The 137029-nt window shown below is 38.3% G+C and overlaps 2 protein-coding genes, 1 long non-coding RNA gene and 1 pseudogene across 5 annotated transcripts in view; 2 read left to right on the top strand and 2 right to left on the bottom strand.

Annotated features, from left to right (window-relative positions):
• The first annotated feature begins 18653 nt into the window (after nt 1–18653).
• RGS2 (regulator of G protein signaling 2) lies at nt 18654–21965 on the top strand. Its single transcript, XM_039883350.1, has 5 exons — nt 18654–18813; nt 19806–19907; nt 20018–20079; nt 20652–20818; nt 21088–21965. The coding sequence occupies exons 1-5, from the start codon at nt 18704–18706 to the stop codon at nt 21280–21282; spliced, it is 636 nt and encodes a 211-aa protein (XP_039739284.1). The 5' UTR covers nt 18654–18703; the 3' UTR covers nt 21283–21965.
• Nucleotides 21966–24115: 2150 nt separating this feature from the next.
• On the bottom strand, nt 24116–102948 carry LOC120619164 (uncharacterized). Its single transcript, XR_005657381.1, has 3 exons — nt 102747–102948; nt 34141–34269; nt 24116–24435 (listed from the first exon to the last, which is right to left on the bottom strand). It is a non-coding gene; the product is annotated as an uncharacterized LOC120619164 (long non-coding RNA).
• On the top strand, nt 73133–73251 carry LOC120619430 (uncharacterized; annotated as a pseudogene).
• Nucleotides 102949–122250: 19302 nt separating the features above from the next.
• UCHL5 (ubiquitin C-terminal hydrolase L5) overlaps nt 122251–137029 on the bottom strand; it is a 21406-nt gene continuing 6627 nt past the window's right edge. Inside the window, exons 2-11 of one of the 3 annotated variants that reach the window (XM_039883345.1) lie at nt 136261–136324; nt 134776–134881; nt 131612–131737; nt 131468–131529; nt 131260–131390; nt 129647–129710; nt 128772–128874; nt 127832–127939; nt 125226–125324; nt 122251–122922 (exon numbers count right to left, since the gene is read on the bottom strand). In XM_039883345.1, the coding sequence (XP_039739279.1) occupies nt 122878–122922; nt 125226–125324; nt 127832–127939; nt 128772–128874; nt 129647–129710; nt 131260–131390; nt 131468–131529; nt 131612–131737; nt 134776–134881; nt 136261–136324 (908 nt within the window). In that variant the 3' untranslated portion in view covers nt 122251–122877. Of the gene's footprint in view, nt 122923–125225; nt 125325–127831; nt 127943–128771; nt 128875–129646; nt 129711–131259; nt 131391–131467; nt 131530–131611; nt 131738–134775; nt 134882–136260; nt 136325–137029 lie in introns of those variants that run through there. The other 2 variants (XM_039883344.1, XM_039883346.1) reach the window with 2 other exon arrangements.

Here is a 137029-nt window from a genome sequence, read left to right as displayed (position 1 = left end):
TGTGTGCGTGTGTGTGTGTGTGCGCATGCATGCGTGTGTGTGTGTGTGTGTGTACACATGTGTATATATGTTATGAGTCCTGTTCTACAGACGAGGACACTGTGACTCAGAGGTGAAGTATCTTGCCCAAAGCAACACTACCTGGAGTGGGCATTGACAGTGGTTCAGCCATGACACTAAGGAATTTTGATCCCCACTTTTTCTCCCAGCTACATACCTCTTTCTTTGCTCCCCTTTGCAGCAAACCCCTAAAAACTTGGATGTCTGAGAGGCACCTTGTATCTAGCATGGCCAGCCACCTGCAAACCCTCATCCCCTTCCCACAAACCCTCGCCTCTGCTTATGGCAACTCTATCGCTCCCACTGCTCAAGCCAGCAAATCTGGCATCATCCTTGGGCCTGTTTTTCTCTCAGACTCCACCCAACCCGCTGTCATCCTCATCTGACAGTTGAAGGCCTGAGACCTAGAGCAGCTAAGTGATGTGCCCAAGATTCCTCTCCTAGCAAGTGACCGCTGAGATTCAAACCCAGTTCTCTGTGGCACGAAAGCCTGTGCCAAGCACTGAGCAACTCTCCTTCAGGGTGGCTTAAATGGTAGCCTGAAAGTGAGTCACCCAGTCAACCACTAGGATGGGAAAGGTTATAGAGTATATGCCAATATGCCAAAAAATTTTTTGAGGTGATCGAGTTGTAACTAATGTATTGTCTATAATAACCTAAAAGTTTCACTACGGGTAAAAGGAATCTGTTCTACATTTTTATGAGCACCTTACAAAGGACGTGTCATCGAAGATTTAATCAGGGCTTCTTCTCCTCTATGTCTCCTGATAAAATCACCAGGCACAAAACTTTCCTTACCACATGGTCCAGAATTCAGATGAGCCGATTTCCTAGTACTCTTAACAGAAATGACAGTCAGGGACATCCTCTGTTCCTCCTCACTCAGACCCTATCTCTCTTCATGTGACTTTACAAGTTTGGCCACTGTCAACAGATTTATGACGCTGAGGGAACACACGAATGACCTCATCCCATTGTTCCTTCCCTCTGTAATTCTCAAACACAAGCATTATCAGATTGTCTCAAAGATGTTATTTGTCTAAATGTTTGGATTCGTTGCCCCCAATGTTTTTATAACACATACTCTACGTGATGCCAAGGACCTACCATTTTCAGAAAAGGGTTTAGAGAAATCATGCGGTTCACGGAGCGTAAACACTGTTTACAAGCACTGTAATGGGCCAGTTCTTTTAACAGAGACTACTTCCCGGGTCTGTAGTGGCTTCTCTGAAGTTTTTTGCAGGATTTCAGTTTTTAAATACCAATATTTAGCTTCATGACCTTTTATACTTTTAGGAGATAGTGGCCTACATCTTTTTGAGATGGCAGTGGGATATTGAGAGAATATGTTCAAAGAACTGTCATTTCCATGACTCAGAATTCTTCTTATATGACGTATTGCGAAGATTGATAACATTGTTACGATTTTTAAATAATCTAGCAATTTTTCCATTGCCCTACTAAAAGAAATCGCCATCTCCACGTCTTCCTTACTACGTTTTGAATTTGCTCATTCACCCTCAGTAACAACATTTTTCTGTAAAAGCCACAGTGAGCTGGCTGCTTTCATTACTTTCTAATGTGCAGAAGGAGCCAAATCCAGCAATTATTTAAAGCTACTGCTAAAATAAAAATCAATTGTAAGAACTTCTACCTGCAAACGCTCCTATCGTTAGTTGCATTGAACAGTACATATTGCCATGGTCACTCTTTCTCTGTCATTGACAATATCTAAAATACAGAATAAACTCTTGCCAAAAACTTAGATTAAAAAAGAGAAGTGGCCCAAATATTCCAGGGTTCGTTTATCAAACATTAAGTGTGCAGACAATCAGAACTGTCAAATAACTTGTCACTGCCCAACCATCTCGGTCTCTGCCCAGAACCGCATTCAAAACTGGAGTGTTGCTTCCCGTTTCCAGTCTTATAACTTCCCCATTGTCCTCACTTCCATCCTCATCAAGCTCCTTACTGGAAGTATCTCTGGCATGCATTCCTCTTTCTGGGCTTGTTTGCACAAGCCGGTCACACTAAAGCTTGGAACCAGGCAGAGGACATCTTCTGAACTCTTCGGGCATAACTGCCATAGTTTTGTGACCCTGCTAGAAGCCATAGGCCATAGAGAGACCATCGTCTTCCTTGATCTACGTCTTTAAACACCTGACAGTCCCTTTAGAGAGCAGGCAGCCTCTCTCCAGGCAACCTCCTTTTCCATTTTTCCTTAGAGTTGCAAAGTTGAGATGGTGCTTGACAATACTTCTTTGTAATTTAGTCCATTATACTAAGATATTTTTGCTTATCATGTTTTAAATTGAAATTGGTAAATATAATGTCTAAGGGTAATGATGAAAATGAAAAAAAAAAAACTTTTGGATAATTTATAGTCAATACTAAACATTGAGATTTCTGGGGTCATTGTTTCTGAAGCATACACAGTCTAGCCTCCCTGACTAAGCCAGCACTTCCAAACTTCCTCCCTTCTCTGAATTCCAAAATATTTCAATCCATTAGCTACAAAGGTACTTATCTCTGTGTAAGCTTTGGGCATTGCCATTTAAAGTCTTTGCTGAGTTAGATAAGTGTATTCTTGAGATCTCTCATTCATTGCCTTATAAAAGCATAGAATAAAAAATGGGGGTCATGAAAAATAACTGCATATCACAGACTAGTATTTAAATTTATGAACATAAAAGAGACACTGACAACATGCATCCATACGAAATAAAACAAAAACAAGAGAACTGATTAATTATATCTACTTTTTCTCTGCCAACCATATCGAAAAGACTTAAACGTCATTTGTTCACTTGAGGGCAAATATACAAGTAGTACCAGAAATCAGTTTCTTCATGTTTAAAGAATATGTATGTGATAAGGTAAAAGTATCCTAGATATGTGTATTAAAAGCAACAGCACTCAGTGCCAACCAAGAAGGACCCTGGAGAAGGCAGAATCTTATCAACCACAATCTCTAGAACAAAGAAAAATGTTAGCATAACTCCAGCTGGCATCTAAGACTACTAGGCTCAGTCTATGAATGCAAATGTGTAAGTTAATTACTAACGTATCTCACTTAGCGGAACACGTTCGTATGCTCGGGATCCAAGTCATTTAGCTCTGCACTGCCTCAGTGACAGTGGAAACACACTCAGGTCTCCTGGGACAACCAAAAACATGTGTGCTTGCCCATCGTCTTGAGGTATCCCTAGAGAAACGGAAGCCCTATTCAAAAGAACACTAAGGTCCAATGAAAATCTGTGTAGCATCTATTCAGATGTACAGAAGACTACGGTCTCCAGCTCAGCACCTTTTCACAACATAAACTCCTAAAGGTGTTGACTGCATACATTTTTCAGCACAGAAGAGGTATGCTTAACTATTTGTATTAGAACAGTAATTTTTCAGGATGGAGTAGGGAGCCAGATAGAAGAAGGTGAGAAAAGGCACATTAAAATCACCATGGGAAGATTTTCACACCAGCTCACGTGCTCAGCCCACTCACCTCAGGAGGGAGTGTGCTGTGCTCTTACAGTCCAGGACCTTGTGGGGTTTGGGGAGGAGGAGTGCAGGTTCAGGGGCCCCAGCCATCCTGCTCCATCCTCACGCGTTCCCCCCTGTGGAACTCCTGAAATGAAGAAAAGCATGTTTCTGTTCTGTAGGATTTTTTTAAAGGTAGACTCCTGGGAGCTGAAATACAAACAAAATATTCAGCAGAACAGTCTCAATGTTCCTGACAGAGATTGAACCAAATGTATCATGAACATTCTCCTCCACACTTTAGTTATCTCAGAGAAGAACAATTTGTTCCAGCTTCCTCCCTCGACTTTCACAGTCTAGGTAAGAGAATATCTCACTGCGGAGATTGTGCTGAAAATCCCTGTGGACGGCATCGTCGAGTGTTAATGCAAATGTCGAATTTAATGTTGTTGTTTAAATATGATGCTCTGCATCACCCCAAATTTCTGCACAAAATTGATATTGTCATCGACATAAATTAATGCATGCCTGTGGGATGTTGTATATAGCAACATTTGTCAGAAATATTTAACCGATTTTAGTTCAACTGTATAATTTGACTCTTGGACTTCAAATCCTATTAATTTAACTTCAGAAGTATCTTGAGCTATAATTCCCCTTTAATCTCTCCTACTGGAACGGCAGATCTAACTCATCACCTCTCACATGGAAGTGTCCTTTTGCAGTCTCTTTACTACCTACCCGGCAGGCAACAATGCGAGATTTATTGTTCTCCAATCCAAATCTCATCATGTTATACCTGGATTAAAACCCCCCATGCTTCTGCATGGCCTTAAAGGCAAAGTCTGAACTTCTTGGCTTTGCAAAAGGCTGCACAAGCCTTTATCTCCATTCATGCAACTCCCCACTGTGCAGCAAGTGCATTCTCTAGCCTTGCGGACCTCACTAGATTTTTGAAAATCATTCCTGAATATCTCAAGACTTTTCTGTGATTTCACATAGACCATCTACTATGCTTTAAAATGCCTTCTCCCAACTTCTTTAGTAAAACTAAAAATAAACATAAATTCTATTTGCCTTTCACAAGCCAACTAAAATTACACTTTCTCTCCACATAGTTTGTGTTATCTGTTGCCACGTAGTGAGTTTCTCTAACACGAAGCCATTTTAAAAACAACAAAGTATTAGCTCACAGTGTCTGTGACCAGGAATTCGCATGGAGCTTAGCTGGTGGAGTCTTGTGTGGTCAGGATGTTGGCTGGGGCCACAGTCATCTGAAGGCTCGGCTGGGCTGGAGGGTCCCCTTTTGAGATGGTGCACTCACATGGCTGTTGGCAAAAGTTCCTTGCTGGCTGCTGGCAGGATGCCTCAGTATCTCTCAACATGGACCTCACCACAGGGCTGCTTAAGTGTTCTAATGATGTGGCAGCCGGCCTAAAGGAAGTGACCTGGGAGAGAGAAAGCAAGGAAAACATGGCAATGTTTTTTACGAGAAAGACTATTTCTTCTGCCACATTCTATCCATTCCTGGAAGTGAATCACTAAGTCCTGATAACACTCGAGAAAAGTCTCCACCTTTTGCCAGTAGGATTGCCAAGGAATTTATAGATATATTTTAAAAAACACCACAAAAGTCTTCCAGGATGGCTACATCTGCCATAGCATCTCAGAACCATGCATTCAGAATACTCTCCCAATCTGGGGGAGAGAGAAACTTGGAACCTCATTGGACCGTGTAAGTAACCCTGGGATCCATGGGGGATATCTGGAGATGAGAAAATGAAATGGGCTGCCACAGTTTGTGAAATAAGACTTATAGAGTCATATTCATCTTATAGTAAGTAGTATGAGTAGTTCTTGAACTGTTCTTGGGGTTGTTTCACTCATATGGTCTCCAAAACACATAAATCTGAACGCAGTCATTGCTAACAAAATAACACCTACAAAGCTCTTGATACCTAGTATAAGCTGGGTGAACGATAGCCAACATCACTAACTACCTCAGGGGTACCCAGACAATGTAAAGTGGCTAGACGTTTCCAAGAAGTTACAGATCCTGGTTTATACACTTAGAGTTTACATTCTACTTGGACTGTAACTTGAATACATATGAATTTGGATGGCCGCAAAAGTCAGAATGAGAGTAAGTTCAATAATAAATGCAGCTGGAGTTCAATGAAAGGGCATTATTTTGAGCTGAGTAATCTCTTTTTATATAAAAATTAATGAGTTCATAATTGCAATAGACTACAAATCCCAGTCAATAAAAAATTGTGCTAACATCATCCAGAAAAAGAATGTTGTAAGCACTGAGAACAAGTTTATTGTTTTAATCTATTTTCTTCTAAAAATAAATAACTTACTGTTAGAAGTTCAATTAAAGTGCCTTTAGAAAGAGTAGGAGCCTAGAAGAATATAGGATGGCCACCCATTCAGGGCCCGCAGTGTTACATATGCCTCAGTAAATTGCTCTGATGCTCGGCCACATAGGACCAGAAACTATCTCACCTATGCCCCAGAGTGATAAAACTCAGGGACGCTAATTTTCAGATGAGCTTGGTAAGGATAGACTCAGAATAAGGGGCAAAGCAGTTAATTTTATGATTTAAATGTTTGATGACATTCAATCTAACGGCCTGATGGGTCTATCTCTTCAACGAGGAGAGAGTCACCAAGTAGCCCCATAACTCATGTTGAACACCTAGAGCATGGTCTGGCTCACATAGGCAGTCAATAAATATTCATTAAATGAATGAATTAAAGTTCCCCTGAATAGTGATTAGATAATTACTACCAAACACTGTTTTTCTATTTTTCCAGATATTTTCCTGAGATGTTATAAACTATATTATTCTAATCGACACTCTTTAAAAATGATACATGAATACCTTCCATCCTTTATTGTCAAGATTCACTAGCTAGAAAGCCTTTTAACATAGGGTTCTTCAACTTTAAGGCTGTGACATTTTGAACCAGATACTTCTTTGTTTTTGTGTTTGTTTGCTTGTTTGTTGGGGGGGCGGTGCTGTTCTATGCACTGTAGGATGTTTAACAGCATCGATGGCCTTCAATCCTCTAACACCAGTAGGGTGTGTGCATGCACACACATACACACACACACACCCTCTCCAATGTTTCCCACTAATATGTACCTTTGCAATGCATGATGATGTTTTGTTTCATAGTTTTGACATAGTTCACTATAAGACTAAACAAAAAGCGGACTGGCTTGGGGTGGGGTGCGGTAAGGTGGAAAGAGGGTTTTGGGTGGAAAGAGGGGTTTGGGTGGGAAGAACAGCTGAGACAGTTACATCAATCAAGAATGTCCTCGGGCATTGGCAAATACTCCCTGGCGACAAACACCACCTTAGTTGAGAACCAGTTCTTTAAACTGACATCTCTGCTCTTATCTTTTAAGCACTAATTTCAGAATTTAACAAAGACCATGTCGCTGTGAGTCCTTAGAGTCGTCACTGTTGTTTCTCCTTAACTCCACCCAAATCCCCAGGTATTCCCAGTGCCACCAGGCCATTGGTCATGCACTGCTTAAAGATGGGGGTCCATTCTGAGAAACGTGTTGTTAGGCGATTTTGTCGTGTGAACATCATAGTGCATTTACACACCTAGATGGTCTAGCCTACTGCACACCTAGGTGGTGATACAGCTTATTGCTCCTGGGCTACACACCTGTGCAGTATATTAACTGCACAAAACATCACGAGACTAAAGCGCAAGAGAAAATGGCACAATCAGGAGGAAGTATATGAGGCTGCTGTGTGCGTGACAGGGCATAATGTTGCACAGTAAACTTTGCTCTTATAAGTAGAAAGAGTACAATCGAAAAAAACAATAAAAAATATAGTACAGTAAGTATGTAAGTCAGTAACATACTCATTCATTACCATTATCAAGTATCATGGACGGTACCTAATTGTTTGTGCTGTACTTTTATATGACTTGCATATGATTGGCAGGGGGATTCAGCTACGTAAAGTTAAATAAATCAAAATAAATGACCAAACCTAATAAATATTTTAATAAAATAACTAAGTATGAGATGTTAGTACCCATGAGCTATATTTTGTCCTAGTCAGTGGAATGGAATTTTTACTGTATGTGTTTGTCTTGACAAAATAAGAACTTCTACCCCAAGAAAACTGAGGGACCGATGGCCTATTGACCAGGTCTTAGAAAGTCACAGATATTTTTCTGTTTTAAAGTCAGGCATGGTATTTCAATAGCTTGTTATTAAACTGTAGAATTAGGTACCACTGCCTTCAGAGACATTATCTTTTTCATCCTAAATCTTTTCTTAATGTGTCCTCAAATGACCAGTCAGGAAAAATCAGAAAAGTTTGATGTGCCAAGAGTCACAAAATGCCATTCCGATAAGCACTCAGAGCAAGGACATGTGTCTATAAAAAGCTTTGATTTATTTCAAGAGCTTACTGAAAGATTGATAAGCTAAATTTTTCAGTCTATAAATTTGGTTTAAATATAAAATGGGTAATGGGATAACATCAGTGCAAACTTCATGCCTTTTCCACTTCAAATAACCACCTTTGACAAAATCATAGGTCACTTACAGTGATTACCGGTCCAGCCTTTCTGCAAAAACCACTCTTTCCTAAAAACTTAAAAGAAAAGAACAGTAAAGGGTAACTCAAAAATTTTTTATCATTGTTCCTTCCTTAGGATCCCCCACATGTGTGTGAGCACGCAGAAACACACACACGCATACACACACACAACTATGGTTACAAGTAAAATATATCATTGCTTTGAGTTTAAGAAGTAATTAGTGCATGATCAGCTTCAATACTAAGCAACTTCTGGCTGGTGTTGTCTTGCTTTATTTTGTTTAAAATCTATTTTTTTTTTTTTAGGAAAAGATTAAGACCAAGTATTATTTTTTCCCCAAGAGAAAAGTATAAAAACTGTACTGACCAATGTGATTTATCATAGTTAACAAACCTATTTTAAAGAAAAAAATTGCAATAAAATGTATTGTTGAAAAAGATGAGAAAGATTTTTAAAGCTGTTTTGGGTAAAAGGAGTCATTAGCCTGGGTAATTCCATGTTTGTTCATTATTTTAGTAATTGTCTGATTATGGACACGTGGCCATTCTATTTAACTCGGCGATTGAATTTCCCAGTCACACAAACCTACATTAATTTTCTAGAATTTCTTCATTTATAAAATAGAAATGTGTTAATCTTTTTCATATAGAAAATGTAAAGATGAATTTAAAGCATCTATTCTGAAAATATATTATGCAAAATACTTGGAAATTAACTTTCTTTAATGACATGTTAAACACATGGTAAGTAGGTAGTAACTGTTAGATATCTTTCTTCCTTCTCTTCTTTCTTCCTTACTCAGGCTCCCTTTTTATTCCAGGGAGTGAGAAAATCATGGAGCCAAGAGTCTGGAATATTATTCTACTCCTGGACTGTCACTTCCAACCTACTCAACATCAGACTAATCTCAGTATCCTTATTTTTAAAACATAGACTAATGCTATTTCCCCTTTTCTCCTTCATATAGCTTTGTGACTATGAAAAAAATAATGCATGTGAAAAACACTTCAGAATTGTAATATCCTATATAAAAGGAAGATATGATATTAACAAGACTTTAAAGTGAAAGTTAAAGAGACTATTTGGGCCTATGAATATTTGTCACAGCCTCCATCCTTTACAAATCTTAAGATAACCTTCAATTTTTAAGAACTTCAAGCAGCTATTCATGTTTCTCTAACCCCATGAGCACATATCAGTCAAAAGTCACTGGCATTATGTTCCAGGAGCCTGATCCTTATTTCATTAAAGCCTGAGGGACCCAAGAAAGATAAAAATCTGGTTGATGTTAATGCCTACACCCAATTATATAATAGCACACATACCAAAGATTTCTGAAATTTCAGAATAGTAGAATAGCCAGACAGTTCTCAAGTAGCAAAATTAATATAGCCCTTGTCCATGTTCTCTCCTGTTAACTGGCCACCCTCTCAGACCCCCACTTATATCAATGGCTTTTTCTTATTGACACTGACTTCCTGAAATTCTGGATCTTTTGCAAATTTTCCTATTACATTAGGTTTTACATTACATTTGCATTGTATATTAGTGAGTTATTAGTAACCAAGACCAATACTAAGTAGGGAGGGGATTTTGATTAGAAAACGTATTGCTTTTCCATTCATTGGTGGATAGTTTCCTATTTCGATGGCTTTTGCATCTCTGTGCACATGAGACGGACACTCAGATAATGAGTGATCAGACAACAAGGACACCTTCTTCCCACCTCAAAAGGTTGCTTTAAGGATAAAAATGAAATTCTGCTTGGCACACAGTGAGCCTCAATAAATGTTGTCTGTTTTGTATTTCTTAAAGACAGAAGGCAGTAAGCAGAAACGAGGACAGGCGAAGGACATAACTGATGATGAAAACAGGAGAAATCTAGAGAGAGAAGCAGAGGAAGAGATGCTTTGTCAGGAGCAGGATAGACAAGTAGCATCACTCTTAGGTCGCAGAGCCGCGGCTGATCCTGGACACTGCAGCTTTGCTCACAGCTTCCTGGCTCTGCTTTCAAATGGTACATCATGACAATACACCGCTATCACCTGAGGTAACCTGAGGCTGTCTCAACCCCAAAATGACCAAACACACCAATGGAATCTATTTGTTAGATTTTAGTCAACCAGACTTGCCTCTGAGGAGACAATATTCCTTTCATGAAATGATTAGAGCCCTTTTCTTTTCTGATGCAACTGAGTCTCTAAACTGTTCACTTCCTTGAGTTTCAACAGATCTCAAAAGATACTTCCTCCAACCTTCATGTAAAAAAAATAAAAATCCTTAGTAACACATTGCGTGTACAGCACTCCACAATTTACAAAGCTTTTTATTTCACATTCACAAGAAGAAAGTATAAAAAGAACAAGCCATAAAGATGGAATCTAGGAATTTTCACTTTTAATAAGATCTCTAGATGACTAGCCAGTTCCCTTATTTCACATATTTTCATGTACTAAATGAGAATCAAATTCTGTCTAACTTTCCTGGGAATACCTACCTGGCATCTGAACTGAAGTTGTGGGTGTTTAAAAACTCTTCAGCCACACATGTATGAATAGTCTCTTGGTTTATTACACAAATTACTAATACCAACCACCGGCTTTTCATTAACTAATTCATTATTTTATTCAACAACTATATATTAAGCATGCAATTACCATGTGGCAAACCATGTAATAGAAGGTGAATTTCACAGCTCAGCTTTCAAGATCAATGTTTTGCAAACATAATTGCACAGCCAGGGTATTCACAAGACCTGTTAATGACAACCCACAAAAAACAGCAATTCTATAGTAGAAAGATTACAGACTTGCAATTCAAAGCCTGGCTTTACCAGACTTGCTTGCTATTGATTTGGGGCACTTTCTTCATGTCTCCAGAGATCAATAAAACAGGAATAACTGCAGCTATCTTGTAGAGGACTAAGGATAAGAGATCATGATAATATATGCAAAGTGTTTGGTCAGTGTTTGGCACATACAATAGGTGCTCAATAAACAAAACCTCTCACTGTTATTATTAAAGGGGATAGGGCCAGACTCTTTTCTAAGGAATATTCTTAGAAACCCCAATGTCATGTATTATTAATATTCCCATATTTCAAATAGAAAAAAAATTAAGCTCAGCAAAGTTAAATCCTTTATTCAGGTAACAAACTTGTTTAGCATTTACTATGTGCCAGACCAGAGGGAAGAGGACAGGGTCTCTAACGCAGGTACCACTGTCCCCAGAGGAAACACGCAAGAATGCTAAAGGTCTCGATAGGGGGATGTTCAGGGTTGTGGTAGCACCCCAGTGAGCTCTTTTGGGAATTTTCACTTTTATTTCATCTCATTCAGGAGGCTCCCAAGAGGGGGTGTGACAGCTGAGTTGTGACGGCAGTAACCTGACAAAAGCAGTTAATCACTAGCAGCCTGGTCTTGAATGAAACCAAAGCCTTATCTGCAAGACCAGCACATTTCCCACTACATCACAGCTTCTTTGATTTGATTCCGTTAACAAGTATTTTCTTGGCACTTGATCTATGGAAAAGTCTGTTCTAGGTGGCAACAAAGGTGAGTAATTGCTGTTCTTATCTTGTGAAAGCAAGAAGACATAAGACAGACCTACAGTAACCAGCTCAAAACATAAGTGGCAAAGGAGAGTTTAATACCCAAAATCAAGTGTTGGACTGTCAGCTTAAACCTAGCCCTCAGATTTCCAGTGTGCACATCAGTGATCCCTCACATTACATGCGGTCACAGGTCATCGACACCGCCACGTGTGAATTCTACCACATTGCAAAGCCTGGTGGGTCTTATTCACCACCTTATCTGTAAATTACAATACAATTTAATTTCTGCCTAATAAAAATTAAAAGGACATTATTTCATCGCTTGTAGGGGCCAAGAATTCTATTTTTCACCATGTATAGTGTTTCTGCTTACCTTAAACTGTTGGCTGGTGGAACCTATTTGAAATATTTAAGTTGTGTACATCTTTATAATTAAAATTTTTCTTTAGTTTTCTTTTGAGTGCTGTCTCCATCAGATTTGGGGATCAGAATGATGCTTACTTCAAAGACCCAGATCCCCAGGAATTGCTGTGGGAGATGCTGTTATTTATAGTCATCAGATTTTTAATGATTAAAAGCCTACCTTATACAAGCCAAGACAGAGAACTACTCACTGAAGTTTATGCCCTGGAGGAAATATATAAAATTATTGATAAGTTTATATCTGGAGGAAAGATATAAAATTATTGATAAGTTTAACCTTATTCAAAAAGAATTTGAAAGCCTTGCATCAACTTTTATAAAAGCCAGACTCAAGAACAAACTACCAAAAAAAAAAAAAAAAAAAAAAGAGGCCATTAATAAAGGGCTGGAAACCTCCAATTCTTTGCTAGAACTTAAAAAACTTTCAGAAAATGACTTAGCAAAGAAAATTTCAAACATTTAGAGCAACTTGGCATTACAAGAAATATTCAGTCTTCAGAAGATACATCAAAACACATCCAATTTCAAGCAGCTATACACAAAACATCCTTCAAAGTACATCAGAAAAGTGAAGAACAGCTTTAGACAGCACGAAAAAGATGCCTCAGATGTAAAGTTTTATCTTTGGGAATGTGTACAATTGCTTTCACAAGAAGCTAAAGAATGGACAGAAAGAGTGAGCAAACTTGTTAATCAGGGATAAAAAGGTTTAAACAAAATGAGATTCTGCTGCATATAGAGCAAGTCCTAAATGGTTACAAAAGTCAGATCATCGCCAAAGATAAGAGATCAGCCTGCTTCTCCTGAAGAAGACAACATGGATGGTGGTGGGACCTTGGACTATGTAACCTCGGACTATATAACCTTGAACTACATAACGAATGCATCAGAAAATGGAGACTTCTGATGAAGATGAATACAGAGGAGTTTTGAAGAAACTCACAGATGTTTTGGGGTAAATACAGCTGATTAGGCTGAGCCAGTCCAGATGACTCTGCTAGCCTTAGCTAGGTTTATTTTAACATATTTTTCATATTCAAAGAATATGAAACCAAATGAGCACTAAGTTAATCAAAGGAGAGAAAAGAAGTCATGCACTGAAAGACTGAAAGTCTCCAAACAAGACAGCTTTGCAACAACCAGAAAGCGGGGAGAGGGGAGGGCGGACGACAGGGGCCGGGGGGAGGATGCAATTAGAAAGGAACAGGCAAAGAGGCAACTGTATGTCCTTCCTAAACTGCACTTTTGAGAAAAAGAAATGAATTTTCACCAAATATCCAATATTGAGAGAAGTCACCCTGTAAAGATAACAGAGAATCTTTCTAAATTAGATGAAAAAATTAGCATGTGAAGAGCTGAGCATTTGCAAAACATTTTTGAAGAAAAAAGTAACCTTGTGTCCCCAGCGTTCCCCATGGGGCATTTGGAAGCATGCACGTGGACCACGGGGAACTGGATAGATGAGCAGACTCTCAAGAACAGAGGAGGACCAGGCAGCGATGGCACAGGCCAGAGCCCTTTGGTGTGCACCAGCTGCAAACCTCCCAGGACCACAGACAAAAGAGCCCTTCGTTAATCCAGCTCCATCCCAAACACCTGCGTCCTCCACAGAGGCCAGGCAGAGCTTGTCCTGGTGCTCCTTGAACTGATAGACACTCAGGGCCTTCTTTTGATTCAACCCTTCCCCCTGAATAGGAGACAGAGCACCCTAGGAGCAGCACCAAACAGTGGGTGCTAGGAAAGGCCCAGAAAAATGGGACAGAGTCCCTAGAAGAAGTTCTGCAAAGCCAGCCCCTTGCACTATGCTATGCATATAGAGCAAGTCCTATGTCTTCAGGGTGTTCTTCGCACTGGTTTCTTTCCATTTCCTTGCAAAGGGCAGCTGCTGTGATATTGTACCCTAAAGATATGAAGACCAGGCACAAGGAGGCTGAGCAATTTGCCTGAGGTCATAGCTGATGTAGCGTGGAGAACCGGGAACTAAAGGAATTGTCCCAATAGTAGATAAGCCCTTCAACCATCCTGCCTTCCTAAAGATAATTTATAAAAAGAAATGTCAAATGATTTTGTCTTTTGAAGCTAAGGATATTATGGAGTCTAGTGCCATTGGCTCAGCATTTAAGACTTGAATATTTATCACATGACAACTATCAAGGCCTACTGGTATCTCCTTAAAAGCATTATCCTTTTTCCAATTTTGTTAAGATTTAGGAATTTTTGACTGTTTAAAAAAATGTGCCTGGGAGAGAACATCCAGAAGGTTTTAGGTTCTTGTGAAGCAGTTGTAGATCAAAGACCTTTGAAAACCAATGTCTAAAATGGATTAATACTCTCTACAAAGGAATAGTCAATAAACTGGAAATCTGGAAATACCGGCGCAAAAAGATTCTTTATTTACTAGAAGAAAAGCAGCACTTCTTCAAACTTAAAAAAAAAAAGACAGATTCTCAAAGATTGATATCATACAGACCTTGTGAAATTTTGTATCTTATGAAACCAATATCTCAATATTCCAAAAAAGGAGTCAATAGGACATCGGGTGCTGCAATGATCTGACAAAATTCTGTGCACAGAAACAAAAATTCCGGGCAGAAGAAATTCCAGGGAAGAAATGCCTAGCTTCACCTCCTCACTTTATAGGCAAGATGACTTCCAGGTAACTTATTACATAAGAAAGTATCTACAAGCCCTTCTCTCCCCTGAGAGTCTGTGTAATCTACCATCACAGGAGAGAGCAGCCCTGGGCATACATGGGACACAGCCTCCCAACTTTGACTGCACACTTCAACTACAGGAATCTCAACACATGTGAGTTTGTTTGTTTTAATTTGGAAAAAAAAAAAAATTTGTGATGCTCCTGCTGTTCATTTCCGAAGAAAGTCCAGATATTTTAGTAAGGACAAGACCATTCAATTTAAGTGGGGCCTGCCTGGGTTTGAAGTGTGACATCCCCCATACTCTGGATGAAGTTAAGGCGGAACAACAAAGTACTCTCACTGGAATTACCAACACAGGACTGGTAAAATGATTAACTCTTCTATAGTATATGTCGAGTGTTAGGTTGAAACGTTGACTAATTCCTGACAAAAACACTAACTTTCTCTTTTATCAGCTTCTGGGTATGCACATTACATTCTAAGAAAGAGCATTAATTATAATGTTTAAATCTCAGATTATATTAGGGGTGAAGAGTGGAGAACAGAAATGTGTATACATTCATTCTGTTAAAAGAATATTTCATTGACTAAAGTTAAATAAGAATTCCCTCAAAAAAAAAAAAAAAAAAAAAAACAACAGGAGACAGGTGTCACACTTCCTCAAATATGGTCAACAAGTTGGGTGCTTACAGTTTTCATTTTTTCCAATTACTCATCACACCCTTTGCCACATGGCATTTAATTTCCTAGTGTTTTTTTTTTCCTTTTTTCTAAAACTTACTACCTATTTAAGATCTCATAAGGTAAAAAACAGGTTTACAGCTTTTACAAATTTAGGAACTAAGATATTTTACCCAAATAAGCAAAGCACAGAGTAATACACAGAATGATCCTTTTGTGGGGTTTTTATTAGCATATATCTTGTTTTCTAAATTTCTAAAGCATAAGTGTAAAATATTTTTCGCTAATAATACTGATTTTTGATTAATAAGAGTTCGCATGCAGGGGGAGGGGAAGGGGGAAATACAGCGGAGGAGACTTTTGCTTTTCATATTCTCCCTTTGGCATTACCAGAAACTTGTATTTTTTTGTTTGCTTTCTACTGTAATTTTTTATTATTATTATTATTATTATTATTATTATTATTATTATTATTTTAACACAAAAAGTTCAAGAACCATGCTGAGAACCTCAACCACTAATGTGTGCAGGGCCTCTCCAGTAGGGGGCATGATAGATACAACATGGAAGATGCAGGATTAGTTTGCCAAGTCGCTCTCGAGCTGTGGTTTGCTGTGTAATATTTACCACAGAATGGAAAATATGTGTGATTTTAATATTGAGCAATCCCATTTACCTAAAAGCCAGTTGCAACAACAACAGCAACCAAAAAAAAGGGAAGTCTTGAAACACTAGTTTTTGCTTTAAATATATGTCTGCCTGTCTTTAAAAAAGACAGTAACATGGCAATTTTTTGACAAAAAGGTTTCAGTCTATAGAGGGTATTGGTTTAACTCTTAAAATTTCCCATAAATACAGAAATGATAAATTACATTCAGATCTGTCAATCGACCTCATAATTTTCAAGGAAAAATTTTTCTGCCATATAACACCAGTTGTCAATTGGATATAGTTTATGAAAAAAGCAAAGCATTATATTAAATGCTTACAGAAACATCTAGAATAGTCTATATTTAAACCAGTTGCTTACATGGATATATACATACACACACACATACATACATACATATTTACTTTTGTGAATATATTAAGATGATTGAACTTTTCTAGCTTGGAAATCTCTGAAAAGTTTAAATGTCCAACAGTTCACTTATTTTCCTTATTTGCTTACTATCCAGAGAGCATTTACTAAGTATCTAGTAAGTATCTATGAGCTTGATACTCTACAATTTTCTGAGACATTATCTTGCTATGTAAATAGTACTTACACATTTATAAACTAATTAACTGAGTAAATCCTTTAATGATTTTTCTAAAGTAACTATGCTTCCAGATATTTCCTTTCTTCACACATACGCAAAAAAACAAGTTTGTACGGTACTTTAGAATTTGCAAAAGCCTTTCACATAAGATTCGCATAATATACAATGAGATTGGCAAGAAAGACACATTATTGTTCACACAGATGAGAAACTGGAGCTCAAGGAGCTGAGATTGGATTATCCCAACACTTACTTAACACGTATTTATTTAACGCAGATTAAGCTGAGACTCCAATTAGGGCCCCTGACACCAGTCTGTCCCTGCTACCTGTCAGAACACCTGGCCCTTCCACTATGAGCAAGCTCTACCATTCAATGTTCTAAGTGAAAAATATACTGAGGTTTTTATTGGCAAGAAAAAGCAAGTGTTTGCATATTACACGTATTTAATAAATATTGAATCATTAGAAAGTGAAAGTAGATGTGAGAAATATTAAGTGATGTTCTTTCAGAGATGAAGCACAAAGCATATGCTTGAAAGAAGTGACATTCTTACATTTCGCAAATATGTTTAAAGTATTTATTTACAAAATTGAAATGATTTTCCTTCCCATAATAAAGTATATGGCTTTTCTTTATAGCAATAATTGCAGATTTTACCCTCCAAGTCAAACTGTGAGCTCCAACTCCTGGCAGCTCACCATAAGAAAATGTTAAAATGGTTCCAAATTTAACAGTTCTAATGCAAAGTAGGGAGAATATTTGCAGCCTAGTCAATATCTTGTTAATCTTATTGTATTGTCTCCTTGGATGCTTGATGGGAAAACCACTTGAATATTCCACTGTTCAGTTCTAATAATGTTATCTGAAATCAAAGAGTTTCCTGGTTGAGGCTATCTCTTTTGCCTTACCAATCGGACCATTTAAAGCTTGCTAAAGCAGAGATGATTTTTGAAGAATTAAGAAGTTAAACTTATTTAAGCAAACTGTTAAATTCCCCTACCCTCCCTTTTTGCCAGTTATTAAGTGTTCTGGTAAATTATAAGCCAACTGAGAATGACTCATGAGGAACTCCTACATCCTGGCGCTCTTAAACTAGAACGATGTTGGCACATCACAGGCTGCGAGGTCTTGGTGTTCCCCTGTCTCATCATCCGGAGATCTGTGGTTTCTGCTCTGGAAAGAGGCAGCCACGACTCCTGAGGAGTCAGCCGTGAGCCCCACAGACAGACCCAGTCACGTTATCTCATGGTACTCAAAAACGCACATCCAGTCACTCTCTCCTGTTCCTTCCCTAAGTGCCTCACGATGCCCAGGCAAGCTGCAGAGGAGGCCACACCACCGCCCGTGCACTGTCACTGTGCCTCCTGTTCACAGTGTCCTTCACCAAATTAAATGGAGTCGCACAGAAACCGGTGAGGGTCTCCCCGCGGCCTCAGTTTATAGACCAAGAAATGAGGCGTGGGGACAGGGCGCGCGCTCAAAAAAAAAAAGGTGGGGACAATCTTAATTTGAAATAAGGCAATTGCACCCTGGTTCTCAGCCAGCAGCCTTTGCCTGCGGGGACTCATCACCTGCTTCGGGGGTCAGGAGCAGGCACGTATGGGGGAACGAGCGCCCCCGCCCGGCCCTCAGCCACCTCTGCAGGCACAGCCCTGCGGTCCCGCCCAGCTGCCACGCCTTGGCCAAGGCCCCGGGTGAGGGCTCAGAGTGAAAGGTCCCCGTCTGCTCCCCGCACTGGCCCCAGCCCGCTGCCGCGTTCCGCCCCAGTGCGCAAAAAGCCGAGACCGCAGACGTCAGCAGCGCCCTCGCTTCCATACCCTTCGGCGGAGACGTGACGACCTCCGGCCAGGCTAACCCCGCCCCCGGGTCCATCCGCAGCTGGCCAATAGGCACCCTCTGGGGGCGGGGACTGCGTCGCGAGACCCCGCCCCACGCCGCTACCTGCTATAAGTACGGCTGCGGCGCGCCCCGCCACAATCAGCCGCAGCCCCGGAGGCAGGACAATAATGCAAAGTGCCATGTTCCTGGCTGTCCAGCACGACTGTGGATCCATGGACAAGAGCTCAGGCAGTGGCCCCAAAAGCGAAGAGAAGCGGGAAAAAATGAAGCGAACCCTGTGAGTACGGCTTTCTTCTCTCTCCTGCCACCAGTGCAGACCTAGCTCTATGGGTTTGCTGAAACGCTGTGCTTTGCAGCTCGGTTTTAACAATAGGAAACTATGTAGCCTGCGCCTCTGCAGGAGGAAAAAAAAAAAAATGTGGAAACGCTTAATTTGCTAAGTAAGGTTAAATCTGTGTGCTGTGTATTTTGTTGCGTGAGAGGACTATCGGAGTTTAGGAACTGAAGAAAATTCTTGATAGAGAGGCGGTGGTAGATGCGCTTAGAAATTGCGGTTGGCTTTGTGTCCCCCTGCATTTAAAATGACAGCTGGGAATCCTGCGGCTGAAGGGCGTCCCCATCGTTCGTACGTTGCGTTTTAAGTTCTGATCATCTTACACAGCTGCGGCGATGGAGATATTTTTGCTGTTTCTGAATATATTCGTTTTAAAACCATTTTTTTGTTGTTGTTGTTTCTTTAGTTTTATAATTGATCATCTGCTTAAAATGAGTGTTGTAGTCAGGGAGTGGATGCCACAGCCACACACATCCCTCGTCGTGCACAGCTTCTGGTGTGGTCCAGAACCTCCCACTGCTAGGACAGAAGGGAAATGAGCATGGACTGGCTCAAGGCAGTCCCACTGTCAGCTTCATCAAGGGTGAAATGCCTCTGGACTGTAATTAACGTTGCAAAAAAACTGCTGCCTTTTGCCTGCCAGAAATAGTATCTGAACTATGCAAACTAAATTCATTAAAACATCCTGGTAATTACAGGTAGTTCTTCCCTTAGTTATAAAACTAGTAGTTGTGTACAGATAAATGGATGAAACTAATTGTGTTCCATACATAAGCACAGGGTTCACATGCTAAACGAGTAAGACTGACTTGAGTTCTTGCTTTGTCTGTTCGGTTTGCCTGTATTTACTGGTGACTCCGGTAAAAATACCATCAGCTGCAGTAGCACTTCCAAGTGTTTCCACTCAGTGAATGTATACATATATATTTTTTTAGATTAAAAGATTGGAAGACCCGTTTGAGCTACTTCTTGCAACATTCTTCCTCTCCTGGGAAGCCCAAAACTGGCAAGAAAAGCAAACAGCAAACCTTCATCAAGTAAGTTGAAAATCATGTTCTTGCATATACGACTAGCTAGCTGTTGAGCTGAAAAGGAGAACTCGAAAGCCCTGACGTACATGAGCTAATGTGCAGAACTTCTCTTGCAGGCCTTCTCCTGAGGAAGCACAGCTGTGGTCAGAAGCATTTGATGAGCTGCTAGCCAGTAAATGTAAGTTCACTTCCTGAATTTGATCCATTCCAAGCATCACAAGAGTCTGGAAAGGTTGTGTCCACGAAACAGAAGAGCAGCTTACATGATGCAGTTCAGCTTTGCAGTCATTATGACAGACTCCTTTATTCCCCAGTATTTAGCCATGGACATGCATGGTTCATTCAGATGGAGAAGAAAATTAACCTAAAAAAGTGATAGTGGCAGTTGCTCTTTGTTAAGATTCAGTCAGCTTTTCCACTGCATATAGTGTTTTCAGGAGGCTTAGTTCCCAGAGAGCTTAGTGCTCCCCTATAAATATTTTCACTGACAGTCAAGTGAAGTATTCTTGTCTTTATAGCAGTGTGCCAACTTAAGCCTTTGGTCTCCTGGCATCTTAGTCTTTAAAGAGCTAAATTCTGAGGATTACAAGTTTGAGCGAAATCCAGGAAATTGCTATCATCTAGAAATAATAAAATATGAGGGAGAGGCAAGGGAATGGGAGTTCTAGGGAAAAAAATAAGGGATTATTTGGTCACTCAGTTCACATTCTGCATATTTTTGTTCTCCCTCTCCCCCTGCTTCTCCTCCAGATGGTCTTGCTGCGTTCAGGGCTTTTTTAAAATCTGAATTCTGTGAAGAAAATATTGAATTCTGGCTGGCCTGTGAAGACTTCAAAAAAACTAAGTCACCCCAAAAGTTGTCCTCAAAAGCAAAAAAAATATATACTGACTTCATAGAAAAAGAAGCTCCAAAAGAGGTAAGGGGGGGAAAGTGCTTACTTTCAGCATATTATGAACATTCTTAGCACCAAAGTGAAACAAGTGAATTGAAATCAATAAAAGGGATGGGTTGGGGGAGGCAAATTTTTTTTCTCTAATCTTAGATTTCAGTCAAGTTTCTTCAGTGACTTGGCTTGTGAAGCTCATCACACATTATAGATTTTGGTTTTCAAATATTAAATAGATTTAAACCTCTAACTCTGAATATGAAATAAGACTTTTTTTTTTTTTTTTTGCTTTGTTTCAGATAAACATAGACTTTCAAACCAAAACTCTAATTGCCCAAAATATACAAGAGGCTACAAGTGGCTGCTTTACAACTGCCCAGAAAAGGGTATACAGCTTGATGGAAAACAATTCTTACCCCCGTTTCTTGGAGTCGGAATTCTACCAGGACTTGTGTAAAAAGCCACAGATCACCTCGGAGCCCCATGCTACATGAGATGGAAACAGAAGCCCCAAAGTGAAGGACATTTCGTTTTTTCCTAAAGGGGAAGGCTGCAGCCTGCCCCCAAAGACTGACTTGAGATCAGCCTGGGTGTTCGGGAGACATTACTCAGAACTGTTGATTTGAAGTTGGAGTCAGTTAGGAAGCTGGTAGTCGTCCAGGAGAAGCTAGTGCCAAGAGGGCTTCCTTAACTGTAGAGAACACAGGGAGAGAGGGGTCCGAATGTGGTGTGTCTCCCACTGGAAAAGCAGGATTGTGAGACTGAAAGATATAATGTAATACTATTGGTCCAAAAGCATTTTCATTATCAGTAGGCCTGGGATTATGTGGCCTTAGCTAGCTGGCTGTGCATCTTTCCCCAAATCAGTCTTATATTACCACATAGTGGTTTTAGTTTTAGTTTATCTTAGTACTAAGTAACATTAAAACGTTTACTACATGCAAGCGTATTGAAGTTCTTATGACTACAGATCATCAGTACTGTTGTCTCATATAACGCTAAAACAGAAATGGTCTGTGTTTTAACTGTTAAGTGGTGTGTCATAGAATGAGTACTGTTGTGTAGAAAGTTCAGCATCCATGATGAGTGCCAAAAACTGTCCTGAAGGCAGCTAAACTTTGAAGTGGTCTTTGAATACTTTTAATAAATTTATTTTGATAAATAATGTTATTGGAAATTTGGTCCAGATGTGAGTGTTTTGTGTTTGCTTGGTAATTGGGAATATGGCAGATACAAAGGAAAATATCTCCTTTCTGGTAAAGAAGAGGCATCATAACTGATGTGCCTCAGACCCGAGAAATGAGAGTTGCAAGGAAGATGTGCTCCTATCTCTAATGCTTCTGCGGGTCAAAGGAAGTATGATCGCATCCTGAGAACCTCCCTGGGATCAAGCTTTCTAATATAATCTCATAAAAATCAAGCTTGTTATTAATGGAAACAAAAGAACATTGACCCATTAAAGACGAGCTAAATGTGAGAACTAAAATAATGTAATAGAGAGGAAGTACCAAAATTACATGTGGCTTCTCTCTCCAAATGGAAAAAAAAAAAAAAAAAAGCTAAGGTGAACGCAGGCCAGCCTCTTTATTTCCCTCACTTCCAAGTTCCCCCACAGGGCACTGGCATGAGCTTCCAAAATACATACCTGAAACTGTTCCCTCCACAACAGATCGCAAAGTCCGACTCTTCCTAATTAGCTTGCCTTCACTAGACCAAGAAAGAATCTGGTTCTGTTACTTTCACTAATGATGAAGGCAAAAGAAGCATACTTCTGCCTCTTAGATTTAATCTGTGTCGAGAGGAAGACCTTGAATGTGTTATTTTTCGAACTGGCTATTTAGAAAGGGAATATGTTTCCTCAGCAGACTGGCTTTTCAGCCTTCTTGATTATGGTTTTCATTTTTAAAAAGAGAAGGAGGGGGCAAAGCAAGGCAAAAATAAAAGAAAAAAAATAAAACTAAAAAAATAAGGAGAGGTGCCCTCATCTTGGATTTGGAAAATCTAAGCCCTAGTAATGATTTCTGCCCTAGCTTCTCAATTTACACCTTCCTGCATGTCACACTGGTCCCCGTGAGGTAGTAAGGGGCTTTAAAAATTATAAAGCACTAAAAAAAAGAAAAGACTTGCTCTGATTTGCTAAAAGAAAAATTGAACTCCCTTAGTTTAAACTGTTTTCACTGTGCTTGTGCTAATTTTCACCTTAATCAGACTTTCTGGCACCAAGAGTCACAAGCTCCATGAAAGACTTTGCCTTGTCCACTCTGTCACCAGCAGCCAGAATAATATATAATAGGTTCTCCATAAATAGTGAAAGGGTCATTGAAAGGGATTTTTCTTTGGAGAATAAATATATCAGGCCTACACAAGCCTTAATTTGGAAAGGTTTTAGCCAGCAGAGAAACCCAGGAGTCATGCCATATATCCGAGTTGTCCCCAAGTCCTATTTATTTCACTTCAAATCTCCAGCCTGCTTTCTATCACCACCCTGATCACAGATGCCAACATCTGATGCCTGGGATAACTGTGATAGTTTCAGCTCACCTCCCCTCACCATTCATCCCCCTTTAATATGTTCTTTGTTAATTCTAGAGGTCCTTTCAAGACATAAATGGCTCTGGTCTCTTGTTGCTTATAAACCCTTGACAGTTTTCCCAAACAATTAGGATAAAGGCACTATCTCTAATACGGTCTAACACCTGCATGGCTTGACCCCTCCTTCCTGCTCCAACCTTGTCCCCACCATATCTCGTCCAGCTCTCTCTGCTAACCAAACTGGCCTACTTGCATCTGCTTGTAGGTGCCATGCCCACTGGTTTCACAGGGCCTTTGCACATAATAGTCCCTCTGTACGGAATGCAATTTTAGCTCTTACTCATCATCCATATATCAGTGCGATTGTCACTTCCTCCTCTAGGAAGCCTTCCTTGACCTTTTCACCTAGATCAGATCCCCTTTGAGACAGTCTTATAGCCCAGGTTCTCTAAAATAGAGCACTTGATAGAGTTCTCATTAATGGGTATGATTATTTGATAATCCTAGGTCTGTCCTTGCTGGATTGTTAATGTCACAATTTGAAGACTGTCTTTTTCTGCTCACTGCTAGATCCCAACACCTAGCACCAAGCCTCGCACACAATGGGAGCTGAATAAATAGTGGTTGAATAAATGAATAAGTAGTAAAAGGTGTTATAAATAAATTTTGGTGAAATAAGAAGTATGTAACAAGGCAGAAGGAAATAAAGGTTTTAAAAGCTCTATTGGCTTAGATGTCTGAAAATATCTGCAGAGCTTTTTCCTTTGGCAAAAATATAAAATACCTCTTCCTAGGTGTGTTCTCTATAACTTTTGACCTTTAATAGAAGGAGAAGCCAGATTATATTAACAAAAAAACAAGAGTTTTGACTTTTTCAGGGCTGCTAAACCACAGGCTTTACTCAGGCGGTATTTTCTAATGTTCTCCAGTGTGGAACAAACTGAAATAGATTTAAGATTAGAAACCACATACCTCCACAAATAAATATTACTTGATGTTCCAGTTTCTCAGAGTTCATACATTTAGGATCCACAGTCCATTCATTTTGATGTTTCATTTTTCATCTATTTTAAGCCCAGGAGTGTTTCAGAATATGGTAATTTCATACAGTCCCACTGGAAAAAAAAAGGAGAAGAAACTGTCTCTTATCTGTCATGTGAGCACAAAGGGGCAATATATGAATTTTAATGAGATAGCTTAAAGTGATCATTCAAAATTTCATAGGAAGCAGGTCTTTGGTAGAGGATTGGTCGATGTGTTTATTTTGCCACAATATTTGATCATTAATGGCAGCAATTCTCGCCTTACAGGAAGGGAGAGTGAAGGAAATTTCTCTGTATCATGAGAGATTTTATGGACGAGGGGGATAGAGACCAGCAAGTACTCGCCCTGTGCCAGGTACAATCCTAATTCAAACTCTGTTTTCCTATGGTAGTCCAAAAATTGCAGCTAAAGAAGAGTCAGACTTTATAAGAGTGTCACCACTATTAAACACTGAACTCTGACATGTACATAGATTCCCAGGGTCTGGATTAGATGCCTTTTGACAACTTTAGAAAACCATTTTCAATGTCTTCGTCATTAGCAAGGAGATGTTTACCTAATTCTTGGCATCCTAGCTAAGGAGTAACTTGGAGTTGCCGGAGGTGATAATAACCACGCAAAAGAGTTGCTCCTGTGACCTGGAGGATGAAAAGAAGAGTCACCAGCAGGAGTAGGAGGCTCATCCCAGCCTAAGGCAGCAGCATTAAACAAAGGCCTGAGAAAACTATTGTGTGCCATGACCCATGCCCACACTGCATGTGGAGCATCAAGCCCAGGATGGGCGTAAAAGCACGACCAGGTGATAGAAGACCTTGAATATTAAAAGTTGGGATTTTATCCTGAGGCAATGGGATACCAACTTCAACTAAATAATTTAGACAGCAATACGAAGGATGAATTGGAGGCATGCAGGTGTGTTAGCAGACTTCAGTGATAGCTCCAGATGAGAAATGCCATGTCCCTACACCAGGGACACCAGAATGGTGTCACCAAATAATTCAATATCACTTAATAGCAAATGACACATTACCTACTCTGTGCAGAATTCTGATCTAAACCCTACAGAGATTAAATATAAATACGAGTAAGACATAGTCCCTGTCCTCTAAGAGGCACCAAGTAAGTAACTAATAAAAACATGTATAAAAATTAAAACATAAGAAGAACTACAATTGGTGATTAATTATCAAAAGAGAAGTACAAACACCTTTAGCTGGAATGAATCAAGAAACAAAGTGAAGCGACATTTTTGATGAGATTTAAAGAACAGGTAGATTTACTAAGGACTAATGAGGTTGAAGGGGAGAGTATTCAGTGTAGAGAAACAGTTTAAATAATGAGCAAGAGGGAAAGCAGAATGACATCTTGCATTGTGCTGATATTTGTGCAGCCAGTTATTTTTGGTGGGGATATATGTTGTAAAGCTATTATATTGATTCAATTTTTTTTTGCAAATATTTATAAAGGGTTTCTTTGGGCAAGAATGATGTGAAAGAGTAGAAGAAATGGTCATCTACTGAGAAGAAAAGGAACGGAAAGTATGGGAGCTCAGGATCACAACTCAAGGCTACATTGCATTTCTCTTAAAAACAGATTCCCGCAAGATCATCAACCAGCCTAGTCATCAAGCTCTATGACATCTTCCTTCAGGAAATCGCAGGCATCTTTCTTTCTCTTTCTACAGCCAGGTCCTTACTCACCATTGTCAGCCTCACAACTGGATCTCAAGACATCTCAGATCCTATGTCCTGCTTCTATTTATTCCCTAAATTGCCATTTGAACAGTGATATTCTCATGTCACTCTTAAAACCAGAAAAACATATGAACATAGAAGAACTAGTGTCTTCTAAATGATAAACTTCGATACCTTAGGCTAAAAATCTCCACTATTTGTTTTTTTCTGTCTATCCAACCTTATTTCTCACCACTGACCAGAAATATTCAAGACTGGATTTTCTTATTGTTCCTGAGATGAATTATCTTTCTATTATTATTAGATCAAATTGCCCCCTTCCTTAGAACTGCTCTTTCTTCCTTTAAATTTTACTCACTTTTCAAGGCTCAGATCAAGTTTCACCTCTATGAAATATTGCCAAGGGTGTGTCAGTTGTATCTTTTAACTAACTGAACCATTTCGGCTTATTCCACTTAATTTTTAATGAGTAAGTTTCCAGACATAGAGATACTCAGTATCCATTGATCACTCTGATTAGCTCATTGATTATTGATTCACAGACTCTTCAGTAAAAATGTATCAGTGATATAAATGATTTCATTTATGTTTGCTAAAGTCATTTACAAAAAAAAAATTTTTCAGGAGTCCACATAGTTTTTCATTTAGGCTCTGCATTTTTGCCTTGCAAATTTAGGGGCGGGGCGGGGCGCGGGGGAAACTAAAGTATGTGGATCTTGGATAAGGTCCTAACATTAGGTTTTTCCTGAATCCCAAGTTAATCAGATATTTATATGATTTAAAAAGTACACTGATCTATATAGAAAGTTCCCTTAGGAGCGAGGCTGTGTGTTTATTTAGCTTCTGTATATCTTAGGCATGTACATACGTCATACCAAAATCAAAATAAGGAAAAAGAGAAATGGACCAAAAAGGAGAGTAAGAAGAAACTATTTGCTGCTGTCTGCTTTGGAGTAAGAAGGGACCTGATTTTTCTTTTTTTTTTCAATGCATTTGCAACTTCCAATCTCATAGGCCTATTTCCACTTTCATCCCAAATTATTATCTGTCTTTAGCTTTGAAATGCAGGCATGGGTTTATCTATAATGAGTGCTTTTTGGAACTGCAATATCAAAAGAACTAAGAAAATATGCCATTTCTGTGAATCGTGGTATAGTTTGAGAAAGACCAGATATAAACTTGGTTTGTAAAGCAGGTGGTACTTAGTAGACCTTTGCCCTGTGTGCTGAGAAGTTTATAATATTAAATCTCTATTTGGCACAAACCAACACATTCTCATGTAGAGTGATTTCTTACACAAATGGCCGTTGAGCATGGCAGCCTAAATGTCCGGCTTAGAGTTCTACCTCTTTATAATATCTTCTGCTTCTGTTTTCAGATTCTAGAGTTTCAAAAATCCTGTAGCCTTCTACAAAATCGCTAGTAAGATTATTAGCATTTTCAGAGTGGCTAACAACAATCATTTCAAAAATAATTTTTAGTCATTATATAATTAGTTTTAGGAAAGAGTCAATGATCCATCCACTGTTGAAAATGTTAATATTAATGAAGTATCTCTGAACTGTGAGACTTTTTTAATTCAGAAGATACAGAAAGAACCCAGAAATATCACTGAACACAAAATCAATAGTGCTGTACAATAAAAAAGTTGTTATGATTTAATATGCCACATATGTATTTTAAATTTTCTAGCTACATTAAAATATGTAAAAAATAAATGGAATTAATTTTAACAATATATTTGTATAACCCGATATATTCAGAATATTATCTCTTCAATATATAATCCATATCATAAATTATGAAAGAGATAGTTTAGATATTTTTTCTCACTAAGACTTCAAAGTCTGGTATGTGTTTTACACTTATAGCACGTTCAAGTCCACACTAGCCACATTTCCAATGCTCAGGTAGCTAGCTAGTGGCTGCGGTGTTGGAAAGCATAGCACTTAAGAGTTGAGTCTGAGATGGTAGATCATAAACCAGAATTTACACTTTCTTCTTTTCCAATTCCCCAAATACATGTCATAGCTAGTGGTTCTCAAAATTCTTTATCACTGTGTTGCCTTTAAGTAGGAAAAGTATATTCTATCTGCTGTACAAAGGCAATCAAGCTAGATTGCCTGAGTTAAAATCTTATCTGCATCTCTCAAACTGCCTATGTGACCAAATACAGATATATCATGGGACCTTTTAACCTCAGGGTCTTTTATCTATGGAAAGAGTAGTAATAGACTTATAGGCTTCTTTGCTTTTTTTTTTTCAAAATAAATGGATTGATACTTGAAAAGTGCTTATGACAGCACTAACCAATGGAGCTTAATAGCAATATTATTTGTTAGCTATTAACACGACTTTGTATAACTTTCTAGACATGATAGAGATGAGTAAATACTGCTGACTGGAAAACCATTAACTGTCAGTTAATACAAAAATCTTGACTTAAAAAAAAAAGTTTTTCAAGGGAACAGACTCCTTTGCTCATTAGAATTGGAAATGGAACTAAAATGTTGGTTTCATGCATCCAATAATATTCAACCAAGTATCCAACTAAGCCATGAACAAGACATAGTCTCTGCCACCAAGGGAACTGCGGCTTTAGTGTATTGCCCCTGTTACATTTTCCTTGCTAACATCTAACATTAGGATGATTTTGCCTGCAAGTAATAAAAAACCACAACCGAGCTGATTTGAAAAATATGAACATTCAAAGATAGAGTGGACACCAGTCACTGTATAATCTGAGCTCCCGCTGTCACTCAGGGCTTTCTTTCACTCAGTCCTTTCTATGCTTCTGTTTTGTCAACAGACTGGCTTCCATCATGGTCACCAAATGATTGCCACTATATAGAGAAGCGGTGGAGACAAAAAGATCGATCTTCCAACTACCAGAAGAAAAAGCTTCTTTCTTAAGTCTACTTGTAGCAGTCCAGGGAAGAAATCATGCTCTGATTAAATTAAGCCTTGGTTTTTTTTTTTTGTTTTGTTTTGGTTTTGAGTTTGTTTGTTTGTTTGTTTGTTTTTCCAAAGATCATTTGCAAAGGATCGCCAGGATCTAACACCAGTCTTTCTTCCAGGAGTGGAATCATGCCTAGGGGAGATGTGGGTAGCTGAAGGAAATTCGGGTTTTGTTAGTAAGGAGGAAGTGAAACTGTCTGGGCAGCCAACATCTACCACACAATGCTAAACGGGAACCTGTGTTTGTATAATTGTTCTAAAGTCACCGAAGAGGCAATCCATGACTCAGAAAGTGCACAGGGGCTTGGGGTGGGGGAGGGGAGGGAGAGGAAAGTATCATCATAAAATGGATGGCTCACTGTAAAAGGAAACCCAGAATGCACATGATTTTTACCTTGACTTCATGGACTGTTGTTGTCTTTATCAGTTCAAACATGGCGGAAAAGTATTAAATGAGCAAATAAGTATAAAACAAGAAATAGAGATAGAAATTTGATTTGCAGCTCTCCTTACAATATTACTTCAAATGCTATTGCTTGTTCTCCTGGAATTCACATTTCTTCTTTTCAATTCACCTTCATTATAGCATTTTTACTGAGATAATATCCATCTCAAAACTTTAATCTTTTCTCTTCTGCATTTGCTTGCAGACCCACTTCCTCCGTCAATCAGAAGCATTCTCATTGCTTATGCAAGATGTGGAATTGTTTCTACAAGAAAGAGAACTCTGTATCTCGCTCAGTGTCCACTTTGTTTACTTGTCTGTTTGTTTGTTTATCATTTAACATATGCTCTGGAGCCGAGGTTCTGAACCTGTCCACAGACCTTTTGGGGGTCTGTGCTCTTGGATAGGAAAGAATTACATCTTAATTTTCACTAACTCCTGACTAAATCTAACGTTTTCTTCCATTGTGAATCTAAGCAACAAACCACAACAGTAGCAGCAAGACATGAGACTCTGTCACAGATATCACAGATATTTTTAAGTCATATTACAACTGCTGAAGATATTTTGAAATTACGTTCATCATTACTTCCAAATTTCAATAGTAGTTAGACCTGCCACTAGATCTTGTTCAAAGTGTAAATAAAGTACAGACATTAATCTATCATCACTATTTTAAGTAAATGTTTTATTTTGAGATATTGTAGATTCATATACATTTGTAAGAAATACAGAGAGATCGTGTGTAGTTTCTACCCAGTTTCCCCAGTGTTGATAACATTGTGCAAAATTAGTAAAAGATTTCAACAGGGATACAGTCAAGATACAGAACACTTTCATCACCACAAGAATCCCTTGTTTTGTCCTTTATACTCACCCATACTTTCCTTCCACTCCACCCCGAACTTAAAGTCTGGCAACCGATAATTTCTTCATTTCTATAATTTCTTTTCATTTCTAGACTGTCATATAAATGGAATCCTATAGTATATAACATTTGGGACTGGCTTGCCTACTCAACAAAATACTATGGAGATCCATCCGAGATGTTACGTGTGCCGGTGGTTTCTTCTCCTTAGTACTGACTAGTATTCCATAGTGTGAGTGTACCATCGTCTGTTTAACCATTAACCCACTGAAATATCTCTCAGTTGCCTCCAGTTTTTGGCTGTTGTCAATAAAACTGCTGTAAACATTCACGTACAGGTTATGGTGTCAACAGAAGTATTCCTTTCTCTGGGATAACTGCCCAAGAGCATAACTGCTGGCTCATACAACTAGTAGCTGTATGTTTAGTTTTGTAAGAAAACTACCAAATTAGTTTTCAGAGAGGCTGTACCATTTAACGTCTTCACTAATAATGTATGTATGAGTGACCCAGTTTTTTCTCATATAAACATATGTTAAACTTTTTTTTTTTTTTAGCCATCCTGGTAGGTATATAGTGGTATCTCGCTGTGGTTTTAATCTGTATTTCCCTAAAGGCTAATGATGTTGAGCATCTTTTCATGAGCCTACTTGCCATCTGTATATCCTCATTAGTGAAATGTCTGCTTATGTCAGTTTGTTCATTTTCTAAATTATTTTACTGCAAAAGATGAAGTAGAACGTCCAACATCTGATTTTCTGTGTTAAATTCTCTTTTGCCACTTATGTTTCAAATTTGTTATTGTTATGCCTGGTGACAAATGGTCTCAATTTTCCTTCATTGGTGAATGTCTGGATTTCCCCTTCATTCCTAAAGATGTGAAATTTGGGGGTTGACAGTTCCTTTCTTTCAACACTTGAGAAATGATATGATATGCCATTTCTTCTAGTCTCTGTGGCTTTTGATAAAACTACTGTCATTCAAATGGTTTTCCCCATTTTTCTCTCATTACCTACAAGGTTTTGTCTTTGTTTTTAGCTTTAGAAGTCAGACTATATGGTTTGATGTGGATTTCTATGGGTTTGTCCTTTTTGTGATTCACTTGGCTCCTTAATTAGGTAGGTTTAACTCTCTTGTCAAATTGGGAAGTTTTCAGCCATTATTTTTTCAGACCCACTCTTTTACCTCTCCTTCTAGGTCTCTAATGACACCAACATTAGACTTTTTGTTACAGTCTCACAGGTACCTGTGGCTCTATTCACGTTTTTTCTCAGACTATTTTCTCTCTTTTTTTTTCAGAATGAGTGATTTCCATTTTATCTCCAAGTCACCTGGATTGTTTCCTCTGTCTCATCCATTTTGTTCTGGGGCCCATCCATAGAGAGTTTTTATTTAGGTTATTCTATTTTTCAGTTCTAATTTCCATTTGGTCCTTCTTTATGCCTTCTGTTTATTTGCTAAAACTTTCTGTTTTTCATGCGTTTTATGCGTGTTTATAATTGCTTATGGAAATGTTTTTTTATAATGGTTGCTTTAAAGTCTTTTTCAGATCATTTTACTATCTCTGTCATCTCACTGTTGGCATCGACCGATGATCTTTTTTCATTCAAGATGAGATTTTCCTGGTTCTTGGCATGATGAGTGATTTTGTATTAAAATCTGGACATTCTGAGTGTTTTGTTATGAGGCCCTGGGTCTTATTTAAACCTTCTGCATTAGTTGGCTTCATCTGACACTTTCCCAGCAGGAGAAGGGAGATGCTGCCTTATGATTTCCAGGTGGGCTGGACGTCCAACTTTTCCACTTGGCCCCTGTTGACACTGGATGGGGAGAGATGCTCAGTTTTACTGCTGGACAGTGCAAGTCCCACCTCCCCACTGGGCCTCCACTGGGACCCTCTGGCTTACAGTCTGACAAAGGTGGGAGTCTGTACTCCCCATTCAGCCTTCGCTGGCATAGGTAGCTGTAGGTCTCTAGTTACTTTTGATGTTGCTGTTGTTTTGTTGTTGTTGGTTTGTTTGTTTTTTCTGTGGTGTTTGGCTGGAGTGGAGTGCTTATTATTTAAAAACTTTCTGTCTTGCTAAGCTACCCTTTCCTGGTCCTTTGAATAAAGAAAGAAGGCTTTTGTTGGGACTTTTTTGTCCACATATCTTGACATTTTGGGTTGCCAAGCTTTTTCCTCTCTAGGTCTGGGATAACTGAGGTAAAAAGAAAATCTAGGATATTCATCAGCATATATTCCTTGGGCCCTAAAGTCTCTAACTGGTCTTCATTCTTCTCTCCACTTTTCAGTCTTTTTATGTTTAGTTCATATATAATGTGCCGATATTTTTGTTGTATTTGGTGGGAAGAATAGGGGAAAGAGCATCTATTCCATCTTCCAAGAAGCAGAAGTCTCCTCTACCACCATATTTTTAAATTTTGATATCATGATTTCAATATAATGTGTTTCCTTTGCAATCCAATAAGTTTTACTTATGCATTTATGAACAATATTCTGAGAATCAACAGGCATCCATCAAGGTCTACAGACAGAACTACACTTTGGGAAAAACAAAATTTTAAGGGAGATCCAAAGGAAGCAGCACAAAATTATATTCCAAGATAATACAACGGGCCCAGCTCCCTTCTGTACAGCACACTGTGACTCTTCTAACTTCCACGCATTCTGTCCAATGCCACCCAGGATGCACAGAGGAAGGAAACTATAAGTAGAAGTAGGACAATTACATGGAGAGGAGTAGGGTACTGTCCATCAGAACGCAAGGCTGTTGCTTAGAAGGTGACTCAAGCCGGTGGACTTTCAGGAAAGCTCCAGAATGTCACCCTGGCATTTTAAAGTCAGCCATTCTTGCCATCACTTTGGGTGTGGGCTTTCCATTCCACAGGACAGCCCCTTCCTAATTGTACTATATTGAAGATCCCCTTTTCAGTGGCGTAGGACACTCGTAGGCAGGCCTTCGGCCTGAAAGAGACGGAAGTTGCTGTCTCTCTAATGGCAAGCTGTGAAATAGAAGGGGAAGACCACACACTAGGACTTGAAAGGGACTGTCAATCACCATCAGATTAGACTTAAATGTGTATCTATTCTTTCATTAGACCATGATTTCCTCAAAGGAAATAAGGAAACATATATCCTCAGCGTGTAGCACAAATTGACACATATAGCAAATACCTAAAAATGTGGCTGAAGGAACAAATAAGCAAATCTATTCCATAATATATATTAGAACTTACCCAAAGACCTTGTGCTTGTATATTTTTATTTTAATTGGAAAACATTCTTAGATTATTTAAGACAAACTTTAGCCATTTCTTAGGCTTTCATTCCTAACTTTTTCTTATCCACCCACTTCTACTAACCCAAACTTGAGCAATAAAATGTATGCATACTTTCTCCATTTCCCAGGCCATCTGGCAGAGATGTCATGCATGTTGATACCTCATAAATGTGTTCATAAATGGCACAAAGTTTCGTGGTCCAATCACAACAATGCCATTCTCCTCCTCCATTTCCCTGTCCCACCCCAAGGGTCAAGGTGAACACATCCTAGGCAATCTGGATACTATCACCATGGAAACAAGATTGATTCAGATAAACCAGTAACTGGCGGTAATGCTTTTAGTTAATTAGAACCTGGAAACACAAAGAGATAAAAATCTTGAGTACGGTATCATAAATCTTTAAACCATGTAGCCCTCCTCAACACCGAACTCTTCTTAAAACCAAATGACAACATAAAGAAACCATTTGCATATCTCGGTGTGAAATAGCTACCCAACCAAGTCCAAGAAATAAAACGTACACTACCTGAGAGTTGAAAGGAAATGACTAAGAAGAAGCTGGGAAATGGTTCACAGCATCAGGAATGACGACTGGTACAGCAAGGTGACATTCCACGCCTCCTCTCTGGGCAGGGCGTACAGGACAGCCTCTGAACTGTAACGAAGGATAAACCCAGGTTGATCTTACTAAGGCCAATGACAAAAGAGGCTAGGCAGTGAATCTGACAGCTAATACTGTGAGAGAGGCTACTGATGGCAATAAATGAATAACCTGTCTGGAACTCTCCATCAGTGAGGTAGAAGCCACTGAAGAAGTTCAAGTCTGAATAGATTCAGGTCTCAGAGGGAACATCTTCTGCATAGCCCAGTTAAAGAAATTAAAACAGTGAATATTTAAGGTAAATTTTAAGATAAATTGATCCCCATGCTTAAATAGAAAAGAGTTGTTGTTTGAATTAAAAACAAGACAAACATCTGAAGTAAATTAAGTTTTGATGAAATAAAAAACAGATTTTAGATATACTTATGCCTAGTACATACAAAACATGGATATTTGACTTGTAATTGATGTTTTAAAATTATCTTTGTTGTTGTAAAATTAACATTATAGAGTTATAAATGTCAAGTTGCATAAAATCACTATAGGTATAATGTCAATTAAGTTGCCTAGATTGAACTTCCAAATGAATTGATTTTCAAACACGCTTATTCTCTCTCTCTCTCTCTCTCTCTCTCTCTCTCTCTCTCTCTCTCTCTCTCTCTGTGTGTGTGTGTGTGTGTGTGTGTGTGTGTGTGTGTGTGTGTGTGTGTGTGTGTTTTCATCCTGTGGCAGACTGGAAGTTGGATCGAGGAGGGATGGCTACTCAAATCTCTTCTACAATCATTGCCTAGGAGAGAAGATAAAACTTGGTTGACTGCTCAGCTGGTGCTTGAGTGGGACAGAAAATATGAACAGAGAAACCTCATAAATTAGAAGGGTTACAATTCCTTTCCCCCTATAATTTAAAACTTTTGAGAAGTCTGAGTCATATAGCAAATTATCTCTCTACCATATCATAGGATTTCTATCCTGCATTGCAAGATAAAGAGAAGTACAAAGTAGCTCCCTTTATCTTGCTAGATTTTTATACTTTCCTATTTCAGGTGTTCCTTCTGGTTACGCTCAATTTGCAGTGTATAATTGCTTCAGGCATTCATTTAAAACAAATAAACTTGATTATTTGTAACTGCTAATAATACCTTAGAATTGTATAAAACCTATCAGCTGGCAAAACATTTTCACGATTTTATGACCCTTACAATAAGATAGTAGTGTGTGGAATAGGTCTTTTAGAAGAAAGAGTAACTAATCCAATCTCCTTATTTCACAAGAAAGAAAGAATCACAAGGGTAGAATGACTTGCCAATGTCATTTTGCTCTTTTGGGGCAAAACCAAGATGAGACTTTGGATCCAGCCCATTTTCGTCCACACAAACTGCCTCAAGTTGATTAGCCCATATTTTAAAGACACCAAACTGAGGCCCCATGAGTTTGTGTGACGTTTTTAAGGTTATATGGCAAATAAGTGCCAAAGTCAAAAGTAAAACCTACTCGCCACTGTCCTTCTCTCTTCTTCATCCATTACAGAATTTTGATTTACCATTGTAGATTGTTTACACATCATTTACAAACAAGAAAAATGAGGGTTTTCTCTAAATTTAATAATGAAACTACTTCCAGCCATTGAAGAAGTCACTTTAATGGAAGGCACAAACAAATGGTTTTCTCGCTAGGCATTTGAAAATGCAAGTTTGGAACCAGGTCAACAAGACTCTTCAGTCCTCACCATACATGAAAGTTAATGCATGAGAATAAGTTAGGTCTCTCCAAAAGAACCTGCCGTTTGGGGAGAGAACAGAAGAGGCCAAGCTTCTGTTAGAGGATATCAACATTTGAGAGACATGCGATCCAATGTAAGAGACTAAGACGCAGTTAACAATCTGGAAAAGAACAAAAATGGTCTGCCTGGGAGCAAGGCAAGACCTTGCTAATGGTTATTATTAGACATTTCTAATTGTTCATCCTTTCCCCAGTGCCTGCCTTGAGGCACAAAACCCAGGAAACGTCTGTCAAGGCTGCCAGGCGCTCCTGTCAGTTACCTCCCTTTATAGACTGGGCAGAGGCTGCAACCTCCTCAACCCACACCCTCTCGCTCTGCCAAAAAGAAAGTGAGAAACAATTCGAGGGGGCTGGGGAGGAGCATTGCATTCTGGAAGGGGAGCACCAACAAGGTAAGCACGGGGGAGGAGGCGGGCAGAGTCCTGGAAGCCCTGCCTTCCACGCATCTCAATGCTCTGGAGAGACGGAGGCCCAGGTGATAGGCGTGGACAGTTTTCCTCCACACAGCAAAGTCTGACTTGGTGAATTCCTTCAAGAGGCTGGGAATTGGGCCATGATTTTAAACACATCAATATACTCTTAATGTGTAGCTCAAGAAAGAAGATTCTCACTCACAAATGGACAGAGTAGGAACGAGAAACACATTAGTCACTTCCAAGATTGAAGCATCTGATTCTTTGGGTCACGCTGCTGACTCTCTGGTCTCAAGTTCATGGCCTCTTTTTCTCACTTACAAGCTCTTCTGAACCTCTTTGCCTGATAGGGATGGATCTGAAGAGTAGCCCTTACAAAAACCACCCAGGAGTTCAAGTCAACATAAGTTAACCGTTTATTGTGGTTTCCAAATATCAACTGTGGCATTAGGCTGTGTTAATAGAGGCAGAACATTCAGGATGAGGGAGGTGACCAACCCACTCTGCTTGTGGACCTGTCATAGCAGGAGCATTACTGTAGTTCACTTCTGTTGCCACATCTGGTTATGAAGGGGTACATCCTGTAAAAAGTTGCCTGATCATGAAGGGAGGAGGGGAATTTAGTCACAGCTGAAGTCTTAATGTAGGACTTAGGGGAGGGAGGTATGCAGTGCAGATGTCTAATCATTTGGCCCATTGGGAGTGTCCTTTTATAAACATCACAAATAAGGTGTTTGCCAGCAGGCAGCCCGGCACCTCATCTACTCCCATGGCTCAGGGTATCATTTGCAAATTAGCATCTCCCTTCAGATTATATATGTAACCAATTGCCTACATCTACAACTAATGTTGATGGAGAGCTCGTGAGAAAGTTCTACCTCAATTTTGAAACAAAGATGAGGAAATACCTTCTTTCTTTCTGCTAGATGTGAATAAAAAAGTGTGTGATCTTGATTGCTACAAGCATCCTTGCTGTCACCATAAGGAGAACCAGCTTCTGGATAAAGTTGACACGGTCGGCCACAGAACAGAGGTGAATAGAACCCGTGTGACGAGCACTCGTGTGCTCATCAGCTAACATGACTTAGCCGGTGAACCAACCAACCCTGAGACCACTCTCTGTCTCTGTTTCCCATACGCAAGCTAAAAAATGTCTTCATTCTTCAAGTTGGTTCAAATTGGATTTTCAGTAACAAAGTCAAAACATCCCAACCCAAACATTTTGTATTCTCCACTAGTATATGTGGCAAGCAAGAGTTTTGCTCTGAACTATCCACGTTTAATAAAGGTCAGACCCATCACTTGGTCTTATTAAAAAGGTACCCTAACGAGAGACAGGGACTCTTTCTGTCTGATTCATCTTACATATGATCTATGCTCTACAGTGCCTAAGAGGAGATGCTGGCATCACAGCATTACCGCCCAGCAGCTGTGTGACCCTGAGAAAGTTACTTAGGTTCTCTGGGCCTCAATTTCTTCACCTACGAATGGAGATACCTATCTCAGAGGGTTATTGTCAGGATCAAATGAAATGATACACATGTATTAGTTGCAATAAGTTTCAGCTATGCATAACATTTAAAACAAAAACTATGGCTTAAACAGGATAGAAGTTTCCTTCATTCTCACATGCAAGTGTCCAAGAAAGACAGCTGCTACCTTGTGGCCTGACCCTCAAGTTTCCCTCATGGCACACAACAGTTCCTGGAGCTCCAGCCATTCAGTCCCCGTTCCATGCAGGAGGACAGACGCAGAAGAAAAGGGTGTTGCTCTGCTCTTCTGGGCATTTCTTGGAGGTTGCATACACCGCTTCCGCCATCTCCTGTGCTCAGCTAAAAACCAAAGGATTCCTTACGGAAGAAGGGGAGAAAGCACGCCACCCCCACTACAACCTGTGAAACCTGAGTACCAGCATCTGTGCATGGCTGCTATTCATACTAAAAATCTCCACTCCTTGAATCCTGCTGTATGCAACAACGTGGGGAAACCTGGACGACATTATGCTAAATGATATAAGCCAGTCACAGAAGGACAAGTACCCTGTGACTCCACGTGGAGGGGACATCTAAACTAGTTAAACTCACAGGAGCAGAATGTAGAACTGTGTTTGCCAGCAGCTGGCAGAGGAGGGAAATGAGGATTCGCTCTATAAAAGGTATAAAATTTCAGTTGTGTGAGATGAGTAAGTTCTAGAGATCTGCTGTGCAATGCAGAATCTGTAGTGAACAACACTGTGTTATACATTTAAAACACTGTTAAGAGAGTGGGCCTCATATTAAGTGTTCTTATCACAAATTTTTAAATCTCTCCTTAGTTTCATCATAAGAGCGTGCCCCTCCCAAGCCCACCCTGTCTTTAGGCCCATTGGGGGCCTATTTAAATTAACAGCTGTTGAGATAAAACACCGTATAAGCACAAGACATACAGAAATGAAAGATGCAATTCCCACTCACTGTAAAGTAAGACGTGACTGTGATGTCACAGCGTGTACAGCTGTGCCTGGCTCACAGGAAGGGCTCGCTGAATCTTTGCAATTCCTTTTTTTTTTTTTAATCTTTCATAGCTTTTTTTTTTTTATTATTAGTTTCAATTATACAGTACATTGATTAGACATTTATATAGTTTATGAACGATCCCCCTAATCTCTCTTTCTTTCCTCTGGCCTTCCGCCTGGCCTGAATCTTTGCAATTCTGATTCTTGTGGCTCAGGGCCTAGACTCAGGGGCCAGGAGGGCTTGAGCTTGAATTCCTGCTCTACCACTACCATCTGCGCAGCCTTGGACAAGCCACGAACCTCTCCGTGCAGCTGCTCTGTTTTCATTCTTCCGCAGCTACGTCTGTCATTTCACTTATTGCAGGAAAGAACGTTACATCTGAGATCCTTTTGTAAACTTGACATTTCAGTCTCAAGTCTTGTAGATCCCAAGATTCTAAAAAGTTATTATCTAGAATGTGACTTCTAAATGTCACTGCATGAGCAAAGGAAAGGATTATTTTTCTCTACACCCCCTCATGGCCTCTGAGAAAAAGAAAATGCTTCTTAAACCGGCGCTTTCGACTAGCTGCACGAATAACATGTCTGGTCAAGTATGTGAGGTTCCAGTGTACAAGAAGCACCCTGGGACAAAGGAGCCAAGAGTCCAGAAAATACGTAAAATGGATTTACTCATCTTACAAGAAAAGATAAGACAGCTAACACTTGTAATCACACAGCTTGGAAATCTAAAAATAGCTTTTCCATTAAAGGCCAGATCTCTAAGATGTGAAATAGAGAAGCAGGTAAACAGAGCAATTAGGTTTGTGTCTCAGACGGTTAGCTGGTGATTCAAGTTAAGCATGAATGAAGATTTGGTTGGCTAGGTTAGCAATTTATTGGTTTTATCATGAGAAGTGATATTCTCAATAAAAATCTTCTCTGAGTTTGTCGGAATGAGAAAGGGGAGAAGAGGAGAGGAGAAGAAGAAGTTAGAGGAAGAAAAAGAAAGAGGATGTTAACATGTCTATATTTGTAGGAAACGAACGTTCTGGGCATCTCCAGTGGAAGAATAAAGAGCCCAGGGCTTAGTGCTGGCAAAGAACACAACATGCACTCTCAAGACCCTCCGAGGCCACCTCACTGGAAGGGAAGACTAGCTCAATCATAGATTATCTGGTTGGCTTCGATTTTAAGTAATCAAAAATATTTACCACCCCTTTCTACAACAAATGGCTCTCTAAGTCAAAGCAATAATTTAACAATTTGTAGAGCAGGCGGCCGGCTTCAGGAGGTGTGATTTTATCTACAAAATGCCTTGTCAGGAAGCTTTCCAATCCTCAAGGTCTAAAAACCTAAAACTATTAGTTGAAAGTATTCACACAAAAAAATCATGTTCTAGAAACTAAAGCGTCTGAGGTTACTCAAATTGCCAAGTATGTATGAATATCGTATTAGCATAGCCCTGGTCAAGAGAGCCTATCTCATTCTAATGCCTTGTCTCTTACGTCCTGTTCTTCATTCATTAATGTCATTTGTCAAAATGGAGTTTCACTATAACATGGAAGTAAGAGCAATACTAGCAGATCCATATTTCACAAAGGACAGCCTGGAGGTGACTGAATTTATAAATCCAGAGTCTATAAATCAGGAGACTTTCAGTCCCCAAGATGTTAGCAAAAATAAATGAATGAATGAATGAATGAATGAATGAATGAATGAGTAAGTAAGTAAGTAAGTAAGTAAGTAAGTAAGTAAGAGACCTGGGGAAAATATTCTGAAGGCATTGCTGTTGGTTATGACACTTTTGTTTAGGAGTAGAAAATCTGAGTCTAATGACTGAAACCAAAAAAAAAAAGAAGGAAAAAATAAATTTACACACTCGGTGTTGATGTCCATCAAAATGTGACTCAGAAAGCCACCATGTGTCTGCTCCTTGGTATTCTCCCGCTCTGTCCTCCTCCTTCGCCCCTTGCCTGACTCCCTTCAACAGCAAGAAGGTCTGTTGCTGGCCCAGACTCCACATTCTTCAGCCACGTTGTCTGGAAGGAATATGAATATCTCCAGCCGCTCCCTCAAATAAGGGTGCGGGTATTTTTCCCATACTCTCTCACTTAGCATCTCTATGCCCCAACCACTTAAGTGGGCAGTCACAGGACCATTGTTAAACCAATCACTGAAAAGAAGAGTAAGGGTTTTGCTAATTGACAATGAGGACCTTCCCTTGGGCCTGAGGGTGCAGTCACTTTCACCTACTTCCCCCACCATAATGATTAAAAATATTTTCTTAATTCCCCAAAAGAAATATCTAGAGGTTGGTAGACGGCAAACAGACAAGTGTGAAGGAAGAATTCTGAGGAGAGAAAAAACAGATTATTATTTAGGATATTTTTTAATTGCAGAAATCAATTCTAATTAGCCTAAGCAGAAAATGGAACTTTATTATAAGGATCCAAAAAGATCCCTTAGGCTTAATGACATGAACACTACTGAAACTTCTGGAAGGATTCAGAACCCAGGGTATGAAGTCACTGAAATTTTCAGTCTTTATCTCTCCTTCGTGTGGATCTGGCGTCTCTACTGTGTGTGTGGACTGGTTTCCTTTGTTCTCACATCTACATGGTGGGTAAGCCTTCCACTGGCTCTTGGCAAGAAATAAAGTTCAGTTCCCTGAGAAAATAAATCTCATTTTCCAGGTCTCAGTTCTAGAATTCTAAGAAAGAAGTTCTATACAGTATGAATCAGGTGGCTTTCCTCAGTCATGAGGTAGACATTTTATGGAAGGACTCCCAAGGTCCACTTGTGTGACCTACAAGGATGAGATCATGGGGCAGTTCCCAGAGAAGCTATGGCTGAGACCCTTCAGTAATTGTCCAGTGTATACCCACTGCCATACTGGCCACATGAAATATTGAGAGTATAGACTTTGTTCTAAAATTGAAAATATATATAAAGAGAAGCATAGTATCAAGCAAAGTATCAGACTCAACAGAAAGAAGCAACACAAAGCTCCTATCCTTCCCCATCATTTGGCTGCAATCCTTTTGAGCATCCTCTGCACACCCAAAATGCTTTGTACCCATGCCGCTTAGCACACCTGACTGCATTGTCAGTTATTTCCATTATCACAGTGATTTACTGAGAAGACAGCATTCTTTCAGAACTGGAGACGTGGTTGTTTTCATTTTTAATTTAATGCACCAAACAAGTATACTAGTACCTTTCTCGGAATTAAAATTCATTCATATTTATTCAATGGATGAATTAATGGATGAATAAGTCTAAAGTTATCGTATTTATTAATTCACAAAACATTTGAATTAATTCACAAAGCATTTATTAAAATGTTTTGTGTGAAGAACTATTTGAGAAAGCATAGGAAAAGTTGGACACTAAAGACCTCATTTCTCCTCTCATGACTTGTACTTAAATGGAAAGATATTCAAAACATACTTAAATAATAAAAAAAAAATATGATCTCTTAACAAGTGTTTTCTTATTTTCTCTCAAAATATTTAATTGACTATTGTCAATTTAAGCCTTTTCTTTGTTATGAAAGTCTATAAAAAGGAACCCAATGCCATGTACTTGGAATATAGTAAGACTTCAATCAGTATGTGTTCCTGAATAAATATCAGCTTTAAGCATACTTTGTGAAAATGCTTACCAACAATTTTCACATAGCACACCTAAAAAATTACGTATTGGGTCAGGACCATTGGATCTGCTCCATGAGGCCAGTCCAGGTCTGAGGTGATTAGGAACATGTGGCTCCGACAATCTTAGGCAAGAGTCCATCTTTATGTGACACTTAAAAGGAAGAATACATGATATATGGTGGAATTTTTCATCCTAGATGAATCAAATGCTTTTAAACTCATGGAGACTTGCAGAGAACTTTGTTTTTTTTTTAAAATCATCTTTTAGGTAAGTCATTTTTAGCACTATCACCCACACCGGTATTTCTTTACATGAGGGAACGTGACTCCAAGCAGAACTGTGAGGAAAATTGATTTGAAGTGATGCCTCCAAGCTATCTCAGCTCCCAAAGCCTCAGCTGTTTGAGATTTGGATTTCCGGAAGATGAAACAATATGTGCATTTCACCTTTCTGTCTTTTTTTCTCCTATTTTCAGGAGTTAGCTTAGCTGCAAAATCTGGGAACGTTAAATTCAATTTCCTAATCTGCAGAGAGGATATGCAAAAGCATTTGATGGCACTTTTAAATGCCAGAACAACACGTCCTTTTGCCTATAAAATGTGTGTCCCCTAGAATGATTCCCAGACACCCCAAACTTAGCTCATTCCCAGGACCCCCCCATGCATATTTGCTCTGCACTCAAAGCTCCCATGTTGTCCTTCTCTGATGTGGCCTTTTGTGGTTGATAACACCACCACCTGCAGTCACCCAAGCCAGGGTCTCGTAGTCACCATGAGTCTCTCCCTCCCAAACACCCACTCCTTTTTAGCAAACCAGTCACTAAGTCCTATCGTTTCACCATATAAACTGTCTCCAACTGCCATTTACCCTCCATTCTCATGACTACCCTCATCTTTTCTATCTGGAGCCCTTCATTCCCACCTCCTTTCATTAATTCCCACTACGGCAGCCAAAAATGATCTTCTTAAGGATAAATACAAACATGTTATTCTTCTGCCCAAAAATCTTCACTCGTTCCCTCTTCCCCATAAACGGAAAAGTTGAACAGAACCTGACACAGAGTGAGCACTCGATAAATGTCATTTTTAGGCACTATTATTAACAAGACATAGAGCCTGAGAATACATTCTGCATCTGTTAGGTGCAGGTCCCAAGGTGAGAAATTAGCTGTCAAAAATGAAGGTGATAACTGCCCTAACACCAGAACAGAACTGGATTCTACATGCGGCTGAGACTGGCAGGAGCCCAGAAGAACAATCTGGAAAATGTCCAGCTCGGAAGAATCAACCTAAGATAAAAGAGCAAAAATGGCCAATGTGGGCACAATGCAATATGCACTCCAAATGACATGAAAGCATGTTTCAAAACCCCAGAGGAAAGATAAATATAATTCCATATTAGGGACACTAACATGGGAACATGAAGCTGAGGAAGACAAGGAATCAGTGTTAATTTGCATGAGCAAACACTTGTCAAGGGTCCTCAAGGCAGACGTGGAGAAGCCTGGTCCTGAGCAGTACTGCAGACACAGCCCGAGATTCACAGTGAGGCAGGCTGGGATTCTCTTGCCCTTGAAAACACAATTCCGAGTACTGTAGGAAGATGAAAGTGCATGGCACCTGCTCCTCATGCTGGGCAGAGAGTGATGAGACCACCTGGAATGTAGGACAGGCTATAAAAATGACATACTAAAGGTACAGATCTAGTTCTGTAGGAATATTGTGAAGGAAGCAGTTGATTCTGATTAGGGAAATTAAGTTTGACCAAAGAGAGGGCATTTGAGTTTGGCCTTGAATTAGAGGTGGAAAGTGACGGGGAGAGAGAGAATGGACATACAGGAGAGAGAGAATGAGAGAGAATAAGCTTGGGGGAAATATACCAGGAAGTTGTACTACAGACAGAAGCATAAGCATATGAATGTGGTTAAGGACTAGGAAGAAATAAAATGTGTCTAGATGTTCAGGAGAGGAGTCAGCAGCCATGAGTGAAAAACGAAATTGATAGGCAGGCCAGGGTCAGATCACAAAAGGCTCTCAACAGCATGACAGGGGCCTTGACATTCTCAGCCTCGCCAAGACCTTACGTCTTTACAGGCTTTCATTTTCACTGTCCCATCTGTTTTAAAGTCCCCAAAATCTTTAAAGTAGGTCGGTAGCCTAATTTGCCCCCACTTTAATGCAGATAAGGACACTGGGTCCAAGTGGCTTCCTAAATGACCAACCAACAAATGTCACAGTCAGACTAGAAACTAGATTTGCTGAGTGGCCACTTTTTCACATACCACAGGACTTTGGGAGCCACCAAGGGCCTTGTTACACAGGACTTTGAACACCAGGCTGAGATGTTTGATTCAATTTGTTTTTTGGGAAGAAGATTTAAATAAACAGAACAGGAATTTCAAGTCTGGCAGCAATCCATGAGGATGCACTGGGGAGCAGCCATGCTAAGGCTAGATCTAGAATGTTACAAAAAGAACCAACAAGATGAAATCCTATACAACGTATTTGTAAAGCTATGTATTTAAGTTTAAAAATATGCATTTTATGAATTCAGATTGCATAAGAACTGAATAGTTCCTAGGAAATAAATTATGGCTGTCGATTAACCACAAGATTAATGTAAGCTTAGTATTAGGTAGCTTCTAAAAATACATGTCCTTTTTGGCTGTTATCAGAAAATTAATGTCCAGAACAAGAAAGATATAAGACTGTGTGCTGCTTCCGCCACTCAGAAGTGTGTCCAGTTCCAGGTGTTAAGCTGGAGAAGGATACTCTTGATAAGCTGAGAAGGTATAAAATAAAACAAAGAGAGTGATGGTTAAGGACTTAAAAAAAACCATGTGAATTTTCTTAGGAAATCTGAACTTTAACAGGAGAAAAGAGAGTGAGAGGACCACAGATTTCGAGCCACAAGGAAGAATGGGGATCAGTTGTGGAACTGCACACAGAGTTTGGTGAAATCTAGGGTTATTTCCCCAAAACTGAGTCATCTGTAAATACTTAGCGTGAGACCCCATATGTACTAGCAATAGCTGAGCAGCTGTGTTAAGCCTGTTGTGGTTAATGGCTGTAATGGGAAACAGATTTGCTTGGAGAGTTTTGACATATCTAAAAAAATTTTGAATTCATAATTTTATACACACACATATGGTTATTTTAAACTTACAGCAAATTCAGAACATAAGTGAGTTATAAATTGTGGCAATAGAAAAAGAGAAACTTTATTATAGTTCATTCAGTCTCAATATATTTCTTCCTTTTGGAGTCATCAATAGAGAGTCATATGACATTATCTCTGTTCCACAGATACGATGCGTGATGCCTCATTTTGATAATTATTTATAAATCACCATTTTCCTTATTTGTATATTCTTAAAATAATTTACACAGATGGAAATTTTCCATTACTATATGTTCCTTCTTATATAAATACAGTTGTTGATTTCTAAATGATTTATCATTGTTAAATTATTAAATGTTCAGTAATGTAATATCAAACAAGGATCACAAAGTTTCTGTTTCTCATAATCTCTATGTGCTTTACGGAAGAAACAGCCATGGGATTGGACTTATTTTTAGGTTAGGGGAATAAAACATTTCCCTTAATCTCTGTTTAGTACTAATGTTGTCTTTCAAAAAATTATAAAATATAAAAAATTCATAAAAATTATTAAATGTTAACTCACCTGATAGTTTTACAAAAAAATATATAGATCACTTTATTAATACAGTTTCTTCTCACTTGTTTTCTACAGGCTTGCCTAATTTAATGGTTATGTGATGTATCACATCTTGAATTGTGAAGAATGACTATATAACGAATGCATATGTATTAGTCAGCAGTTGATGTGCATGATAAAAATCAATCCTAGTATTTACTACGCTGTTAATTAGAGCCTTTTGCTAACTAGTACTTCTACATTTAGAAAATGAAGCGCTATCACTCTAGAACATCTAGAGTGGGCCCTTAGGTAGCCATTGACATATGTTCAAATTAGACTTACAGTGAATCTCATTATGTTCTTATTCTTTGTAACATGCTAATTCGAGTAGTATATAAATCATATTTTAAACCACACATCTCCTTCCTTAATCAAAAATCCAAAACACGTTTATTCATACTGAACCCATTCTTTCTTATACATAAGAGAAATACAAAGAAGTAAAATTTGTGAAAAGCTTTCAATGGCTTATGGTCTGTTTGATGAAATAAGATATTTGTGAAGATACAATAATAAAGTTCTGTAAGATATGATATGACAGCTAAGTGAGTAATAATAACTAAAAATTATTTTGACAAAAATCATTTCATATCTATTCAGATCTTAAATCACTAATTCTTCCTTTTAGTCAAACAAACTTGAGGAAGACACATTATGTAAATTGTTGATCTATATGTTTGAACAGTTAATACTGGTGCTTTGTTTACAGGAAGTGCCTCTTGATGTATTACCAGTACCAGTTTCCATGATTTCCATTACACGCCTTGTACAATAGAGAAAGAATCCTGCTAAAACATGAAGTGGAATTCTTCAGTTAGCTTTGAACAACTGTAGTCAGTATTTTTTTTTTTTAATGAGCACATTCTGTTCTAGTCTTATTTATATTTAAAGGGGGGTTCTTTTACTGCAGCTCCTCAAAGATTAATTTTATTTATTTTGTTTCATTTGCCAGTGACACTTAGTTTAGAGGAGGGTCAGACTCAGCTATCCTAAAATGGGGATGATTTCTCTTATAACACAATGTCCACCTGAAACAAGTAATCGATATTTACATATCCAATCTTGACATCTGAAAGATTTACAAAAATTTTTCCTCCTGCATTTATCTTTAAATGTGATAAACATTGATGCTAAAAGAAGAAATTGCTGGATTACTGAGCATCGATAAAAAAAATTAACATTGTTTAACATTAGCAAGACTTGTCCTCATCCCTTGACTTCTCAACTATTTTCATTTATTGTTAGAGTTGCATGTTTGAACTTGTCTTCTTCTTATTACTTACTTAGAGAGTATAAGTCTTGGCTCACTTTTTACAAAGCATGCTATAACTCAAATGCCCTAATAGCTATGAAGAAGCAACAGTGCTATTAAAAGTCTTAAGTTCACTTCTTGCAATAGGTGATATTCCTTACCAATAAATATGTATAAATTATTTTTAGAAAAGGCTCTCTCTAGACAGCATCTTGCTGTAAACGTATATTATACATCAGAAGTTAGAGAAAAGTAAACATAGTAAAAATCCTCAACCTATAGAGTGGATCAGCTGTCCCCTGAAGACCAGTCCAAAAAGGATCCACCTACAGCGTGGTTAGCAAAGAGCAAACCACCTGGAAAGCGGTAAGTCAGAAATGATATGGCGTGAAGTTCAGACTACAGCAATGCATGACAATGAGAGTGTGAACTTGTAATAAGTGCTAATCCAAAGGAGAGATCACAGAAGGGATTTAGGAAGTTTAGAGTTGAAAAATGGAAATTAGTCAGTCCTGTGTTTAGGTCCCAGATAATGAGTTCAGGCTAATCAGAGAAAGAAAGCTCTTCGGGGTATTATCACTTGAAAAAAGATGTCCTTAAAGAATTCAATTTCCTTTGTTTCTACCCTATTCTCCAAATTTCTAAATAATATATATATATTATATATATATAAAACATATTTTTTTTTTTCTCCCTGAGTGGAAACTTCCAGGAAGCGACTACCTTGGGCAGAATCTGTTTTTATAAATTGATAAATTTGCAAATGTGTTTAGCACAAATTGATTTAAGAGCTTCTGTGACTGAAAATCCAGACTGGGAACAAAAAAAAAAATATATCAGTTGGTGACACTTGAGCCAGACTGCCAATCCTTTTACCTCACAATTTACAGTTTCATTTCTAACTATGGATCATTTATAAATATCTATAAACATCACAAATAGCGCTCACCTCGGTAAAATCTCTAAGGATGTGATATGATACCTATGTAAGTGAATCTGGAGGCTTTTTATTTTTTTACATTAAAGGCCCAGCAACCGAAAGTTAAAAGAACTTGGAATGAGTTCGCCCCGAGAGAGGTGCCTGTGACTAGGGGGCGGAAAAAAGAACTTAGAACTTTAGAAGTTCCACTTATATGAAAAAATAAAAAAGTAAAATGATAGACTCTAAGAAGGGAACAAATATTGAACACCTTCTAAGTGTAAGGCGTATAAAAAAGAAACAAAACATAGTTTCTGTCCTCAGGAAGGTCACGGGCAATTTGGAAAGAGAAGATACAGGAATGAAAAGTCAACTAGCAAAGGAATGCACAAAGCCCAAGGTGAAGATGAAAGCCCTGTAGACGAGGGGTCAGGGAACACTCTAAGGAAAGCCTCCGACGTGAGCAGGCCTTACAGGAAAGGAGTGGGAAAATAGGTAAGGAAAAATGTTTACCCAGATAGGAATCAAAGATGCACAAGACGTACTCATGGAGAATAAGCATGATATTTTAGAGAGTTTATCTAAAAAATCAATGCAAAGTAAGTTTTAAAAAGTAGGTTATGATCAGATTTTAAAAGCCGTTGAATGTAAAGATTTCGCATTTAGCCTTTATCCAAGTGTATTTGGAAAAAAAAAACTGTATCTTATTTATTTTGTACTTCCTGCTAGCCTCGCTCACTGCCTCTGTTGTTGGTGTGTGTGTGTGTCTGTGTGTGCGCGTGTGTGTGTGTGTGTGTGAGAGAGAGAGAGAGAGACAGAGACAGAGACAGAGAAATTGAGTTGGCGTCTGTTGAAAATGTAAAACAAAGTCTTTAAATAGTGACATAACATGCAAAACAATTTCTTAAAAACATTTACCTAGCTAAGCAAGATGTTCTAGATAGAGAAAAGGCTGATGGTAAGGAGACCACTTAAGAATAAGGGAAGATAAACTTACTTTATATTTGTTTTAGTAGAAGTTAAACACCTATTGCAGGTTTATTTTTAAAGGCAAGATGGTAGTTAAAGTCAGCACTCACAAAGATGCTCACATATTAATTAACGCACCATGTGACCCTGTGAACGCAAGTTGCACTAAACACATGTTGTGATTATGAGGTTTGAAGTTATTATCAGCATCGACATCTCAGTTAGTTGCTCCCAAACATTTCTACCAAATTTAGAAAGTGTTAGGGCATATGTCCACTAACTCTCAGTAAGATTTTCTTGGAAGAAAAGAAGCAAAAGTACTTTCAAGATTTCTGTGGAAAATATCTCTTAAATTGAAATTATCACAACTGATACATCATAAAAGGCGGAATGTCTTTTAAAAAGGGTTTTGATGGGAATTTAGGCTTAATCTAATACATAAGGTAGATGGAAAACTGAGGCAAATGCAGCAAATTGGTTCTGTAGATCTGGTTCATGGAAAGGAGAAAGTAGAGGAAAAGAAAGAAATACTCAAGACTAACGTGGGTATTACTGTTGTTTTTGCTTGTTTGTTTGTTTGTTTTTTAATCACCAAATGTACAAATAAGTTTCATATATAGGCTTGGCTTTAGAGTAAGAGCCACTTGGGAGGTTTTATATTTTATAGTTTTGTTCTGTTCCTAGGAACAATACCAAAGTCCTTCCACAGACATCTTAATCATCACTTCACAAGCATGACTGAGCTTCAGATGGAAACCAGATTCCACTTGGTCACCTACCAAACAGGAGATTAAACAAGCTGCACTGTGCCTCTAGGAGGACAAAAAGCCAAAAGGCACATTTATCGCTTCTGAATCACAGGGAGGCTGGCTTTCAAACAAGATTTTCCTCTTCGGGACCATTTTAAATAGTCAATTAGTAGGTGATTGGGAGGAGCCAAGAAAGGAGGCCCTGGGAGTTTGGGGAGCCATGTCATGAGTCATCCTACAGCCGTGTTTCCATTGCAATGTGCAGAATGGGAATGGTTTAGAGTTGAACAAAAGTCTTTCAAAAGTAACGTTTGATTCTGGCACTAGATAGAGCTAGCTGTATGCTGGGCTTGAGGGACACCAAAAAATTCAACAAACTTCTCTCTGCAACGCAAATCACTCCAGCGAACCGAGCCTTCATAATTGCATCAGGTTAGTACTATCAATAAGCAAAAGCTTCACTTAAATAGAAACACTTAGAAGTCAGTAGACTACTAAAACATTTATTAATTCACTGATTGATTTGTCAGATATTTTTAATGCCTACCATTCTAGGTTCAGGAAGTCAAGAGGAGAATAAACTCTTAGGGTATTTACATAGTGAGGCCAAAGACAATAATAAAATCTATCAAATGTCAGTGGCAATGGGTATAAATGAAGACACATAAACAGGGTAAAGGCGATCATGATAGTGATGAGGGGGAGTGCAATTTTCTATTGGACAGTGAAGGAAACCCTCTCAGAAAGGGGGACACTAGAGGCCTGGAGGAAGTGAGGGAATGAGCCACACAAATATATCTGGGGAAAAAATTATTCAAACACAGGAACAGCAAATGCCAAGGCCTGAAGGAAGGAGAGTTCCTGGCATGTTCCCTATATAGCAACTCACCTGGTGTGGCTGGAGTGGGGGTCATGGGGTAAAGGGGAAAAGATGGATCGCAAAGGGGCTGTGAGTTCGGAAAGAGGTTAGAAAGTTTCAGGCAACGGTGAGTATTTTCGCATTGACTTTCAATGGAAAGCCATTCACTGGTTTTGAGTGAAGGAATGATATGCTATTTTAAAAGGATCGCTGGGGCCTCTGTGTGGCAGATGATGGAGTGGGCAGAAGCAGAGAGAATGAAGAGGCAGCTATTACAGTGATCACAGTGAGAGGCTTGGAGTAAGGAGAGACCCACTGAAGTGATAAGAAGTGGTTGTAGACCCGTCAGATTTGACCAGGGAGCATAGAAGAATCAAAGATGAACACATGTTTTTTTGTCTGAGCAACTGAAAGATGGAGTTGCCATACCCACAGGAAAATGAGGGAGGAGTATGGAATTAAGAGCACAGTTGTTTTGGTTTTTTTAGTTACAGTTGACATACAACATTATATTGGTTTCAGGTGTACAACAGCAATTCAACATTGATATACTTTATGATCACCACAATAAGTATAGTAACCATCTGTCACTATGCACAGTTATTATGATATTGACTATATTCCCTATGCTATACATTACATCCTATGATTGTTTAAAAATTATACTTGACATACAATATTATGTTAGTTCCAGATATACAACATAGGGCACAGTTTTGATCGTGACATTTGAAATGCCTATTCGACACTTGAATGGAAAAAAGCAAGGAGCCCGTTGTGCGTATAGAGTTCCAGAGAAAGTTCGAAGGTGAAAATATTGGGAATCATCAGTTTTCAGATGATGTTCAAAGAAATGAGATTAGATGAGTTTTCATGGAGAGTGAGTATAGAGACGGAAGGTGAGGTTCTCATACTGAGACAAAGTCTAGAGTTTGGGAACATGAAGAGGAACCAGTAAAGGAACACTAAGAAAAAGTAGGCTCATCAAACAGAAGAATAAACAAGAATTAATGATGTCTTAGAAACCAAGTAAAGAAAGCATTTCAAAAAAGGAAGGAGAAACTGTCAATGCTGCTGACTGGACAAGGAAGATGAGAACCAAGAATTTAACATTTGCTTGGACAACATGGAAGTCATTAACGACCTTGGCAAAGAAAGCTTCTGTGGAGAAGAGAGAAGAAATTTTGATTGAAATGGGTGAAGGATTAGAGGGGAAGAATCAGAGACAGAGAGTGCAAACAACTCCTTCAAGAGTTTAATTGTAGGGACATTGGAGGGACATGTGGGGATTCAAGGAAGGAGTTACTAAAATGAAAGTTGTTTCAGCATGTTTGTTGCTGGGTGAAGGTCTAATGAAGAGGGGAGAGAGATAAAGGGAGGCGATTGTAGGAGCCACGTCCTTTATAACATGGGAGGGGTAGGAGCCAGTGGACAATTAATGATAACTGTTTTAGATAAGAGCCCTGGGTGTAGTTCTTTGTCATATTAATTGGTCAAATAGGCAGGCTCTTTCAGTACTGATAATAAAGTTTCATCTAGCACTTACGATGTATCAGGCACTATTTTAATAACTTGATATATGCCATGTCTCATCTTCAAAACACCTCGATGAATTAAATTGAGCCCACAATTCGTTCATTTATTTAATCATTGAACAAATATTTAATAAGAGCCTACTATGTTCTAAGCACTATACTAGCTATTGCAGAATAAAAAGTGAACAACAAAATTACCAGGTAATAGTTATGGAATGTTCATGATGCACCAAGCTCTTGGCTAAGAACTCCAAATTTATAATCTCATTTACTTGAGGAATTGGGAAGGGCTCTGAGTATGCAGGGTCTGGAAGGCCCAGGAGAGTTTAAATTGCATTCTAACTTTAACAAAGAGTCACTGAAACTTTTTAAGCAGGAGAGCACATACCGGATTTACATTTAAAGATAGCTTGTATGCAGTGTAGCAGATGAAATAGAAATATTGGTAGCGAGGGGCCGTATTTGATAGTGGACGCAGGGAGACCAGCTGCCAGGCTGTGTAGTTGTAGCCGGGAAGAGAGATGATAGTGATGAGTGGACACAGAGAGAAGTAACAGGATCTGAGACATATTTTGGAGATGGCAGCATAGGATGTGGTGATCAAATAAGTGGAAAGAAGGGTAACTCCTGGGGTTTTGACTTGAGCACCTGGGTAGATGGCGAATCCAGTTATCGAGATGGGAAAACTTAAGGGGTGAGACGGGGACACGTTTGGGAAGAATCAAGCCTTCTCTTTTGGATAAATTTTGTTAGAAACATTAGAAAAACGTCAATGGTATAAAGATAATATTTAAAGTCATGGTATGGGTGAAGGTACCTAGGAGGAGTGAGGTGAGGGAGGAAGACAAGGGAAAAGAGAGGGATCCAGGAAAAGCCCGAAAGAGCCTCAACATTTAACATTTGAATCAGGAAGGAGACTCTGGCGTGGAGTGGTAACGGTGCTAAGAAAACCATCCACTGTGGTCAGAGGGAGACCAAGAGAGTGTGGCCCCATGGAAGCCAGTGGAGGTGTTTGTCAAGACAAAGGAATTGGTCAGTTATTCCAAATGCTGATGAGAACTGAGAAAAATAAGGACAGAGGAGCATCAACTGAATGTGGCGACACAGAAATTACTGACAAACATGATAACAGTGTTTTAGGGAGGACAGAGAAGATGACATATGTCATTACCACAGGTTGCTGAGAAATGGGGAGATGTGTGTGCAAGTGAGGGCTTTCTCAGCATAGGCATCTTAAAAGAAAGTGAGGCATGTTAAAGAACTTTAAAAGTTTATTTGACCGGAAACATCGATGTGAATGAGGCGTCGACAAATCAAAAAGTGGTTAGGAGCACTCCAGGACAAGAGTTGGGGACGGGCTTTTCTAGAGAAAAGGTGAGAGCAAAGCCAGAAAATGATTTGATTGACTATCAAATGGTTTGACTGCCTTTTTCGGAAAAGCCTACTTGGCTGTTTGTGACTGGCTGTTCTTAGGTTTTGATTTCTTAACCTTGAGGCATTTGCAGGCTTGGGTTTGGGGTTGCTTATGTAGGCGGCTAAGGTATGCAAACCACTTCAGTCTAATGGCCTCCATGTTTAATTAATTTAACAGGAGCTATGCGAGCCTGTTAGGTAGGCTAGTACATGATCTGGTAGAAAAGAGCACCATGTGTTGTAGGTGATACTGAAAGAATATTGTGTAATTGAATTTTTAGGGAAAGTGAGAGAAAACAGCATCCTAACCCAAATGGAAAAAATAATCATGAATGCAAGAGGGACACTACGTCTTCATTATAAGGAGGAAGAAGAAGAAAACAGGTACAAACCTAGGTAGGTTCGTAAATGTGAAAATAGGAAAGAAGATTAAGAAATTTGCTGATTAAAAGCAAAGCCAAGGTACAAATCAGCTTGGTCTACATTGAAGCAAGATGGCCACAGACAAAACAGCCTTTTTAAAATCGCTTTCAATTGCTGAGCAGGGTCTCTGCCAGACATGGAGAATTGCTAATTTCTGAGAGGAAAAATGGCCATAACTTCGGCCCAGCCTTGCTGGGGACATCCTGCTTGTACCTCCTCCCTGACAGGACCTCTGCTCAGACATTTTAGCAAAAGACAGAGAGAGGAGGTAGCTTTCCTCATTCTGAGACAAGGTCAAGCAGGCAGATCCCTCCCTTATAATGAGTGGGAGCAGAACTGGTTCCAATTGGTTCATTTATTTTTTTTAGCCTTCTCGTGTAATTAATTCAAATCCTAAATATTTAGCCATTCTGGGTTTTAAACTTCACATCGGTGAGTGTCGCTCGTATCAAATTTGGAAACTGTTTCAGACAACTATTTTTCCAAAGCACCAGTTATGACAAACGCTTTTTCCCCACCCCAGCCCCCTGCCTCCCCCTGCCTGCCCTCTTTCTCCCGTTCTTGTACCATTTTTTTCTTGACTGGTCCTCAGAGCTTTTACCAAGACAACGTCAAGGCTTTTCTCTTTCCTTCTCTTGGCCGCCAACATTTTCTAATCGTTTTCTAATCAAGAAGCAGCATTCTTCCCATCATAATTCTCAGATTAAAGTCTTGTGTCCCACTAGATGATATTTGGCATATGTTATATTTTGTTTTCTATAATGATTTATATCAGTCACAGGAAAAACCTTAAATTGTAAAAATCAAGTGCTCAACCAAATTCTGTTTGAAAATCCACATAAGTATGTTTTTCCCGCCTCTTCAAGGATTTCAGGACAGGCATTTTTGTTATTCTAATCTATACTCAACCCTCACTAGCAGCACTCCTGCTGATTCTGGGCTATTATCTTTCATCTCTCATTTTGCTCAGTCAGTTCCACACCTACTCCCCATCATTCTCCTCAGTAATCCTGTCAAAAAAAAAAGAAATCAGTTTGCTACTTCCTATTAAAGTGGTTCATCCAGCAATTCTTCCCTTTTATGGAAGAAAAATGAAGGTGGAAATAAGTTCTCCTCCGTGCACCCCTGACACAGGCAGGGCTGAATTTCTAATACAGGTACTGTGTCATTTTAGATAATTTACAGAGACGGCTGCACTTTAATCAAACCTTATTAAAATAGAAATGTTCATTATACTTCTTGAGCAGTTGCCGAATTGTACATTGGCTCACTCTCTGAAAGCATTTACTTTTAGGGTAATATGACTATAATAAGTGCTATTGAAGGAGAAGCCTTGCATATGCCCAGAACTAGACCAGGGACAAAGAGACTGGAAATTAAAAAAAAAAAAAAATTTAGACCTGTAGGGAGCTCTGGGTCTTAGATATTAAAGCAGCTTAATGTGAGCTAGGCTGTCAGATACAGAATTTAGTCCACCTGGAAGAAGGAAGGGTAAAGATATTGTTAATGTTTAAACATTATAACCCAAAACTTGGACTAAGGGATTGCTCTCTGAAAAAAATGTAAACTATGAAATTAAGAGATGGATGTTTTTCCTAAAGGTAGGAGTCACATCACTAAACAATAACTTATAAATAGGAGGCTGAAGGTTTTTCTCTATGTAGACAAGATGCAGTTCTAGCTGAGACTCAGTATTGAAAACGGTAGGATTGATAACTTTATTCACGTATCTAAAAAAGAGGACAAGGAGGAAAGGGAAGATGCAGACACCAGGTCCTTGTGTGTCCTGTCACACTGTGACCCCAGAGGCCCACTGGAAGGATTTCGGGTAACCTCCTTCCAGTTAAGAGCTCTCTGTATAGAGCATTAATTCAAACTGGTGATTGCGTTCACATTTACATTTTGATATAATTTCACACTGTCCAAGAAGCTGCAGGAATAGTACAAAGAATTTCTGTATACTTTTCACCCAAATGTTATGTTAGTATTTTGTACTTGCTTTATCCTTACCTGTCTCACTTCTCTCTCTCCCTCTCTAATTTCTGTTTTGAACTATTGGATTGTCAGTTGCAGACACAATGCCCCTTTACCCCTAAATAACTTCAGTGTGTATTTCTTTTCTAGCCCTGTTACAATGGTCAAAATCAAGAAAATAACATTGGTTAAAAATTATCACCGATTCCGTAGACATTATCCCAGGAGTGTGTTTTATATCAACAATAAAAATCCCATATCAAGCACTGATTCAGTTCAAGCACTGTCTCTGTGCCCTCCTCTTATCTGGAATTAGTCCTCAAACTTTCATGACAGTGACATTTGAATAGTATACATCATCTGTTTGATAGAATGGCCTTTGATTTGGGTTTACCTGATGTTTCTTTATGATTAGATTCCATTTATGCATTTTGGGCAGAAATGTCACAGAGTGATACACTTATCTTCGTAGCCTTTTTATCAAGAGGGCATATCAATGTCATTTTGCCCTGTTACTGGTGATGCTAATTTTAATCATTGTGCTAAGATATTTTCTACCAGGTTTCTCCACTATAATTTTGGTTTTTCCTTTTATATTTTAAGTATGTGATGGGAAGCTATTTTGATACTGTGTATGTATCTTACTACTCACTAGTGACTAGTGACTTTAATAGTGACTTGTGCCTAAATTACTGATTATTGTCATGGTTGCTGAATGGTCATTTTCAAATTCCATCACTCCTTCATCACTTATTATTTGACTTTTTTACTATAAGGAAGACCTTTTCCTTCTTCCCAGTGATTTTATATATTTATATGTCAATATCAACTTATGCAATAGATTGCAATCCACATATATACTCAATGGATTATAATTTTTTGCTATCATTATTTGAGGCTCAAATTGAAGCAGATGTAGCCACAAACCAGTAATTTAAAAAAAAAAGTACAGATTTATGGCTTTTATTAAAAAAACTGGTGTTCTAGCAAACCTGAGGCACTGATTGCCTGTATCAGAATATAGCCCAGCAAAATGAAAGCAGGCCTGCCTCCTCCGAGCCAGACTGCAAGCCTCTTGATTGACATGGCTCGTTAACATGTCCTAACCTTGCATTTATGTTTCTAACGCTATCATAGGACTTTTCAGAAAGTGATGCAGATTATGTTTATTTTGACTACGTTCACCCAGGAAAACCTCTGATGATGACTCGTGTGTGTAGATCAACTACAGTTGACCATTCAGGTTTTTAGCTCCTCCATTCTCAAAACAGATATTTCTTAGAGCAAATTATTAGATTGGCATTCTGGTGTCTACCTAAGCCTTGTTTGGATATTAGTTATTGCTACTCAGTTTCTTGGGACCTGTTTAAATATGAACACCAACTGGAGTATGTCTTTGTCCTTCAAAGTAGAGGACAAGCACCATAGCAGCCAGTCAAGACACCACCTGGCCTTCTCTGCCCCTGCCAGACATTCATTAGACCACAGGCACCACCTTCTATTCCCAGATAAGCAAGGGTCGTTTGGAAAGTAAATACAAAGCAAGAATAAACACACAGGGGATGTTTACGGAGGGTAGAAATGATAACATAAATGGAAGTTGATGACTTGCTGCTCAAGCAAACAACCAGCAGCGGGGGAAAGATTAGGGAAGACAATCGTGGAAGACAGAAGCAGTGATGTGATGAGAAAGTTCTGATTGAAAAAATGGAGGAAAAAAATGACCTAGGAAGAGCTTAAGATAAATGGCGAGCAAACAAAGCAAGTCAAATTTCTCCAATTTCTTCTTGTGATATAAGTTATATCTAAATGGTGTAGGGTCCAATGTTGCTTTTTTTAACAATTCAGTTTAGGATAAAGGGATCCTGAGCTTGTGGAAATCTGCAGTAGCAAGTGTTGTACTAGTTACTGACAAATCTGCTGTCAATTCGTAGGTAATCTACTCAAATTGTCATTTTGAGAAGTATAAATTAATACAATACAATTAAATCTACAATTTACTACATATACAATGTCAAATAAACGTTTTCCAAAATCATGGACCACACTGGAAAATTTTGAACTTTATAATCAATCACATAGGCTTTTATTGCTAAAGAGATAAGAGATTATAAATTTATAGAGCTATAAACCAGGATGTTAAATATTGATTTTGTATATAGTTGAATAGTAACACCATATTATTAATGTATGATTTATAGCCTGCATGAAATATTACTAACTCAGGTTTCTGTACACATTTTAGAATCATGGTTCTCTAAGAAGTCAACATCATTTATGTGGTAGAAATAGCAAAAAAAAGAGAAAACAGAACACCCAAATCAAAGTAACACAGTGGAACCAGATTTTGTTTTAAAGAAATGACAAGCATATACATTCACTAATATCCAACACTGAATGGACTAAATTGAATTTTAGATGGAAACGATAATGACCTTTCAAGAAAATCAGTTGTGGAAGAGAATAAAGACGAAGGAAAAGCCCAGAGATGCCCAGTTCTCACAATGAACTACATGGTGGGAGGTGGAGGGCGTTGTAAAAAAAATGCCCTGGCCTGGACTTCACTCTCTAGGGCATCTGCCTAATCCTATCCATTGGGGTGCAGTTGGCCCTCAGGTCTTTTAAAATCTCTTTGAAAGTTACTTAAACACTTGCTCACAGTCGCGTAACATATAATGATGTTTTTGGTCGCTGACAGACCACATGTAAGAGTGGTTCTGTAAGAGTATAAAGGAGCTGAAAAATTCCTCTCGTCCAGTCGTTGCAGCCAGGCACTGTCACAGCTGGTGCGACATCACAGCACTGATGCAGTTGCCATGACGTCACAGTGCAACACTTTAGTCACATGTTTGTGGTGATGCTGGAGTCAACAAGCCTACCCTACTGCCAGCCACGGAAAAGTGGAGCAGCTACAATGAGGTAGTGTCTATAATACTTGATGATAATAATAAACGACTGTTACTGGTCTATATGTTTACCATACTATACTTTTTATCATTATTTTAGAGTGTACTCTTTCTACTTACAAAAAAAGTTTTGCTGTAAGATAGTGTGCCGTGTTAGGCCAGCAGCAGATTCACACGCCACGTATGTACTGAGTCTCTCTGTTGCATCATTTTCTCCTTTGCTTGATTTGATTTTGTGTTGTTTTATAAATTCGGGGTATGCTAAGTGTGCAATGCTGGTAGTCTACAGTTGTGCACAGCTGTGTCCTAGGCCTTCACATCGCTCATCCTCACTCACTGACCTTCCCAGAGCAACAACGTCCAGTCTTGCAAGCTCCATGCATGGTTAAGTGCCCTATACAGGTGTTCTGATTTTTATCTTTTATATCGTATTTTTACTGTACCTGTTCTATGTTTAGATATGCAAATACTTACCACTGTGTTACAACTGCCGGCAGTATTTGCTGCAGTAACATGCTATGCAGGCTTGTAGCCCAGGAGCAGCAGGCTGTGCCATACAGCCCAGGTGCATGGTAGGCTAGGCCACCTGCTTGTATAAGTGCCTCTGAGATGGTCACACAACAACGATGAAATTGCCTAACGATGCATTTCTCAGAGCACATCCCCATGGCTGAGTGGTGCATGACTGCGTAAGAGTTTAAGGGTATGAGGAAAGTTCAGATTAAACAACTGGTCACCGGGTTTGGTTAATTTACAAAATGAAGTTGCTGGACAAGATTATTTAAGGAACTCGACTATGCTGAATAGCAAAAAAAAAAAAAAATTTAAGCATTGAGAAACTTCTGGTTTTAACTTTAGCTTTTTCCCCTGAACTACTTTCCATTTCCCTGATCTAGACCTTAGAAAAATTACTTCTAACATAGCAATTTTTTTTTTTTCTGAATAGCTTGTCAATAAAGAGAGTGAACCAGAATGCAATCATTTATCAACTGTCCAAGGAACCTTTAAACATTTATAGGGCCTACAAACATGTTCAATATTGCCTTGTATATTGAGTGATAAAATGACCAAGGGATCTGTAAACATTGAACTATGAATTATACATTCATAATTCTCTGGAACCTGATACTAAATGTATTTTAAGCCTCTAAACAGTGTAACCCAAAATTGACAAGTAGAATTCATTTAATACTTTTTAATACATAAATGAATAAAACAAAACATACTTATAAAATTCAAAATTTTAAATGAATTTTAAGACAAAATTATGGTAGTCTATTAACTGTTTCGAGTGGCTAGTACTGTATCAAATAGATTACCCTAGAAATGACAGATTATTTCTTATTTAAAATGCAGAGAATAGAGATATAACTAGAGTAAGAGGATAATTAAACTATTTCTTTACTACCAATGGTTAACTATACAACTAAATTTTATTTTATCAAAAGCTTTGGGTAATTAAAAATAAAACATCCTTCTGGTAGTCTAACAGACTTTAAAACAAAGACTCTCTATCTGTTGAGTCAGTATTGAGGTGGAGAAGCAGGGATCCGAAACTGATTAGTAATCCATTAGGCGAGTTAGGTTGATGTGCCAAAAAGATGAGGTGCTTGCTAGACATAAAGCAGAGAAATAGGGTCGTTTGTGTAATAAGGTATGATTGATGAAGCACTTCTCTTCTTTAGAATTTACTTTGAATTCCACAGTCAGCGAGGCAAAACAATTTATCAATATACCCTATCAACTGCTGAAAGTATTATGCCAAAAAGAAATTCTTTTCTAATCTTCACGTTTACTCACTGGTCACATATTTTTGAAGCTCTTATATACAGAAGGGGTTTTACTAGATAAGGAACTGTACTTTGGCAGGAGTGTCAGGGTCCATTTAGCTCAGAAACAGGGTGTGGTATAGAGCTGGGCATTTAGGATGAAATGTGAGAGATTAGAAGGAAATTATATGAAAGAATCACGCTATATAGACTAGGCTAAAACAGATCAAGAACAGAGTTTAGTTCATTATAAAATGCATTGGAACACTAGTCATAATCCTGGCTGAGTGTTTTGAGACTTTCCCTTCATAATCACACCAAGAGTTTCCTTAATATCCTGTTTCCCAATGTGCCACATAGTTCAAGTCTGGTGTTTGAATTCTCTGTATCACTGCACAGATCCTAGAGGGAGTTCAAAAGTCAACTCTCTCCACTCACAGAGCTCATAGTTCCAGGCTACTACTGCATTATGGCATTTTTATAATGTCATAATCCCAGATTAGAAAGGACCTGGGTTTTCTCCTCCTCCACACCCCCTACACCCCTCACTTCTCCTGCCCGTGCAACCCGAAAGCATGGAGCAAGAGAAAAGGTGGATTCACCAGTTGCTACTTAACAATGAGGCCCATTAACCAGGAAGCCATGAGGGAGAGGGGACAGAATGGCTGGCTGGCTTTAGAACATGCAAATCAGTCCTAACCTCTACCTCTCTGTGTTTCTCTTCTCTGGCAAAAAAAAAGTGCTAAAAGGATTAAATAAGATAATATCGGTAAAGTACTTTGAATAGTGCTCAATAAATGGTGGTGATGATAAATTATTTCAACTATTTAAACCTCTGTTAAGTGGTATAAACATATTGTGGGACAGAGGAAAGGGAAGGGTGAGACCATCTAAAACCCCAAAGGTAGGCCTATTCAAAGAGTTCAGATTTTGATTCATCCCCACTCAAATAGGGGCGTTGTATTTTTTTCTCCCTACATTTCAGCACATATCCAGTATGTAACTGTTCAGATTTTTCATTAGAAAACCATTGGTCTAATGGAAAAATAGCCCCAGGTGAAATGAAAGCCCCACACATAGATTGAACTCTGATATTTGAGCAAGTTATTTAACTCCACTTTGTCTTAGTTATGCTGCTAGTTGGAATTAATAATGCTTGCCTCAGCTTAGCCAAGAGAGCAGCCGTGAAGGAAAATGCAATACAAGCATGCCTGCCATAGAACAAAAGGAAACTAAGACATTTAAACTAGAATACGGTTTATTTTCTTTCTATATGGATATTATTAAGTAAAATAGGTATAATAATACCCACGGCTCGTGGGGTTACTTTGAGAATTAGAAATAATGCATGTAAAATCTTTGCACAGTGACTAACAAAAAATAGGAGACCCATAAATTATAGCTATTCTGTTTATCATTATGATTACTGAGGGACTTCTACCTCCTGTAAAGGGAATATGACAGAACAGCTGTGCAAACAATGTGCAAGTTCCCTGAAATTAATAGAAAATGTTCAGATCTCCACTTTCAGGAGCCTGTTGTGTTCTTGTTTGCTAAATGAGAACACCATGTGCAGTGGAAATGAGTCAGTACGGTGCTACCTTCCTTAGGATATTATAAAACTTGGCATAATGTTAATCAGCTGTAGTCACTGCTCTTTGAGGCTCATACTGATGTGGTCCGTCAGAATTACATTACAAAATAAATAGGATGTTTATTTTTATCACCACACCTTTAGAGTCATCAATGGTACAGAAGTCAGCCAGCCACCAAAAAACTCCCAAAGTAAATAATATGAATATCTCTTTACAGGTGCTTATCATTTGGTCAGTCTAAATGCATTACCACAAGTTTAGATGCTCGTTTTGAAACTTCTCTAATTTTGTTATATGTATGAAGTATATTACACTCATCTAACATGTTGACATCATGTTATTAGCTTACTTGATCCTCATACTGGCCCGATGAGAGGTTTAAGTAAGTATATTGACCTCTATTTTACAGCTTGAAAACTGACATGCCATCAAGTTAAGTGAATTGCACAGGGACAGTGATTAAGACAAAACTATAATAGGAGTTTCTGGGTTTAGCTTCTTTCCATTGCATTCTGTGATTTTCATGTATTGCCAATGCTCCAGGAGAATAAAACTCCTCTAAACAACCCACCATTAGAAAAGATGATCATAAGCAACATATCCCGGAGAATATAATTCACATTATTCTAGGGAGCTGATCCGGTCTTTACATTAGTAATATATACGGGGAAAATAACTTGACATCTCAGAAGAATAACTTTCATAATCATTACAGATAAGAACTAATGTGTCAGAAATGGACCCCAACTAAGTGTGGAGACAACACAAAGAACTTCAGGTCAAAAGTCTGGGCTCCAAGTTAATTCTGGCTCTAATTATTTGTGTGACTTTGGATAGATTCATCCTCTCTATGGGGTTCCAGTTTTTTTCTATAAAATAAAGGAATTGGACTAAATGTAGCTGGAAGAATGTTGAAATGACCATAATTACACATGAGCAGCTGACTGCATGGAGCTAGTCATCTCTTTAGCAATGATTTACTCAAGTAAACACTGATAAGCATAAAGATTAGAGAGCTAGGACTAATGAAGTTTACAGTAGTATTCTATAGTATAATATACATGAACTACCCTCATGAATAAGCTGCAATAAAATGGATGGTTGCACCCATGAGCATCTCAGAGCCTTCTCAAAGTCAGAATTAAGGACTATGATACCTAATCATAGGGTTAACTGAAATGTCCTTGTCTCTGCAATTTTCTAATTCTAAGAATAATGGATTTTCCCTTTTGTGCTCAGCTCATCCTATGGGTCTGGGGCAGTGAGGAGAAACAGCTTTGCTGAGATCATCCCGTGCCTTGAAGATCTTAATTGTACAAGGAAAACCAGCCAATTGACCACTAACTTCAAGAAGAGTGTCTCTAGGTTAGAGGTGGGACTGCTGGATTTCCTCACTTTCCACATTAGTCCTCAAGATGTATTCTTTTATGATTATTTTTCCATCTTAAAAACTTTCCTGAAATTTATTTAAACCTGGTTTAACCTGGACCCTGTTCCAGAAATTTTCTTTTTTCCCCCTATTATAATTGCCATTTAAAATAATAAAAAGTTTCTTAGGAATAATATTCCCACTTTCTATAGCTTTATAAATATAGAGCAAATATATCTGTTTATCATGCATTACTCATCTTGAGAGAAATGAATTATATTCCTTGAGAAAGACCATTAAATGAATAATATTAGACCTTTAATGTTTCCTAGAGAAAGAAGATTCCAGATGGCTGGAAAATAATCTTTCATCTAAGAACTCCAACAATTCGATATTTAATCATCACATACTGTTGTATAATATAACCTCAAAAAGAGCAGAACAAACTTTCAGAATTCTAGACTATAATTCTAAGAGTTCCAGAGAACACCAGTATCTTTCCTTCTGCCTGTCAGACCATGGTTTAGATAGAATGGTCATTGCATCCACCGAACAAAGGGAAACTGTCTTCCCTTAGAAACACTCTAACTTCTTTACACAGGAACATAAAGAAATTATAACAAAATAATATACTAGTAAAAAAGAAAGAGGTGAAATTAATTTTAATAATGCATTTTAATTTAATATATCCAAAATATTATTTTAATATATAAACAATATAAAATTATAAGTGAGATCGTTAACTTTTTTTTCATATTAAATATTCAAAATCCAAAGTGTGTTTTTTCACATAGTGCATCCCAGTTTGGAGTAGCCACATTCAAGTGGCCAACGAACATATAGCTAGTGTCTTCAGCATCAGACTGTGTAGGACTAATATAAGATAAAGTTCAAATGCCTCTAGAGTGGCATAAAAGGCTATCCTTAACTTGGCCTTAGCCCCTGTTTCTAATGTCATATCCTGCCATGAACTCTATGCTTTAGCCATTTCGTAACATGCCCATGTACACCTGCATGCTTCTTCTATGTGGACCACATGCTCTCAACAGACCGAGCCCCCTGCTCTTCTTTGTCTGAAGAACTTCACCTTATCTGGCAACAAAGATGCTCCTTGTATTACATCTCATCATGGCACCTGCAATTTTTTCAAGCGCTTGCTACTTTCTGCCTCTGGCTAAACAGTGGGAATTTTAACAGGAGAGCCTGTAATGAATATACGCACTATAAGAGAAATGCCTATATTTTATCTAATTCCTATCAAATGCCACCAAATATCTGTATGTGACATTATAAATGTATTCATATATTTTTAGCTATCTGGATATGGTTAACATTACACAAATAATCAAAATGCCCGGATTGTTACTTTAAATGTCCGCTTTTCTTAATCATGTTTTTAAACCCTTTTACTATAAAAAAAAAAATTAGTTCCAGAAAAATCTACATTGTGGTCATTCTATTGTTACACTGAGCTATATAGATAATAACATAAATACATAGTGTTTTATCTAAGTCTGCTCTCATATATAAAATTAAATATTGTTAAACAATTTGAGAAATTATTTCCTAAAAGTTGGTTGAACTGAATCTATGGTGCTTTTCTCCCCAGAGCAATTCAGGACTAGAGAAAGGACCTTTTTTTTTTTTTTAAATATAATTAATATGACCTAATGTTCTTCTGGATAGAAACTTTGTAATACTGTGATTTTCTTTAAAGACACTGAGCTTAAGGTGATCCATGATACTCTGAAATAAAATAACAATTATGTAGTTAAAGTTTGCAAAAAATAAGGACCAAGAAGGGCCTTCTTTTTCATTATTAAATCATGCAATCTTTTTTTCATAAAGAGGTCTTGAGAACTTTCTTGATGATATATATGACTTTAGGGAGGGGAGGAAATAGACAAACTTCCTGTTCTTAGGTAGTTCTCATTCTCAGTAGAGATCAAAGGGAATGTAGATACAGGTAATGATTATAAAATATAAAAATATGCAAGGAGAAAAATATAGCCAGAAGAAAGAAAAGTAGAAGTTTTAAAAAAAAAGGAGAAAATAGAAGTTAATGACAACAGTATAATCTTGGTGACTATCAAAACCATACTAGTACAAATACAAACCGACCTATCTACCACTGGCCCCTGTGATATCACCTGACTTTGATAGTTCTCCAATTCAAAATTTTCCTTACCCTCATATATTATCACAACAATTATTTGCTTGTGTTCCTATCCTTGTGGAACTGGCAGTTTTCATCATTCACTTAACTTAATAATACCTTCAGTAAATGGAGGTGTTACACCTTCTCCATAATATTTACATTTTAGTAGGACTTTTCCATATCATCATGAATTTTTGTTATTGCAGAGTGTCCTAATTTGGGTTCTCTCAGAAATTGACTGAGATAAAGATTCAAGTACAAATAGTTGTTTTGCAGGTGATACTGGGAAATAGCGGAGGAGTGGGGAATAGAAGTGTAAGCAAATAAAAAAAGGGGTGGTAGTTAGCAGGTAACTTACAGCTGAGAGTACATAGTGCAAAATCTCTCTGGGGAACTCAGCACCGGTGGCACATACATCACGGATGGAGCAGGGGTATTTACACCAACGACCCCCTGAGGGCTGCTCCAGTGGGGGCTTGAATTCTTTGACACTTTTGGCCTGCCATATGTATCTGACAATGATGACTCCAGTGGCCAGAGAAAAACTCAAAGAAACGTGGGGGTTAGTAGTTGGAAGTTGGGCCAGTGTCCCCTGAAGTTAAAGAAGAAGGAGGACAGATGGCAGCATTGGCAGTGTTTGCTACACAGCGGAACCATATTTGAAAATATTTACAAATAATTATTTCAGTCACTCATCATTCTCCTTCTGACCTCACGTACATAAATAATTCTTTGCCTATAACTTTCTTAAGGTATATTTTACAAAACTTAAGTCAAAATGTATATATGATGTTCTATTGTCACACAGCAATTTATTACCTACTTTTATATATTTCGTGTTCAAAATTTCATTTTAGAGATTACATAATATTCTTCCCTGCAGGTATAGTTCCTGTTTATTTCTCCTGTTATTGACTGAGTACCCACTGGGGGCCAATCTTTACTGAGTACCCACTGGGGGCCAGGCTCCATGCTCAGGGGAGACACATTGATGAATTTGAACTTTTGAAGAATGGACCAACATATATACAAATGTGTACTAAGGTCAATGTTAGAAATATGCTCCCCTGAGAAAGATAACTCAGAAGAGGGTGATTAACTGAAAGCCATCAGAAAAGGGCTCAAATTGAGGAACATCTCTCTTCGGTTTCAAAGGGCAAATGGATGAACACAAAGCAGTCGGGGCATGCCGGGCAGGAGGAGGACGCTAGGCAAAGGACTTGGGTGTGCCTGTTCGCTATCCTTAGATGTGTGCAAATAAAGAGTATAAACAATTCATTTCACAGTTCTCCTCCTGTGAGGTCTTTTTACTACCGTCCTCTCCTCACCGTGACAGACAATATGGCGATGAACATCTCTGTGTTTCTGGCTTCTTGTTTCCCTTGGATTATTTCTTAAATAGGAATTTCGAAAACTGGAATTAGCTGGCCAAAGGAAAGGCTCTTTTATCTGGGGCTCTGTCTTAGCTCTGCAGCGAGGATGATGGAATTTCAGCAAAACGATCCGGCGGCCCAAAGGGAGTAATTCTGATGCAAGACAGGGCCCGCAGCGTTCTTCTCCTGTCTTTGTCCTCTGCTTAGGCTGTCTGCTATTTCCTTGCAAGTATCTGCAGTGTCGCTCAGCTCCAGGGCCACCAACTCAGGGACTTCCGGCTAAGAGTGGCGAAACTACAGAGCTGAGACTATAAATCATCCTGGATGACAATGGGACTCTGTTTTAAATTGCTTCTTTTAACATTCTGTTCCAGATTGCCGCTTTTTCAAAGGAGAAAAATCTCTCTCCGTATTAACTGGATTGAGCTAGCAACTAGAAAGCAAGCTGTTGCCTTTTATAAAAAAATTAAATAACTTTCAAGACTATTTCAGTTGTTTATATTTTCTATTTCTAAAGTATTTTAACTAATTTTTTTTTATGAAATGAAATGAGTTTTTTTTTTAGGAAATGAGTTATTCATCAGATCTTAAAATTAAAAGAAAGGTACTCAACGAGAGAAAGAAAAAAGCCTCCTAAACTTTTTACCAGTCGTTTTTACATAAATACAAGAAAGCCGTTTGAAGCAAATTACTTTTAAAATTTATACAAGTCAGATAAAAAAATGTTGTCAACATGTAGAAGGGAATAAGAATTTGAAGCAATATTCAGCAAAATCGTAGCATAAACCTGTTATGAAACTTTAATTTAGTCAAATACTTTAAAAAATACTATATTTACCTATATACTTATTTCCTTTACAGAATTCAAGACTTAATACTTAATTTAGTTTATTTGTGATGTCACATAGATATAAAGAAATAAAATTAAGTAAATAATCCTGATTCAGACAGTTCCTAGCTTTTATTCTCAATAGTTTGTTTATTTTCCTGTTTTCTACTTTTTTTATTTAGTCGCATACTTGAAGTCATAACCGCTTTCAATGAGATTGCTTCAGACTACTACTTAAGTGAAATTATGTAATGCCCCTTGCTCCTTTGATTTAAAAAGAAAATATGTATTTCTTTTTAAAGTAGAGTAAGAAAAATGCAGCACAATCTTTCCACATTGGTTCTAGTCTAGCATCTATCTAGGGATGAAATTTAAAATATCTTTTGGGTCATCTGGTCCTCACTGAAGAGAAGGTTAGAGGTATGAACTCCTAAATCTCTTTCTCCCCCTTATTCCATTTAAAGAGAGAATCACCATACTCATTCCTACCTGCCCAGACCCACCCTGGCAGCAGATTATACACTGGACATTTTGAACCCACCAAAATGCCATTTGGAGTCCTCATAACTGATGCCACCATCTGATAACAAATTCTTACTAAGATGTCAAAGGTTATTAATGGCTTAATGTCATCATCGCTCTGTTTAGAATCAGAAGATACGCTGATAATCTCGTTCCCCCCATTTGCTGACTTAGCTGAACCTCCATTTCCACAATGTAGTTCAGCATTATTGGATTCTAGGCACTGGGGATACAAAAATAATTGAGAAAGACCTGGCCAATGTTCACAGGTCGTTTGCCAATAGTGGATACAACATAAAAGTAAAAATAATAATAATAATAATAATCTCAATACAATGATATGTAGAGATGTATGTGATATGTAGAGATCTATTTTGCAGGGAAGGAATGGAAAGCTAATTGTCTATCAGGATTTTTTTTTTCCCCCAAAATGCTAAGCTTTAGCAAACATCTCCTAGAAAAGACGAGTCTCCTTCGTGCTAGAACTAGAACGTCTCTTAGCTTCTCTCATTAAACCTTATTTGCCCTAGTTACAAGATGTTACATAATATAATTAGAAAGAAAATGAGTACCAAGCCTCCTTAGGGATTCTGCTGCTGATTTAGGAAAGGTGTGCCAGCCCCAGGTTACTGAAGCCACTGCTACTTTAGGTAGATGTCCAACGTAAGCGGATGTGCTCTAACTATGGAAACAACAGAGGGAACATCGGGTCCTGATTTACTTACAGGTGAAGAAATGGAGATTGGAGAGGTCAAGTGGCTTGTCTAAGGCCACACAACTAGTGGGTGGCAAAGAGGACTCAAAGCTAGGTCTTCCGACTCACATATTCCCTCATGTATTCCTGTAATGAACACTTACAGAGACCTACTGCACCCAATGGTGCAAAGCACCCCAGGGAATTCCGCATGCATGAGACAGGCTCTCCGCTCCTTCTCCTTCAATCTAATGCTGAAAGTCAAGTGCATTTTGTGACAGAGACGAGGAGATAGTTGGAAGAGACCCTGTTTATCTGAAGAGATGAGAGGAACAAAATTTAAAATTGTGAATTAATATGAAGTATACAAGGTGACGTGAGTCCTCGGGGTAATACAATTAATAAGTCATCGAATGTTGGTAGAAACAAATGAATATGCACACTAATCAGCATAGTAGCTAGGTAGAGTGAGGATAAGTGACCTGAACTGTGCCTTTGATCTTAATCTCAGGGACAAAGAAGAGAGAAAAGCAACAGCGGGGAAATAGCTTTCTAAATAAAAGATTAAAGAAAAGGCTAAGATAGGAAAGCTGCTGCTGTCCACTGACCCAAAAAAATGAGGTGGAAATTTATCTTATGGGCCCCCTCTTTCCAAGTGTTACCCCAACAGAACCTAACTACAACGGAACTGCACGGGAATGCCCACTGAAATCGTGTTAGGTTAAAAAATAATAAGGATATGAAGAGAAAAAATAATAATCTCTACAAATACTTTCCTGTCGAATTTATTGAACCATTCCTGGATGTGATTCAGTGGGCTCAGCTATCAGACGGAGCTGGTGGGAGAGTCTCAGTAATAACAATCTCTTTCACCTTTAAGAAATAGGGCTCCAACCAGAAATCCCAACCGAAGGATGTGTTTGTTGTTCCTTGTGTCTTTGGCTTTTTGAATCCCTACAAGAACTCGACTTCTAGTTGCTGTCCCTTTTGATATAGGGACTCGTACGTACCAGACTGCCCAGGGTGCTTCTGGATGCCACAGACCCCAGGTACTATAAATTCGGGAGTTGCCATGTCTCATCTTTTTTCGACCTAAATCTTCTTTGGACACGAGGACTGGTCGTTTCACTGGTACACATTGCCTACTTTAGTTATGATGAAATGGTCACAAGGAAAAGAGCAAACACCCTGATCAGATCCTCAGTGGACACAAGATAATGTAGACAAGTCTCTTTAAACAGAGAAGCTAGTGCCCGCTGTATACAGTCTGTGATGTGAGAAAGGGGCCTGAGAGAGAAGCAAAGGGCCCGAGTGTGTCTTATCTTGTGTGAATCTTTCCTCTTCCAGTCACCGCCAGGCAGAGGATTAATGTACCTGTCTCCTTTTTCTTTTTTCTTTTCTTTTTCTTTTTTCTTGTCTCTCTCTCTCTTTTTTTTTTTTTTTTTTTTTTTTTTTTTACTAAGGGAACGTGCACTTAAAAGGGGGGACATAATCAAGATTTGGCTTCACGAAAATATTCAAAGTTAATCCTTCCATCAGGCAAATGGAGAGAGTATGACAATATTAATCTCGGTTTTTAAAAAAATGCCCTCTGGTTCATGTCTTCATTTTTTCAGTGAGCCAAAAAAGAGAAAGTAAGGTTATTGGAGGCTTCTTTGGGGAGGAAAAAAGCTGTGCCTGGAATAAAGCAGGCTAGGCTTCTGAGCTGCAAACAAAGTCATCGCAGCTGTAGGGATCTTTTTAGGGAGTCCATGCCCCAAACAGGTTTCCAGAGGAGGTGTGAGTGACAGGTAGCCTACAAATGTCCACTGCCATGCTGTAAGGTGCACCAAATGCAATGACTATATTTGGGCTGTAAATCATATACAAAACCTCTGACGAAGATACAAGTTGGCCAACTGGGTATGGAGGATTTTTGTTACTTTGATTTTTTGTTGAAACTGGTGCTTGAGGAACCTCTTATAAGAGTTCAGTTATCACTCAAGCTTTGGGCTGAAACAAGTGAAACTGGGCCCTCTCTGCTAACATGTTTAGCTCCTCAGATGAGATATGTTCTGTGCATGTAAAAACTATGCAAGCGTGAGTAAAGGGCACTAGCGGTTGACCACAGAGCAGATTGGGTAAACTCCCATAATGCAAGTTTCCCGGGCAAGGTTCAGGCGTGACTGATCTCTCCTTTCTGCTGTATCTGGCCTTTCTCGCTACCTGATGACAAGGGTACTGTGAAGAATTTAGGCTTCGCCTGGAGCAGTCAGGCAAACTAAATGCCATCTTCAATACGCTAAACAGTTCCAGCGTATGGATGAGACAGACGCTTTCCCTGGCACCCATCCCATCACGGGTGTTCTCCCTTGTTCAACAATCTACGGTCTAGCTATGTGAAACTCTTGTCCATTAAACTAAACTCTTAAAAACTCACTTGGAACATGAGATTCATACAATGCAGTGAAGTCAGATGGACTGCATCCAAATTCTGAATTCGACTTCATTCTTACTTACTAGCTGTGTGACCTTAGGCAAGGCACTTAACCTCTCAGAGCTTCTACTGTTTGGGCTGCAGTGCAATTCAGTTCAGGCCTATGCCATTCAAGTCAACAAATACTTCTGGAATACCATGCTGCGCTCAGCGTGGCAGAGGCAGAGATGGAATCCACGTGCCAGCCCTGGCAGGTCAGGAGAAACGCAGAGACGCCTAAGGAGGCAGCAAGATTTCCACAGCAAGCCTTCTGGACACCATGACTCAGCAGGACCAGGACAGATTTGTTCCTGAAAATCTACAGTGGACCATGAGGCCATGAGGTCTCACGTGGGGTTTCCCCAGCCCTCGGGAGAGACCAGTGGTCCTCCAGCTGTGGGTGTCCCCGAGCAGCCCTGGGAACCAAACCAGATGGCCCAAGAGGACACTTGCCAGGAACTCTTGCCAACTTTAGAAAAACTCATACCTGGATTATTCGTCGGCAAACCACAACGCATTTCTCTTCTGAGAGGAAGAAAGGAGAAAGGGGATGTGAGGGAAAGGGAAGTTGGTGAGTGAACAGAGGGGGTCGGTAGCACGATCTTCCCTTTTGGAGGCTGAGGAAGGAAACACAGCAAATCCTCCCAGAGAGAGAAAGGGGTGTGGGGAGGACAGTGTATTCTATTGGCAGGTGAGGTCCCTGAGATGCCCTCTGCTGCCAGCCCTCTGTGGGACACTGAGTCACTGCCTCTCATATGGATATAGGGTTAGGCCAGATATTCCTGAAACACTTGACATCTCCTCGACAAACCTTGACAAAAACTATGTCACTGCCCAAATTCCATCAACTCACAGCCCATGGTGGTTCCAACACACATTCCTTCCCTATGAAAGACTGAAACAGCTGTATGTGTAGGTTGGCTGGAGAAAAAAGCACATTAACTGAAAAAAAAAAATAAATCGACCTCTCAAAAGAAATGTGATCTTCCAAGCGTATCTCATAACTGCATTTTACTCATGTTTGGGTTTTTGTTTGCTTGTGTTTTTTGTTATTTTGGTCTTTCAGCACAAAGATTTGACAACGTATTATTTCCAAAGAATAAATTAAGTCTACGGCCATGTCACCCTGAACAAGCCCAATCCCATCTGATCTCGGAAGCTAAGCAGGGTTGGGCCTGGTTAGTGCTTGGATGGGAGACCACCTAGGAAGACCAGGTGCTGTAGGAGTAAAAAAAAAATTTTAAATAAGGGATTGTAAGCTGACAAAGTCCTTGCAATCTGCGAGGTCAATCAAGGTTCCTTCACATAAATAAATAAATAAATAAATAAATAAATAAATAAATAAATAAATAAATAAATAGATAGGTAGATAGATAAGAAAGATAATAATAATAATAACAAAGACTAAAACTATACCTCTGGTGAGAAGAAACTCAATGAATATTAATCGATGAGCAAAATATCGGGTTAAAGAAAAAGAGCTAAGTCAATTCTTTCCTTAGGTGATAGAATGAAAATTAAAGAAAGAACAGTGGGTTAAGAACTCTTAAAGGAAAAGCAAATTAAGTTGGTTGGGTTGATCTGACATTTCTCAAAAGTTTTTTTTTGGACGTCTCAAAAAAAAAAAAAAAAAAAAAAAAAAAAAGGCCGCGCTAGGAAAGTGAACTAAGAAATCGAATTGTTTGTGTGGATGGGGATGGTGCAGTGGCCTTGCAGTAGTGAAAATCTGGAAGCCAGGGCAGTACACAGGGGCTGTACAAGCAGAGTTGGAAAAGCAGAATGACAAAGTGAAAGGAGACACAGAGTAAGCACAGCTGTCAAAAGGCAGTGTAAAATCAGATGCCATCAAACTTTACCACAGGGAGGTTCAAGAAAGGTCAACTGAGGTGACACATGACCAACGTAATATCGAAAGAGAAATGGGGAAGAGAGAAGTCCTATGTCCCCATGTGACTATCTAGATGGTTCCCAGACATGCTTAGTTTAAGCAGAATATGTGATTACTGAATTCTTCCCTCTCTGCTGGGCAGAAACGACGGAAGACTTGTCTCCAATTTTGACCTGAATCCCATGACATTTTGTCTCCACCCCACCCGGTGTACTAGAGCTCAGTCCTCCATAAGCCTCCATTTCATATGCCAGTCACATTTTCAGGGTCCCCAGGTCAGCCGTATTTCTGAATAACTGGCTACAAATTTAAGGATTCACATGAATCATCTCAAGTTTGATAATTCATTAAGATGACCCACAAAACTCAGGAAAGTGTAATATTTACAATTATAGTCTTATTATAAAGGTTAGAGAGGACCAGCAAATGAAGACACTCGAGAGCCCTGAGTGCAGAGCTCCTGGGCCTTCTCCTCGTTGAATCAGAGCACATCGCCCTCCCATTATATCGATGTGTTCACCAACCTGAAAACTCCACTAAACTTCAGCGTCCAGAGTTTTTATTAGGGTTTCATTATGTGAGCTTGCTTAATTAAATCATAGCCACATGACTGAATTCCATCTCCAGCCACCCTGCCCTTTCTGGATGTCAGGCTAGCTCAAAGTCCCAACTCTCTAATCATGTAGTTGGTCTTTCTGGTAACCAGGCCCCATCTTGAAGTTATCTAGGGACCCACCATGAGATACTTCATTAGCATAAACTCAGGTGAGATCTAGGGGCCTCGATGAATAACAAAAACATATCTGTCACTTAGGAAATTTCCAAGGGTTTTAGAAGCTCTATGCTAGGAACCAGGGTCAATGACCAGACAAATTCTATATTATGCAATAAACATATTACAAGAACTGCAAAACAACAAAAAAAAAAACCAGATATTTGCAAGACCAATAAGAAATTCTGAGTTTCTCATTTATAGTACACATCTGAAGTACAAGAATGACAAGTCTGGTATAGATTGATCACACAAAGTTTTTGTAACCTGAATATACGCCTCCAGGGTAAGAAAACATTGACCTTCTCTCCAGTAGGGCTGGCTTGGGCAAAAGAGAAAATTGTTTTTTCTTCTATAGACTCACTTTCTATTTCAGTGTCCTCCCATTTCCCTTCTGACTCTCTCTTTAACATCAATTATTATCACTCCCTTTCACTTGTCACTCAATAATATTGAGATAAATATAACTCATCGATATGTCACAGTATTTTAAGATACCCTACTCTCATTCATGCTATTCTGTCTGGACTGCTTTTTTAATGTCCAACTTTTATTCTCTCATGCTACTCATCTACAACATTCATTTTAAGCATCATCTCTTTGTAACACTTCGTTGGGACATATCTCACAGGCTCAACTGGGATGCCATCATAGGATGTTATATGTCATAAAGTGGCCATTGATTCCTTTGTCTGTTCATCTTTGAGAGCAGGGATTCTGTTTCATTCTGGTTTCCGCCTCCAACACCTAATAGTATGTGGCGTGTGACCATACATTAAAAAAAAAAAAAGTGCATCCAGTTAGTTGATCAACTGACTTCTTAATACTCAAATAAACATTCGTGGGTAGTTAATGAGCAAAACAACACTCTCAAATGTTCTGATACCCTTTCTCTTGTGCTGCCCTTATCATTTAAAGGTCATTAAAAGTTCATGTCTAGACTGGCCAAAGAAGGTGAGAACAAAAAATTATAAATGCAATTCCTCTCAGGAAACATGATCTATTTTTAAAAACAACCCTGTGAGCCAGTCCCAGGAGAGCATAGTAGAATAGAGCATCTTCTCATGAATCGCCTCACTGAATTGATTCTCTGTGAAGAACATGGAGGAAGATTCGTTTGAAATGAAAACACTGGAAAATGAGAAACAGAGAAGAATTATGTGGACATGGATAAACAAGCAAAAGATGCTGAATACTAAAAGGCATCATTCAAGTTTGACATGAAAACATAGATGAACCCTGTTTTTGAAAGAGAATGAATGTGATCAAAAGGGTTAGAAGGAAAGATGATTTGGGCAGAAAAATCTAGAAGACCTTAAATTAGAAATCTCCTTTATTCAGACTGTACTGTATGTATTTTCTTTGAAAATGCAAGTTCCTAACCCCATGACTGTTTTCATTGAACACCCACAGCGATGGGGCTTTGTTCAGCTGTGTCTAACAAAACACCAGTGTAAATCACACAGCAAGCATGGCCAAAGGATCACTAGACCAACCATTAATCAGGCTTTCCACTCCTTCTTTCCAGGGGTTCGAAGTGTTATGTCTAATAAACTGAAATCGGCCATATATCTGCTAAGTCCAGAAGAATTCATTATAAAACAAACAAACAAAAATGGCCAAAATAAAACTAAATAATGCCATTTGCATTATTTTCTGAAGCATTTTCAAACACATCCAATCTAAAAACAGATATTTAAAACAACTTGGTATCAATTGAAAACAAAGAGCACAAAGTTAACTGCTTGATAATCTTGAGCATAAATGATCTATTAATTCTACAAACTTTAAATTGGCAAAACCTCATAGTGACAGCCTGCTCAACGTACTGTAATCAAAAAAAAATACTCTACCTATAGAAACAGCAGCATGAATAGCTTCAAAAAGAGCTGATCTGTCAATAGCCATACAAAAACCTGTGTAAGTGAAAGGCTTATTGAGATTGATGGACAGTTAGAGAAAGGCAAACCTCCAACCTCCTGAAAAATCTCCAGGTAACTCCTTTGATATTGGACTTAAAGAATATCCCTAGATAGCATTCCAAGTGCTAAGGTGAGATCCAAACTAGCTCATTAGCTGGCTACCTCGCAGTTTCTCACCCCACTCAGGGCACGTTATTATCAGCATGCATTTATTTGTACAAGATTTCTAGTAATAGACACCTCGTTATTCTGCAAAAGAACCACACACTAACTCTCAGGCATAACCCAACAGAGTCCTCTTCTTTTGCTATCACTGAAGGTTTTGGAGCAAAGGTTGAAAACTGACAACCATGCACTGGATTCAGCCCCAGATGTTGTATGTTTGGCAAAGAGTAATTTTGGTTTTTTTTTTTTTTTTTTGAATTACCATTGTTAATCAGAATTCTTCCTATTTAAAAGGAATCATAGCTGCATCAACACGGGTGCCATATTTCTGCTTGGCAACCATTTGTAAAGCTGAAGCTGCTCTGCATTTAGACATGTGTCCTCTGCCTTACCAGGGTCCACCCTTTCTCACTGCCTCTTGTTCCAGCGGCTTCGATCACTTCCATTCCTTGCCTGGTCCCCAGGACATCTGAATTTGCAGTACATGTTTTAGAGCTTTAGTTGACAATCTGTTCTCCATACTTTTAAAAGAAACAACATAAAAGATTCCAAGGCATTTAAAAGACAAAAAACTCTGAGGAAAAGTAATGCATTAATGGCAGACCAGAAAGGGTAACTCATTCTGGGTTATTATAAGCATGTGATTGACTTATATTGTCTCTATTAATATTTGCAAGACCTAGGGCAGAATAGAGATGGAGGGACCCAGGCCACAGAGCCTACCTCCTTTCTCTTCCCATCTCTGGCTCCAGCCCCAGTGCAAAGGGCTTCCTGTACACACGTGTGGATGACCTGACCTTATGGCCAAGGTCTTTTGCTGACCCACACTTTACACACACATAGCCATGTCTTGCCCTAAGCATGGATAGACTCTGGCAGGAGGCCCATGCACACTGTAGAAATGCACTAAGGGCCCTCTGAGGAGGGAATTCCATGATTCGAGGTCCTTGGAACATGACCTAGAGCAGGAGGGTGGACCTGGGTGGACACAGTCCATCGGCCCAGTGATGCCTCACCCCACAGAGAGGAGAACCGAACGAAGGTGAATACATTGTTATCTAACCTTTAGACTTTGTCAGTCTGATAGGTGGGAAACTTAACTTCAGAATAGTTTTATCTGACATTTTGCTTATAAATGGAGTTAAGTGTATTTGACTTTATTTTTAAAAGTAAATCATTCACAAGCCCAGGACAAATATGAATGATATGATCAACTCCAGATGTGCTGGGATAATGGGTGGAGGTGGTCGTTTCTGAGAGGGTCGGAGGCATGAACCACGTTTCTGCCTGTGTTATCCCCATTCCCCTCCTTCATCTCTGCATGGCCTTCTAGCCATTTGGATCTCAGTTTAAATGCCACCTCCTTAAAAAGGCCTTCCCTGGCCACCCAGTGTAAAATAGCTACCAGTGATTTCTTATTATTTATAGTCCTGTTTTAATTTTTTTGTATTGCACTTATCGTGTTCCAGTGTTTTTATCTTTTTTTTTTCTTTTACTAGTATATTTACTGTTTTTCTCCTCTGCTATATAAACATTCAAGATTTGTATTTTTCCACTTACGGCTTCTAGATTTAATATAGCAACAACAACAAAAAATATAAAATAAGAAAGTTGACCGCATTGTTTATTAAATACTTAGAGAGCAAGGACATCATCTGTCTTTTTCACCACGACATTCCCAGAAAAATGGAAAGTCTCTGTCACATTGTGGAAACTGAGTTGATAGACTTTGAATAAATGACAAATGTTTCCTTTCATGCTGTTTTCCTACGGTGATGCTTATAGGCTCAAAGTGAAGAAGGAAACTGTGCCACAACCTGGTCTCACTGGCTGGTCATTCCAGATCTCTGTGAAATGCTCTAGCAAGCCCCTGTATTGACATCTTTGGTTCATATGGCACTCTGCCTCCCTAATCTGAGAGCGGCTTCCTAGGAACTGAAGCGAGTTGTGAAAACCAGCAGCTGGACCATTGATTCTGTGGCCACACCGGGGTATTTCCCAGCAGTTGGCAAGCTTAAACAAGTTTAAGGGAACGCTCCTAGTGCTGCTGGGAAGTGGGATCCCAGAGAACAGTGACGTATTGGGGTCCCCATTGGGCCAGCTGTGTCTTTCAGGGACATCTATGTTTATATCCCTGAGGCTTCACCAAAGGCTATCTCTTTCTCAGACCATCATTTTTGCTTTTTTTATAATAGTAGAAGGTAAAGAAATTTCCTGGCATTCCAGGTAAGTTGTACAAAAGTACGCTATTTCTCTGCCCCTGCTAACTTTAGGGTGCTCCAAAAGTCTTAATTCAAACTCCAGTCCCCATAACTTATAGATGATCTTTTTACTGTTTTCCCAATGTTAATAGTTCACAAAACAAAAGTTCTTGCATCTGTTCACAAAGCTTCCACAAAATAGCCCAAGCACCTCTGATGAAGCTGCTGTGGACAAACCCATGCTGCTTGATGAAATGCTTAGGAAATTTAAAGGAAAATTTGAAGATGCATCTTGATCTCATATTAACCTGGAAATAGAAAGTTCATCTTTGTTCAACAAGCTAGATGGTCAGAGGGATCACTGTCCTGCAAATTGCCAAGAAATTAGCTTTTTTAAGTTCCCTGGGTGATGCATGAGTCTTTTTTACTCTCAGAACTGAAGACTGAAGAACGATGGTGTATGACACTTGCATTTATGTAGTGCTTCACAGTTTAAAAATGAAACTTTGCTATTTAGTGACTTAGAATAAGCGACTTACTATAAGATGAAGTGAAAGAGAAAACAGGATACAAAAGGTATAGGTATTTTTTGCTTAAAGAAAAGAAAATAAATGTTAATGGTAATCCCTAGGTAGTGGGAGAATACATTGCTTTTATTTTGTTCTTTCTACCTTTTTGTAATTAAAAAAAAAATTCACAGTGAATATGTACTGTTTTCCAATGTAAAAAAATCATTCGTAAATGCTTTAATGTATTTCAGCAAGTGCTCACATGTTCTGTAAGTATTAATACCCTCACTACACAAATGAAAAGTTGCTCAGGTTGCCAAGGTGATAGCTTGCCCCAAAGTTCGACTAGTGTATTTATTTTATTTGCCAACTTTTAAATGAATCCTGCCAGCTCCACACTGACATGCCAGAGGAAGTAAGTTGGGGTTATGACAAAGGCTAAAGGAAGAAGAGAAGTGGGGAGGTGTATGTCTTTTATTCATGATGTTGACAAACTGTAACTAAGTCAGTGATCAGTGCCCGTCAAAGCCTTTTTGAGATCGGCCATGTGAGGCATTAAGTGTCCTAGGATCAGAATGCTCCCAGTAGCTTGGTTTTGGTGATAAAGCCTTTAATCGCTTGCTCTAACATTAAAGAAAAGCAAAAGAACTTACGTCACTGCCTGCTAGCTTACCGACAGCAGCCCACTATGATTCATTATTTTGGCAAACATATTAGAGATAGTAATGTTTTATTTAGAAGTTTTGTACAGTTTAGCAATATGCAGATGTTATGCTTCATAGGACTTCGTCAGGGGTACAACTTGTAGGTTTTGCAAATGTATCCAGATCGATAATAAATTAATCCCTTTATTGAAGCAGATAATAAAAAACAATCAACTTCCTTATTTTTTGTTGTTATATTTAATCCAGGAGCTATAACTGGAAGAAGATGAACCTCGGTACATTTATTAAGCCAGTTCGCCCATTTATATATCATATTCCACTATTTCCAAGGCATTTCTAAATGCAAATGGCAAGTCTTAAAGGAAGTCAAGAAAGTCTTTACCACTATATTTCACATGGATTTGGGGGAATGCAATAGCTACTAGCTTTGATGAAAAAGAACGTTTTTAATTTTTTCTTTCATTCTCCTTTCTCTTTCTGAGAAAAAATATAGCTCTACTAAGAATACATAATAACATGAAAGCTTTGATCATCACAAAGTTTGGTAAGGATCCGACCCTGTTCTGACAAGAATTCCCTGTATCAAATTTTTATAAAAATGTGTGTGTTGAGAGCCTGTTACATCAGTTTCATAGATCTTACTTTTTTTTACATTGCTGACCATAAAAAAATACTAAAAAAAAAAAAAAAATTTTTTTGAGTAAAATTGCCAAATATCACAAATTTTCTTTAATTGGGAATGCTACCAAGAGGCTCCACATAAGTACTGTGATACTAATTCAAAGTACTTCATGCTACTTTGTAGCTATTTTATTAATATAATTACATATCATTGCTTTTTATTATAAAAAATAATTCAAGCTTACCAAAATTTAAACAAGGCATAACATAAAGTAGAAAAATCAAGTCCCATCCTCTAGGTTAAACTTGCCACTGCTACAAGAAAGTTGTAGGAGTGAAGGAGATTGATTACATTTGGTAAGCGGGCTCTCAGAACGGCTTCCATTGCCTAAGGCTAGGTAACAAGCAGGTGGAAAAGCCTGGGAGACACAGTGTTGTCTAGGAGAAAAAGCAGGAGTTTTGACACCTGTCTTAAGCTGGATTCCCCTGCAAGTAGACCCTGAGGAAAAGATGCTAAGTGTTAGTCTTTTATTTGGAAAGTGATCCTGAGAAGCACTGCCAGTGCAGGGGACAGTGGGTGGGAAGTAATTCTACACGGAGTGCTTTAATGAGACGATTAATTCTGTAAGTGGAAATAAATTCCACTGGGGACCTCTGGGAAATGGTGGAGACAAAACACCTTAGAGTTTTTCACCCAAAAGAGGAAGCGGAGACATTTATTCTCCAAACTCTCTCCTCTACTGGCTGAGGGCTATTTCCAAGGCCATTAACTTTCCAACAAAACAAACAAACAAAAAGCCCCTGGGCAGAGAGTCCCAGGTACTTGAAGTCAGAAGCCTTTGACACAGAAAGGCTGGCATATATGGGAACAGTGGGTGCCAAGAGGAGATGGGCAGGGCACAGATGCATCTCTACTACCTAAGACAGGTAGAGATAAGCTTGAATTATGACTCTGCCATTATGTGCGGTATGACTTTGGGCAAACAAGGATCCCATCAAAAATTACACATTGTATTTGGCTGTTGTTCTATCTGCTACCTCTCCATCTAGCATGGTTTGCCATCTCCCTTTTTTATTTATTTATTTTTCATAAAACTGATTCTTGGATGCAGTCAGACTAGGTGGCTTATAGGAGGTGCCATTTCATGCTTTTGTCTGACAGTTTCTTTGTGTACTGTTTTACCATGGTCTTCTAATCCCCAGATTCCCTGGTTCTTAGATCTAAATTCTTGATTAGATTTAAGGTAAGCATTTTGGCAAAATTCCTTCATAGGAGGTGACCTGTATCTCATATTGCGTCACATCCGGAGGCTTACCTCACCATACAACCTTAGTTATGCTAAGTTCATCAAAGCGGTGCGGTGGTCACACCTAGGTTCTCTGACACTCAGATTCTTTATTTGTAATAAGGAGTACAAATAGCCATATTGCTGGATTCCTATGAGAATTAAATGATATAGTCAAAGCACCTGGCTCATAAATAGTAGGGGCTAAATTAATGAAAAGTATACTAATCTGGATTAAGTACTGTGGGGGAAAAAAGGAATGACCTCTGAATGCGCCTTGACAGCTCTGCGGGGCAGAATTTTAAACTGAGTTTTGAGTCAGATTAAGGAGAAGTGATTTCTGGTGCGAGTTACAAAGGAGAACAAAAATACAGAGTACGAATGGGAGTGTGGCTCGGGAACGATATAAATGTCAGGGAGGGAAAGCAGCAATGAAGGGAGATCGCGGGAGGATTTAGGCAATAGGAAGCCATCCAAGGCAAGACTTTGTTTTAAGAATCATTCGACTTGTGCTTCAAGAAGATAATGAGCTTCAGTTGGCGCATCAAGACCCTCTCTCTCCTTACAAGAAGCCTCCCTATCGAAGCCCTTGATCTTATTTAATTATGCCATCTTTTTCCTATTGGGCAGGACACAAAGACAATTTAATAACTCTACATTTCATGTGAAAGATGAAATGGAGAAGGCAGGAAATTAGAGGCAGGGAGACTGGTTCAGGATCTTTTCCCTTTCCACGAGCATCCTGAGAACATCTGCTTTGTGCCATTCCACAGCAATAAGAAGAGGGACAGAGTCCCCGCCCTTGAGGAGCTGACATTCCAGGGTGGGAGACAGATAATAAACAAGCAAGCAAATAAATGAGGTAATTTCAAGCTGTAACCTGAGCTATTAAGAAAAACACAGCATGATGAGATGGAGAATAGTTGGGTTGGTCCTGCTTTAGATAGGTTGCTCAGAAAAGGCCTTGGAGCTGGTGATGGCAAAGGTATTGAGTAGCCGGAACCCACAATATTGATTAATGATTAAATGTGGAAAATAAAGGAGAAAAAAAGCATTGAAGATAAGCCCCCAGATTTCTATCTGGAAAGCACCTCGGTATCTATAGCAGATGTAAAATATATCTACGTTCTTCGGCAAGGGTTGGCAAACTACAAATTCCTCCCGCCCCTGTTTTCGTAAATTAAATATTGAAACACAACCACACTCATTCATTTACTTTTTGTCTGTGGTAGCTTCCAGCCTACACCAGCAGAGTTGTGTAGTTTCTACAGAGACTGCATGGTCTAGCTAGCTCTTTACAGAAAAAGGTGATTGATCCCTTTCCTGTGGTATCAGGAACTGAGAGCGAGTCCATTTCCTCTAGGAATTTTCCAGTAACTAGAGTGATGATCTGCTGAACTAACCCTTCCGGTCTTTAAGTGGGTTGGAGAAAAATTCACTCAAGTTTAATCAGTACATGGAGAGTGGGGCAATTCTACTTTCTCATCTCTTGAATGTGTCCAAGAACATTTCTGTTGGAAATGCCCATGTGAGTGATGAAGAAACAAGCAGAAACAGAAGCTCCACCCACTGGCCTTGGGCCGAACTCCAAGTGAATTTTTGCATGACCAAGCAGCTTCTAGTTCTCAGCTGGCCGCATATTTCCCACATCTCCACCCCTACTTTCTATGCTGTAAGGGTGATTCTACCTGCTAATAACACTTAATCTGCCCAACAGCATCTACATCAGAGAAAATGATTGGGATCAGAGAATCCTTTCTCGCCTCCTACCTTGTAGCCTCTGAAGAAGACTCACTGCCATCTGCAAGTTAAGACTCGCTTGAAGCCTGAGCTGTAGGCAAATCTGCTGATACACTATGTCATCTGCAAAGTAACTTGTTGCAAAACTAAATTAACATTCACCCCAAGGCCAGCCGATGTTTGAAATAATATTAAGTATTTTATTTCAAAATAAGACTGTGTCCATAAGACTACCCCTGTTCCTATTTTAAGATATTTGAATCTAATAAACAGAACAGGCTGCTCTACCATCATTTGCTAACCCCCTTGTTACCATTTGTTCACATCTATTTTTTTGTGTGTTGCTATTTTGGGCCATGCTTTTAGCCACAGAAGTGAGTCTCAGAGCAGGCAGATAGGGACTCAGGAAAGATAGATGATGGTTTAAATCTATTCTCACAGGATGAAGACCAAAACAACCATCTCCTGTTCAAAGAGCACTCAAAGCTGGTGAGCTAATTTGCCAATTTTGAACAACCTTAAAAAAACAACGTACTTACAGGATTCTAGTCATAAGGCTGGTTGTATAAACTCTCAATTTGGGTGATCATAAATAGCTAGAGAGATTGGTAGTCAGGTGGAAAGCACACTGGGCCTGGGTGTCAGGTGGCCTGGGGATGAATGTGAGCTGTGGCCCTGACTCTGTCCCTTCCTGAAGAGGTCTGGCACAGCACGCTCTCCCCTACACGCAAAATGAAGGGACTGCGTGGATGCCACACAGCATCTTCCAGGAGTGACGGTCTGTGAATCTGAAATCTGTTCTTCCTTAACCCCTTATGTTATAGATGCAGAAGCTGACACATACGAAGTGAACTCAAAGGCTGCTAAGTTAGTGGTATAACTGAGTCTGGAATCAAAGTTTGGGATATTTTGTTTTAAATTAAGTCTGTGTGTGTGTGTGTGTTCTGAAGAGCTCAAAGTCATAAGAATGTAATACCCCCTGCCCTGGGCCTAACCCAGTATAAATTTCTACATTTTTCTGTTTTTAGAACAAAAAGGAACATAAAGATTGTTCAGAGCACCCTACTCAATTTATAGGCAAGAACTTATAAGACACCCCAACTGGAACACCAGAGCTTGGGGGACATCTCAGGCCCTAGGACTTCTGAACAATGATGTGGTTTGTACTGACTTTCATACCAAGTGGTATTTCTCAAATTTTCTTAGCAATGAATAAGTTATGGAAAAAGCTAGTGATTCAATGTCATTTGTTGGGTTTTCTCTAATTAAATATCATTTTCTAGGAGTCACTAACTGCTTAGTATAATGACATTATTGTGGCATTATTTTAATTTTACTGTGGAAATAAGATTATGCCAATTTCCTTTACCTCAGAAGTCTTGAAATGGAAAATTCTGCTTGAGGAAGTACATATTTGTTGGATAATTTTAAATAATTTTTAAATAGCGCTGGTCTTTATCATGAGGCATTTCATCAAGAACCACTTAGTAAATTTGTTGTTCTGAAATACAAATGTACTTTTACAAATTTCCTTCAATGACAAAAGAAACCCTGTAACCAAACAATAGGAACTTAGCCCATTTAATTAATACATTGTTTGGCACTGTGCATAATTAAAATCAAAATGTCCTGCCCTGAAATAAATGTTGAATAGAAGATTAATTAAACACATTACGGCACATTCATAAAACAAAAGGCTATCCATTTAAAGGTATGTTTTAGAAAAATATACTTATAGAAGTGAAAATTTTCATTATTAATTTAAAAACAGACTACGAACTATTTGCACCTATGGTCCACATTTTTTAAGTCTGTGTGTATAAAATTCTAAAAATGGATTCGATCAGAAATTCCAAGTCAATTTTGAGTAAAGTGTTTTGCTGGAAAAAAATTTTTTAACATGATACTGTTTTTTTTTTTTAATCTAGAAAAATTCATTCCTATCATTCTCCCTGCCCATTTCACTTCCGCCCACTATACAGAAGCTATCGCTTCCTTCGTCCTCATCCGTATTAATATGGATTTGAAACTGTATCATTCCATTTCCTTTGACACTCGATGTGAAAAGCTTCATGGTTCAATTACAATAAGAAAATCTGAGAGTCTGAAATAGATTTTTCTCTGGTTTGTTTTTTCTCTTAATGAGGAAGCATGCTGTTCTGATACTATAAAAATGATGCCGTATGAATCGAACTTTTTTAAAAACCATAAATCATCGATACTGCCACTTCAAAGCCACTGTTACTTCCTCGAGTAACTGGAAAAGAGGAAATCTACACACACCCTGTCCCAGTTCCTGACCCCTGGGGCTGCTTGTACTAAAGCACCGTAAATGCCTTGATTGGTTGGCAGAAAATAACGCGGGGACACCCTGCCCCGCCTCTGAGAGCCACTGGCAAAGGAAAAGAAACGTCAGAGCTTTGGACTCTTCTTGGTGTCCTGCCAACAGGGTTTGTGAGGGGGCCCGGTTTCTTGCATAGAGGGGCCAGGGGGCCCCATCAGGGCCCAGAGAGGGATAGGATGAAGAGTGACATTGAAGCACAAAATAGTGTAAGCCCTGTGCTACTATAGTAGATGCTGCGGGTTGTCTGCTCAGTTCTGCCCAGACCTACTTTACTGGGCTTATACACCCATTCTACAAGTGTTGGCTGTTGGCAGCTTGTCCAAGGTCTCTGCTGACCATCGCCATGCCAACACGCTCACTCTCCCCTGTTCTCCCAGCAGAAACCACAACCCCCTGTCTGACACAACCCACAAAAATATAGCCCCTTACTTCAAGAAAGGACCTCTCTGCAGCATGGTTTTATGCTCTAGGGCCCAGCCTCCACCCCACTGTACCCGTGGATGGGGCCAGGGCCAGATGTCACCTTAGTTCACATCCTTACCTAGCTCCATCTCTCTTCTACCCCACATGCCTTGGTCTCCGAAAGGTTTCTTCTGAAGAGTGGACCCCCAACAGATCACAGAACCCCCAGACCCTGGCTCAAACCCTGCCTCTAGGGAGTCGGACCTAATGCAGATATTTTGACCTGAGGAAATGATTTTATTTCCTGGACAAGTATCTGGATTGCACTGTGTCTGAGAACCAGTGTTTATCTTGAGGTCTGTGTGTCTGAGCATACCTGTGCCTGTGGAGGGCTGTGGGTGGCTCACAAGTTAACTGCTGATGGTGACCACAGATCATCCTTCTGTCTTATACACTTGAAGAGGCCTGACCTTGGAATGCCAAATGCAGGCTGGAGAGTCTAGCAGAAGCCCCCATCACCTTAGCTGTCTGTGATGAATAAGTTCCATCATTGTGTCCCTGTTGATCATCTACAGCAGGAACAGCTCCTGGGGTGAGGCTGCCTGTGGGAAGGGGCTGGTCGTCCTTAAACGAGAAGTGAACAAAGATTCTGTGTATTGTGGAGTATTTCTCAAACACCAGACCGTTTTGATCTCTCACTTTTCTAAGGAAAGCGCTTCCTATGTCTTACAGTGTCTCCAAATCCCACACACCCTTCAATGCCCTACTGTTCATATCCTCCATGATCTGTGTCATCCCAAACCCTTCTTGCCACAGAAATCTCTCCTCTCATCCATGTTACACAACTCTTGTTGCGTAGAACACTCTTTTAGCACCTCATATTGTCATGCATTGTTCCTGATATCTTTACGTTTATGTCCCTTCTCTCCGACCTATTCGCAAAGCCCTTAAGGAGAAGGACTCTGCCTGATAAAGTATCTCTCTAGGTGTTAGGCACACTAAAGATACTAAGTAAATATTTATTAGGGATGTTGACATGTGTGTTCATAGCTGAGCTTGCAAAATGATATGCTTTCCTGTGCATAATAGGATTTTGTGAGGACTGCTAATTAAGATCTTTTCCTGCCTTCGGAGGTTACCCGATGATCCCAGGGATTGAAGAAGAGTTGGTGTTTTGTTGAACGCAGAGAGATTCAAGTTCACAGAAAGCTCACTTCTTACAGGGAGCTCCCCACTCTGCCCCTAGGTGTGATGATCTGGTTTGAGAGCCTTTACCTACAAGAGATATAAGAGGAAACTCTGTGCCCCTAAACACAAGGCTATTTGGGAGTGGGGAACTGCAGTGTTTATAAGGAGAGGCCATTCTCTTCCATTAATAGTGTTTTGTTATTGGGTTTGTTTGTTTTTGTTTTGGGCTTTTTTTTTCCTGGTTTCTGTGTCAAAAACTGTGATATGAGTTCAAGAGAAGAGACTTGCTTTTGGAATAACTAAGAGGTGGTGATGGTGGTGCTTCGTTCCCCAGTTGGATGTCATCTGAGCCACCTGAATGGCCAACCTGCCCCGTGCTGTGAAAAAACAGGGAGAGTTAGCCTAGTGTAGAGGACCTACTGTCCCCTGGAGCACAGGCCATGAACCAGTACTGGTCTGTGGCCTGTTAGGAACCAGGCTGCATAGTAGGCAGGGAAGCAAGTGAAGCTTAATCTCTCTTTGCAGCTGCTCCCCAGCGTTATCATCACCACCTCAGCTCTACCTCAGATCCTCAGGCATTAGATTCTCATGGGAGCATGAGAAGGTTGGGGACCGCTGCCTAGCGGTATGTGATGCTGCCTGCCTGTGCCCTTAGGCTCCAGAGTTAGGACCACAGAGGATGGATGGGGTCTTGGTTGATTAACAGGGTCTCGCCTGCTTCAGGTGAACACTGCGTGAAACTACCGACTAGAATTCAGCATGTCCTAGGACAGGCTATCATTACCTAGAAAAGCTCTTTGCAATTGAGTCCTTTATCGGCACATAAAATAGACTTCACCCTCCTCTTCCCACATCTAAGCAAGCCAGACTTCTCTCTGCCAGAGTATAAGCAGTGGGTTGTTTTATAATTTAGTATCATTCTGTAATTTTCCTAAAGTGCAGATTGCCTGGAGGACCTAATAGATAGCTGCTCTGGCAGTCCTGTCTGCTAAGATCCAGTCTCATCCCTCTTATATGGGAATATAATGTTTACCCATCAAGGAGGTATTGGGCTGGGGCCCAGAAGTGCTGTCACTGGCCAGCGAAGGACCTTAAAAGGGCAAGAATAGAGAAGCCTGGGAGATAGATAAAATCATAACTGAAACCAGTGAAACACTTGAATCATGTCCTAGGACCCACAGGCAAGGCAATATGATTTTGTAGATCTACGTATAATGCACTTTGTAATATGAAAAAATCTGAGTTCGGTACAGAGTAGTACTGATAAGATTCATTTTCTCTTTCTGTTGCACAGAGTATTCAATAGAAAATATTATTTAAAGGATATTCTTAATATGTTCAAGCATTTACACCATAGACACTCAATTAATGTTGGAGAGAATGCAGAATGTTTTAACACCTGTACTTGGAGTCACAGAGAGTTATTAATTTACAGAAGTTAGTAAATCCATGATTTTTTAAGAGTTTGAAGGAAACTTATAAGATAGTTCAAGCCCATTATTCTACAGATGTGGCTCTTTAGGGTTGGTGAGCTTAAGGAAGTTGCCCAAACTAGGTAATGGCAAAAGCAATCGTAATAGAGTCTGCTGCCTCTGGAGACGACACATGTCCAATTCTACAAAGGATGTCCATTGCTGTGGACAATTATTTGACATAATTGTTGAATTTATATACAAATTTTATATCTACCTCTTCGAGTTGTGAATGTTTCAGATATTATGTATTCAGTCTTCACATGTGTCCTTTTATATGTTTTGCATCCTACACATCAGTTGCAAAGAAATAAAAATTTTCTGTCTCTGCAGTGTAAGAACATACGTACTATATACATAATATCTACATAATATAGATGTACCCGTTCATGAAGTACGTATGCATTAACTTACTCTGTGTTCCCTACAGCACTTAGCAGTGCACCTCGCACATATGACATACTTGATGCATTTAAGAAACCATTAAATGAAAGCTAAACCTCTTTCACAGATTTACTGCAGAAAAGAACACAAAGAAGTAGCAGAGGGCGCTCCAGTCTCCACTTTCCAGTCTCCACACAGGTGTCCCCTACCGCCATCGATTCTGAGAAAAAAGTGGGAATCCAGGGACCTAAATGACGTGGCCACTGTCACACGGCGTGTTAGTGGTGGGGCAGGAGCTAGTGCACAGGTCCTCCTCACTTCAAGCACCATTTACCACTGGGAACATTTTACTCCAATGATACCTGGGTATCTTTTCTTCAGAAAGTATTATCTTCCCCAACTAGACTGTAATCTCCCCAAGGACAGAGATAAAGTCTTTTTTTTTTTTTTTTGTATAGTTGCTCCTTCTACCCCACCATATTTACTATAACTTGCCCATGGTATTAATGAATAAAGAAGCTATAATGAGACTTGGGGAGCATGATGATTTTAAAAACCTCCCATGAAAAGATGGAGTCTAATTCTCTCCTTGAATACAGATGGCCACATTGACTTGCTTATAATGGATATAAGACAGAACCGGCGATGCTGTGTGCTCTCTGAGAGTAGGTTGGAAAAAAGGGCACAGCTTCTGCCTGGCTCTCTCCAAATCCCAGGACACGAGCTCCCGGCACGCCTTGTCTGTGTGTGAGAGAGCTGTAAATACGTAAAAACTGACAACACCTCTAGAAGCTTAATGATACCACTACCCTGAGTTGACAAATGGGGAAACTGAAGTAGAGACAAGTTCCCTAAGGTCACACATCAGAATCAGGAGTTGAATCAATTACATGTGACTCTTCATCAGACACGTGTTTTCTTCAGTTTTGATCTCAGGCCACCCAATTAACTTCGCTGAAGTCCAGTTTGGTCATTTGCAACGTAGAGTGATGATAAATACTCCACTCATGTCATAAGATTCTCATGACGACCAAAGAAGAAAATAGGAAAAGTGATGCATTATAAACTAATCTATAAATAGCACTTAAATTTCAGCTAAATTTAGAATACAATTTTTCAAAAGCCTTCCAAATTAATATAAATATTTAATCTGTTATTAAATATTTGTTATAAAACTCAAAGACAAGTTAATTTCAAAGATCTATGCACTGCATTTAAATTAATTCAGAGAAAAATGCTATTTCTCGAAACATGATTAAAAAGCATCTTTACTTTCTGAAGAAGGCTTTAATTGTTCAAACCCTTTGCAAGTGAGAAATAACGTAGAGCAATAGTTTTCAAAATCTGATCTTTGGGGATCTGGGGAGGGGGTTCTTCTCCCAAAGCTGTTCTCTTTATATCTATTTTTTTATATCAATTACAGGAAGAAATTGTATTATTTGTTTCTGAAGAGGTGATAGCTTTTATTTGAATTTTAAAAGAATTCAAGACTTAGAAAAGGTCAAAAGGTCAAGAGCCACTATCCTAGAATATAAAAAGAAATGGAAGAGCTATGAAATATCATCTCCACTCATCCAACTGAAAATTAAACCTGCCAGCCTGTGCTGCTCACCTTTAGGGATGGTGCGTGCCCTCTCCCCCAAGCCTCCCTTTCACTTCTGGGGGTTTGAGACATTTGGAAAGAAATTGTTTTTCTGCAACATCATGCAACCCTTGGTCTGAATTCCTGCAACTTCCTTCAACACCTGGTCCTAACTATACCACTTGGCTTTACCACAAGGCTGAAGTCTCGTCTTTATTCTCACCTTTAAAGTATCTGAAGGCAGGTGTTATACTCCCCTTCTTCCTAATCTCTCCAGGTCCACATGGGGAGGACTATATCGCCCTCCTCCATGCATGTATTAATACAACCCGTGGATGTGATGGAGTATGGCTCCCAAGATTACGTTAAGTTATGTGGCAAAGGTGAAGAGATTTTGCAAGTCCCTAATCAATGGACTTAGAGTTCATCAAAGGGGGATTACCCTGGGTGGGCCTGACTAAGTAAGCTTTCAAAGTGAGGTTAGACTCTCCCTGAGCTTAGAGCCCAGAATCTGGCTTCTAAGAAGCAAACTCCTGTGAGTTTTACAGCTTTGTGTCTGAGAGAGGACTCCATGCCTCAAATGAGAACACAGTCCTGCCAGGCTGGTTGCAAGCATTCTAAGACCCAAGAAAAGGGACTTGGCTAAGGTATCATTGGACTCCTGACCCTTAGAAACTGTGATTTCAAATAGCTGTTGTTTTGAGCCACTAAGTCCATAACCATTTGTTACTGCAGCATAGGAAACTAATACAAAGGGAGAAAGAGGCACCGAATGAAGGATGTAGACAAAAACTGATCAAAGCAGGATTACAGAAACTAGCTGAGTAAGGAGAGGAGGGACATGAGGAAGGCAAGGTGCAGTGAAAGAGTGGGCGTGCCATGCAGGCTGGTTTAGTGGGCATGTTTCATTGTGATGAAATGGCCGTCAGTGAAAAACATAACTCAGTTCAACACAACTGGCATTCACTGGTGCCTTCCACTTGTGCCGTTTGCCCCTACTTGGTCTTAGCTGTAGGTCATTCTGCCCAATTCCCAGGCTGGGCCTAGATCTGGACGAGCCCAGGGCAGGGCTTCCGCTTCAGCAGCAGTGTCGTCTCCATTCTCTATGCCCAGTCAAGGATGAGGCTTCCTCGCTCTCTCTTCTTCGCTCTCCTAGAGGCAGCCTTCACTTTCTGCCTCCTGCTGCATCCTCTACTCCACGCCCACCTCTGTCTCATCTCTTCAATGGAAACTTCCAGGCAGCTAATGTGTACCTAGCAGCCATCCTCATACAAATCAATCGAACTGATTGAGGAAGTGGTAGAAATACAAGCAGAGATTTGGTCCAGCATTAAGCTAAAACAAAACATAGGTTCTCTGGGAGTTTTGTGTGTGTGCCTTTCCTGTGTGCATAAACCTTAGAGATGAGAATTTCAGATAAATAAAGAGTAAGTTTGAGTCTTTGAACTTTTAATGCTTTTTCCAATTGTGTGTTTATTTTGTACCCATCACTCAATCTACGCAAAGAGAATTCCACAACAGAGAAATCCTCTATGAACAATTACGTAACGGATGATTAAATTTCGACTTGATATACTTTTACATCTGCATTGCAAGCTTATGCAGAGATAAGTATCTTGGAAATACAGTATTTCCAAGTCTAAATGTCAAAGCAAGTTCAAAAGTAACTCACTGGAGTGTTTCCCTAAAGCAAAGCAAATAAATCCCCTCCAATTGCAACATGTCAGGGGTGTGCAAAGTTTAAAACAAGGGCGGATAACTCTACAATAAAACGAAGAACATTGGCAGGCCTGTAAAAGGCCATGTATAATGAGATGCTATTTTCAGCACATGCTTCCCAAACAAGGGGACTTTCTGCATTTGCAAAGAGCGGTCCCAGAAGTCATCAAAAAGTAAATAGCATGAGTAAAGATTTTCAAAAATAAAGGTATAGTTTTAAAAACACTAATACAAAAAAAAAAAAGTCAAAGATATTTGTATTTGACTACCACCCACTCTTGCAGTTTTTCTTTCCTTTTCAACTCTCAAACTTCTAAATCACTTTGTTTTAGACATTAGCACTGCTCCTTAGAGTCAGAAAGGATCTTAACCCTTTTCCCATTTAGGGGGTAAAAAAAAAAAAAAGGGTCACTCACTGCCAGCATTCATTTAACATGACATGTAAGAATGCTCTGTTTTCTAGGATTTGACATTTTCAGTGATCGAACTACTAAAAACAGAATGGTGTAAATAGAATGATGTCATTTGTGTCCAAAGACTATCGATATACTAATGAGTAATGCAAAAATAATAATAAAAGCAAGATATTTCATGGTGAAATTTGGGGGTAAGGTTAGGACTATAATCTGTGAGTTATCTCAGGGCAAAGGCTGCAGCCACAAGTGCTGCCAGCAAATACTCTCAGAGCAAATGGGAAAAAAAGGCATCATTTCATCCAAGACTCTCATTTCACACACAATCAATTTGGCGAATTGTATGGAGCACCTTCTACCTAAGGGGCAATGTACCAGGGCTGTAGGACAGATATTAATATGAAAAATTAATAAGTGATGCTTTGACTCACTTAACAAAAATAAGTTCATTTTTGCCTTAAAATTGTATACTTATTTGAAGATACCGATAATGTATACATATGGAATAAAGCGGAGACAGATAACTGCAAAAACACTGATTCGAACCAGGTACAAAAGATAGACTGAAGAAAGTTATTTTGACTGCTGAAATATTGGACAGTAACAGGATTTGGACTAGATCAGAAGAATGGCTAATGTTCACCAGATAGAAGTACAAAAAGAAGTTATTTTTCCATAGATGGAATAGCATTGGCAAAGATTCATAAGTAGTGAAGAATATGTGTGTCCCAGGAGATCTAAAATCTGATTTGATAGAAGAAATGCAAGAAGTATGTAAGCATAGAAAAGCATAGAATCTGGTCAGGTGGAGAAGTCTAATTACTTTTCCACTTTTTTTTAACAGCATTCTGTATTCAGTGGAATTCCTGACTGGAGAAAGCAGAGAATAGAGATTATATGTAGGAAAGCATTTGAGTCCAAAATTGATTTGTGACTGAGTTTCCTGGGGTCCTAAATAAGGATTACAGCCTCCTGATGTCGAGAGCTTAGCAGTAAGGATGTTTCTGACTACAAGTAGACCTTGGCACCTTCAACAAATAAGTCAACTTATTATCTCATGTAGAATAAGAAGTCCAAAGGTAGATACTTCCAAGATATGTTAATACATGGCTTATCAAATTCACCAGGGAACCTTGTTCCTCTCATGTTCCTCCATTCTGCCATCCTCGCCACATTGGCTTGGACCTCTCCTCATGGCACAAGGTGGTCTCTGCAGTTCCCAGCATCACTCCGGGTACCACAGCAACCCGCAGAACAAGAAAGACTGTTTCCTCCTGGGGTCTCCTTTTAAGAATGAGGAGATCCTTCCCACAAGCTCCCCATCTGTCTTCTTATGGGCTAGAACTAGATCATAACTCACCCCTAAACCAATCTGTGACCAGGGAATAGGATTACCAAAACTAACTAGGACATCACCCTTGATTCCCAGAGGGAGAAGTCAACATCCAAACAAAGTCAGGGCTTCGCTAGCAAGTTATAAATAAGACTGGCTTTTGAGAAGGCAACACATAGTGCTAACTGACCACAGCTATTCCCTAAAAACCCTGTTTTGGGAGACAGTGAAGGAAAGGCACTCTCTCCCTGTTCAGAACAACAGCTCATCCACAAAGTCTAGAGAAGATGAAGGCTGGGTGTTCTAGGCAGCAGCAGGCTGGAACCATGGTACCTTTATATCCTGCTCCAAAGATCAGGCAGTCAGATGTATGAGGAAATGAGAAGCAGAGGGAAGAGGAAGTTTGAGAGGCCAAAGTAAAGGTCAAAAATCTTTAGAGAAAACTTTTGGACATAGAGTCAATATTTCTCTGCCTCCCTGGTATAGGGCAAGGCTCCCCCGTTAACCAGGCATGGGCATTTGGAAAGTAGGTCCTTCCCACTAGATGCCTTTTGCCACTCATATAATGCTCAAGACATATACTTAAAGAATTTTTAAATCGATTTACTATTTTCCCACCTTATTTCATAACATGATGTCAGAACATTTAATACCTCAGTAAAGGTAATGTTTTGGTGAAGGCAACTGTTGCATTTTGCGTCAAAGGCATATAATCTGGGCTCCAAATCAAACTTCATAATCATATGTTGCTGCATTGTCATTTTAGTAAGGAAATGATGATGATGTTTTGTGAAACCACATCTTTCATTTTTCAGCCACTGTTTTTTACTTTACGATAAGAGGAAATTAAACACAAAAACAGAATGAGTCACTCCACTGCCACCCCTTCCCTTTTGTTTTCCTGCCTGTTTTCTGATTGGAGGTCACGGCTAGAGTACTTAGATTCTCAAATCAGGCTTAAATAAAAAATACTAAGGAGATGTACTGTCCTTCATTCAACAAATATTTATTCCAGACACTTCTAGAGAATAAAAAAATCTAAATAAGACACAGCTATGTTGTCTAACTAGGCATCTACTCAAAATAATAAAATAAAAGTGCATTTATTGTCATGAGAAGATGGTCATAGTAACTGAAAACATATGAGCATCATTTACTTTGGGGGTGTGTGTGTGTGTGTGTGTGTGTGTGTGTGGTGTGTGTGTGTGTATCTCAATCCAGTTTTTATGCATTGTTCATATATATATACAGATGCATGTGGAGGTGGGGAGTGCTATTTTAAACAAACACAAACACATGTTATTCTGTCTGCTAAGGGCTGGTTGGGGTGGTAGGGAAGGGTGTAGATGGTGACCAGAATAGTAGAATTCGTGCCAGTAGGAGAATAATCTCTATACTTCTTCTTGCCCACACAAACCAGTGAAACCTATCTTGCCTAAGATTTTAATCAAGTTAAAAGAAAAGTTATAGTTTTAATACCTAAAATAGATTGCTTTTGCCTAATATATTTTAACTTTTTTGCAATGTAAATTATTTGCATAACAAAAATCTAAAAGGGTATAGTTTCTATCTTTAAGGAACTCTTCTATAAGAGACTATAAAAATAAAACTTTGCCATAAGATATTATAGAGGGCATTAGAGGAGAGATAGAGATGTATATTCATGGGAGCATAAAGGAAGGAGCCCCAGCTCTACGGAGGTACCCAGAAATGCTCCCCCTAGGATTTGGCCTTTGAATTGGGTTTTAAAGCAAAGTGTCTCAGAAGGAATACCATAGGTTAAAGCACAAAGGAGCCTGACAATTCAGTAGGACTGGACCTTGGATGGGTGTATACAGAGACACATACAGGGAGGAAAGCAGAAGTGGTAGGAAGAAGAGGCTGTAAAGGCAGATGGTAGCAGATGATGGAAATATGTCTTGAAAAAATGCAGACTTCACCCTAAACACGATGAGGAGTCATTGAAGACTATATGTTCCTTTAACTAAAAAGTAGACACAATTTTAAAAGTTTTTAATGGAAATTTTTCATAGTCATAGAACAAAGAAGATCAAGAACTCTGTTCATAACCAGAAGCTCTGGATCCTTCAGGCTAATTTTTTCAAATTAGAGCCCAGATGGGGGTCCACCAAGAATAAATTTTTCACCAGTCTGAGAATCAGTGAAAGAAATAAGTATGATATAGTGAATTTCATTTAAAACTAAATCTACTGATTTTTTTTTTATGTCTTTATGTCTTTTTTTTTTTTATGTGTTTTTGATGTCTTTCTTTCATTAGCAATACAAAAAAAAATGATAATTCTTCTGGGTGCCCCCTAATTTGTTTTTAGTTTCTCATTCATGGAAGAAAGCTTAAGTTTAGGAAATCACTGAACTATAGTCATCTAGTTTTCCTAGATGCTGAAAATATTCAGAAAAAAAGGAAAATAAACAGAGCCAAAACAGAAAAAACAAGAGAGAAAATCCAAATGGTCAAGATAAAGTGTGGAGGTGAAAGAGGAACTAATTTAATAACAAGCAAAGCATTTGTTCCTTTTATTTGACTTTAAGAGAGACACAGTTTATCTTTCTTTTAAATTTTTCATGCCTAATATCTAATTTATATGTTCATATTTTTAGAAGAATCAGTTGGGACCTGAAATATAAGGTACACGCATAAATTTCTTTTATGAGATATGTATAGCTGGCCATAAGGAAAATTTGTACTTTTATTCTCCCATTTTTTTAATGCTGAAAAACCCCTCAGTAGATTAGGTTGACAATTCTAGTAAGGAAGGAAATAGGACCACGTTCTGACTTGTGGAACACAGAGGAATTGCAGGACATTTGCTGGGAGTTTTACCTTATAATTCACTTTCCTTTTGCATGATCTTTTTTCAGTGTTAGTTTTTTTTCCCTACCCAGTGCTGTTAATCAACTGACTTGCAAATGCTTGTTCCTAGTTTCTTTCTTGAGTAGTTTTATTCTCTCCTCCACAGGCTTATTAACTCTTTGAGGTCTTTTTTTGTGTCCACACAGGGCACCCAGGCCCACAGACTCACTGAAGTTTGTTTACCTACGTTTCCTTTCCACAAAGGGCAATAAAGAAAATGACCTTTGCCCCATAACCTTCAGCCCTGATTTATAGACTGAGGCATCCCATCAGTGGTTTTTATTTTAATCCTATCAATCAATTGTGCTTTGGTAGTTATATCTCAAAGTTAAACATCATAAAGTTAGGTTTAATGTTAACTTATTGCTATATAAATGGAAATATCCTTTTTCATATTTCGCTTTCCATTTGTGCTAGAGTATAATAAAAATTAAATCCATCTGCTTGTAGCACAGGCATGGTATGTTTAGAGACATGAAGAATAGAAATTAGGAGAGTACATTGGGAGAGTTTTGAAAATAACAGAGATATTCAACTCAGACTTTACCTTTTAAAGAACAAATATTTGTGCTTTGTAAAATCCATTAAATATCTTTGTTTTCTCATAAATAATAAAAGTGAAGGATAAAATTTAAAGCTATGCATGTGATTTTGAAATATTCATTTTTTTGCCAGTTAAAAAAAATTTGTGTATATCACTATTTTTTCTTAATAATTATTTTTAACAAATAACTTATAAACATATTTTCACTAGCAGTGGTTTTAATAGTCCATAAGTAAGTATTTTTAGCAAAATATGCAAATCTCCATTTATTCCTATTCTGTCTTTTCTACTCCCCTACCTAAAAATAACTACCATATAAGAGTTGTGTGTATTCTTCTTCTTTGGGGTATATTTTAAGCAGTTAAGAATGAATCCAATTTCTCAATAATTTGAAACATGTATCAGAAAGATACATAAATTAAGCATAGAGGCCTCCATTTAAAAAAATATATCACTATCACCACTTCTTAAGTTTGGATTAATAATAACTGCCATTTAGTGAATACTTACTAGGTAGCAGACATTGTGCTTAAAACTTTACATATATTTACATATGTACATAAATATAGACATATAATTTTGTCTGTTCTTTATAATGACACTACTAGGTAGGTGCTTTTAATGTCCTCATATTACAGATACGGAAACTGAGATGTACTTTACAGAGACACTTGATTAGTAAGAGACGATGCAGAAATAAAATCCAGGCTATCTGTCTAATCTGACCATAGACAACAGCCCTGGATAACTATAAAAAGCAGAGGCAGACTAGGAGCGCTATAAATCACGATCAGTCAACTCATAGTGGTAGGTGTCAGACACCTACTAATATCTGACAACCTTACTGTAAGTTCTCTAATGAAAAAATACTCCCACTTTGAAAAAAAAAAAAATTTCATACTTTCTCAATGCCTGACACAAAGGAACCTCTCTATAAGTATGTTTAATAATAATAATAATAATAATAATAATAATAATAATAAAATAATGGCAAGCACTTAGATAACACCATACTCCCAGTGTTTTTGAAACTTGACATATTTTAGCTCATTTCTCACAACAAACCTATGAGGTAGTTATCATTGTCATCCTCATTTTTACAGATGAGGAAACTGAGGCACAAAGAGGTGAGGACACTTGTCCTAGGTCCCACAAGGAATAAGTGGCAGAGTTAGACCCCAAGCCCAGGCATTCTTGTTTCATAATAGCTCTGCTGTCTATCACCTAAATAAACAGATGGATGAATGAGTCGGAATGAGTTTTGTCAATATAAATGAAGTCGCATCCCTGCCTGGATTTAGACACTTCGGGGATTCCCCATTATAAGTATAAAAACATTATCGTCTTAGCCCAGCCTGTGAAGTCTTACATGATCTCCTCTGTGTCTTTTGCCTCGCAGTTTAGGCCCCTCACTCTCTTCCATCTGACGCAATAGACTGGATTCAGCCTTTGTTCCAATCTGAGCTCTTCACACATGCTCTTTCTTCTCCTTGGAAAGTCATCCTTATACTCAACTGGTTCATTCCTGTCATTATTCAAGATTTCACCTAAATATAACTTCTTATGAGAGAGCTTTCTTGGTATAGCAATATAACCCAGATGTCCACTGTTGTTATAAAATCTGATAGCATTTAAAACAATTTTAAATAGAGTTTGCATGTGTGTGCATGTAGATCTGATTGTCTTTCTCTTTCATTATCCTATAAATGTGATGAGGGCAGAGACTATGATTTTTTTTTTCTATATATGTCCTATATTAGGTACTTGATAAAACTTATTGAAAGAGTGAATGAAAGAATGAACAGTTCAATCAAAAGCATAATTCACAACAAATTCTCTTCATATCGTATGTGCATGTGTATGATTGCTAACTGCCAAATATATCTGCCAACCGCTAACTTAAAAACCAATGCACATTCAAAGACTATCCACCATGTTTTTGAGGAGCTAAAATGGAATATGGTCATCAGGTCAAGGAAGTAATGAAAACAGAGGCAGATCTGCTTCCTCTTTCTCACGATGTAAACTATGGTAACCATAGATTTACCTGCTAAACTTGTGGTAATAGCACACCCCCTCTTCGTTGAGAATCCCCCTCCCAATATAACAGGGCTCTGCCACAGATGTGAGAAAAGGAACACATCAGGCCAGTCAGGGTCCCCCAACACCTCTAGCAACAGAGCTTCAAAAATGAGCACGAGGTCCCCACTGGGCCACAGAGCCCTCCGTGGGACTGTAAACGTTTATTCACATAAGGTGCAATTTCCTCTTTGCCTTGGGAATCACAGCTCTGGGAGGATTTAAGTTTAAGGCTGCTCAATGGCCACCTTCCCAAGTCACATGCAGGAAACCTCTTTACATAACAAGAAAAAGAGATAAAGGTGCCAACATAAACAGAAATAAACAGGAATGAGAAACAGAGAAATCTCTAGCAGCATTTAAGCCATGTACCCAGCTATATATGAAGTCAGCTGTATCCCAGGCTTCCTGGTATGTGAGCAAACAAATATTTCTTTTTGATAAAGTTGACTTGAGAAGGTCTGTTACGTGCAGGCATGTGCCCTGACTCATTCATCTTCCCAACGAACTAATGAACATTTCTAATACTAGAAAGTGCAAGGCTTGAAGAGAACTGTCTCAAGATTTATAGAGAACTGAAAAGTTTTGGTTTGGCTCAGGCTTATGATAAGCTTACATACAGAGTGTAAAAACCGAAAATACTATCCTAATCATAAAAATCATACCAGACCATACAAAAGCAGGGAAAGAAGCAAAAAGGGAGGGACCACCCCTTCTAGAGAAGCTTCTGTCCACTTCCCACTGAGGCCTGCTGCTGTTACAGGTGAGGATCCTTGGAAAACAGCTAGTGTGTCCCCTGAATGCTCAAGTGACAGACAATTCCACCAGATCAGGCCTGGCTTCCTAACGTCAAGTGTGACCACAAGCCCTGTTGTTTGTTTCAACCTAAGTCTGGGTTGTCACTATTTTAAACCTCGAGAACAGATAATCCTACAAACATCTGACTCTTTGGTAATTCTTATAACTGCTAAAATTTCACATCTGTTTTGTGTGATGGAATTAACTTGGGAGTTACACACCAAGGTTCCTATCTTTGTTGTTCCAGTGACCCTCAGTGCCTTAGGAGAGCAGGCAAAAACAACGCAGACAGAACAGAGAAGTTAAATGAGCTTCTAAGCAGATTTTTTTTTTAACTCATAGCATAAGCCACAGTCTAAAAGCCAAGTATGGGCTCATTGACAAGTGTGGGCTTTTGACAGAGAATTCTGTGTCTGTTTTTAAATGTTTTTTGTTATTCCAAGGTCTTGATTTTCCAAAGAGAAAAGTACATAGGTCCTATTAATTGCTAATAGAGAGTATATACTAATCAGGCAGGTGCTGATACTTCTGATTTGAACCAAGCCTTGTTAATGATCTTTTTTGTTTTCATTTGGTCAATAGAAAACGACAAAGAGGTTTGATTAGTTGTGCAGATTCACATAACTTTATAATCACAAGCTTTCTCTACAATTCTAAGGACCAGTCTTGGGTATCTCAACAACTTTTTCTCCCTTTCTGTACATCAGAGATTTAAAATTTGTATTGCTCTGCATGAAGTATCTACTCTATACTTAGCCACTTTATTCTTTCGGGAAGTTTCCTCAAATTTATCTTCTTATTCTTTTATAGAATGTTTTAATAAACATTTTTAATTTCTAAGAGTTCTTCTTTGGTCCTCTGAATTGCCTTTCTCATGCCATTCCCAATCCCTCCTATGAGGACACCTATTGAAATTTGTGTCTCTCTTTTGTTCCTTGCCCTATATTTCCTCAGAGACATTCTGAGTGTTTACTTCCCACTGATGTTGGAGTGCTACCTCTAATGCATGGTGATCCCTTATTCCCTGTTCATATTTGAGTATAAGGCACCTATAAGCCAGTTGGAGGTTTTGTTAACCTGGTCAAAGTTTTTCCAATGGCCTCAACTTGCATTAGGGTCATAACTAAGTAGACAGGCCATTGTGCCAGTGTCCCTAAATGACACCATTTGGAGGTCATTTGCAGGGGTGGGGGAGCACTGCCCAATTTATTTACAGAAAAACATCTAATCTTCCAAATGAGGGTTAGAGGAAGTCGTGCTGGCACTATGTGCATGGTGGCAGTTGAGTGTTCCACATACAGACTTCCTCCCCAACCCTGCATCTCTGAGCCAAGACCCTCTCTGGACTCTGACAGACTTTTTACTCCTTTCTCTTCTGAGCCTTTCTAGGCTTCAGCTTCCCTGCTGCATCAGGGAAAACGCCACTCAATTTTCGCCTTGAGAATTTTGTTGAACTCTCTCGTCTCCCTACCTCACCTCTCTCGTTCTCTCCTATAAATTTGTGTGAATTGATTCTTTGGTAATTATCTTATCATAGGATCGAGGGAGAAGTGATAAATGCTGGCTTCATAGACAGAGGTCTCTTCTGAGTCCCTGGTTACAGTCAGGGGGTCCAGCCTGCCTTTTGGACTTACCAGTTATATAAGCCAATAAATTCTACTTTACTTAACTAGCGTGAGTTGGATTTCCGTCACTTAAAAAGACAACTAATACCAAGATTTACATAGCTACCTTCACACTCACAATCATCCCTCTGAAGACCTAATTTCCAGCATTTTTTTTTTCTAAAAGTAAAGGCAAGAGCCACTATCTTTCAGACTCACCCAGACTTGCTCCAACCTTTTTTCCATCCTCCTCCATCTATTTTCCTTCAATAGCTATAACACCTGATATATTTGGTCAGCCAGTGTGCAGTTGTTCATAAAGCATTGCTTTACAATTTACTGCAAATATTTCCCACTTTCCGACACACCCCAGTTTCTATTCAAGACACTTATGTCCTGGTGTGCTACTTTTTTCTTTGACTGAACAATTTATCTGTGTGAAGATGAGACAGCAAATTCCTCAAATCCTGAGTATAGGAGAAAATAGTCTCTGTGGTGCTAAATTTGCAAACCTAAATGTGTTGAGGCAGCAAATATCACGTGTTTCATGAAAATAGTGAAGGGAAGCAAGTCTTTGGACAATTAACTGTGGGAACCTACCATTCGACTGCCTAAAAAAATAAGCATCTTAAAGACTCCGTAGGGCTGGCCTTTATGCCATCTTAAATATATTCCAAGAATCACAGTGACAAGATTAGCTCACAGATAAATTAGTTTTGCAGTTCTATAGTAAAATTATCCTGCAAATGAAAAGCCCATGTCTGCTAACTGCTGACATTTTCACAAGTGCTCAAGAGATGTGAGCATGGAGGCTAATATGGAACCATAAGCAGGACACACACAGTCGGTGTCCCTTTACTAGTCACTAGAGAAGCTTTATAGCTTATAAAAAAGCGAGATTTGTACTCTATTTGCATAGGCAATTCTCAGTTGCAGAATCACAAGAAGTTAGAATCAGGAAGCATACAATAGATCATCTAGTACAGTTCCTTGAAACTGAGGCTCAGGAAGAAAAAAATGATTCACCTAAGATTTCACAGCTAGTGAATGATACAGCCAAGAGCACATCCCAGTTGCCCGGGAATCTAGAGCCACCTCTTTACTTCTTTTCTGTAAACTATTTCTTCACCGTAATAACCCACAGATTTGCTTCAACCACCAGCTGTGGTTCAGTGGTGAAAGCACTAGATCCAAGGTTCGAGGACCTAGATTTAAGTCCTGGTGTTGACACTTTCTAAATTTGGGATCTTGGTTAAAATCCATAACCTTCAAGATTTTTCACATCTTCCTCTTTTCCTCTATGTCATTGGGCTATCATTAGAATTAAATGAAGTGACACATAAAGCACTTTGTAAACTATAAATTGTTTTGCAGATACAAGGTATAATACTTGTAATCAAATTGTAGTAGTGGTTGAAAGGAAAAACAAATTATAGTGATGCTCAGTAACTCTTCCGTACCTTTCTCCCCATAGCCTTGAGTTAGTTTTTCTACAGAGAGTTTTTTCCATATCTACAAGTGGTTTACATCCCAAAAGACACCAAAGGAACAGACTTCAGGACCTAACGTTAAGTCAGTGTATTATGCTTGTTAAATGAAGTTATGATGAATTTGGGAGATGGTGACATTTAGAATGCCTTGGGCTGCCAGGAAGCCCTTACTCACAGAGACTGAAACTCCAGCTGTGGTCTGTCAAAGTCCCAGCTCAGCTTCTCTGCAGTTTTCTTGGATCTACCCTTTTCCACATGTTGGCTTCTTCCTCTGACGGCCGCATTTCCAGGTGTCACATTCTGAAAGGATAAAGTGCGGAGGTTAAAAAGGTCTGCTTCTGTAATGTCACCTACTTAAAACTGGAGAAGCTTTCCCAGAACCCCCCAGCAAACTATCTCCTTCTTTCTCTTTGGCTTGAAATGGATGCCATGGAACGACCCCAAATGGCTTACGGTAAACAGAATGCATTTGCCTGAGTCGAGGCCAGAGCCAACCTTCCTTATGCTTAGGTTGCATGGTGGAGCGGTAGATATTTGAGCAACATTTGGAAGGAGAGACTCAGAGACTTCTGATGCCATCCCTTTCTCACTGTTCTGAGTCTTTGTCACTAGTTTTGCCTCCTGGGCACCAATTATCAATGAAGGTGATGGCCCTGGTAGAGGCACAGGGGAAACTGACTGTTTATCAATACCACCAGCCAGTCAATTCTAGAATGGTGGGGAGGACCTAGAAATTACATCGGTTTGAGTTTTGTCGGCATTCTGTTTCTCTGTTGTGTATCACCTCACCATGAGGTGATACACAACAAGTTTAAGGAAACTGTGAGAGCCAAGGAAACACACTGAAGAGCTAGATTTGGCTTTTGGCTGCCTATCTATGACTGTTAGAGGAGGTAAGAATTATTTGAAAATATCTAATTTCTAATAGCCAAAATAAGGATATTTGCAGAGGTCTAAAGTTTAATGATTTTTTTCTAAAACATTTCTATCCTTTATTTTTAAAAAGTTAAGTAAACAAACATTTCCACATATTCCAAACTAATTCTATTTGGTTCTATTTCACCTGTATGGATCATTTCGCATATAATATCAAATATAAAAAGCTTCTCTAAATTACTATCCGCAAAAGTTTTATGTTTCCAAGACATAAACATAAGCAAAATAGCTCATATTCCTCAAGATTCTTTTTTTTTCAATTAAATTTAATGGGGTAACATTGGTTAATAACATCATATAAATTTTAGGTATACATCTCTATAATATGGCATTTGTATACTCTATTGCGTGTTCACCACCCTGAATCTAGTTTCCTTCCGTCACCATGTCTTTGACCCCTTCTACCCCTTTCGGTAAGATTCTTAAACACCCAAGAAACTCAATCGTATACTTTATTTCTACTCAGGTGGTATTGGATCCAGCAAGCATGTAACATGCTTCTTTTTCATTCACTGTATCAAAGATGGCCTCTTTTCCTCTCTCTTTTAAGCAGTGTGAGCTGGATATGCCAACCATATCTGAACAAAGAGGCGTTAGTGATTTCCTGTCCTTTTACACAGGGTTTTGTGTCACCACCATGGTGCTGCTGGTCATCCCGTCCTTCGGCTTTGCCGTCTTCCTTGTTGTCATCCCATTCTCTCCCCGAAATTAAATGAGCATGAAAGGCAAACGATGTCAGTTTTGCAACCATGTCAGGAGACCCGAGAGATGACTACAGAAATGTCAAAATAATTTGGCGTCCATCAATGCATGGAGACAGGACAAATGCACCTGAATTTATTTTTGACTGGCGAAAACTCTGAACATGTTTGGCGGTGTGAACGCTCACACACGCGCAAGCTCAATGCAAACACCAGCAGTAGCTTTGATTTGTTTCTATGGTTTCAAATCACTGCGGGTGACATCCGTGATGCAGCTTACGGGAATGCCTCCTGCTGAAACTCTGGGTACACACCCTCTTCCCTAGGCTCCTTTTAAGAAATATGATCACAAAGCCAGCAATTCTGATTTTCTGATTTTTGTTTTTTTTTTTAATCACTGCTTTAAGAAATAATTTCTTTAAGTGCTTGTTCTTTCTTCGATTGTGGTTTAGAGAGGAAAAGAGTTCAGGTTTGGTTGAGAGTGCGAAAGAAAAGAAATGTAAGCTTTGAGTTTTGAGAATAAAACATTAGGCCTCCTCTTCTATTACCTGGCTGATTCTCTTGACTCAATACTTATCATCACTAATATCTAATGAGATCTCGATAAGCCTACTCCAATCTTTTATTTGGATGGTATTTTGCTATGTAAAGCATCCGCTTTGGTCAGTTAAAAATATTTAAATAGGACACTAGACATATTAAATAAATAAGGCTGTTCCTAAGAAATTTAAGAAGTCACAAAGTTAGATGTATTCATTATGATGAGCGTAATAAGGGAAAAAAGTAAAAAGAATTTTTGAATTCTAGACCCACCACTTCCTGACACAGTAAATTTGTTAGAGATATTAGCAGAACGAATACACTGCAAAAATATACACTTTATTTTATAGGGTTCTGACTAGAAACTCCTTATAAGACTCCCACACTTATTAGTGGGTTGAACAGTGTCCCCCAAAACATCATGTCCACCCAAAACCTTGGAACGTCACCTTTTTTGGGGAAATAATGTCTTTGCAGATATACTTAGTTACATGAGGTAGGGTGTCAGAGCCCCAAATCCAATCACTGGTGACCGCATAAGGGAAAGACAGACACACATGGAGACATACAAGGAAGAAGGCCACGTGACAACAGAGGCCGATATTGGAGTGATATGGCTATACGCCAAGGAACGCCAAGGATTGCCAGCCACTACCAGAAGCTAGGAGACAGGCAGAGCCTCCAGAAGGAACCTACCCTGCCACACCCTTTGATTTCCCAGGGCTACTTAGTACTTTGGTTCAGTGGCCGACAGAAACTAATACACCTTACTGTGGACTGAATCCGGTGTATGCCGTAAGGATTTCTTTTGCCCGCGTTTCTAAGGCCTAGACTAAAAGTTGGCTCTCTGCCCTTCACCTACATCCTACCTTACCCATCAAGGTCTTCCACCCTCACAGAAGACAGACCAACTCAAAGAAAAAAGTTTCTTCCTGAAGTCTTACCCACAGCCAGCCTAGCAGTCCATCCACTCCCTCTTTCCCACTGAATCCCACACTGACCCTTAATAAGAGATTGAGGATCCCTTCGAAGCCAGAAGCTCCATCCATCTTAAGGCCTTCTTAAGAGACCTGCTGCATGGGACTTCAGAGAAAGGAGCAATATTAAACGCATTCCTGAAGAAAGAAAGAGTTTTTCTCTTAGCTTCTCCCCCGACCCACATCTCTGAATCCTGGTAACTGTCCATGTATTCCCCTCTCTTGTGGTATGACACGGGGAAGAGGTGAGGTCCCTCTTCAGGTTGGAGCAGGCCAGGGGACGCTTCTCTGAGTTGGTGGTATCCATGCTCAACTGCAATGTAACTCCAAAAATACTAATCATCGTCATCAGTGTTCCAGGGGCTTGGTGACAGGAAATCATCCATGAATAAAACGTGAACTCTGCCCTCTCTCAAGAGTGAGACAAACGGACCAGCAAGATGCATTTAATTGCTAGATTAGGGTAAGAGCAGAGGAATGAAACCTGAGGGGACATTTGCCAAAAGAGGTGATATTCTGAAAAAGAGTCTCTCAGCCTCGGCTTTATTGACATTTGGGGCTGGATAATCCCTGTCCTGTGCACTGTCAGATGTTTAGAGCACCTGTGGCTTCTATCCACTGGATTCCATCAGCAACCACCATCCCAACATCATGACAATCACAAAAAAAAAAAATCCCTTAACTCCTTCTCCAGTCTAGTAACAGTAGCTGCTGGAACACCAGTTTCCTACAGAACTGTGGATGAGGGAGCAGACACGGGGTGGGAACACGTCATGATCCACATCTGCCGTGGGTGTTACTAGTACCGTGTGCAGAGACCAGCCGAACCCTTTGTCACTGGAGTTAGCAGCCTGCAAACTGGGTACTCATTCTGTTCATAACTGTAATAAAAAATAAAGGGTTATGAAGATAGGTCCCGATTTTAAAATTTCAAACATGGCCCTGCCAATAGGGGTGGAAGCATAAAAATGCAAAGCAGTGATCATGACTCATCGCGGGGTGAACCTGCTCCACAAAACAGCCACCAAGTGTCAGAGGGAAAGGCAAGGGAACTCATTGAATTTTTGTGTCTAGTTACCAGTGAGGGAACAGATAAGTCAGGAGGACAGACGCGGGTGTATTGTGGGCCGCGATGGCTTTGAGATTACAGAAGAATATTTAGATGGAGAAGTTCCGTAGGTGGTTGGACAAGAACTCAGGAGAAAACCAGACCTTGGGAGTCATATTTACAGATGTCTGAGCGGAACCTGTGAGAATGGAGGAATCTATCAAATAAAGTAGAACATCCTGAAATGAGAAGCAATATTATTTTCCTTAAAAGGCATACATATTTCTTTTTTTTTTCCCATCTCATGCTAAGAAAATTAAAGCCTTGCTACCTGCTTATTATGTGTGTGGGTGAGAACTGGCTGTAGATAATAATTTGGGGAGATTGTGTCAATGGGAGCTGGGGGAGGCAGAGTACAAATGCAGCCGAATGTCTCATTTATGATTTTCCCAAAGCATGTGCAGCAACCTGGGTTCTTCCTGGATACCAGTAGGGGCTTCCTGTTGCTGCTAGGAAGTTTGCTTTCAGACTCCACGGGAAATACGTTGACCTGTTTCTGAAGATGGCTCACCCTGTGTGGTGGCAGAATGCCAGAAGATGACAGAGCAGGGTCCTGAGGACACTGCAGGAAGAACAGGAAAGTCGAAAGCCGTGAGTCAGAAAATGACTAAGTCATAACTCAACTCAGGTAGAGAGATGTCACCAAAAAGATAGAGATGGAGACATTAGTGGACTGGAGTCACCTCCAGTTGGGGAAGAACTCAGAGGGGAGGGGGAAAATGGGAAGAATGGTACAGGAGTAGATAATAGCCACGCTACCTATTTCACAATTTCGTTGAGTGACTTTGTGAAAACACTTTACGAAGTCATTTGTATAGGCTGCCTGAGGGGCTATTAGCCTGAGGACCAAAATGTAGGCTCTCTCAACTTCTCTTTAAATGTCTAGAAGATGCATAAAAAGTGAAACATGTCCTTTCAGAATAAGAGCAAACTAATGTCGGAAGCAAGCATCAGGCTGAGGGAAAACAATTCCAGCTTTGGCTCCTGGTACCTCCTGGTCACTTACTGAAACAGAGATGACCCAAAAAAAGGAAGACTATTCTTCTACTCTTTGTCCATGGTTCTGACACCCAGGTCAGCGCCCATTGAAAAGGCTGAACTCCACTTCCTTTGGGGTAGGCGCTAGGTTCCATGAGAACAATTACTAATCTCATTGCCTCCCTTATTCACTGCCCCCATCCAGCAACCAACTATGTTTCTTCATCTTGCCCTCTTGCTACAACCAGGCAATCCAGAAAAATCCAGAAACTGAGTTGGCAGAGAGGAGTGTGAATCAATGACAATATTTTCTGAAAGGGAAGGCCCATGAAACTGAGGTCCCTGTGAACGTAAAAGTAGGCTAGGCACAGCACATCTTAGAAATCATGCCCTTTCCATCAAAGCGTGCCTCAGAACACCAGAGAAGCAGATGGTACAGGAAGAAGAATGACCAAGCAATAATTAAAAAAACATTTTTTTACACCCCAAAGAATTCCTGCTAGAAGCTGTTTCTTGGCCTGGTATGGCTCGTCAGCCTGTCACTCTGTCCATTCCAGTGGACAGGAAGCAGTAATGTGGGCAGTCATTTCCTCTTTTAAAGATAAGAAAAAGAAATAAAGAGAGAATGGCCATCTCAGTCAAAGATTTCTTGGTTGCAAATTACTTATTAATTCTACTCAAATTATTTTCATCATATAGGGGTTATTAATGAGCAATATATCATAATAGTTTATGGAACATCAGTTACAGATGGCTTTCGGCCTCTAGTAATAAAAAAAACAAACTTTAAAAAATCTTTTAAAAATTAGAGATTCTATTTTTCTCATGCAACAAGAAGTCCAGAGGTAAAACCATCGAGGGCTGATATCAGCAGCTCTTCTATCTTTCTGCTCAGGTCTTGTTAGCATGTGATTGTCACCTTGCCATCACAAGATCAACCTCCAACATCACACAACATTACAGGTATATCACAAAAGGAATCTCAAAAATTTCAAAAAATTAAAAAATATATAGATCATATTCCCCGATGATGATTTAAATTGTAAATATAAATTTATAGCTGCCAAATACCCAACCAATGAGAATTTAAAAGGCAAACATCTAAACAGCCTTTAGTGAGAAAGAGAACCAAAACTTAAACTCTGAAATTCAAAGCAATAAGTACACTACATATAAAAATGTATAAGACAGAGTCAAAGCTTACTCAGTGTTAAGTCCAAAATCTTAAACATACACGTTAGTAAATTAGAATAAAATTGAAAGAATTAAGCATGCCAATGAGAAGTTTTATGAAAAAAGCTATAAAAAGAACTTTAGGAAAGCAGGAAGATAGTATTTAAAAATTAAAAACAAAAAATCAATAAATTAGAAAATACAAAAAAGATAACTGATTAATACAATCAATTTGGGGTTAAAGGAAAATAGATAAAATAGTTAAAAACTTAAGAGATAAATAAAAAGTTAGAAAAATGAAAACATTGATACAAAGGAAATAATAATTATGATAGCATATTATATACCTGTTAGAAATTTTAAAATATGAGTAAAATATAAGAATTTCTAAAACATGTGTAAATGAATAGATATGAGCCAAAATAGAAAAAGTAACAGATCAACATCGATGAAAGAAATTGAAGAAATTGTTAAAGAATTACCCTTCAAAAACAAATAAACAAACAAAAAAAAAAACAAGAAAAGCCAGAATCATATGATTTATTTCATCACTGAGTTCTGTCACTTAGCAAATTTGCAAGAAACTGATAATTATTCTATTCAAACTGTTTCAGGTCACAAAATTTTCTTAAATGATAATTTCATAGTTACAATTTCTCAAATAAATCTCTTAATTTCCTAATACTTTCTTAAATTATTTTACCAAGAAATACAATGATAAAACCCATACCTGATTAAAAGCACAAAGAAAAATGAGAGATAACTATCACTATAAAGATATATGCAATTATCCTAATAAAATGCCAAAAGACCCAATCTAGCATGTGTGTTAAATACCATAATCAAGTAGGATTCATTTTAAGAACAGTAGAATGGTTCAACATAATTTTGTATGAGTGCAGAGATAGAAGCGGGGAGACCTAGGAGGAGGAAACTGAAGCAATTAGCAAAGACATGGTGGTGACACGAATCAGCAGTGTAGGTGGTGAGGTGTATTTCAGATGCCAGATATATTGGAAGATAGTGCTCCCACGATATCCTACTGAATTGATGCGGGGTGTGAATAAGAAACAGCTCAAAAGGACTCTGCTTCTAGGCCAGAGAAACTGAAATGAAAGTTACCTGTAATTGCGATCAACTCAATGGAAAGGCTGCTGGTAGAAGGTCATGAGCGGGTAGGAGGAGGAGGGTGAGGGGAGACATTGTATTTGAGATGTCTATAAGACATTTAATCAGAGATAATTAGCTGAGAGTCGAATGTATGAGTTTAGAGTTGGGAATCTGAGCTAGAGATATAAACGTGGGTGTCACTGGCAAATAAATATTTAAAGCCATGAGTGAACATGAGATCACCAAGGCAGTAAGTATAGATCGAGATGGGAAGAGGAATAAGAATTGAACCTTAGGGAATTCCTACATCGAGTCTGGGAAAAGGAGAATGAGTGGCTCGTGAGGTTAAAGAAGATTCTGGAAGCCACAGAAAGAAAACTTGCCAAGACAGTAGGAGTATTCAACAATGGCAAATATTATTAATGGGTCAAGTAACATGAGGACAAAGATTGACCAGTGGAGTTAGCATCATGAAGGTCACCAATGAACTTGAAGAGAGCGGTTTCTGTGCCATGATTTCTGCTACCTGTTGTCATGGTTTTAAGGAAAAAGGGAAGGAGAGAAATTGGTGAGAGTACAGACAATGCATTTCAGGTTTGCTGCAAAGAAGAGCAAAGAAATCGAGTGGTAGTTGTTGAGGGAAGTGAAAGAGTCGAGAGACTTTTTCTTGTTGTAAACTAATTGGACTCGTCCAGCAGAAAGTGAAAAAATGATGATGGAGGAGAAAGAGGAAAGAATTGCTGGAAAGCTGTCCTTGAGTGGACAAGAGGGAAGGTATTTAATGCACAAGCAGAGAAGCTGGCTTTACGTAGGAAGGTGGGTGGTAACAGGTACGAAGGCAAAGGGAGGTGCTAATGCTTTTAAGTAAGTAGATACAGTGGTGGAAGTCTATGAAACTGCTGATTGGTTCATTGGTTCATTTCTCAGTAAAGGAGGAAGTCTGGTCATCAGCTGAGCATAGGAGAGTTGTTGAGGTTTAAGTGAAACGGAGAACGTCTCATATAATCTAGAAGAGATGAAATGGCCTAGAGATGTATAGAATTCTTGCTTACCTGACAGCAATAAAGGCCCACCTGAGGCTCATGATCAGCACTTAAAGTGAGATCAGGTAATTTAGTTGAGTGTTTCTCTCCTAACGCTCATTCAGCTGATCAGGTGCAAGTTCAGAATATTAAAGATTTGGACTTAACCAGGATGTAGTTCTGCCCCCCCCAAAAAAAAACAGTACAAAGAGAAGGACAAAGGAATTAAAGGAGTATGTAAGAGAGGGCTTGTAATAACTGACCATGGAATGTAAACTGGAAAGGAGAGAATATCATAAAACAGGAATAGTGGAAAAGTGGTGGAGTCCATGGAAATGAGGACTGCAGCACCTGACATTTAGAGTACGTTCGATAAATATTTAAGTATCATTAGACTTTAGCCATCCATATCACTATTCCTCCTTCATATTGTTGGAGTAACCTGAAGGTGGAGAAGCATGAGAAATAAAATGTCAGCTTCCCTTGGAAAGCAACATTTATTAATATCTAAAACGCCATCCCAAGTAAATAACAAAAATACTAACCTAGCAATAGAAAAATTGGCTAAACACACTAGAAAGAAATACAAATGTCCATCCAACACACAAAAGGTTAACTCCACTAGTAATCGAGGAACATCGACACTTAAAGTATACCACTACTGCAGGGATAAAACTACATGAATGTTTATATTTTTATTGAAGTTACTGTCAGTCTTTTAAAATAATTATGAACCACCAGTAAACCCTGACAATCTTTATATGTAGAAGACTGGAAGAACTCCACTGTCTAGTAATGCTGTCTTGGTAGTGGACTAAATTTCTTGCTTACGATGATTTTTTTAAAAAAATGAATAATATGAACCAAGTACCAACAAATAATAAGGAATTACCAGGCCAAAATGAAAAATAATAATTCAAGAGAGAAAATCACAGGAAAGGTGCGTTTGCCCTGTGGACATCTGCCAGAGCGAGAGCTTTTAACTTTTATGGCCTTCCAGGTCAACAGGGATAGAAATCAAAGCCCTGTCTCCTTCCTATAAAAAAAGTTCATTTGGAGACACTCCCAACCCTGACAAGAACACCAGGACGCCAGAGGGTCACACACCATGATAAGAAGGACCGTACTTACATCAGCTCTTGCACAGTCCGGCAGCCCAGGTATGCATCCATGGGCAGCCCAGAAAACTTCGAGTCCTCACCACAGATTAAGGTTATTCTAAATCTGCTGAGCCTCAGGGTACCCGGCATAAGCAAGATAAACCATCTCTGGAAGCACTCATCATCCTAGGCCTCAAAATGTCCCTACAAATACCTTTTCAAGGACAATGAGATAAGGAACAGGCATATCCGTGTGCGCACGCGTGTGTGCACACACACACACGCAGAGGACTTGAGCGTGAACTAAAAGGAACCACGAAAGTCAAAAACAGACCCAGTACGACTTCAGATAGCAGGCTCGTCATGTGGCTACATAACCTTATTATCGAAATCCAAGCTGAGTAGTATGAAACAGGTAAAATGAAGGCTGACTTTACTCACAGGCATGGAGGCAAACGTCTCCAACGAGATATAGTCATACACGGAATAACGGCGTTTAAGCCAATGTGGGTCTCATAAAATTATAATGGAGCTGAAAAATTCCTATTTCCCAGTGATATCCCAGGTGACGAGACTGAGGTGATGCCCCAGTTATTCTGATGGGAGGTGACGACGTGACCGGACGTCACTTGATGCTCCAGCCATCCTGACGGAACGTGACGTGACATGACGTAAGGCGTCAGACATCGTGACGTGACGTGACGTGACGTAGTACCCCAGCCGTCGTGACGGGACAGGACGTGACGTGACACCCCAGCTGTCATGATGGGATTTGACTTGACGTGACATGTTGCCCCAGCTGTCGTGATGGGACGTGACAGGACAGGACATGACATCTCAGCCGTCTGGACGGGACGTGACATGCTATGATGGGCTGTGAGGGCCCATCCGTTGTGAAGGGACGGGACATGACGTGATGTGATGTGACGTGCTGTGACGTGCTGTGCTGCCTTAGCCACCTGGTGGCCCCAGCACGACAGGTTACTCAGTGTTTGTGGTGATGCTGGTGTGAACAAACCTATTGAGCTGCTGGTCGTATGCAAGTATAGCAGATACAATGAGGTACAGTCCGTAATGCCCTATCATGATAATAAACGTCTGTGTTATGTATTTACCATATTATACTTTTTATCGTTATTTTAGAATGTACTCTTTCTACTTACCAGAGTTTGCTATAGAATACTATGCCGTGTTACACCAGCAGCGGCCTCATACATCTAATCTTTTGATTGCATTGTTTTCTCCTGTGCTTGATTTAATCTCGCGTTGTTTTAGAAATTTAGTCTCGCCTAAGTGTGCAGTGTTTATGAAGTCTACAGTCACGTGCAGTACTCTTAAAGTTGAGAGAAAAACAAAATATATGTTGTTCTATCTCTCAGTTGAATAAAAATAGAAAATTGGACAATATGTCAAGAAAAATGGAGAAAGTCTCATATATTTGGGGATGTGAAAACTGTCATTGCATGTTTAGTAAGTATCCTAATACCTGGTCAGCTTCACTGCTTTCTATTAACTACCTGGCTCTGTAAGCATTAAGGTGGTGACCTTATGGTCATAGTCACATTCAAGAGGCCTGGACACAATCTGCCTCATTCTAGGGACTTCCAACAGTTGTACTCTGTTATGTGTTGACCTGATGTTTTAACTTTCAGAGCAATCTTATTTCCCTAATACCCAGATCCTGGGAAAAACCTTACTAGCCCCAAATGCTGACAGACTTTAAAAGTTGCAATTGCTACTAATCTATCTTGAACCTAAACTAAAAAAACAACTAATATCTCTTTTTGCTTTTCTCCCCTTGTTTCCTCTCTCTCAAAAAAAAAAGCTGTTACTAAATCTAGAAAAAGACGGAAGTTGACGGGAACACAGTGACCACAAAACAAAACAGTAAGTCTCGAATAGAAGTCAAGTCTCTTAACTATTTGTTTAAAGTACATAAACATTATTACTACATATGGGGCAAACTAGACTTATTTTAGGCTGTTTTGTCTAATGCACTGGCAACAGTTATTTATCATCATCTTCTTCCTGCTCCTTAGGTAAATTAAGGCCAGGGAATATCATAATCCCACAAGGTTAAAACCCAATGCCAAACCACAGAGCAAGGCCATGCCTTTTCATCCATGTGTCCCCAACACAGCATTGAGCCTGACTCAGTGTAGGTGCTTAATAAATACCTTTTGATTGAATGAATGAGTGAATGAATGAATGAACAAGCCGATGCTCAAACCTAACTCTAATTGTGTCTCTTCTATTAAAATACTGCCATGTGGTGTTTATAATAGGGTCTCTATCCTGATACTTACTGATGATAAAATATGTCATTCAAAAATTTTTAAATGGTAATTCTATCACAAGTCTCCAGAACTGGGATCTACATTTAAATTTAAAGATGTATCAGAATAGGGTTGATTCTCCTTTTTGTGAATACATTTAAAAAGAAGCTACAAAGATTGACTACATGTTAAGTTGCAGATGCTGTGTCAGTACACACATAGTTCATACTAGTTCATACTCTTATAGCATCTTAGAGATTAAAATTAGCAAAAGGACTGGGGCAATGTAATAACATAAATTCGATTTATAAATGTAAAAGGTTGTCAATGGAGGAAATGCAGTTCCAAAATATGGGGATAAAAGCTTAGGAAATGTAACCATACTTTCTCTAAACATCACGTGTTTTTAAAAAGAGAAAAAAATGCTTTATAAGGCTGATTTCTTATGTTTAGACTCAACTATGAGGCAGCAAGAGAGGGCCAGAAGTGTGTGTGTCTAATACACTGTAGTTTTAACAGCAACATTTTTTAAGGGTTAGTCACATAAACAGATGTGGAAGCCATCTGTTTGCTCTGTAAGTGCTACTTGAAACTTTTAACAAAGGACAAAGTACATTTCAGCAGATAGTAGAATACAGGCCAACATCACACAGTGGGTAATGGCACGGCCGGACTAGAATCCCGGGTCTCCTGAATCCACTTCCAGTAGTCTGCTTTCCAACACACTGCACGATGGGATAACAATTTGAAAATAAAATAGTGTGCAGAAAGCTCGGCATTTTCACTGTGAGGTTGTGTTCACCAACGTCAAGGAAGTCGGCAAGAAAGTCTCGATCTTAGAATGGTAGAGTGACCAAGCTGCTTGTGGAAGATAGAACGAGGCTACTTTCACTGAGTCACTGCTGTTTTTGATTGCAAATGGTAATTCGAGTCAATTTTGGCATGAAATCTGAATGAGCAACTGTGTCACCCAAGGTGCTCATTGTGTTAGCAATACAACTGTTCCAATGACAATCCTATGTGCTCCAAGAGAAAAACTTTCCACACCACAATAAGCAGCCAGGGCATTCCAAATGTGTATATTAGATGTAGACTGTTTCAGGCATGTAATATTAGGAAAGGACATATTGGTGATATTAGAATAGAAACGGTGATTCCTCATACATAGATGTGACGCAAATTACAGGAAATAGTCTCTTTATCCCGAAACAGATTAAAAAATTAAAGAGCCTCTCCATATGTCATTAAGAAGCCAGATTAGAATAAAATTGAAACCAAATAATGGTAAACTTGAGTATTTGAAAATGTGTTGAAATTAGAAGGGAAGTGAAAAGATGTCAAAGTGATAATTGTTTAAAATTTTCTTATTGTGTCTCCAACAATATGTAGAAAAAGGAGGCAGTTAACCTTTTTGATCAAGTTGGTGTGTAATGTACAGGCAGACTTGGTTGCAGTTGGTGTCTAGTATTACAAAACATGCCACAGGCTATTACAGCCAGCAATCTCTAAAAAACAATTTCCTTCGGACCAGTCCTATAGTTAGCCAACCTTCTGGTCTTAATTTGGTTTCCTTGGTAAATTGATCTACCAAGGAGAGAATGTAGGCTGCTAGGAATGTCTGTTCTGCTTGGCAGTTATAATTGCGAAGTAAATTAATAAGCTATCTTTCTGGCGTATGTTAGTCTCCTGCAAGTTTTATTAAGTTGTCTCAATTAACCAATATCCTTATCACTTTTAATGAGTGTACTCTCAATGCCTGAAATCATAAACTGAAAGGGCAAATCTTGGACCTCGGTAACCTCATTAGGAGACACACAGCCTGGGAGGCCCAAGTAGGAGAGTCTGTTAATTTCTCATTGCAAACATTGTAATTACCAGCCCACGGAGAGGCACTGGGTCCCAGAGCTCATGGCTACCAGTTAGTCTGTGCATTCTTTAATAAGCTGGAGAAAGTTTATCAATGTCCTAATCAAAGTTCTAATAAATCCAGAGATAGATTGCTTTCTCACATGACCACCTCCACTGTATGATTCTGTTCATAATGGGCAACTTTCACCTTTAAGAATCGGGGAGGTGAAGAGGGAAGGAGGGAGGGAGGAAGAGGAGGAGAGAGTAAGAGAGAGAGAAGGGAGTGAATGGAAGCAAGAAGGAATGAATGAATGAATTCAGGAGCCGGTTAGCTTGAGTCTGAATCCCAGGTCTACCACTTACTAGTTGTGTGAAATTGAGCCGGTAACTTTCTTAATGCTTTAGGGTCCACATCTGAAAAATGGGGATAACAGGATCTACTTCACATCTTGTGAGGCTTAGAGTTAACAGGCAAAAATACTTAGGAGGGTACCTGGCACATCGAGAATGGTTTTACATTTTATTCCTAATAAATTTTCTCACAGATTGTACTTTTGCATTTTCCTATCCAAACTGTAAAAATCCTAAAACTAATTTCCTAAGTGCAGAAAATAAAGCGCAATGCCCACTGATTGTGAAAACATCATTTCCCTAAATAGTAAAATAACACGAGGTTGTTGTGCTTGTTAAATTTTCGTATGCCTAGCAATCAACTGGGCATCCTGTTAAAATGCAGATTCTGATTCTAAAGATCTGGGACAAGAAGGTTCTGCATTTCTAACAAGCTTCCAGGTGATACTGATGGTGCTGGTCTCTAAGGGCCACACTCTGAGTACGCAGGTTATAGATAGTTTGATTCAGAGGAAAAAATTAACTAGGAGGTAGAAAGTAACATAAAATATTTAAAAGGCTAGAATGGCCACTAGTGGGGAGTACCCCGTAATCAGCAGTATTATTATTGCTAGGAAAGCATTATAGGTATGCCTTAGATTATACAATAAATATTATCCAAATGTTATAAATATATGTGTATATATTCATATACACATGTATAAAGGGCATTCATTTATGCTTTGTCCTTATTCAGCTGCATCTTATGGAAAGAAATCCTACCAATACTTTGTTATAAGAATAACTGGCTAATTTATTGATATGATTTACTTATTGTTTACATATAAAATATATATATTAAAATACATATATATAAAATATATATCTTGGCAGGAAAAAAATTAAATCATTTCAGAAACCTACAAATTTAACATGAAAAATTTCCCACTTCAACTTTCCACTTCTAAGCCTCTGACTAGTAGCTGTTAAGAATTTGGTGTGATACTTCCAAATATTTTTATATTATATATAGACATACAAGATTTTTCTTCAGAATATAGATTCATACTACATACTATAATGCAACTTTCATTTTCCTCGAAAATATATTATGGACATCCTTCCACATTAGTATGTAGAAATTCATCTCACTCTTCCCAGCGATTACATCGTATTCCAACATACTGTGACTTATTTGCTCATTCCCTATTGCTGTGCTTTTAAGTTGCCTATTATGTGCTATTACAATTAATATGTTGATGAATTTTCTTATATACATGTATTTATATAGTTGTGTGAATGTTTCTGTAATATGGCTTTTGGAAGTGCAATTGTTATGAAGTATATGTGCCATTTAAATTTTGAGAATCACCAAATTGCTTTTCAAAGACTTCTACCACTGGTCCACGAGCCAGCCATATTGTAAAAATTTTTTCTCTGTATTTGCTCATTTCCCTAAACATGTAGTACTTAGGTAAAAAGGGGGAAAAAATGTGTTTCAGTGAAGAAGTGTATAATGTGTGATTGAGTATATTTGCACTCAGCATCCATTCCAATATCCTCCTCCTAGAATGCCTTCCCTCTGCTGCAGAGACTAGAAAGCTAGAAACGAATTTCCCAGATTCTTCTGCAGAAAAACTACTGTAAGGTGTGAAAGTCAAAAGCAAGGCAGAAGCGTAGCTTTTCTGAGTGCCATGCCTAGCCATGGAGAGGTGGAACTTTTCTACATTCAGGTGTAGAATCACCAGGTGCCAACAGAGTTGTGGCAGGTTCTTCATTCCCTGAACACAATTACAGCTCATTCTAACATCAGTAATTCCAACAGCGAGCTCCCTTAAAATTGCAGAAGTAGCAGTTTCCCTGGGAGTCATTGCTGGAGACCCAAACTTGAGCTCACTCCTCCACACTTCGCAATGACTTTGTAAGGAACTAAGAAGTTTCAAAACTTCCAATGTTAACCCCCATTCTTGAAATAGCTAGGGTGGTTTGTTTTCTATAAGACGTCAATGATATAAAAATGTTAAATTGCATGTCATCAACTTTAAAAATAATTTATGCTACATAAATCTATTTCAGAATGTAGGGAGAGAATGCAAGAATTACGAGCAAAAATGTGTATAAACATGAGAAAAAGGATCACTGAATATATGAAAATGTTAATATAGATATATGGGTGATTTAAATTTTATTTTTGCTTACCGTTCTTTAAATTTTCTAAGGGAAAATCTTATGTCATTTCTTCCTCAAACAAAAGAAAAAAAATCTCCTTCTACAGAAAAAAAAATTTCTGAATGTATCTTGAAATGTTTTAGGCAACTAAGAGGATTAACTACAGATATTCGTCTGTGTCTAACGCCATAGCACACCCAGAAGTATGCATCATGGTCTAAATAAGGGAGTGAGTTCCCATAGTTCATGATCTGAGAACAAATATTTGTCTATTCTAGTGGCACAGTCAAGCTGACTGCTTTGTGCTGGAACAGGGCAGCTGTCTTGGGAACTAAACATATGAGGTGAAACTAGCCAGCGCCACAGCCGTTGGCAAGCTTGCTTTGTTTATACTAACAGAAGTATATCCTTAGAATTGGCTATTTTAAAAGGCATAAAACAGAATGGAAGGGTCTTCACCTTCCATTTAATGCCCCAACCAGTAAATGAGAATTCAGAAAAGGGTAAAAGTAAAATAAGCAAAGCAGAATTTTTTTTTTTTTTAACTTTCCACATAACTAACATATATATTTCTAGATTGCCCTTTATTCCCCCATTTTCACTACCCACTGGCATCATGACTTAGGACCCAGAGAAGGACATACTTCTTTATTCACTGGAATAAATTATCATGAAGGGTCACAATGCATTTGCAACCATTAAAGAAGCAGATAAAGTAAACCATTCTCAAGCTATGAAAATGTCTATCAAGGAATTTTATTGAAACCGGATTGATAAAATTCCTTATATGTATTAACACACTTGTTTTATAAAGCTCTTTTTAAATGTCATAGAAGTTACTCTTGTTTACAAAAGTGTCTTGTCATGTCAAGTTTTTAATTTTGATGAACACTAGTTTTGGATCTTTTATGGTTATGGCTTTCTGTGACCTAAGAAACCTCTGGCTATCATCAACTCACAAAGATATTCGCCTATATTTTTCCGAAAAAGCTGTATACTTTAGTTATGACATTTAGGTCTGTGATCCATTAAGGATGGTTGGGGAGGGGAATGACTGCAAGTGTGAGGGAGAAGCGAGAGAGAGATCTTTGTGGTGAAGGAATAGTTTTTATTTTGACTGGAGTGGTGGTTATACAGATCTACACCGTGACAAAATGGCACTGAGACACACACGAGCACTGTGTCAGCATCACTTTCCTGGTTTTGATGTTATGTAAATTGTAATACTGAAGGTAACTGGGTTAAGGGTACACTCAACCTCTCTGTACTATTTTTCAACTTCCTAGAATCTAAAATTACTTCATAATAAAGGGGTTTTTAATTGTGGGTGTTTTACTGGGTTGCATTAAATTTGTAAATTAACTTAGAATAATGTTTATTTTGTTGAAAGTTACTACCCAATAAAGAATGTCTTTAAATTAGAAAAAAAAAATTCATGTGTTTGAGGGTAAAAGATGGGTACAGTCTCCCCACATAGTTAAACTTTTCCATAATAAAATGTTAAAGTTATGAATCAATTTCAGAAATGTGCCTTAAAAAAAAGATTATTTCCTTTATAAAAAGAAGTTTTATAAAATTTCTTTTAAACTTGGGAAAGATAAGAAGAATACAATATTATTTTTATAAAATAAAAAAACCAAAGTAATTCCCAAAAGCAATGGGGAAAAAAAAACTCCATTGTAAGCAAACTGTACATGACTCTTAGAAATTATGATCTTTACGAATTTTGTTTGAACTGGCATGTAAGAGACCCACCACCGTCTTTTTTTGAAAAAGCAGATACCCTGAATTTTTTATAAAGATACAATTTAACAGCTTGAAAAAATGTTGCCAAACTGAGAATAACACCTAAAATCTTTAAGATTTATAATTTGTTCTTAACCTGAAATTTTGCTTTGAAAGTGATATTCACACCTTCCTGAAACAATTCTAAAATACATAAATAAATAATCTCAAACACTTAAAGAAAGTTTGCGAAAATAAAATTGAGATGTTTATTACTTTTTCGACTGGCAGCAATGAAAATCACTAGAAACTGTACTTTTGTCCTTTTCAAATGATCTGCAGTAAAATCATATTTTTTTCAAGTAATTGGTAAAAGAGATAAAATTCAGTTTTTAAATCCTCAAAATATTTAGATATCAAAGACAGAAATACTGATTTTTTTTCCATTAATGAGAACAAGAGATCCAGTTTAATCAAGATCTGACATTTATAAATTTTAAACATTTAACTGAGCTAAAAGATCGAAAGATTAATTATAACAATTATAGAGAATATCATTTGTGCATTTTCTAGGTTCATTACGGTAGTTGTATACCCAGAGAACCAACCGAAGTTCTCAGATCCATTGTCGAATAATGGAATTTGGGAAAGCACTCTTCATATCGCTTTTATTTAAGATGCACTACATGCACATGATGCAGGTAGGGAAAAAGTTTATGAATCCATGCATTAAAGACAAGACAGACTGGTACTACTGCCAAACGTGCACTGAGTCACTTAGGGTGTTGCTCAAAGTTCTTTATACTTAATGTTTCCATGAAAATAGGTGCAGAAGCAGAAATGTGAACACATCCCAAAGCAGCTTCTTTATTTGGTTTCCTGTGCTTTCTTTGCATTCTGTTTTTCTTTTGCCTAGAAATGAAAGATAGTATGCTATAAAATCTTAAAAGTTTATTTTAGATCATATTAAAATAAAATGTAAGAGGGCATTTGTAAGCTAAAAGGTTTGAAATGCATTGTTTATAAGATTTCTAGAGGATTATCCTTAATACTATGAGACTTGAAACAGACTACTCCTGGACAATTATATAGTCGCACTTTGCCAACTGTAAGGAAAAATGATGTATGGTTTGTAGTTCTTATCTGAAGTTGAAATGTGTTATTACAATTGTAATTATTTTAAAATATGTAATTATTCATTCCAAAGTCATACTCATTCATATTTTAAAACAGTATATTTACATATGTGCCCAGTTCTCATTCAAATTGAGTTAAAAAAAAATTCTCCATTAGTTTCTGCATATTTAAGTAAATGAGTTTGACATAATAGTTTAATGAGTTTAACATAATATCACAGTACCATAATTTTTTTCCTCCAACTACATCATGAGTTGCTTAAGAGAAAAGATGTGTCTTATTCGTGTGTATAGCCACAGACTCTAACAGAGTGCCTGGAATAAAGCTGCAGCTAGGTAAATGATGAATAATAAAATGTTTCAAAAATTTTAATTAATCAATCAGAACTTCCTTCATAATCTAGGCAGATTACGATTATTGCATATATATGAGAAATAAAGGTATCTCACTATTGTATATGCAATATTAATAATCAAGGAACACTTTGGAGAAATAGGCAATTTGGAGAAATGGAGAGTAACCACCCCGTCGATAAAACAAACGCAACACAGGAACAGACTGGGTTTGTGTCCCACTAACACGAGGCAGTCATATACTGCCACCCTGTGTCCAAGACAATGGAAACTAAGGATTTATAGTTCTAATACAAAAGCTGAAAAGCTGTTCTCTGTGCTTTGTGTTTAACAATCTGGGGATGCACTGTTATTACAATCAAATAAGAATTGCCCTTTTCCTAATTTGCACAAAAAAATTTACTCACAGCAATTTTAAAGCAAAATATATACATTTAAAATTTCTCTGATGACATTTGTCTGGTCCCTAATAGCATTTATGTATACATAAAATCTGATATATCATATGATTTGGCACAATAGTCTACATTACAATTTTAATATTTTAGTGTAGAAATATTTCCTAGTGTTTTATACAAAGAACACAATAGCTAGGTACTGTTAACTGAGCATGTCTGAGGATCACAGGACTCTGTTAATCTAAAACTTTAAAAATAAGTTTCCTATCATGAACTTTTGTAATTGTAATACCCTGAGATACATGAATAGAAAAACCTACACAGAAAAGATGTATCAGTATTGTGCAATAATTTTTGTATATTTAATACTAAAAGTTGCAGCACATGTTTCAAGACCTGGGTAATAAGGTATATATACACAAAACCTTAACTCACATCTCATATTATTTAGAATTTATGATAATATAAAACAGCTGGGTTGAATTGTATCTTCACAAATTTTAATAAGAAAAGTGTACCTACCATGTACTCTGGTCTTTAAGTTAATGGTCCAAAATTTTATTTGCCTAGTAGTACCCTCTCAGTGTTTCTCAAAATGTGGTAAGAGACCAGCCGCATTAGAATCATGTGTGGGTGGGGTGGGGGTGGTGCTTATTAAAGATTCCTCTCCCTATATCAGAATATTTGGGGAAGGGCTAGGTAACATATTTTAAAGAGTATTTAGTGATGGTCACTTTCAGAAAACACTGATTTACAGTATAAATATAAAAACAATCTAACTGCATTTTATTGATTCAACAAATATTTTAAGTGCTTCATATTAGAGGAAAAATATCTTAGACTTTTTCACTAACCTATGCTAATACCCCCTCAGTGGAAAGAATACTAGCTTAGGAATAAAAACACCTATTTCTTACTCTTGGCTACATTTTTTCCCCCTTCAATGTCCATTTAGTGCTAAATTCTATGATAATTCAAAATTTTGTTAAATAAGAAAAAAAATATTTCAATTAACATTAAAATTTGTTTTTAAAGAAAAGAAAAAGTTTTAAATTTTATTCTAGTATAGCACAACCTGAGTTGTGACACTAAGGATTCTTGAAGGCTAAAGCAATGGGACAATCCCTTATTTTTATTTTACAATATCAGGTTGAACTCATGCTCATCTAAAATATAAAACCATAGGTAAAGAGTATTTAGTGATGGTCACTTTCAGAAATAAAATTTAAAAAGTTTCAATAAATTTTACTTCTAATCAAGCCAAAAAAAAAAAAAAAGTTTGTCTGACGGCAATCTGAATCTAACGAATCACAACTAAAATCCTTACCTTTTCTACTAGTGGTATTAACTGCTGATGCTCTGCCAAAGTCTTTAATAATTCCATAATGAAGGGCAGGTAATTATGCTTCCTTCTGATATTTTCAATCTGAAAACAAAACAAATATAAAACCGCACAAACTTTACATTTTCCACTAAGTTTCTGACATTTTAATTTTGCATCCAACTCAAAATAGAAATGGGAGAAAACCATCCATTCTCAAAGAAAAAGTACTTGAAATAATGATATTCCGTTCCCACTGAGAATAAAGACTAATACAATTAAAAAAAAACATGTAGAGAGTTTCTTGGGTGTCATCTTCTACTCTTGGCTTAACAAATAACAGGCTTTTAAAAGTCTAACATTATTCATAAAAACTTAAATTACTTATGAAAGCAAATTTAAGAAGGCCCACATGATTGATTAGTATCCTTGCTACTTACTATGCAATTATCAGGCCAAGCCTAATGAGACCAGCTTTATTTTGTAATCAAGACTAATCTTTCTTTGAATTATTTTTGATCCAAAGGGGGTAGGCTGTAGGGGAAAACAATCTTTGTTTAAATGGAAAACCACGCATTGTCTAGAGCCCGCCCTCCCAAATTACATGATTCTAGCCTTTCACTGCCACTGAGTTATTAGCTACTACCTGGCAGAGGTTCAATTTACTTCCCTTCTCCCACGGATAAAAAGTTTCCATCTTTTGTAAATTCATTTGAACATTCTTTTACTTCATATAAATTTGAGCTTCTTTGATTTCTCATTTGAACTAGCTGTGATATCTTCTAGAGTCCCTCAATTAATAATAAATTAAATAAAATCTTAACGGATGTTCGTTTTATATTAATATGAGAATCATTTTACATTTTTAAAGCAAAGCATTCTCAAACAATGTACCAGGTAAAGATTCTGAAAACCTAGTTTGTGTTTAATTTTAGACAAATATTAAAACTTAGTTAATTATGTAACAACCCTGCATAATACAGAAATGATGGATAGTTATATTTTTATAGCACATAAAGTAGCAGATAAACGTTCAGACTTTCATCCCTTACATTCCTGTATCCAAGAACTTGGCCCCCCTTTTTCCTGCCTGGAATACTCTGGATCAAGCCCTTAACACTTCCATCTAAAGAAATCCTGCTAATTCAAAGTCTGTTTATTTTATTTCGCAGTCATTTGCTGACTGTTCAGTATAGTGCAAAGCATTGTGTGGACACTGTAGTGAGCATAAAAAGAAAAAAGGACACTCCTTGCCTTCAAATGAGCTTCAAATAAATAACAATGCTTTTTCTACTGTGACATGCATGACAAATGACTTAAATACTATTTCCAAAGTCATTCAAAATTCAAACTTCCTTTCACTCTTTGCTCTCTGAATAAAGCTTTTCAGACAGACTGCAAGTGAAGGAGAAAGACATTATTAAAGATAGTCTTGCTTTATATATTTGGCTCTAAATTATTTGACATAATTAAATCAAAAAAATTTTAAACGTAAAAACTTGGAAAGCAAAGTAAAACAAACTCACTTGTGTACCAAGTAATAGAACCACACCATGAAAAAATTTTTTCAAGTGAATTTAAAAACATAGTAATTTGGTTGTTCATCTAAAATGGGATAAATCCTAAGAAAAAAATTAAGAAAAAACTTTTCGGTGGTTACTAACACTACTGGTATTGTTATTCTGAACTTTTATACATGGCCTGTGTGTGTGTGTGTGTGTATACACAAATACATATATACATGCATTCTATGTGTAACATATAACATTCTACATGTATGTGTGTATATATACACACATTCTATATATAACATGTGTGCATGTACCCACACACATATACATACATATACGAGCATTCTACACATAATGTAAAGCATATAAATATTTACTTATATATATAAATGCTATATATATGAAGCATAAAGCAAATAAGTAGTTATGTTATTGTTGTTAGGAACTAATATTTTCAGCTTAAGAGAAAAGATACAAATGCTTAATTTCAAGTAGAAAGCCCTTTAAGCCTAAGTTTGAGTATTAATATGAATTCATGTTGTATTTTCTATTAAAAAATGAAACAAAAATAGAAATGTATTTCTTAGCCCTGAAAAGGCCTAGAAATACTGACTGATAAGTGTCACTCAGCACTCTGAGCCCTCAGACAGTGGTTCCTAAATATTACTGCCCCCAAAGTACCTGGACTTCTTAAAAAAATGGCTGATTCTGAGTCTGAAGCAGGAACTGTACAAGATGGGTTTGAAACATCTTGACATCTAGAAAGCAAGGAAGCTACCAGAGGTGAAGAGTCATGTCAAGGACTCAGGAGACAAGCTTGAAGTGGCTCCTTATGGCCAAAGGTTGGACAATTTGAGCATCAATAACTGCAGTGAACTGAAGCACCAAATATGTTAAAAAGCTGTTCATAATAATACTTTTAAAAAACGTAAAAAAAAAGAAACCTCAGAGATTACATTTGTAGGGTTCCACAGAATCAACTCATTATTCTGAAAACTAGTAAATGATGGCAGAAAAAAAAAATCAAGCATTCAATATATCTTCATGTCAAAATATACCACTCTACATTAAAACATTAAATGAACAAATAAAAAAAAATACCTTATATCTTTTTAATTTCTGTACTTCTTCTTCAATAAGCATCTGATTTTTGGCAACCTCTGACTGAATAGCACTTAACATATTACCCTGATCTGTATCCATGGGTTCCTCCTTAGGAGAAAGAAAAAAAACAAAAAAATACACCCTAATAATTGAGGCTTAAGTTCACGATATTTTTAAATGATAAACATAGTACAATTTTTTTCAAATTTTACTCTTAATACGGTGACAGAATACCAGCCTAATTGTAATATTAAAGGATAAAAATCCCTGAGAAGTGCCTTCCATATTTCTGTTCTACAATAACACGTTTATTTGAAAACAATCTATAATTTAATATACTGTTTTGCTATAAACTTTGTTCAGCTACAAATTTGCTTTCACATACTCTTAAGAAAACGTGATCAAAGAAACATAAATAAGGTCTTTTTGTCTATTACTAAGTCTCTTCTCCAATCATGTTTACTACAGAAAGGTAATCGGTAGTAAAGACTAGTACAAGTATATGTGAATTGAAATGTACTCAATAAATTCTGTAAGAAACATATTCTAACTTGCTTAATTACATAACAAAATTACAGTAGGTAGTTAACACTTATTTAGCATTTACTATCTGCCATTCTTTAAAGTTGTTTACATATGTTATCTCACTTAGGCCTCACAACAACACTATAAGGTAAACACTATTATCCTCATTTCACATGAAGAAACTGAGGCACAAAAAAACCCCACTCAAATCCATACACCCACTAAGTGGCAATGCCAGAAGCTGAGTCTGGGTAACCTGACTCCAGAGTGTACTCTCTTAACTACCACTCAGGACACCAGATTAAATACATTTTACAAAAAAAAAAAAAGAAGAAGAAGAAGGAAAAAAAGAGTACTTTCCCTGAGAGAATAACGAAGCTAGAACTTTGGACATAAAAACATTGCCACAAACCTCGGCAAGCTGCCTCTGCAACTCTGCTATTTTCTGTTCATATACCATCCTTCTGTCAGACACAATGGCCATTAAGTTAAATCGAATTTCACCTTCACTGTACCTAAAAAAGAAGTAGAAGTTTATAATATGATAAAGAATTATAACACCATTACAATTAAGGTAACCTATTGTGATGACCCTATAATTCTCTGGGAGGTCTAAGTAAATAGAGAGATACACTGTGGTTCATGGATGGGAAGACTCAATGTAGTAAAGATGCCAGTTCTCCTCAAATTAATATAAATATCGACATAATTCCAATCAAAATCCCAACAAGAATGTGTACAGATATAGACAAGATTATACTAAAACTTATATGGGAGGGCAGAAGAACGATAAGCTAAAACAATTTTTTTTAGACCTGAGTTATCTTATTATTGTCTTTAGATCAATATCTTGTGAGAGTGTTCATCAGATACTGTATACCACGTAATAGCTAAAACAATTTTGAAGGAAAGGAATAAAGTTGTATGCATCGATCCACCTAATTTCAAGACTTACAGCTATAGTAATCAAAACTAGTACTGACACAGAGTAGACAAACAGATCGATGGAGACCTCTGTTTTCTTTTTATAACTGAATGTGAATATATAATTATCTCAAAAAGCTTAATAAAAAAATAGATGCTCAAAAAGAACTCTACAAAGTAACTCTACAAAACATCTAAATTCTGTAGAATTTAGAGAATTTCTAAAATAGGTTTCCTGAACACAATAATACAGTCAAAGGTAGATGTTCAATAAGCATTGCTAAAATAAAAATGAAATAAAAGTTTAAAGATGTATAAAAACCAGAACCTGATGACAACGAGATTAGCTGAGCATTTATTTACTTTTGTATCCTCTTTTCTATGACTGGCCTCACAGCGCTGATCCAATCATCTTGAGTGCATGCACCTAGAAATGTAAAAGCATTTAAATAAAATCAACATTAACATTATTTCAAAAGTTTGGTCAAAAATATCTCTTTTCATAAATATTTTAGGAAATTCAGCATGGTAAAAATCCTTTCAGCATAGCTATTTTCAGCCTCAATTCTTATTTTCTTAGTAATAATAAGGGGAAAGAGCATTATCACTAACTCACATTGCCATATTATTTCATCATTTAATAAGTATTGAACAAATGAAGGTAATGAATTAGGGAGTTATATCATTAAAACTCATAACTCTGTGAAATAAGGATAACTATCTTCATTTTACAGATGATGAAACCGACAGCTAAGAAAAACCAGCCCCCATGTTAGTGGCAAAATAAGGATTTAATCTTATCTGTCTCCCTCCCCACCACCATAACTATAAAATAAAAAATTAAAATCCACACATAATGCAAAACCAATTTTACCCAGTTGTTTTATTCTTCTTTTTCACAAGTTCAACCATAGCCACAAGCTGTTTAGTAAAACTGGCTGTTCCCTTTCATCTTTTACTTCTTTTATATTTGATGGTTCTAATAAATGAATGGCTGACCGGATAGAAGCCAACAGAGAAAATACAGAGATCAGATCAACCACCAATCTAGGGAAAATCAACTTCTACAGAATTGAAAGAACATTCTATTCATTTTCTATAACAGACACGGAAAAATATCTTTAAATAGTGAGATAATATGTAAATCAGCATTAGATAAACCACTGATTCTATACATGGGCAAGGTCAAAAAGTACGAACAAAATGAAACTATGTTAACTTTTTTTAATCTAAAAGGATAAAGTTTTATGACTAGCAGATCACATTAGATTCAACATAAAAAGTTTAGCTGGACTTATAAATGGACTTAAAAAAGAGAGAGAAAAAGAAAATTTAATGAGGTAAAAAATAAGGAGTTAAAATTCTTCTGTGGGCCTATTATTTCAGGACTATGTCAAAACCACAAATTGTACCCTCTCCCTCAATAACCATTAATCATTTTGCTTAAGGTTAGATACAGGGTGGGATCCAGATAAATCTATCCTTTGGCACAAAGGAAAGCACAGTAGTGCACTACTCCAAAAGAAACTTTGAAGAAATATATTTTTATAGATTGTTAAACACTGAATTTAAGTGATTTGAATGAACAAATTGCAAATGAAAATATTTTAGTGTAACATGATAGGAAATGCTTACTATTCCTTATCAGTAGGTTAAAAATGAGAAGAATAACAAGTTCAATAAATGAAGTAGTTTTTAAGTTAACTGGAAAATAAAAAATAACTTAATTCATGGGTTAAAAATGTTTTTCTCTTACAAAAAAATTAAAGGTTCCATTTGAACTACTGTAGTCAACACGTCCTTCCTACTTGCTAATTTCATAAAGTGCTGAAGAGCTTAAGGACTTCATGGTATTATACCACCTTGTTGTCACCTTCCCTTCAAAATTTAAGCAGCACTGTGGTTAAGACAGAGGTGCACGCCCAGTATTTCTTTCCTTCTCTCAAGTGAAATACCAGGAATGGGAAATGGATTACCTAAATCAATTGGTCCTTCTCTCAATCCGTCTAATTCATACAATCTTCCATTAACAGGAACATAACTGACAAAGTGAAAAGCATCTTCTTCTTTTGCTGTCGTCTTTGCATCAAATTCAAACATTTGCTGTCTACAGTGAAGAAAAAATAGTGAGAGACAAATAAACAAGCAAAGAAAGAAACAAGGTTTATGAAACAGTCTCTTTACCTGGCGAAGCTGTTGTGTACTTGTCGGATCACATCTGAATTGCTCAGTGCCAAACCTTTCATCTGCAATAATGTTTAAAAGTAGCCCATTAAAATAAGAACTATCACAAATAGGGCATTTTAGGAAGAATAAGACTGTACTCACAGCTGCATCAAAACTTTGTGAAAATTCTTTAAACTCTGATAAAGTCTCTCCTAAATGGACATCTTGATGGGTACAGTTCAGTAACACACTTACTATGGCTTGAGTAGCACAAGCGTTATTAATTACCTACAAAATATAAAAGCAAAGATATCATCGATTTGTTTAAAAAAAAAAGCTTTTAACTGATAACAATAACCCCCAAAACAAAGTGAATAGTTCTCTGATTTCATTTCATGCAGTTTAGCATAAACATAATAAACAAGTTTAATTTCCATTCTAATCTAGTTTCAGGAATTTGCTGCAATTCTGGAGCTGAAGATTCTAGGAAACCAAATAAGTTAAATGAACTTATAACATCAGTAAAACCAACCCAGTTAGGGTAACAAGACCAGTCGTCCCTGACATAGCCCTCCCTCCCCTCCTATTCTCTTCCCCGAAAGCATTTCTACTGATTCGAACTCAACCCATATTTCAGCGCCCAGCGCGAGCTCCAACTCACCTATGTGGCTTTTGGAGAAATTATTCAACAACTTATATTAGTTTCTACCCTCATTTGAATTCCTAAAAACAGTATAAATTGTCCACATTTATTTTTCAACTCCATCACATACAATCTTTACAGTGTTGTCATCTAACCTGACTATTTAATAGATTATGTGGACCATACATTATAGTGAGAGGAGAAAACATTGAGACTGCACGTACTACATGCCAGGTACTTTTTTAGGCACTTCACATATACTGATTATTTTAATCCTCTCAACGACCTATGAAGGAGTGATATTATTATGCTCATTTTACACTTTTGGGAGCTGAAGCACTAAAAGGTTAAGTAACTTACCCATAGGGCACAAAGCTAAGTCAGTGGCAGAAAGTCTGGTCCTAGAATTCATTTATGATTTTATGATTTGGTAAATTATCTATTTACATCCTGCCTGATTTCAGAAGACAAAATTTTCAATTATCTTCCCTTTTTAATTCCTATACTCTACTTTCACGCTGCCAGAGACTAGTGACTGTCCACCGGTTCTTATCTTTTAACTACGATCTGCTGGGAAAACTCCTTGATGAGACTACTTTCTCCATTAGGGAGCACCATCTTACTGCCAATTGTCAAGCAATATAATGCCACCACCACACTTCCATAATTCTTCTCTAACAGTATTTTGTACTAAAACTATCTTATAATTGACAAATTAGAAAAAAGTAACAGATCTAGAATCCAATTAACATTGTTGCTGATTTTGTTTAATATGTATTTTGATCAGAATCAGTTCTTTAGTAAATTTGGATGAAAAATGTAATGTTTATAAAGGAGATGTCAAAAAGGTGGTTAACTAAAACTTTCTAAGGCTTGGTGCTCCCTTACCTGTGGCCAAAATTATCTAGCGTGAAACTATCTGGGGACGGGTTGACAGAAGTTAGAAGATGACAAAATTTATACTCATTCACACATTCTTGCAAAATCATGGCACATTAAGGCCATAATATGTACCCAATGCTAGGCCAGATGCTGAGACTATGGCAGAGAATACTCTCAAACATTCCTATGATCTAAGGACTTCAAATCTATAATCCATTATCTTTACAAATTTCTTAAAAAGAATTAGGAAAAAAAAAAACCTCCTTTCAAACTCATCAAATTGTATACATTAAATATGTGCAGTTTTTTGAATGTCAATTATATTTCAGTTGTTAGATACACCTAACTGCCTCGTCCTAATATACTTACCCCCAGATCTCATGCACCGCCTGCATTGCCCTGTTGTTCGCTATGCTCCACTTACACTGGCTTCTTTTAGTACGTTTTACTAGTCTCATTCTTTTTGGCCACAAAGCTGTAATTAATCTAGGATGATCCTCAAGCTCTTTCCCTCAGTTAATACCTACTTAACCTCTAGATTTCAGCTGAATTGTCACTCGCAGAAGCTTTCTCAGATCTCCCTAAAGAGGCCAAGTCCCATTTTTATGTGTGCAGTAAAGAATTTAATCTTGCACAAAAAGGGATCTGGCCTTTGTCCTTGCCTCCTGGAAGGTGATCTCTCAGCTCTCGAAAAGCCTGGCCTCACAGAGTGTCTTGTTTACCTGGGGCTTCAGGCCACACGGCCAGTCTACAGTGTGACTTAGGGCGGGGTTTTGGGTCAGCAGTATCAGCTCTTCCTCAAGGGTAGCTGGAGACTGAAGTCAGCCACGTGGGTGCCAACCAGGTATGTGTGATGAAGGCCACTAAAAACTCTGGATACCAAGAATTGGTTGAGATTTCCTGGATGGCAATACTCTCTGCATGTTGTCACACATTATTGCCAGGAAAGTTAGCGCCATTTGTGACCCTACTGGGAGAAGACAAGTAGGCCCTGCGCATGGAGCCTTCCTGGACTGTCTCATGAGTCTCTGGCCTGGGCTGAAATTAATACGTATATTTTTTCACTGTAATAAACCAGAGCTCTATGACAGCTTTGGTGAAATCTGAGTTTATCTAGCAAATTACAGAACCTGAGCGTGGTGTTTGGGGCCCCTAAACTCTGCAGTTGGCATTCGAAGTATAGACAGTCTCAGAAACTTTTCAAACTTTGCAGTATGGTTCTCACTTCACTCCATGTGGCCCTCATCGCCACTGTGCTTCTACATTTTACTGATTAATACCACCCTTTTCCACTAAACTTTACGCAACCTTGAGGACAGGGATCATGACTGTTTATCATTCCCCAAGCATCTAGCACAGTATCTGTCACAATCATTCTTTGCTGATAGACTGAACAGGAGAAGTCAGACAAACCTAGCACCACTGCAGCGTGATCGTAAACAAGTACATCAGACGTTAGCTTTCTCACCAGTAAAATGGTAACTAGACAATGATGTTTTGCAGACGAGCATTACCAAACTGTCCTTCCTGGAACTTATACACAAATTGTAATTACCAGAAAACAATTTCTTTTCTCAACATTTTATTAATCAATGATCCATAGACAGGCATATCTCTAATTAGAGCGTATGATTAGCGTAAGACAGCCAGTATTATTACTTCAAAATTGATGCAATTTTAAGAATGTAAAGGAGTCCTAAGCAAAAAAGTTTGAGGACTGCTACACTAGAGACACAGGTGGAAGAGAGTCCAGTTTACAAAAAAGATTGCTCTCGAGACTTCAGAATACCAACAACCATACCTGCTTGGCAAAAAATATCGTGTCAAGTCTGGAGTCCTGAACCACAGAGCCTGCTGGTTCTTCTCCTGGCTGCCACTTGAAAAGAAAAATTAACCCATGAACTGGCCTACAAAATAAAATACAAATTAGTGATAACAAACCTTGCTTCTTTTATAACACACTATCAATATATTAAATTTTAGTCAGCTTCTTAACAAATACGATGCAAAGGAAGAAAGTTCAAAAGAATTTTAAAGATTTTTACTGCTGTCTAGTCACTGGAATGTTGCCTAAGACAAGGCTAATAAAACTTAAAATTGAATCAGTTAAAATAGAATTATAAAGTTTACTCTTCAGTCTGTGGAGTATTCATTTCTACCTCATATCAGCTCACTTAGAAGAAGAAAGTAAGAATATAGTGAAACTAGAAGAAGCTGTTAACTCTAACATATGAATAAAGTTCCCTTAAGGTGTTTACAGGTAAATGGTTGAAAGTGTATGTATTATGAATTACAGGGAGCCATCTTCACATAATTACTGGGTCTGTGAACAATCATCAAACTATGATATGAATGGATGCTGCTGCCTCGTTCAGAAAGAAGTCATCCACTTTCCTAAAGGAACACCGTTGCCCACGAAACATAAAATCACCGCTCGAGGTAGGACTCCCTCCAGTATCTTTCAAAACCGCCTTCCATGCAAGAGAAACCTTTCCTATCCTTTAAAGGCAGTTCAAATGATGCAATTTCAATTAACCTCCCCTGACCACTCAGCCAGACCTGATCTCTTATTCTATTTAAAGTGATCGCTGTTTGAGGGGAAGGGAAAGGTGGGGGGAGTAAACTATCCCCTTCTCACTATTAAAAACAGTAGCCATAGCCCAAGAGTCCCCATTTTGCCTGCTAAAAGCCTGCTCCTGCCCTCATCCCAAGCACTCTCCCACCAGTGAAAACCTCTCTAGTCCTCCACCTACGACGCAGGGTCAGTGCTTGGGGGCATGGAGGCTGGGTGAGAAGAGGCTCAGAGAGGTCATTCTACACAGAAGGATGGGGAAGAGGAAGGTTATTCCTGGCATCTACATTTGGAATCTGAACTATAACCTCCCCAAAAGCAATCTGATTAGATATAGACAAGTTCTAAATTACTATTAATATACAGTATCTATTAAGTATCGTTTTGTAGACTGACCTCTTATTCATGTCATTTCTGTTAAAATGTGTTCCATGTTCTAATCCTATTGATCAATAAGTGAATGTTGTAAAAAAACAACCAATCATTATGTTGTTGAAATGGAATTACAAGGACTATTCTTAATCTCTCGCAAATTAGTTTTCTGTAAGTCTAAGTTCTTAGTTATAAAATGAGAATAATACGTATCTCGCCAGGACTGAAAAAAAGATTTGAAGGATATAGTGTATTTAGTCTAGGATAATCCAAGTAAAATAAACAGAGAAAAGTTTGCTTAAGCATAGACATTATTTTTACCACAACTAAAATTATACTTACTTTAATTTTTCAAAATTCTCAGGCTCTAAACTCCATATTTCTTCTACTTGGGCTCCTCGGCAACCTAAAATAAGAAATCACATCTTCAGAAAACAAAATATATAACTCGTTTGTTTTCCTTCTCCATTTAACTAAAAGAAATGCACTTTTGGGGACAATAAGACATGACAGATTAAAATGGTAAAGCTGATAAAGTTCACAGCCAAATCCTATTACTTCCTTTACTATTTTCTAATTATTTACAATGGGAGCATATTGCTTTTATAATTTAAAAAAGTTTCAAGAGTTTACTTTCACTGAAATGCCACCCCATAACTGCTCCTTCTCAGTTTCTCTCAATCTCTGGCTCTTTTTTAATCCACTCTTTTCATTCTACTGCTAAGCTTCCCCAGCTCTGCTCTCAGCCCATTTTTTTCCTTACTGCGCACTTGTTTTTTAATGGTAATAACTACTTCTTAACCGTGACTTTTATATCATATATTTAGTCCTGACCCTTTTCCTAAATTTCTATTTCATTTTATTTTCGACTACCTCAGAGTCCCCAAAATATGTTCTTACTCTAAGACAGTGGTTCTCATCCAGGGTGATTTTTGCCCCCTCCCCCCCCAGGAAACATTTTACAATATCTGGAGACATTTTTCTGTCACTACTGTCATCCTGGGGGGCATCTACAGAGTCACTATTGTCATCCTGGGGGGCATCTACAGAGTAGAGGCCAGAGATGCTAATTCAAGGGACGCCCTGACAACAGATATATCTGGCCTAAAAT

The sequence above is a fragment of the Pteropus medius genome, unplaced genomic scaffold, assembly GCF_902729225.1.
Source record: "Pteropus medius unplaced genomic scaffold, Ma_sr-lr_union100, whole genome shotgun sequence".
Taxonomy (NCBI): Eukaryota; Metazoa; Chordata; class Mammalia; order Chiroptera; family Pteropodidae; genus Pteropus; species Pteropus medius.
Note: the sequence above shows the minus strand (reverse complement) of the source record. Positions and strands in the feature narration are given on the sequence as shown.

Coding starts and splice junctions, on each gene's coding strand:
- RGS2 (XM_039883350.1), top strand. CDS start 18,704: ATGCAAAGTGCCATGTTCCTGGCTGTCCAGCACGACTGTGGATCCATG. Junction 18,814..19,805: donor GAAAAAATGAAGCGAACCCT/GTGAGTACGGCT, acceptor ATATTTTTTTAG/ATTAAAAGATTGGAAGACCC. Junction 19,908..20,017: donor AAACAGCAAACCTTCATCAA/GTAAGTTGAAAA, acceptor CTTCTCTTGCAG/GCCTTCTCCTGAGGAAGCAC.